This window comes from Amblyomma mixtum, chromosome 6 (genome assembly GCF_055824585.1).
Source record: "Amblyomma mixtum isolate Tamu chromosome 6, ASM5582458v1, whole genome shotgun sequence".
NCBI classification, from domain to species: Eukaryota; Metazoa; Arthropoda; class Arachnida; order Ixodida; family Ixodidae; genus Amblyomma; species Amblyomma mixtum.
Genome location: NC_143017.1, coordinates 122,589,809 through 122,692,352, shown reverse-complemented (window position 1 = coordinate 122,692,352; position 102,544 = coordinate 122,589,809). Strand labels below are relative to the sequence as shown.

Sequence of the window (102,544 nt, the reverse complement as noted above, 5' to 3'; positions counted from 1 at the left end):
ATAACAAAGAAGACGCACATTCCAACAGTCGGACTGAAACAGCTGGCGCTGTCATACATTACATCTATGTATACTAACACCCAGCATGTTTTCGTGGACGGATCCGTGACGACCACTTCTTCAGCTGCAGCGGTGATAGTGCCAGGAAATGCCTCATGTCACCGTTTCATGCTCATGCACAAAACGTCCTCTACGGCAACCGAATTGGCAGCCATACGAGAAGCCGTCCTTTATATTGGTCACCAGCCAGCGCAGCAATGGACTATATTCTGCGACTCGAGATCGGCATTGCAGGTCGTACAAACTTATCTAAAACCAAGGGCATGCGAGCAGCTGGTTCAACAAATTGTGGTTTTGTTAGCCGAAGCTTTCCACCGCGGCCATATCATAAAGTTTCAATGGATACCGAGCCATTGCGGCATAGCGGGAAACGAGCGTGCTGACGCCGAGGCTCGGATGGCACATAGTGATGGTGCTTTCATTGAGATAGCCTTTTCTAGATCAGACATTGGAGCCTTGTTGGCACATTTAATGCAAGCGGCAATGCAGTCGCACTGGCATGATTCGAGTCATCAACAGGACCGCGTCTGTAAGCTTGACGCTGGCTCACGATTACATTTGCCATCTATGGTGGTGCGACGTCATGGGACTTTACTCCACCGGCTACGGCTTGGCGTTGCCTACACCAAACACTATCTTCACAAGATCGGCATCGAAAGTAACCCAAATTGCGCACAGTGCCACACTCCAGAGACTATTGGACACCTTCTTTGCGAGTGCCCGAACTATATTGCTGAAAGAACAACATTGGAGGCGACCGTGAAACGACTGGACTCTCGCCCTCTCTCTGAGGAAACTCTTCTGGGCGCCAGGACGAGACGTTCTGATTGGTGCCGTGTGACAAAGGCCCTGCTCACCTTTTTGTGTGAAACAGGCCTGGATACTCGTCTGTGACCGCCTGTGCACAACCTACATGGTTAATGACATGTGTCGGTGTTTGTATTGCTGACACCAGTTTTATGAGTTTTATGTGCGTCTACTCACCGCGATGCGAGTGCTAGCCAGTGTGGTGTGTGTGGTGTGTGTGTGTGTAGACATCACCCGAGAAACTCATTGTATTATGCCATCATCAGCCTTCATTCGCACTTTCCTTTTCCTCCTCTTCCCTTTCCCCTGTGTGGAGTAGCAGGCCAGGGCCATGTTACCACCGGCCGACCTCTCCACCTTTCCCTCATTAAAATTCCTTTCTCTCTCTCTCTCTCTGTTGAAGTCAAAATAGTAAGCGGACGTAAGGCATCGAAAGGAATTATTGAGAAGCTTAATCTCTGGTTACCGCCGCCTGAATTAAAATACGAAGAGCTCGTTGCCGCCTGTAAAACAGCAAAACAGTTCCAACAAGAAAACTGCTTTGGATTGTTGTGTTTTGGTTTCAGCTCCATTTTACGCGCACTGGCTAGTGTAGGTCAAATGTTTAGGGGAATCCCCCAAGGTGGAGTAGATTTGTAATAAGGGAGTAATTACTCATTGGCATCCACCCGAGCGCAGCCATACGGCTACAAAGGAAAGCTATACAGCTTTCTCAGAAACTTCGTAGTTAAAGAAAAATTCGTCCTGGTCCGGGGTTCGAACCCAGGACCACCGCTACACCGGAGCAGTCGCTCTACCAATTGAGCTAACCAGGACGGCAAGCTTATGGTAGGACGAGAGCGAATTGATCAATAACTCGAAGTGGGAACTGTGTTGGTCAAATGTTTAGGGGAATCCCCCAAGGTGGAGTAGATTTGTAATAAGGGAGTAATTACTCATTGGCATCCACCCGAGCGCAGCCATACGGCTACAAAGGAAAGCTATACAGCTTTCTCAGAAACTTCGTAGTTAAAGAAAAATTCGTCCTGGTCCGGGGTTCGAACCCAGGACCACCGCTACACCGGAGCAGTCGCTCTACCAATTGAGCTAACCAGGACGGCAAGCTTATGGTAGGACGAGAGCGAATTGATCAATAACTCGAAGTGGGAACTGTGTTGGTCAAATGTTTAGGGGAATCCCCCAAGGTGGAGTAGATTTGTAATAAGGGAGTAATTACTCATTGGCATCCACCCGAGCGCAGCCATACGGCTACAAAGGAAGCTATACAGCTTTCTCAGAAACTTCGTAGTTAAAGAAAAATTCGTCCTGGTCCGGGGTTCGAACCCAGGACCACCGCTACACCGGAGCAGTCGCTCTACCAATTGAGCTAACCAGGACGGCAAGCTTATGGTAGGACGAGAGCGAATTGATCAATAACTCGAAGTGGGAACTGTGTTGGTCAAAAGTTTAGGGGAATCCCCCAAGGTGGAGTAGATTTGTAATAAGGGAGTAATTACTCATTGGCATCCACCCGAGCGCAGCCATACGGCTACAAAGGAAAGCTATACAGCTTTCTCAGAAACTACGTAGTTAAAGAAAAATTCGTCCGGTCCGGGGTTCGAACCCAGGACCACCGCTACACCGGAGCAGTCGCTCTACCAATTGAGCTAACCAGAACGGCAAGCTTATGGTAGGACGAGAGCGAATTGATCAATAACTCGAAGTGGGAACTGTGTTGGTCAAAAGTTTAGGGGAATCCCCCAAGGTGGAGTAGATTTGTAATAAGGTAGTAATTACTCATTGGCATCCACCCGAGCGCAGCCATACGGCTACAAAGGAAAGCTATACAGCTTTCTCAGAAACTTCGTAGTTAAAGAAAAATTCGTCCTGGTCCGGGGTTCGAACCCAGGACCACCGCTACACCGGAGCAGTCGCTCTACCAATTGAGCTAACCAGGACGGCAAGCTTATGGTAGGACGAGAGCGAATTGATCAATAACTCGAAGTGGGAACTGTGTTGGTCAAAAGTTTAGGGGAATCCCCCAAGGTGGAGTAGATTTGTAATAAGGGAGTAATTACTCATTGGCATCCACCCGAGCGCAGCCATACGGCTACAAAGGAAAGCTATACAGCTTTCTCAGAAACTACGTAGTTAAAGAAAAATTCGTCCGGTCCGGGGTTCGAACCCAGGACCACCGCTACACCGGAGCAGTCGCTCTACCAATTGAGCTAACCAGAACGGCAAGCTTATGGTAGGACGAGAGCGAATTGATCAATAACTCGAAGTGGGAACTGTGTTGGTCAAAAGTTTAGGGGAATCCCCCAAGGTGGAGTAGATTTGTAATAAGGTAGTAATTACTCATTGGCATCCACCCGAGCGCAGCCATACGGCTACAAAGGAAAGCTATACAGCTTTCTCAGAAACTTCGTAGTTAAAGAAAAATTCGTCCGGTCCGGGGTTCGAACCCAGGACCACCGCTAGACCGGAGCAGTCGCTCTACCAATTGAGCTAACCAGGACGGCAAGCTTATGGTAGGACGAGAGCGAATTGATCAATAACTCGAAGTGGGAACTGTGTTGGTCAAATGTTTAGGGGAATCCCCCAAGGTGGAGTAGATTTGTAATAAGGGAGTAATTACTCATTGGCATCCACCCGAGCGCAGCCATACAGCTACAAAGGAAAGCTATACAGCTTTCTCAGAAACTTCGTAGTTAAAGAAAAATTCGTCCTGGTCCGGGGTTCGAACCCAGGACCACCGCTACACCGGAGCAGTCGCTCTACCAATTGAGCTAACCAGGACGGCAAGCTTATGGTAGGACGAGAGCGAATTGATCAATAACTCGAAGTGGGAACTGTGTTGGTCAAAAGTTTAGGGGAATCCCCCAAGGTGGAGTAGATTTGTAATAAGGTAGTAATTACTCATTGGCATCCACCCGAGCGCAGCCATACGGCTACAAAGGAAAGCTATACAGCTTTCTCAGAAACTACGTAGTTAAAGAAAAATTCGTCCGGTCCGGGGTTCGAACCCAGGACCACCGCTACACCGGAGCAGTCGCTCTACCAATTGAGCTAACCAGGACGGCAAGCTTATGGTAGGACGAGAGCGAATTGATCAATAACTCGAAGTGGGAACTGTGTTGGTCAAAAGTTTAGGGGAATCCCCCAAGGTGGAGTAGATTTGTAATAAGGGAGTAATTACTCATTGGCATCCACCCGAGCGCAGCCATACGGCTACAAAGGAAAGCTATACAGCTTTCTCAGAAACTACGTAGTTAAAGAAAAATTCGTCCGGTCCGGGGTTCGAACCCAGGACCACCGCTACACCGGAGCAGTCGCTCTACCAATTGAGCTAACCAGAACGGCAAGCTTATGGTAGGACGAGAGCGAATTGATCAATAACTCGAAGTGGGAACTGTGTTGGTCAAAAGTTTAGGGGAATCCCCCAAGGTGGAGTAGATTTGTAATAAGGTAGTAATTACTCATTGGCATCCACCCGAGCGCAGCCATACGGCTACAAAGGAAAGCTATACAGCTTTCTCAGAAACTTCGTAGTTAAAGAAAAATTCGTCCGGTCCGGGGTTCGAACCCAGGACCACCGCTAGACCGGAGCAGTCGCTCTACCAATTGAGCTAACCAGGACGGCAAGCTTATGGTAGGACGAGAGCGAATTGATCAATAACTCGAAGTGGGAACTGTGTTGGTCAAATGTTTAGGGGAATCCCCCAAGGTGGAGTAGATTTGTAATAAGGGAGTAATTACTCATTGGCATCCACCCGAGCGCAGCCATACAGCTACAAAGGAAAGCTATACAGCTTTCTCAGAAACTTCGTAGTTAAAGAAAAATTCGTCCTGGTCCGGGGTTCGAACCCAGGACCACCGCTACACCGGAGCAGTCGCTCTACCAATTGAGCTAACCAGGACGGCAAGCTTATGGTAGGACGAGAGCGAATTGATCAATAACTCGAAGTGGGAACTGTGTTGGTCAAAAGTTTAGGGGAATCCCCCAAGGTGGAGTAGATTTGTAATAAGGTAGTAATTACTCATTGGCATCCACCCGAGCGCAGCCATACGGCTACAAAGGAAAGCTATACAGCTTTCTCAGAAACTACGTAGTTAAAGAAAAATTCGTCCAGTCCGGGGTTCGAACCCAGGACCACCGCTACACCGGAGCAGTCGCTCTACCAATTGAGCTAACCAGAACGGCAAGCTTATGGTAGGACGAGAGCGAATTGATCAATAACTCGAAGTGGGAACTGTGTTGGTCAAAAGTTTAGGGGAATCCCCCAAGGTGGAGTAGATTTGTAATAAGGTAGTAATTACTCATTGGCATCCACCCGAGCGCAGCCATACGGCTACAAAGGAAAGCTATACAGCTTTCTCAGAAACTTCGTAGTTAGAGAAAAATTCGTCCTGGTCCGGGGTTCGAACCCAGGACCACCGCTACACCGGAGCAGTCGCTCTACCAATTGACCTAACCAGGACGGCAAGCTTATGGTAGGACGAGAGCGAATTGATCAATAACTCGAAGTGGGAACTGTGTTGGTCAAAAGTTTAGGGGAATCCCCCAAGGTGGAGTAGATTTGTAATAAGGTAGTAATTACTCATTGGCATCCACCCGAGCGCAGCCATACGGCTACAAAGGAAAGCTATACAGCTTTCTCAGAAACTTCGTAGTTAAAGAAAAATTCGTCCGGTCCGGGGTTCGAACCCAATGATGCCAATGAGTAATTACTCATTGGCATCAATGAGTAATTACTCCCTTATTACAAATCTACTCCACCTTGGGGGATTCCCCTAAACATTTGACCAACACAGTTCCCACTTCGAGTTATTGATCAATTCGCTCTCGTCCTACCATAAGCTTGCCGTCCTGGTTAGGTCAATTGGTAGAGCAACTGCTCCGGTGTAGCGGTGGTCCTGGGTTCGAACCCCGGACCAGGACGAATTTTTCTCTAACTACGAAGTTTCTGAGAAAGCTGTATAGCTTTCCTTTGCAGCTGTATGGCTGCGCTCGGGTGGATGCCAATGAGTAATTACTCCCTTATTACAAATCTACTCCAACTTGGGGGATTCCCCTAAACTTTTGACCAACACAGTTCCCACTTCGAGTTATTGATCAATTCGCTCTCGTCCTACCATAAGCTTGCCGTCCTGGTTAGGTCAATTGGTAGAGCAACTGCTCCGGTGTAGCGGTGGTCCTGGGTTCGAACCCCGGACCAGGACGAATTTTTCTCTAACTACGAAGTTTCTGAGAAAGCTGTATAGCTTTCCTTTGCAGCTGTATGGCTGCGCTCGGGTGGATGCCAATGAGTAATTACTCCCTTATTACAAATCTACTCCAACTTGGGGGATTCCCCTAAACTTTTGACCAACACAGTTCCCACTTCGAGTTATTGATCAATTCGCTCTCGTCCTACCATAAGCTTGCCGTCCTGGTTAGGTCAATTGGTAGAGCAACTGCTCCGGTGTAGCGGTGGTCCTGGGTTCGAACCCCGGACCAGGACGAATTTTTCTCTAACTACGAAGTTTCTGAGAAAGCTGTATAGCTTTCCTTTGCAGCTGTATGGCTGCGCTCGGGTGGATGCCAATGAGTAATTACTCCCTTATTACAAATCTACTCCAACTTGGGGGATTCCCCTAAACTTTTGACCAACACAGTTCCCACTTCGAGTTATTGATCAATTCGCTCTCGTCCTACCATAAGCTTGCCGTCCTGGTTAGGTCAATTGGTAGAGCAACTGCTCCGGTGTAGCGGTGGTCCTGGGTTCGAACCCCGGACCAGGACGAATTTTTCTCTAACTACGAAGTTTCTGAGAAAGCTGTATAGCTTTCCTTTGCAGCTGTATGGCTGCGCTCGGGTGGATGCCAATGAGTAATTACTCCCTTATTACAAATCTACTCCAACTTGGGGGATTCCCCTAAACTTTTGACCAACACAGTTCCCACTTCGAGTTATTGATCAATTCGCTCTCGTCCTACCATAAGCTTGCCGTCCTGGTTAGCTCAATACCCTTGCTATTCGCGGCCTACCTTGAGCCACTTTGCCTGGCTATCCAGAATAACGACCGCATAATGGGCTTCAGGCTGCAGTCAGCGCAAGTGAAAATCGTGGCATATGCCGATGACATTGCAGTTTTCTGTTCAAATAGAGAGAGTGTTTGTGAAGCCACAGATGTAGTACACAAATTCTGTAGATCCACTGGGGCTCAGATCAACTGGGAAAAAAGCTACGGGTACTGGCATGGCAGTTGGGAAGTCACGCCCGACTACTATTCTCGAATGCGCTGGTCCACCATTCCGACAGTATATCTAGGAGTACCACTTGATTGTTACCGATAGCCTGATCGGTACTGGAATGAGCAAGCAGCGAAAATCAAGGAAAAAACCGATGCTTGGCAGGGACGACAATTGTCCATGTTCTCACGTGCCACTGTTTGTAATATTTTCCTTGCCGCAAAGATATGGTATGTGATGAGTGTGCTGAGCGCAGCGCGGGTCAACATTAAAAAAATCCATCCTGTTTTTGCCGTTTTTATTTGGTCTTCGACTTGGGAGAGGACCAGTCGAACAAATTTGTTTTTGTCCGTGAAAAAAGGTGGGCTTGGACTTGCACACTTATTTTTGAGACAAGTGGTCTCGCGTTTTATGTACCTCCGAGATCAAAACGATATGTTCCTATGCACCGTAGTGCAAACTCGGCTAGGTCGATTTCTACCAGAGTTTCTTGTGTGTTCGTGCCAAAGCATGGGTGGGGCCGTGAGAGGGTATCTGCGAGAGGTCGTACTCGCGTATAAGATGTTGCATGTGCGATTTTCTATGGAATATTTGTGTGGCGTAGGGAGAAAAAAATTGTATAAGGATTTAGTGGACATAATGTTACCTGTACCGATGTACCGTTTCCCACAACGTGGAGGCCCAGGAGCAGATGTTCTTAAGAGAGTAAAGAAGATGCCAGTATCGCCATCAGTCAAATCCTTTTTCTTTAAACTTCACACTAACACATTATCAGTCAAAACATGGATGCAAGATAAAGGCATCTTCATTCCCTGGTCAACTAACTGTTTTCTATGCAAAAGAGCTGAAACCATAGAACACGTTTTTTTGGACTGTTGGGACCCCATCTTCTTCTGGGATGTTCTTCAAAGGACTTTAAAAAAAGACTTACCCTTAGATTCCTATGGCATAAGATTTTTACCGTTCCACGACGCAGATGGCATTCCATTGGATTCGATTATGCTCCTGGGCCTGCACAGCTTGTGGAAAACAAGAATGCAGTTCAACCATGCTGATGTAGAAGTTCGTTCTGTACGGGAACACTTCATTCAAAGTGTTGTACGTTTCAGAGAAGTGTATCGAGGACTACCTGAACCGCCAGAATGGGTTGATGTGCTTGACAGTTTGACGCAACTGAAAAAATTTTAACATGCCGTATCAGCCAAAGCCTGGTTGTCACGTTTTATCAATTGTATATTGTTGTGAACGTCAAAGTCGGCAATAAAGAAAAAAAAATCCTGGTTAGCTCAATTGGTAGAGCGACTGCTCCGGTGTAGCGGTGGTCCTGGGTTCGAACCCCGGACCAGGACGAATTTTTCTTTAACTACTAAGTTTCTGAGAAAGCTGTATAGCTTCCTTTGTAGCCGTATGGCTGCGCTCGGGTGGATGCCAATGAGTAATTACTCCCTTATTACAAATCTACTCCACCTTGGGGGATTCCCCTAAACATTTGACCAACACAGTTCCCACTTCGAGTTATTGATCAATTCGCTCTCGTCCTACCATAAGCTTGCCGTCCTGGTTAGCTCAATTGGTAGAGCGACTGCTCCGGTGTAGCGGTGGTCCTGGGTTCGAACCCCGGATCAGGACGAATTTTTCTTTAACTACGATGTTTCTGAGAAAGCTGTATAGCTTTCCTTTGTAGCCGTATGGCTGCGCTCGGGTGGATGCCAATGAGTAATTACTCGCTTATTACAAATCTACTCCACCTTGGGGGATTCCCCTAAACATTTGACCAACACAGTTCCCACTTCGAGTTATTGATCAATTCGCTCTCGTCCTACCATAAGCTTGCCGTCCTGGTTAGCTCAATTGGTAGAGCGACTGCTCCGGTGTAGCGGTGGTCCTGGGTTCGAACCCCGGACCAGGACGAATTTTTCTTTAACTACGAAGTTTCTGAGAAAGCTGTATAGCTTTCCTTTGTAGCCGTATGGCTGCGCTCGGGTGGATGCCAATGAGTAATTACTCCCTTATTACTGGCTAGTGTACTGTCCGTGTTTCTGTCTTCGTCTGAAAACTATGGGCCATGTGAACTTGTCACTATAAATATTCGCGTTCCCTTTCAATAAATCTATTTTGTCTTAGTCTTAGACACAGCTCTCGGCCTCTCTACACTCGGTGGCCACTTCGGCCCACCAGCACAAAAACAAGAGACAGGAAAAAAAAACAAGCTTCGAGACCTTTCGCACTTCCCGGGGTAAAAAAAAAAAAATGACAATGACAGTTGTACGACAAACCTTTTAAAGCGTCGCCTACCAAGGGTCACCTGTATCACATGGCCGCAAATGATGCCTTGTGAAGAACGCTTACTACACGGCCCGCTTGCCCGCTGTGTGTTGTCAGCCAACTAAGAAAACATTGACACGAGCTCGCACCTGAGAGCGGGAATTTTCGCCATTTATGCAGGGCAATGTCCCCCATGCAGACATCAACTGAAAAAAAAAAAAAGCAGCTACAGTTACCACAAGCTCTCATAGACAGAGTCGAACACTTCTCGATGTTATCAGTGGAGTAGAGGAGCCTTCTCACCAGCCTTTCTCTTCTTCTTCGTCGTTTGAGAAAGGAAGAAACAAAAGGATGAATTGTCCGCGGCGGTTGTGAGTCAGTTTTGCGTCGTGTTATCGATAGAGGCCGTGGCTACTCGGGAAGCCCCACGAGAGCGCGTCCCTTCCGCACGGCACTGTCGCACGGCCTGGGCGGGTTGTTCGGCCTCGGCGTGCGCGACCACTGCCAATAAGCGATTGGTCTCCCGGTAAGTCCGAGTCGACCCATTGTCCTCGGGCATCCGGAAACAATTATCGCGACCTTTATGCGCACGCAGGTACTTCACTTCCGGAATGTGGACGGCAGATCCGGTCGTGCACATCACCTGTGCAAGCTGCGGCGGCCCCAATTATCGGCCCAGGCGTTGTTAGGGGTCGCTTTAATCCGCTGCTAGAACGCAGGGCGAGGGCACGCATTCTACACGACTGTAATGTCCTCCTTTTCTAATTGTGCAAAAAAGTAGGGTCTGGAAACGCGGAGATAACAGCACGCAAACAGCACCGCACGACAAGGGACACCTGCTAAGCCTTGGGAGAGTGCAAACGCGCCAGTGGCTGCTTGAAAGATATATGCTTATTAAAGCTCCACAGAAAAAACAGGAAGTTGTGAAAAGAAAGAAAAGGAAGTCCTGCAGAGATGATCGCGTGTGTGGGACAAATCAATCGTGCATTAGGGTTGCGCCGGAGAAAGCATTCCTACAATAACAAAGATCTCGTACGTGTTTGCGACTTTGCAACTTAGGATTCAAGCCTGTACGGCCTGAATTCATGGGGGCGCATTCTGATGAAATCAGAATGCGCCTGTGAAAATATGTTGTGTGTGGAAGTCTACGTCCTGAATATTAGTCTAGGTCAAGCGATTGAGTGATTGGACACGCACGTCATTCCTTTCGAGCGCCATTCTTTTTGCAAACTGGTGGAAGGGAAACTTTTTCTCGAGTGTCCAGTCACTTTCCGGTATTATAAAGACGTGTTTATGATCACCGTGGAGTGCGCAACCTGGACTAATTTCTTTTTTTCCCACAGCTAAAATGATGCCGGAATGTTGGAATGCCGGCAGTGATAAAAAATTTCAAAGGCGATAATACTTATGTGATACGACAAATCTGCGTTAGCAGTACTGGTTGTACATTTTACTTTTACCTTGATCACCCTCTAACTGCGTCTTTGAATTTGATTTCACCGTCGCTTCATCGCTCCTCTGTTGCGTGTGCTTCTGATAGGCGGAAGCTTCTGGAAGGTAGGTTTGCGGGTGAAGGGTGGAGGCTCGTAGGTGGCAGATACATTTTTACAGGTGGGTGGCCGAAGATGCACGCACCGGAATGTGCTCCGGAATCTTCGCGCCCGGAGGGTGCCCGGAAGGTTCCTCAATCCGGTCCTATCAACTAGGGATGTGGCGTGTCTTTTGAATTTATGAAGTGAAGTGAATTTGTGCGTGTGCGTGTGTGTGCGTGTGAATACCCTTTCCATTTTCTCCATCTCTAGCAGAACGGCAGAACATAGGCGTGCTGCTTTGACTCATACTGCTCTCATCTTGCTCTGCCACTGAATTTTGTTCCTGTCTCGCAAACATGTGGTGGTATTTGGGGTTCAACGCCCCGAAACTGCACATGGACTACGAGGGACGTAGAAGGCTTTGTATTAACTTGGTCCACCTGGGCTCTTTTAACGACGTTTGTATCAGGAAAAGTGCCGTGCTCCATTTGAGATCGACGAGAAGTTTGTCAGCGTCAGGAGACCCCTGTACCTTACCGCGAGATCGCATGATATGTCGTCGTCACATAGCAAGGTCAGCTGACTCATTGTCATCGGTCATCTCAAATATCATCAGTCAAACATCAAATGTCAGTGGGAACCCCTTTGAGTATCATCACTACAGTTGCACAAACTGAGTGTTTAAGCCCCAACACACAGTTGTCACATTCTTTCTTCCACATCCTGCTTGCACATGTAGCTGATGCAGAGCACTGGTCACGGTACGTGAACACTCTTTGATAGTTTTACAGCTCTAGCTGTATTAGCCTACTTTCCCCAATTTCGCGTTGTCGTCGTCCAGTCGGCATACCCCTCCCAGCGTAGGAATACACCAACGTAGGAGGACTGAGAGAAAAAAAAATAAGAAGAAATCGGAGGCTCTAACCCAGACTATGATGTATCTCCCCTCAGTGAAGAATCCGCCCTATCACTCATAGTCTACTGCGACTATACGTGCTTATGTAATCTAATATGTGGCTACACATTGCATCATCACTGTGTGCGGATCTCCTAGCGCTGGTCGCTCTCGTACCCTGAGGGTTAGCCGCTGTAATTTTTTTTTTTTACCCGAGCTTGCATTCCGACCTGAATTGCGCAATAAATAATCAATCCCCAGGTAAGAACACGCTAGGCGTAGCCTCTGACGTTGACGTGAAAGGCATTGCAAGAACAGAACGCACTGGTGTATGTGTACGCTATAGGTGCCACCGCTCTCACTCAATATAAAGATTGAGGTCGGCGCTTTCTCCAAAAACCGGCGAAATGTCAAGCGCTCGCACGCCTTGCAAGCACCGTCGGGCTTCAAACGCCCAACGTCTCCGTGAACCGTGGCCACCTGGAGTCGAGGTGTCCGCCTGGCGATTCCCAGTAATTGCCCAGAAGACTGCCGGCGTTTATCCCTACGGACGCAGTTATGCGAACACCGTGTCCGACATGCGACTGTCAGTAGCGAAGCCATGCCGAATCGATACTACGTCAATTAACCTCTTTTCTCAACGCCTTCCCCTCCTCATTCTAAAAAATAAGTACAGAGCAAAACAGCTAGTGACGGTGGGTCCTTCCGGTGTGTCTCTTCGGAGGAGGTTCGACAAGTTCGCAGCAAACATGCGTTTGCTACGGAAAGACATGCAGCGGATTCGTCCACGCACAGCGTATGTTTGTTTGTGCGTGCTTAGTTTTAAGGACAGTACGAGGCCAGCAAACAAAGACAAAAAAACATGGAAGTGATTTAAGCGTATCGAATCGGGCTCGGAACTGATAATCTGCTTTAGAAACAGCAACTCAAACAATGGGGACGCGTGGCATGCATTGGCGACTTCCGACAGTTTTAAACAACCTTTCCAGGTGAAAAACGCGCTCAGGCGATTCAAAACACGCAACACGCGTTTCATGAAAGTACAGTTACTCGCCCCACTGACGGCAAGCCCCCTCCCACCCCTTTGCACTCTGTCGGGGGACGTGACAGTCAAATCTACAGTCACCGCTGAAGCAGAGATTCAAAGTGGTAAGTTACCTCAGATGTAGCAACTACGACGCAGAAAAGGCATGACGAGAGCACAGTGCCAGCAATCACCTACTGCCGCGGCTGCATTTTTTCTCAGGTTGCTGACTGATCGGAAACGCTGCGAAAAAGAGAAGCTAAAGAATATGGCCTCCTTACGAAGCAAGTCTCTGAAAGTGCTACATTAGTATGCGGTACTTCTGGCAACTGAATAGGCTGCTTTGTCAGTGAGATACCGGTTCCATCCCCCCCAATGCAATGTCAGAAGTCGGGTCATCGACTTATACCGAAGATCTTGAAGTTCTGCAGAAGGCGCTGCTACACCACTGTAAAAGAGCTGCGTGCGATACCAGGGTTCGTGCTTGCCGCCATTAAGAACAACAACAGGTCGCGTGTGTGGACGTGAAGGGCCACCTAAAAATAAACAAATAGTGTGACTGAAACGACGCGATAAACTACTCTTCCCTACGGTTAGCCTGGTTTGCCCTCTTTTTTTTTTCTTTCTCCAGCTGTTCTGCCGGAAACTGGGGGAAAAGCCGAAGTCACAGTGGAGGTAAGATGGCCTTACCTTCTGCCCTGGAAGAGGAGGAGGAGGAGGGGGGAAGGGGGGAAGACGAATCGAGCGTCGCGACTTACGCGTGACCTGAATGCGCGCGGCAGTTAGACGACCTGTCGAAGGTGTCGGCAAATCGGCTCCGTGAAAGCGCGCTTGTGAAGAGTCGCGAGCGCTCGCATAACGCGCGCCACTGAGCGGCTGAAGAGTGCGGCCCCCAATTGACTTTGAAGGACCGTCGTCGATGCGCGTATTTGTTCGGATGGTCCGATTCCACGTGCCTCTCCAGTCGCCCTTCGATTGCTTTTTAAAGACGGTTGCTTCGAAGAAGTGCGTCGCAAAATAAGGTTGAGTACGACTTTGGCTAGGGGGCACGTATTTCCGGCAGCGACGACGCGCGGTTCTGGAGGCGGAAGTACGCATATTTGTATTTGAGTGTTTGTGTACAAATTTACCGCGCGTGTACACTTGCGATGCAGCTTACAAAACGGAGAGCGCGTGTGTCAGACCATTATAGGTGCTCAGTAGTGCTACCCGTACTCACCACAGAGCCACTTTCTCTCTCTTCCTCTCTCTCAGATCACTCGGGCGATGCAAGAAATAGTCGCTGAGGGCGAATGAAATCTGTCATCTTTCGGAACATATAACGTATCCTCGCCAGGCGCTTATGCACCCTGCTACCGATACAGCACCATCGGTTTTATAATTATATTGTGAAGTCGTGGCCTACCGGAACAAGTATTTCGTGGTTTTCTGAGCCCAAAGCAGAACCGTAGAAAAAGTCCAGCGCTGACCAACGAATAACGCAGAGGCTCACTCCAGTCAACAAGCTTGGCTGCTCAGGTTCGTGTGTATTTGATTTCCTTATAGTTGTATTAAAATGATCGAACTTTACTACGACCACACGTGAACAAGAAGGTATTTGAAATAAGATCAAGTTAACTAAAGCTATGATTAAGAAGCCGTAGTTTTTGTTGATAATTCAATTGTGGCTCGAATCACGATAATAATCTCAACCCGAATGCGCTCAAAATGCAGCTCTTTATCGGCCACCAGGTGCTAATATAACAGGTGGTCAACATCAAAGGGTGCAAAAGCAAGTGCATGGATGGAAGTGCTCTGCAAAAAAAACTTTTCAGGCCCTGGTTTACCCTATATCAACACTAATAAAGAACTATTCAGGCTGTTCGATATCTGTCAAACAACATGACAAGACAAAAACCAATATCACAGTAAGAACAGTGTTAAATCATCGTCTAACGTTTCGTTTGTCGCAGAATTCCATCGCGTATGTAGTAGGAGCAAGAAAAATTTTGTGTCGTACATTGTTCTACCAGTGTATGGCTTTCGAATGGGATAACCCACGAGCGTTTTGTTGCAGAACTAATACTCAGTAATTATTTAACTGGTCCTGTGAACGGCCGCTCTTTTAAGCACATCGTTGGCAAGAAAGAGCCCTTAAAAAATAATCTGGAGTGCGAATTATGAACGACAGCACAGGCAATGTTTGTCGAACACTAAGAAGGAGTCGTTTCTGCGCTAGACGGTGCATATTCATTAAGTCGGTCGTAGCACAACATCGTGTCGCAAAAGCTGGACAGAACAAGATTATACCACTATGCGCACTTGATTTCCTGCTCAACAAAAGCGAAAAGCTAAGGAAATACTTCCTGTGACGTCAGCAAGTTGCTTCTGAATATAGCGGAAAGCTGTAGGCGCGGTATGTTCGAGGAAACTTCTGCGTTGATACGTCCACTCATGCGGTGAGCGTGTCTCCTATACAGCGCACCACAAGAGTCAGCATCATTGCGCTCACAAAAACCTCAGACTTTACATGTCCTTCTAAAGCGCTCCGTGCCTTCAGGACGACGAAATGACTGCGATGGCGGCAACGCCCCCTTTCCCACAAGCTAGACGCTCCAGACCACGTGACCGCGCAGCGCATTTTCTCCACAGCAGCGTTTCAGTGGTCCTCCCGAAAGCATCCTTATTCATTGTTCGGCGACCGGGAAAGTTTTCTGTAACGGCACACAACGAATCTGTTTGCCCTGAATAGTTATCGTAACGTTGTGGTTGTAATAAACAGACGCCGGCTTTCGCTCACCATGTTTGACATACGCACTTGTCTCAAAGTGGTTACTTTCGTGTTGAACCATGAAATTCGTTGTACTGCAATTTATCAGCCGGCTTTAGTATAGTAAGAAGAACCGTAGGTCCGAAAAGCAAACTTTAAGATCTTGCTTTTCTTCCGGTCAGTAAACGGTCACAAGAGCGCCTGGCAACATACTGGTCCAGTCGAGTGCACTCGCTCACAGCGCATTCTTTTTGCGTAACCTTTGGAAACCCGCACCGCTAAATATTTGTCGACGGTGCTCGCGCAAGCGAAAGCGAGAAGGGAACTTGGAGCGGGCGGAGCGCGAGCCGAAGCGTCTCCAGTGAGGAGAATGGTTGGCCAACAAAATCTCGCAGCATGTAGCCTCTAGTGCCTCTATGTAGCCTCGCTGCATGCAAGCCTTGTCGGCGTGTCAAGGCCGTGTGCCCCGTAGCATCGGTGGGCCGACAGCGAGGATCAAACAAATCTCGTTGCGCCGCCGCCAGACAGATTCGTGCAACGAGGGGCCTGTTACGACAGGAGTGAATCCCTTCCTTTTCTTGCTCCAGGACGACGGGAATGAAATATGAAGCAGCCGCTAAACCTGCAATACGCTCGAGAGCTTTCATAAGTGCGCTGCTCCTCCTACAACGTGATGGGTAAACTGAACGGTGTGCAGTGTAGTCTTCAGTGTTCAGCGCGACGGTCGTAATGCTTTCGGCCACTGACCTCTGTGCGCCGGTTACCTCTGGCAGTTTGATGGCCTACGTATATAAACGCGTTTTTTTTTTTTTTTTTAAAGAATACTGCAGAGCCACAGCGATGGTTTGCACATTCGTTGCCGTAGTTTAACTGCCGAAATTTGTTTTAAGCTTCAAGCAGAAAGTGGTGTCAGAGTATCGGGACAGGCGTGGCTAGCTGTAAGCTTCCCACCGAGTACGAACCTTTGTGCGGCATTTCATGAGTGCCGCTGGCAGAGCTCTGCTGAGGAAAGAAAGGAAAGGCGCTGCGCCCTGGTGGCCTGTTGTGATAGCAAGAGCGAAAAAAATAACCATGTCCGTCGTTCCCATGAAAGACACAGTTGCGTTTCGCCCGCTGAAGGTTACTGGAAAGTTTCATCGGACTTCATTTTAGTGTAGAGCGCTGCAAAGAGAAGTAGTTGTTTTCAGCGCAGTTAAATAGTTTTTGAAGAATGCCCTTACGTTGAAGTGAGGCTCTAAATATACCCCTGAACATGGAAATCCAAGCTTTAAATGCCTAGCTGAGGGATGAAGGCGGCAGTGTGAAAAAGCGTGTCTACCGGGACCCTCCGCGGCTTTGGTGTTCGGCTCCTGATCCAAAGGTTGCGGCATCGAATCCCGCCTACGGTCGCGGCGTTTCTCTGTAGCCGATATGCAAAAACGACCGCGTGCTGTGCGATGTGAGTGCGCGCTAAAGAACCCCAGATGGCCAAAATTAATCCGGAGCCTTCCACAACGGCGTCCCTCGTAGCACCTGCGTCGTTTGGATACGTTCAACCCCACAGTTTACAGTCTTACCTCGAGAGTGTTCTTTAGGCAAAATCTTATTCCATATTTGAGTCGCTCAGTGTTGACTTTACTGTTCTCTTTACTGCCGCCCAGTCATGCCACATTCCTTTGTTTTAGGACCACGTGACTGTTCTAAGAGAGAAATAAAGAGAAGTTAACCGGAATGGTGTTCCGGTAGGCTACCCTGCGCTAGGGAAGAGGGATGAGGGATGTAAAAAGGAAAAAAGGAAAATGGTGAGGAGCGCAGTCACAATCTGTCACACAAGGACGTTGCCCTGAATTAACGAAACAGTGCTTTGTAGGCTTTGATGGCCGTAGATTGCTGTGGCCATAGTCCGAGGATCTCACCCTCCGTCAGAGGGTGAGGATCGAGGCAATCCGGAATACAGCACAGCTTATGTCTTTCGGTGCTAAAAGCAGAGCATCGCATAGTGGATGCTCGATTGTCTGCTCACATCCCCATGTGTCGCGAAGAGGTATGCCAGCTATGCCAATTCGGAAGGAGTACTGCTTTGTAAGAGCAACAGCGAGCAAAACTGCTTTTGTTCTCCTTTTGTGCTCAATTCATACCTACAACAGTATGCACCAACTCGCCCAACAAGAAGTTCTTCTTAACTAAAATACCAGTGAATAGAACAAGTAAAGACAAGGTAAGTTCGTTTTATCTCGGGATCTCGTTCATGGATATCCATTAGAGAGGGTCTTTAAGTCGCTAGTTGTCTTGGCAAGACCCTACTACAGCCGAGTATCAATTATTCTAACACGAACTGGACAGCAAAATTTGTTAAAATTATGCGGAGTTCGAATTTAAGAAAATGCTATCGGGATATCCTTAATTTGATGCCAACGTGATTATTTTTCACGTCTTAATGGACGTGATGCTGACGGGACCAACGCCTCAGTTCGGTTAAACCGGAAGTTCGAGTTATATGAGAGTTTGAACTGAGGAGATTGCGCTCTATAACTTAAAGGAATGATAGCATTGCAACTATGCGTTTAATTCTATCAGGATACTCTATTACTGTTGTTACTGCTATTAAGTTATCGGAAGAACAGATATCTGTAACGATTAGAGAATTCCTAAATCAGCAGTGAGTCTAAATTTATCCTCTCCATCGGTCATGGTGGACCCGCATCGGCGGAGAGATTTGGGAGTAGCGCAGCATGGTCATTGCTCCGGTGCCGCGGTGCCACGGAGGAGGTGGCGCACAGGGGCGGTCAGCGCTGGAGCGCGCGTGTGTGTGACCCGTCAAGCGGGCGCTCACTCAAGAGGCTCGGGATCGAGACACGGCCGAGAGAGAGAAGAGGGAGAGAGACACGCGTGTCCCTCCAGCACTCCAATGCTGCCGGACTGCGGACTTCTTCCGCACGCCGCGCCTGTCGCCACAATTTCGCGTTCCGTGCGCGGGGCACGAGAGAGGCGTCCGGGCGAAATTACTTCCGGTCCGGCAGCAGCAGCAGCGTGTGAACAAACTGGGGGGCGCTTCCGCGGAGAGAAATGAATCATATTTCGGATAGCCCCTTCTTCCACCGACTGAGGTCACTCTACAAAGTCCGCTTCACAAATAGGAAAAGAAAAAAAAGATGAAAAAAAAAGCGCGGATGGAAGGAAAAGCGAAGAAACGAAGCATGACAGGCCAGCTATGCCAAAAGACGGTCAGCCGAAGCGAGCGTGTTTCGGCCATTTCGCTTTCGCGTCGGGCATGACAGAGGCACGGACGCTGCGAGAAGTAGTCCGTTGATCTAGCGCGAGTATAGGCGGCGTTAAAACGAGACCACCTGTTCGTCGTCGTACGATTCTGCGGAACGAAGCTTATCGAACAGGAGTGATCTTTCTGGAGGCCAGGACGTAATCTCTAACAGGGCCGCACTAGTTAAGGCCATCGAGGTCTCAACTGTAACTGTCATTCGAGAGAGAGAAAGAGAAAAAAAGATGAAACGACACATTTAGTTTGGTATCGGTAGGTCGAAAGAAATGTGGAGAACGAGGCAATCTAGTCGTACCATGGAAGTACAAGATTCTTGCCTGTCGGCTTATTTATTTGTTATTTATTCATACTGTCAGGGTATAGACATTACAGAGGGGACGGGGTTGAATACAAAGGCAAAGGTTAGCTAAAAATGCAGCTAGAGATTTAAATGTGAAAATGTCACGCAAATAACGGACGAGGTCCACATCTTACAGAATATTCATCATTATTGTATAAAACGCCTATGCGTACTCGATACACGGCAGAATGAAAATCATAGCACTATATGCTGTCGTCAAGTGCGCAGTAACATTTAAGAGCACACTGCGTGGGAAACTGAAAGAAAGTGATGTAGTTTTATGCAATATTAGGGATTTCCAGCGTACTATATATTGGTTTTGGCAAGTTGAAATAATAACGATTTCTTAATCGCTGGAACAGAGGACTGCACTAAATGGAAAGCAATCCGTTCAAGCAATTCTGAGGCATGCAGTTACAACACCGATGAACCAAAGGGAAAAAATGGGAAGTCTTAAGACCGGACACGAATAACGTCACGAGGCTGTTTTTCAATAAGATCAGTCATTCGTCAGCACGCTTAAGAGGCGAAGGAGCATTACTAAACCAAGGTTATTTCTGTTGATATCAGTACTGTGGCGTTGAAATCACTCATACCAAGTGTTGATATTTAGAGCCTATATTTCCTACCCTGAGCTCACCCCTAGTTAGCGAGTGGCGCAAGTCAGGCTTAACCAAGCTTTCTTCAGAATCAGACGCAATGACTCATAAAGCAGCGTTTAGACTATTCTTCAACACAATGATGCAATGAATAAAATTAATTATACTCCGCTATAAACGACGAAGATGGCATTGAGCGCTTTGAAACTCTTCGTCATCATTTGTTTTAGTATTCATGGGGTTCTTTTAGCTTTCTTGTGATATTATTTTAATTTATCACCATATTTTTCTCTTTTTTCTAGATGTGAGGAATTGCATCTATCGCTGTGTGACAAATTCTTACCTAATAATTGGTCTTTTAAGAGCATAACAAAAATCGTAACAATGGCGACAAGAGATAACAGTTAGCTGTGATCAGTGCGTGCTTCGAGGATTTTTTTAGTGCATTAGCATTTATAGTGGACATTCCCCCGCATTTAGCCGTTGTTTGCTTGTTTGTTTATTTGTTTGTTTGTCTGTAGCCTCTTTTGTGGCAGGCTTCCAACCTGATCAGCGGGTCACGGGTAAGCATGAGTATAGCTGTGTTTGTTCAGATAAGAACAGTAATCGAGGTCTCACGACCACTTTTTGTTTTTGAATGAAATTTTTATATTTGACGGTAATATGTGTCGTCAAGAGGGAATCGTAGCTAGTTTTGTAAGAAACACGGTAGTTTTTCTGGAAAGAAATCGTATATCCCACTAGGTGGAAAACGTTTGTTTTGCGATTTCCCAAAATAGCTAGATTGAATCCCTGCATAAAGTAAAATACAATTTTGTGGAACCTGACTATTTTTTCAGTAACTGTATAAAGCTTTTCTGTTGGAAGCGATTAAAAAAATTTCTTCGATCCTATAATTTCGGAGCAAAAAAAAAAAAACCGCAAATGTTCCAAGAAGTTTAGGACAGTCATAGAAGAAGAGAGAGAGAGAGAGAAAAAGACGGAAAGGCAGGGAGGTTAACCAGGCGATGCTGTCGTCAAGTGCGCAGTAACATTTAAGAGCACACTGGGTGGGAGACTGAAAGAAAGTGATGTAATTTTATGCAATATTAGGGATTTCCAGCATACTATATATTGGTTTTGGAAAGTTGAAATAATAACGATTTCTTAATCGTTGGAACAGAGGACTGCACTAAATGGAAACCAATGAAATGGAGAGCAAGGTGTCCTCTATGAATAGCCGTTCAAGCAATTCTGAAGCATGCAGTTACAACACCCATGAACCAAAGGGAAAAAAAGGGAAGTCTTAAGACCGGACAGAAGGAATAAAAACCTAAGGCTGAAGTATTTTCCAAGTATTAATGCGTTATTTTTACCATTTTATGACAAAATTCTTAACTCTAGAGCGGGTAGATGATTTTTAATTAGGCGTTGAAATCATCTAGAACTCGAACAATTAAAAAAAGGTAAACTCTGGTGGATATTTAAAAAAACCGTTCAGGTTTCCTTTGAAATTTTCCTGGAAGGCCTTCAGTACATGGTAAATCTAGAAAAAGGAAATGTGCTTATTGTTAAACTGTATAATAAAGGACTGCATAATAAATTTGAAACTAAAATTAAAGGCCTAATACAGACCGTATTTTGTTCAGTTACCATTGTTGGATTTTGTCTTTAAGGAGAGCAGCGCTCATGAATTCGACTTCGAACTGAGCAAATGTGGTTGCGTTCTAGTAAGCACAACGGCAGAGTGTCAGAAAATACCTTGGAAGCATGTTTTTGCGCGTAAGTGCTTTTTAATACTTCGAAACAAGAATACGTTTGCTTCTTCACGTGGCTTCTGTGCCTCTGGCTAATGGGATTTAGAATTTGGCCCTACTTGAAAAGTATTTCAACGCAATTCGGTTTCGAATCAGATTCATAAAACACTTAGGTCAAACTTTCACAGCCTTCAGATCGACGATTGCTCGTTTAATTTAACTAAAGGCGAGCGAAATGGTATAATTGAGCATTGTGCCTCTGGTACTCTAAGATGAGCCAGAAAGCTCCTTTATCCCAGAAAAAAAGAGGCTTCTGTTGATATGTCCAAAGCTAGGGGTGGCTGCAACTTCGGCAAGGACAAGCGTTGCCGAAATGACATAACTTTCGCCACGAAAAGAAACAAAACTATTTCGTAGCGAGCACGAAAACCTAACGGCAAATTCGGAGTCGATTGAAATGGATAAATAGCTGCAACTTCTTTATTGGTATTCAGATAACTTTTAAGGAAGGCCACTGAATTACTCCCCTCAAGTACACAACATCTATTCCAACAGTTACGCATGAAAGAAGGCAGAGCTAAGTGTAAAAATGGGAGGGGAGACTTAAGCTACGTATTAATGGTAAGACGCGATAGAGTTGACGGGTTAATGCCAATATATGCAGAATCGGTCACTCTCTTCTTAACATTCATCGATCCCTGGGAGTCCTCATACCCCTCCTGGAGCAGTGGTGCAGCGGCTAAGCGATGCGCCACTGCCCTGGGATGGTAGGTGCTGCCACCGGTGGGGCTTGTGTTGCTCTTCCCGAGCGACCTCTCGCGACGAATCATTAACTGCCTCCAGCCACTGCGCAGTTTGCTCACAATGCGGTATGCAGGTTGTGAAGGTTGTGATGACGCCACAAGGTCACGTGACCTAGGTGGCCCATCGGCCTCCTAGGTTGCTTCTCTAAGGACTTTTCGTGAGTTTTTCGTTCACGAGGCCGACGAATTAAGACGCCGGATTTTCTGCGACACAAGTGCTTTACCGCTCTCGCGTTAAAATATAGTTTTACATTTTCGCGTTTCCCAGTACTAAACAGTTGGGTTTTCGAATTCAGTCAAAGCGTACCATTGGGGAAAAAGTTACCGTTCTTCACATGCGTTTCCACCTCGTGAAATTCGACTCGGACATGCGCCATTATTTCCGACGAACTGTTTGACGAGCTGGCAAATGCGTGGCTGGCTCCGTCGAAACCTGGGTGCAATATGCATCAACAAAACGTGTTTATTATGCTAAGGCAACTTTTGCCGACAAAAGGGCTCCCAGTTGCATTAAGAACAAACTAGTTTCATATCACACATGAGGAATATAATATAACAAAGCTAACGTTTCAGGCCACAGGGCACAGCAAAAGATCGAGCAACGGCGATAGTCTGCTAGTTATCAAACACTACACAATTTGATCTCGATTGGAAATAAAAGCTTTACACCAGTTTTCATCCCTTGCTAACTACAATTCACGCTCTTTGTGAAAACTAAATCGCTGTTTTTTTGTTTGTTTTTTTTTTGTCGTGCAGTATGGCTCTCGTTATGCATCGCAAGCGATCAGTCTCTCTTGAAGGTAATAGAAACGCCCGTCCTCACATCCGAAATTTAGAAATTCCGCGCATGTTACAAGAGTCGCACTACAGAAATTACTGGACGCTATTCTTTTGACAAAAGTTGTTCACGGCGCTGGAAGCGCGGTAGAAATTCGCCTCAGTTTCAAGCAGCACACTATCAGCGACAATAAATCGCTGCATGTACGCGGTAGCCTTCAATAAAGAAGTGAGAGCATCAAAGGGAACAGCTAACGGTTGAATTCCAGAACTGAATTTTTAATATCTCGCATACTACGATGGAAGTTCGCGCTGATAGCTTCTGCTGCTGCTGGTACTCTAGTGGGCCATGGCAGTAAACATTAGGGTTTTTTCGGGCAGGAAAGACTCAAAACAAGAGCTCGTATAGCTATTATGAACTTATGGGTGGTGTTATGGCAGAAACACTTGCTGTAAAGGTAGCGTTGGCAAAACTGCACACTTCATGCACTCAGCAAATATGGCGTCTCTTAACGAACATTCACATTCAGAAGAAACCTTCCACAGTTGTGGCAGTTTCATAACTTGAAGGTATTCCTGAGGTACTTGCCAAATTTGGAAGCGCTGTCAAGATTAGTAATAAGGTTGATTTTGATTCTGGTCACAAAGAGATAAAGGGACGTGAAAAAACGGTAATATATACTTGTGCAGTGATTATGCGCTGCAGTAGATGTCGGCATGTACGAAGTCATGCAATCCTTAAGAGACTCGAGCGGATTGAAAGTACACATTCAAGCATCACTAACCATCAGCGTCACAATTACTTGACAACTTGTATCAGGAAAACCTTTCGAGGTGAAGACACGGCACGACTGCTGACTCACGCCGCAAGATGGAGGCCAGGTTTTCGTGGTGCTGTGGAGAAAAGCACGCCAGAGCGACCATATGGATGTTTCCAAGTATGCCAGTTCACCGGGCCTATTTGGCAGAGGCGTGCAACCGCGCAACATAGCCTCCAGTGCTGGAAGGCAACCATTCGACGGAGTACGCAAGCATCAGTTTATTGGGAGAAGATACTCGGCGTATTGTGTCGGAGGACGGGTGCTCGAGGACGTCGTGTCGTTGTCGTCGTAGACGTAGTAGTACTCGAACACCTCCTCGTACCTACGATGAGCCAAAATGCATGCACTGTGTGAATAACCATTCGGTGTCAAACGAGTCCCGACGTAAAAAGCTGCCACGACATTATGAACTTGAAAGATCAAGATAACTAATGTAAGATGTCAGCCGTAAAGGCCATTTTTTTGGCTGTGGTCTCCAAAGGAGAATGCAGCCAACTGGTACGTATTAAACCAACCTGGATGACACTTCAAACACTTGTCAGAAGCTGCTGCCTTTTTAATGGAAGAGAAATGCATTAAGCTTCACCTGTGTCGTCGCCGCAAAACCGCTTAAACGCAAGCACGCAAAGAAACGAAGCCAAGTTAATTAAAATGCATTACAGAGAGCGATTAAGCATGTGAAGGAGTTTCCGCATTGTGATGCGCTAAGCCCTTAATGCAAACTTTCGCGCGTACACTGAGAGCACGTTAATAATGCATGAAGCGACGCAAGTCTATTCGAAAGCTGCAGTCAGGATTGTGGTCACAAAGGTGGGTAAGAGGTCAATTATCGTCTAAGAATCCACTTCTTACGAAAAAAGAAGTGGAAAAACATGAAGTTTCTGTCTATGAAACAAATTTCACTCTCTCCCCCAACTAGTTCTTTCCCATCTGTTACGAAGAGAAAACTGTGTCTACTGCCTTGACACATTTTCGATTTCGTCGCATGCGATAAATGTGCACTGTGCTGTCTGCTGTTCGCGTCACCGGCATAGAGCAGTATTTGCTGCAGTGTACATGAGAATGCGTTCATGGGGACTAGTGCCATTAGACTACCAAATTGGTTGCGTTATCCTTCAGCTGTAACAGGAACATTACGGCCCGAATGCCGCGAATTCATTTGCAGTGTCCATTCGGCGCACGTAATACTAGCAGCTACTACTACGACGCATGATAAAGGAGCAGTTTGAGCGGCTCAGAACGTTGCAAAAGTTTCAGTGAGGCATTGGGAAACAAAAACAATCAAGCAGGCAAACAGGCAAACGAGCCGTGCTTTCAACGACGCTATCGTACGCCCGTTCCATTTACGAAGCGCGCCGCCAACACGGGGCAACGCCCCATCAACAGCCTCTCGTGCGGCGCGCTGTCTCGAGCGAAGTGTGTCGTGGATCGGCGCACATATTCACGTAAGCTTGCGGATAAAACGCCTCCGGCGGCGTCTTCGACGACACGGCGATGCGGCCGCCCGCACCGAGGACTGGACCGGCATTGCGAGGGCCCAAAGCGGCTCAAGGCCAGTCGTCTGACCCAGTGCCGGCAGGTAGCAGGCTAGACAGCGGATAATCGAGTTCCTTTGCCCCTATGCCGACCCAGTCCTGCTCTGTCCGTGTCTTTGAATGCGTAGTGGCTAGGTGCTTCCAGAACTACCATACTAACACAACGTTCTGACATGTCAAATGGTTTGTTTGACAGATTATGCAAATGGACAACCTAGGAAACCGGTAGAATACTGATTAATTATCCGGTCGGATAAACTGACGCCAGCAACTTTACTCTAGAAACATGTTATGTACTTATCTAACAAAAAAACTGACGCGCGTTGTTTGGCATGTCGTCGAATGTGTGCCACACAGGGGAGGCTAAAGACGTTCTGGTGCAGGGCAGCCATTACTATTAAGTAGAAGGCGACCGTCAGACGTGACAGTTAATTTCATAAAGCCTTACCTGAACTCGTCACCGTTGATCAGACAACCTAATGAAGAGGTAGGGTGAAAGTTACCTGCAAAACAGTTCTGTCGCCACCACGGGAACAAAGCAAGTCCGCAGCGTGCGAACTGGTCGCCTATGCCCTCAATGGCAAGGTTCAGAGGCCATAAAAGGTGCCATTATATTGAAAAGCTTGCACATTGGATACTTTATACTCGACAAAATTTTCTTATGGTTGCAGCCCTGTCGTAAATCCGCTGCCTAAGGCGCAATTGCAGAGTATCGGATGGAAGAGTTAATGTTAGCGTTTGGACATGAAAGCATAAAACAAAAGGCTGCGTCTCAGATGGCCTTAAAGCCGCAGCATGTACTGATTACTCGCTTGAATTTTATGTTATTTTTTTATCATGGTCGCATTCTGAAGATTCTGAAGAACGGATGTGCGTTAACAGGTAAGGTACCATTTGGGCTCCCGCACGAGATTGACCCCTGAAGATCCCGCATTCAAGGCGCACAAAGTTTTAAATTCGTAGGCGTTGTCAGTCTCTGTGCAAACTCCCGGAAACATGTTCAGTGTCTTTAATTCCGATACAACCCGCTGCGGTGTCTCAGTAGTTATGGCGGTCTAAAGCTCAGCACAGGGTCACGGGTAGGTCCTGGAGCCCGCATAAAGACAGTCCGGAGCCCTTCACTGCGACGCCCTTCGTAGCCGCTCTCTCAGCTATGACAGGTATAAATTGATTGAATGTTTGAGTTTGAGGGATCTGTAGAAGGATCTTGGTTATTCGTTTCCAAGAGAGCCTTGCATTATATATATATATATATATATATATATATATATATATATATATATATGAGCCAATATACGGACTTTCTTGCGCTATTTCGAAGGTGTGCAGAACGTTCGGAGACTGTATGTGCGTATGCGCGTGTCGCAGCTGCTCACAACGGTCCCGCAAGTGATTTGGCGAAGCGCAGGGTGTGTTTTCGTAAAGGTCTGCATCTATTTTTTTTTTCACGGTACCTGAAGAACTTTCATGCCTTTTCTAGAACAAATTACTCAAGCAAAAGCTTAACTGTCAGCGCGGTGCTAGAGTGAAGTTACAGATGTTAGCAGGCAATCACAATTAGCGTTTTTTCCTTTCCTTCCGGGAATAATTTTGCAAAGCGTTGAATGTGAATAGAACAAAGCACGTGAAAAAAGCCATCATCTTACCGTGAGAACACCGGTGGCGTAACATCCGCATTCAAGACGAAGTCAAGTAATTAGGGACAGTCACCGCGTTCGTTAGTCCGCCAAGTGCGTACAAGTGCGTTTGTACGGGACTCAGCGAAGCCCACGTCGTAGCGCAGTGCGCGCGCCCTCAACACTGCTATGGCTCCACTCAAGCAGGCCTACTGCACGCAGGCCACGAGTATATTTCGCCAGAGTTTGCGAACGCTGCCTCCGCAGTCAGCGGGCGTCCTTGACGTGTCGGGGCGATGCACGAGCAACGTTCTTGTGATCTGATCGGGCTGGCGCAACGCGGCCTCATTAGGACCACGTGTCACGCAACTGCGAGGATTTACTTTCCATGGTGTGAGCACGTCACTACCCGCTACGCGGCAATTCGTCTGTTGTACAGAACTGAGGCTCGTTGGGCTAGTTGCTTTCGCATAAGTTGGTTTTTCGTTGGGCTAGTCTCAGCTCTGTGTGTTTGCACTTTTTCATTTCTCAATTCTGTTTCCACGCTGTAGTACGTGCTGTACAAGTCGGCAGCTGGACGTACTTTGACGGAAAGACAATGTAACGTATGCTTACGCCACAAAGCTGTGGGGCGAGGTATATGGAACTCTTGTTTTTGGACGGAAGGCTATGAGTTTGTTTGCGTCATTATTTAAACGTGCCACGACATCTAAATGAGACTTTTGCAGGTAGCTTTCATGGAGTGCATGATTTTAGGATTGCTAACTGTATTCCATGCCAATGACCTGCCTCGGTGGCATAAGGACAGTGATTGCCAGTTAAAAAAAAAAATACAGTTCTAAGGTACGTCTTGGTCAAATGTTTAGGGGAATCCCCCAAGGTGGAGTAAATTTGTAATAAGGGAATAATTACTCATTGGCATCCACCCAAGCGCAGCCATACGGCTACAAAGGAAAGCTGTATATCTTTCCTTTGTAGCCGTATGGCTGCGCTTGGGTGGATGTCAATGAGTAATTATTCCCTTATTACTAAGGTACGTCTCCCAGTACGCAAAAAAGTGCAATAAATCGACGGGGGCTCCCGCAATTTCAGATCAGCTTTCACTGGTTACTCGAAAAGTCGAAGGACCGCGCTAAGTCGACAGGAACCACAAAGGTGCTCGCGTCTTACCTAGTGATGACTGATACGAGCAACTTCAAACTCCGTAAGCAGTCGCGCGCATCGCACGGGGGATTGTTCAGCAAGCGCCGTTCAGGCTTCGCGTGCGCTGTCACAGGGGTAACTCAGCGCGTTGAAGGACTCACTGAACCGTTGTTATCACGGTTGCTTTTTCCATTGGCGGGTGGTTTCTCATCAGCGGACATCAGTGTCCTTTCATCGTAGTGCTGGCGTTTCCGTTCTCTGTGCGGCAAATAATTCCTCCCGCAAAACTCGAACGCAGTTCGGTCTCTGCCGACACAAAAACACTTTCCTCCTGCTTAGACCTACACCCGCCGCATAGGAGCAGTGGCTGACCGATGCATCTTGGAAGCCCTATGAGTCCCTGGCCCGGAGGACGCTCCAGATGGTCACCAACCTGATAATTTTGAACCGAGGACTCCACCAGCATCGGTTGATCTTGTCTAATCAATAGAGTTACCTTCTCTTGGTCTGATATTTTTGGTTTGTAGGCGATGGCGCTTGTTCGATATCTAGTTCTTATTCCCACATCTGTTAAGTTTCTCCGTCGCCGTTGTCGTCTCTCAATCTCCAGATGCCCCTTTCACTGACGCACTGCGGAAGCTTCACTTTGTGTAGCCAGTAAACGTCTCCCCAATGCCGTACTTACTTTGTAGTGCCGTTCTCTGATTTTTTCATCGAGAGTTGTTCGTGGTACCATTGGTGTAGGTTTATTGGGGTTTAACGTCCCAAAGCAACTCAGGCTATGAGGGACGCCGTAGTGAAGGGCTTCTAAAATTTCGACCACCTGGGGTTCTTTAAGTGTGTCATTAAGAAGGAAGGAACCTTTAATGAACCCTGCAACAGGGCTCACTATGATACAGTGCTCTCACATTCAATTAACGTGCACTGACACTGCACAGTACACGGGCCTCTAGAATTTTGCCTTTATCGAAATTCGGCCGCCGCGGGCGGGGTCGAACCCGCGTCTTTCGGGTCAGCAGCCGAGTGCCGTAACCGCTGAGCCACCGCGGCGGGCCGTGGTACCATCGCCGCATTAACGCCGCGTCCAGTGTGCTTACCACAGGAGGGAGGGGCCACAGGTTACGTAGCAAGTCATTACCAGTAATTCGGGACAAGCTCTTCTATAGTCCCCTAAGCTGCCCCCCGAGGCGCGTGGCTTCGACATTAAAAAACAGCGCTTCACATGATCCTTGACTTAAGAAAGTAAACGATCGAGTGATTTCAGAACAGAACGTGATATAGGCCGCTAGGCTTAGCGTAACTGGCTGGGGGCTGTCCTGAATTCCTGGTAATGAAAGAAGAAAGAATCCTGAGCGCGCACAACTCACTCGTCGAGGTTCACCGAGGAGTTGAACGTTCCGTTCTGCGTGGAGCCGCCGTCTGTCACCGTGGGTGGCGGCGGCGGCGGCGGCGTCGTAGTGCTGGTGGTGGTGGTGACCTTGGTTGTGGTGGTGGTCACCGTGGTGGTGGTGATGGTCACCGGTTCCGGGATGGTGGTGGGTGCCGCCTCCGTGTCCGGCGGCTCCCACGGGGCCAGCGGAGCCAAGTCGGCCGGCAAGTCTTCCATCGTCTCCCCGGCTGGGGCAGCGGTGGTGGCGGTTGTCCGCCGCTTGGGCCGCTTGGTCCGGGCCGAGTGCCGCGAGTGGCGGCGACGCCCCCCGCGGTGGCCGCCGCCAACCGCGGCTCGGGGCTGCTCTGGCAACTGGGTGGCCGCCAGGTCCCCGTGCGTCGACGAGGACAGCGAGGCAGGCGCCTTGAGCAAGGAGCCTGAGCGATGGGCGACGTGGTAAAAAGGGCGCATGGACATATTTCGCTCAGCAGACCTTCTAGAAGATGTATTTTGCAACAATGTTTTGTTAATGAGCATTTCGCAACTAACCACTCGTTGCGCTATGACTCTATAACATGCCTTGTAACTAGCAAGCGGTATTAGTCCCTGGTTGCTGTATCGAAATCAGATACAACCACTGGGAATCAGACAAAAATAAAAACGAATTCCGCCCAAGTGTCTCTGTCTGGGACGTAATTGCTCTGAACACTCGTAACGGGCGGCAGCGGTGCTCGGAGGTCCAGATGCACAAGCCATTTCCTTATTGCAGAAACAGAAATGGTCATAAAAGTTTTCAGGTTTATACTATTTTCTCTTCAAATTTAAAACGTTTCTTTTAAAAACCCGCCGTTTGCCACTTCTCAGCCTCGGACAAACAATACACAATGTAAAAGCGAATATTGCGGTGTTCATAAATGAAGTAAAGATGAGCACCAACCTGGCCCACTCTTATGGATCCTGTGGGCGTGGCCCACACTCCTCCTGTCGTGCACTGCACAGGAACCGAAGGAGAGAATAAAGACTCCGGAACAACAGCTACGTTTCGCAGTTAGTCACTGCTGTTCTCACGCAATGGTGGCGGCTTCCATAATGGTTGCCTCGCAAAAGCTGTCTCACATGACCATATTTTTGAGACCCGAGGCTTTAGGAATTGATCCGAGAAGTTAGCACCACAAACAGAAGGGAACCAACGAAAAGAACTCTATAACACACGCCCGAGCTTTGGAACCCAAAAAAACCGTTTCTTGATGAGGATTATAATAACACGGCGATTATGTTATGATACTATTTTTTTGTGCTATGCCAATAGATCAAGCTAATCCACGCTCCCGCTATTGCCAAGATCTATCAGCACAGCAGGAGACTAGGATGAAGCGCTGCTTAATAAAAATAGCAATTGCATTTGCTGCCCCACGAACTCAACGGAAGAATCTCTTCGCACGTGGGGTAAATTTGCGGCTGGTGGGCGTTCCAACTCTAATTCGGAATAATATGACTATTCCACATTGGTTGTATTCCATTCTTTTTCCCCCTCTTTGCATGTGGCTCAAGTAACTGCATGTTTCGCCATTGCTGGCCAGTGACAAAAACGGAAAAAGAATGTAGAACGTGATCAGAATAGAATACCTATATTATACATCTTCAACAGCTCCGATGTCGGTCAAGGAAAATGGAATGGAATCGTAACAGAGTAGTTATATTACAGTGGGCTTGGCCAATTATCGGGGTGGCTAGCGATACAATTACAAAGGATGGCTTATGGTTAATCGGGGTTTAATATCCCACAGCGACTCTGGCGGAACGCCGTAGTGAAGGGCTCCGAAAATTTCGACCACCTGCGGTTCTTTAACGTGCACTGACATCGAAAGAATCGGCTAAGTGAATGATTACTATATTTGAAAAACTTAAATTGGGTTTGTGATTAGTTTATTTTACGGATGACAAAATATATTTATTTTGTTGTGATTATAAATCATTTGTACAATCTGGCGTAGCCATGTCCCAATCGCGAAGTTAAGGGGGCGTTCTTTTGCCTCAGTCAAAACCATGGAGCGAACAGCACTGAATAAGGGTTAAAAGAAATAGTTCTATTATCTCGGCTCAGGTTTCAGTTAGATGGAGCTTCGGGGCCTGTGAAACAGTTCTTGTTTTGGGGATTCTGCTCTGTTGTCATCCGTGCGGTGAGTGTCATGTCTCAACAATAGCGCAGGGCTAATGGCGGGGCCTAAGTTCTAATAAAACAAGTATGGAATGTGGCCCTGACATCCAAGTAAAAGTTTTTTGACGCTATCCTTTTATGTATATGTCATCTGGCATAACACTTTTTTGTTGGAGGTACCACTGGCCTTATAACAGTGTCATAGCCTAAAGCATCGCATTCGCATGCAAACTTTTATTTAACCATATGGGCTTGTGGTGAAGTGCTAGGCTTACTCGACTTGGATGCGAAGGTGTAAGAGAAGGCGCAGAGCGCCATGCTGCCCAGAAGGAGGGCATAGTAGGTCAGCGGCACGCCCAGGATGCGAGTCTGGCGCATCCTGCAATCACATGAGGAACAAAAAAGAGACTCGAATCTCTTCATCATGCGCAAGATTGACTCCGATGGACAGAAACACCAACGCAGATGACTAAGGTTGGAGGATGAAACAGCATGGTAGGTTCTAGGGTTTGAGTTGTCTAAGGCGTGAAGTAACAGGCATCCGGAACTCATTGCAGTTAAAAGTTATTTTCTGATCCCACGCATATTGAGCCCCGAAAACTGCAAGTAGGCCCTCGATTACCCGTCTCAGTTCATTTTTAGATATTACCTGCGTACACTGCTCCGCCTGCTTGAAACAGAGTGTTTGATCAGCTCCACACGGTCTCGAATATTAAGCGCTCGAGCTAGCTTAAACACCTGCTTGCGAACGATTCTGAGCACTATTCAAAGTGAGGTACTCTAGAGGCAATCTCAATGGGGCCTCAGGGGTGCAGAACTGCGGTCTGCCACGGTGATGTTTCCTTTATTTGTGTACATGTTATGCGTCGCATTTCTAAAAAAAGGCCTCCTTACAGATTCTCTTCAGCCATACTGTTTTCTTTAGCTCATGTTTAGAGCATGTGCCCAGCCTTCTGCGGGTTTTGAGACAATATCTGTAATATTGTTAAAAACAGAGTCGCTAAGTAACACCGTGAAACTGCTTTCGTAATCTTGCAAAATAACCACCCTGAAAGCAAGCAAATGTATCAATGAATCAACCATAGTCGTCGAGCGATCAATCGAAGTCAGTAGAGCTTACGCTGTCGTGGACTTGGCCGAGCTGCGGCTTGAGCCCGATTCCAAGCTGTCGTCCAGCGAATCTATGGAGCGCCCCTGTAAGACGGGGAGAAAGTTTTACACCTCGAACGACGACACTGAGGAGTCTATCTCCCTGTCCCTGATCACCCTTGTCTTCTGGCTTTCCGTGTCTCACATGCACAAGCGTCATAACAACGTCATGACCTGGCAATGCAAATGTGCGCGTGCTGGTCCTTCGTAACAACAGCTGTCGTGACGGAGTATCACATTTAATGATGCTTCATTCGGGGAATTTTTTGCAGAGAATTCTGTCAGCGAAATTCCGCGAAGAGGGAAGCTTCATTGGTTTTCAAATAACTTTAAGAATCTAAATTTTAGTTTTTTTCTTCCGAATTACTGTCTTTGCCGAACGGGTGATGGGGAAAACGGCCAGAAACAAATACTTTGGTCTAATCTGGGGAATTTTTGGTAACGAGATGGAACGTCATTGATCAATCACATTCTGAACAGGAAGCTTTGGATATATTTGTTTCTTTTTTTCTCTCATAAAAGTTCAAAAATCAAATTTCACAGTGTAGAAAGAATGCGGCACCGTGGTACGCGCAGCACTGATGGAACATGAACTAAGGCTGGATTTAGCCCTATTCTTTATCACCACTGCACTGTGGAAAAATGGTAGTCAGCGGTATACCCCTTTTCTTATGAAGCCAGAAGCGGCGGCACCGGTCTTAGATCCGGTGGCGTTACCTTCAGCAGGCGTCTCTCGCCGGAGCGGGGAGCCTCGCCACCGGGCTCGTATCCGGCCTCCAGCGAGGAGTGTGACGTCAGCGTGGGCATGTGGACGCTGTACAGCTGCTTGCTGTGCCCACTGACCTCCGCTGACGGAACTGTCTGCAGTGTGGACAGAGACATGTGGCAAAAGGTATATATACAGAAAGTCGTTCATACATCCCTAAGCGCGAACTTGTTTACGGGCTTGAACGTGGTTTTCCCGCGACCCCGTTCATTGTTTACGCACTGTTTCTATGTTGAGTTCACTGAGGAGTGCACATCCCTAGCACCACATGACATTGGCCCAACACTGGAAAAGGCTGGTCCTTTGTCGCTATTGACCAACACATTCCCAGCATTGCGCAAGCTCAGTGCTGCTTGGGGTCATGTGCTGACGCTGCAAGTAAATATATTTTAAAAATTATTGCACTATGTCCATACTGCGGCACGCCAATGCTGTTTTTTGGTTATGTCCTGTCTTAATGCATTAATGAATCTGACGTATTTCGTTCACGCGCAGGTAATAAAAACAGACTGAGGAACGATCATCTATCTACATAGTAATATGTTATCAGGGGCCCAAAGAGAAACAAGCCCTGCATAACGGTTTTTATCCTTACTCAACTTCCTGGATTCATTTTTTGTTGTATACCAGCCAAACATTAGCAGCAAAGAGCTGCGGGTTCGCGTTACATCGGTAAACCTGCCATTCTCGCAGTGAGGATTGAGGCCATGAAGCATGATTTCAAGCACTAAGGCAAGAATTGTGACCGAGACGAACTGGTGCCGATGGAATAAACATAAAATGCGGCTGATGGTAATGGAGCCTTCCATGCAATTTTAAGCTTGTTTATTCCTGCGAACGAAAAGATCGAGATGCTTATGAACAAGAGCCGGGTCGCGTACACCGTTAACTCGCACTGATCTTTAGGTTTGTGTTTTTAATGTGACAGCATTAAAAGCCTCATCACGGGGAAAATGTGTCAAACAATGTGAAAGCGACGTAACCAGACCAGATAATTTTCATTGGCTGGGGAGAAGTGACGTCATCAGATGGCTAATTCTCATTGGAGGAAGGGAACTGACCAGATAGGAAGTGATGTCACTTCCAGTAATAGCATCAAGCATTATTCGCGAAAGAGCGCTCCGTACTGCAGCATCAAGGTACAACGAGAGCAACGAGACGAAGCAACGTTCTGGGTTCTGCCATTGTCCGCGCTGCGCTAAGTCAGTGAAGAGGCTGCTGTTATTGTTTCCGAGTGGAAGAAAAAAAAAAAAACTGGTGGTAGTTCCTTCGTCACGAGGCGTCTGCCTTTATGAGGTACAAAGGATAACAGCGATCTCCTGCAAGAATTTAAAATAATTGGTTTTTCTTGTCTATAAAACAAGGAAAAACCTGCCTTTCCTGACAGCGAACTCTCAGTCCTGACGCGTCTCTTATCCAGAAAACCAAGCTTATTTTTATTAACGAGAATAGTCGAAGAAAGGCACGCAAAGATTCTTTTGCCATAGTTGTGATTGTTTAATTTTCCCCCAGCAATTCCTATGTTTACCAGGGGCGGCCTAATCCGGCCTAACCCACTAATCCACGGCCTAATCCAAGGGGCGGCCTAATCCACAACATCATCCTGTGTGAATTGGAATACGCGGGGTATAGCATGCGGGACTCAAAGTTCCCAAGGCTGCACATGGACCACTTATACGTATTGGAGTGCTGCGGATTTATCTCGATCACATGGGGGATTCTCTATGTTACATCGCACGTCGCAGAGCACACGGGCGCCTCACAGCGCTTGTTGTATCAAACTAGTTCCTTCGGTCTCGCGTAGCCGCCGGTGGTTCCGTCGTCCCGTCCACATTTCCCTCTCTCCCACCAGCGTAGGAAGAGTCAGAGCAATGAGATAGATAAGTATATTCTGAATCATGGACAAAAGTTTACGAGGTGCAGCAGGTCTGCGGAAAAAAAAAAAAAAATCTGTGCGCTTGGGCAAAACAGGCCAGCGTAGAGCACTGAAGCACGAGGGGACAGATGTGCTCCATCCTCTGAAAAAATACCAGCTGACAGACTAGTGAGCCAACGTGTAAACGATTTTTTTTTCCCTCGAATACGCGATCCTCTAGGCCACTCTACTCGGACTCCACCCTCCGGCGAAGGCTAACTTGTGCAACTGAATTCAGTACGGAAGCCCTGGCCCGGGTCATGATGCAGAGGACATTCCTCTCACTCACGAATCCGCCCAATCATTCATAGGATACTGCGGCTATTCTTAAGTCTATCAGTGGCAGCTAAGTGACAATGGTAGTCGCACGTGACATCATAATTGTGTTAATCACTTCGCTAGGATAGCGCTGACCAGTAAATAAATTTATAGTCTGAGGGCAAAGAGGGCATAATTTTTTTTTTCCATTCCGTTTCCATCGAAATGGCGCCGCCGCGGCCTCATGTAAACTAGCATAAGTGGCTTTCAACTCAACAAGACCTTCACTAAGCGCACGCCCTCAGCGACTTCCGCACACAAGCAGCGAAGCTGTGCTGTGCACTTGCCTCCGCAGTAGAAGGCTCCTGCGTCTGGGACCGTCCCGAGGCCTCCAGGCCCGGCAGGAAGCGCAGGAACTGCGCCGCGAGCAGCTCGGGCAGCTGCTCCGAGGGGCTCAGGGGCCTCCGTGGTCGGTCCCTGCGGGAGCGTCGCGGGGTCTCCTCCATCCTGTCGTACTCCATCGTCGGCAACCCGGGCGTTAACACAGGCAAGACCTCCCCGCTTCGAGCAAGCGTCCGGTGAGATTCAAACACTGGTCGCTCGCCTCGTGACCCCGGCCGCAGGAGGCCGCCGCGCGCTTCGCCGCTCGAGCAGGGCGCACCTTCATTGCTTTTGCTTCTTCGCGTTACATTCACGAGTGTTTGGGCAAGTGCGATATCAACTCCTTATTTTATTGCATCCAGTTTCACACGTGGAATTTAACTGTGCTCTTTGGCTTGAGTCACGTGCGGGAAAAAGTCTTGAATAGCTCACAAATTTGTTTTCTATGTCCCTTTTTGTCAAAGACCAATTGCGCTAAAATTCAGCTAGTATGTGTCTTTTCTGCAAGAGGGAGCACGAAGGAGCAGAATAATGCAAAGAAAAACATTTTATTCACATCTGGCTTAATATTAGCATGCGTACTCTTCCTGAGACATAACTGCAGCGCAGAAACTACAAACGCATCAAGAAGGAACAGCTAAACACAGACAATCGGTGGTCTTCGGCTGTTTCTTTCTTATGGGTTTGTGGCTTTCGCGCAGCAGGTATATCTGCAGAAAATTACCAAACTGCCGAAAAGCTCGTCTTACTTATGTGTGTACCTTGACTCAGTCAGCGCAATTGAGAAAGTAGTAGTGAGTGCCTCAGCGGAGGAATCTCTCTATATGAGAACAAAAAAAATTGTTCATGTGAAACTGCGCTAATATAAGGCTGAAAGGATTGGGAACCAAAGCTTACTGACAGTAAAATGTGTAAGCTGTCGCTCCTCGCTGAGAGGCGCAGGAACACTAACTTTTCGTCTTGGAATCCGGGTCCTTGAATCCCAGCTTTTCAGGTTACAACGCTGAGAAAGTTTCCCGGCGCCGAGTAGTTTTCACTAAAGCTAGCCTCGCGTGGATGAAATTCAACTACGGTCGAAGCAGTTTTTGCTTCCCTGTTCGACGACGATCTCTTGGTCCCTTTCGCCTTCGGTCTTGGCACAAACTGGCTGCTATTGTCCGATTGGGCCCATTTCGCTGTCATTTACGTCGCGCCGTAAGAGACAAATTATCTTGCTCCATAGCACCAATCAGGAACAAATCGGAGGTTCTGCTGCCCACGCATCAACTTGGTTGTACTAGTCACCGAAGTCACCGGTTACTAGCCACCGGGTTCTAGTCACCGGAGAAGTAAATTTCAGACGAGCTGACATTTTGAATCCTGCTCAACGGTCTCTAACAGTCCTCATTGAGCCTCGAGAGATTCATTCCATGACTTCTCAAGTCTAAAGGTTCCTTGCGTAAACGAATTCCTTGCCGTAAAATTTTTCCCTCTAGAAACGCCATTGTTAATGTTGTGCCAATTGCGGAACGTTGTACAAAAATGTGTACGCGAAAATGCGTCCTTCAATTTCACGTGAATATATTCCTTACGCGAAAAGGGCTCCATAGATGTAACTTATGTCGTTAAAATGGTCGAAAACTAATGCAAGGGTAACCATAGATCATTAAGATCACAATTAAGATCACCATGAAAATTTGATTTTCTAAGCCACTACGCTGATTCACCGTAAAGGGGGCGGTCGGGTTGGTTGGTATCTCATTCGGAAGGCATAGAGCATTTTCCACACCACGCCTCAAACGGGAAAAATTCCTTCAAGGAAGAAATAAAACTTTACGGCGTACAAAAATATGCACACAGTGACTGAAGGAGACATTATAAATCCAGATAAAAATCACTGTCCTTCCCTTCCACCAGTCACAATCTTCGTAGACAGCATGCTCAAAGACAACAAATCATTCCTTTGTGCCAGCAGCCTCCGCTATAGATCTAAAGTGTTTCAAATTAAGACCCAATTTTGATCGCGGTTTCTAGTAGTGCACCAGTTTGTGGACATCCCTAGGCGGCCCCTCAAAATTGTCGACGGGAAGCCTTCGACAATCACTATGCACATCCGACGTAAACTGATTACAATAAACTCAACTCTACTGGTCAAGATCACCGACAGAACAGGCTTCAGGGCGGCAATGTTGACTGCGGCAAGGCTGTGAGCGTGCGAGGCTCACGCCTACTTCTCGGAGAGCGCGACAAGCTCTCATTAAATGCGCTTTCGCGGCAGCCTTTCCACAAAGTCACCGACAGGGAGAGGGAGAGTAGCCAGAGTTACATAAGCCGACCCACACGACGCGGTTGCCCGAAAGAGCGGACGACCCTGCGGTCGACCGCGTACAATGCCAATTACCGGTGGGAACACGGAAACGGCCATTTGCGAATTTTCGCAAACCGCTTCGTCTTCTCCCGAGCTCGGCGAGCACTTCCCGGACGCACGCACGGTCTACGCGCGCCGCGAGGCTTTCTGCCTTCCTTCCGGCAGGAAATTACCAATACGGCACGAGAGGCCATGAGCATCAGCACGCCTCTCCTGTGGTACCAACCGCGGTACAGAACTACCGCCTCGAGGAGAGATGAAGTGGGAACGCTCCTTTAAATCCCGCACCATTGCTTGTTTGCAAGAGCGTATCGCACACGTACAGATCGAGAAAGACTCACACATACACAAACACTCACACAAATATACCACGCAAGCACCAAGACAGACACTTTATAAAGGCCCGATAATACAGAACAAGCGTGCGTTTCACGGGTAATCAAGCCCATGGGTTTCTCAGCGTCCTAGATTGTTGCTCGGAGCGGATTTGGGCGAGGAGGCAAGAGGCCGTCGCCTTCTCTCCTCATTCTGTCCATTCCTCACCTCTACCTATGGAACACTGCGCAGTCCGCAGTCGCGTGCCTCTTGTCTCCCATATACAACCGCGCCGTTATATATACAAGCGCGGCCACTCGTGTTGTGAAGCCGATACCGAAGCGAGCGAGCGGGCTGCGCGGGCTGGCGTTCATTCGTGACGCTCGCTGAATGAGCTTAGGGGCCCCGGGTTGGGGTGCAACCAGTTTTGCCTTCACCCCATAGCCCACCGCGCGCTCTTCTTCCCTCGAGCCTCGGAGCTTTTCTCGAGTGCTCCCAAGGAGATTACTTATTGAAGTCGCGTCTTCGGCACGACCACGGCGTGCATCGAGGGGTCGCACATATGCAACCCCCCAAGAAGTGGCGTGAGTGAGTGTGCGCTGGAGTTGCTTGAACAGCGATGCCGATATGGAGCGGCGGAGGCAGCTCTCGCCGGAAGCTACATCCCAGTAACGAACAACGCTTCCGGGGAAGGGGTCGAAACGCATCATGCGCATGCACTTTCCTTCACGTCACTACGCTTGGTACGAGTTCTGTCGGCCCAACGAGCCATTGTTCTGGCAAAGTCAGGCGCCTGCTAGGGCGAATTTTGGGGGATCGCGGTCACCGGTCACGCGATCTAGGAGCGAGAACGGTTACGGTGACCTGCTCGCAGGAGCATCTGGAGGGGTGAGGAAGCGCACGGGCACTAGGGGAAGGTAAGCTTTGTGGCACGCCGACTCACGTGATCATCGCCGGATCGCCCTTCTTTGGTAATGCGCTCTGTATTTCTGCGCTCATTCAGCTTCGTGTAATGTGCCCGGCTCTCCATGCCGTGAAAGATGGAGCAAACCACGGCACTCAAGCCTCTCAAGTTCAAGACGCCCAACCAAAACACCCAACCAACACGCCCAACGAACGTTACTGTTAGAATAGCATATGCAAATGCTCCCACAGTGTGAATTAGTTCAAAAGAAACTAACCTGATATACTCTGAACGTAAATCGAATTCATGGCTAAGACCGTTATCTCCATTCGGATTGAGCACTGGCTGAATATGGTGAACAGGGATAAAATTGAGGGCAACCGGGACACAGTGTGAAAGTCTTGGGGCTAAGCGAAAACCTTCACGCACATACAAAAGTTCTCAAAACTGTTCCGTGGAAGCGCTCAGTAACTTAGCGGGATACAAGGTGTCGTGCACCTACGTCAGTTTGTGTTTTGGGTCAGTGGAGCTGCACTGATAACCGTAGCAAGGGATGCCAGTTGCGCAGAGTTCTGCCAAAAAGGATATATTTTGTTCACAATGACGTCTCTGGGTACATGGTTTCGTGCTGCAGGGGTAGCAGTGTAAGATGCTATTAAGTTTCCTTCCTGCAAAGCACTTTGCAACTCCTGATGCTGTCGTACAGTGGAAATGAAGGTGGCAATTTGTTTTTCGCTCACCCGTCTAGTAGGGTAGCTGTTGATACTGCGCCGTAGAACAAACTTGACAACTTCTCTTTCGTACACTGTTCTTTAGAAATGAGAACAGTAATTACGCTTCGCGCTCTTGGATTCGAAGAATAGCCACTACCACCATGCGTTAGAAATAGAAGCCACGACATCGCACGTCCGATTCTGGGCAACAGCAGAAGTAGGTGCACAAAGTCATCCGCATCAACGTCCTGAGTCTCGAATGAGTCCGTTTTGTTATCCTGACCTACATGTTTGCTGGCGCTCCAAGTTACAACCTAAGAGCGCTGGCCCATACGGTATAATACTGCCATGGCGTGTACGTCAGCCGGCGTCTGCGAAATGCTTTGATGGAAGGTGTTGGTCGTAAAGGAAAAAAAGAGTCATTTAACGTTGGCCACCTAGCCGCATTTGATGTTTGGTCTTTGGATGGGATCATGGAGCGTCTGTCTGAAGAGCACTCTGGATTATTAAACACATAAGGAGATGCACACGACAGCATTGCAAACTGAGGTTAATGGTAAACAGTCTTGTCTCCGATGTACAGTCTTTGTCAAAAGTTTAGAGCCCAGGGTGTTTGCTTCTAAGCCTTGTAGCGGGACTCCTGAAGCATTCGTGGCAGCCCTACCCATTGGAGAAGACAGGACCAGATGTTTTTACCTTCAGGAAATTTGGAGCGCTGGAGATGCATTACGAGCCACACAGTGTGGCTCAGAAGCGAACCCCCTGGTCTCCAAACTTTTTACAGAGGTTGTACCTGCAGGTACGAGAAATGTTACTAAAGAACAAAGTTATGAAATAAGGTACAAAAGAACACCTTGCTGCTTTTCATTCAAGTAAACTCCTGAATCGAACTTTAAAAGACAATCGAACTTTAAAAGGATGCGTTTAAGATAAATTTACTATAAAAAGACCAAATGTGTGCTCCGCATTGGTACTTTGCAAGCAGTCGTTACAGCAAGATAAGAAAGTGTTTTGCTTTACATTGCTTCGGCCTTTCTCATAGCCTTCATAAGAGCGCAAAGATGTATACAAAGAGATTCATCACAGGAGAAAAATCAAAAGCAGCAGTCGTCTCGAAAAGCAAAGCCACACACACTGAAAAATCTCTGTGCGAATAATGCACAAACATTCTCATTTCCTGTCGTTCACATGGGCTTCCTCATTACCTAAATTCAGCTCTGCACTTGTCTCAAAGTGAGAGGCGCATTGTAAAACTGGTATTGCTCGGATTCTCCAAGCAATATGCCGCCGTGTGGTTGCAAGATCCTGGGTGGAACTGCCAGTATTCTCTTTTCATTCAGTCATGCTCACTTGTAGTTACTGAATGGTGTTTTGTGCAAAGTTCGGTATAATAATGATCGACTACCATTGCTGCTGTATATTTTGACGAGAGAACAGATAATACTTCTAACAAAAAGGGAATTGTATTTCCGTTACTTTTCGACGGATCCTTCTGAAGGATAAAGGATTCCGTTACTTTTTGAAGGATGAAGGATTTTGAAGGTTAAAAATCTGGTGCACTAAGCATGCAATGGGCGACGTAAAATCAAAGGTCAATTAATGCGACAATATCAACGGGTATGTTTCACTGCTGAATACTCTTCTATTGTGCTTGTCGACCTTATCAATGATTGTTTCAGTTGCAATCATATTAAAAATAAGGGGAAGTGATTTCAGAATTATGTCAGGAATAAATTCGCTTCTTCAAAGCTTTTAATGCAGTTTCCAACGAGTTTTTGAATGAAAGATAAAGCCCCGCAACGAATATAGATGTTTGCAGAAGTCGCTGGGAATTCTGTAATAAGGCAAGACTCGTGAGACATGTTAGCCAGTATTTTTCAGTTATGTTAGACTTTTTAGGTTGAGCCAGGGTAGCCGAATAGTAGAAAAAACGCTGAAATTCTGAGGTTGTACACGAAGGTTTAAAAGCTAAGTAAACGCATTTTCCAGGAACCAAAACAGCAGGGAGTGATCCACGTTTGTTGGAATTAAAGAAAGGAAAAAGTTCAAAATATGTCGGGAGTCGTCATCATCGCAGTCAATATCATCATCAGTCTAACTATATAGAATACACGAAAAGGTAGGTATCTCCCACTGAATTCTGATTAATCATGTTCCGTGCCAGCTGCGGACATATTATCGCCCCAAGCTTTCTAATCTCGTTCGCCTGCCTGAATCTGGCGCCCTCAGCCACACCTGCATCCTCCCAGAGAGAGAGAGAGAGAGAGAGAGAGAATAAATTTTATTGAACTTGTAGCCCACTATGCCGGGCTTTTATTCTCTTGGAATCCACTCTGACCGTTGATGACTTTCTATTCGGATTACATGCCCTGACCATGCCCATTTCTTCGTCTTAATTTCAGCTAGGACATCATAAACTCACCCTGACCCAATATGCTTTCTTCATATCTCTTAACGTTAAACCAGTCATTTTCCTCTTTATAGCTCTCTGCGCTGCCCTCAGTTTAATTGTCAGCCTTTACGTTAACCTCCAGAACACAAGTGCGCGCGCTTAGATGCAGTACAGCTAGGCTTCACTATCATACAACTTTCTCGAAAAAAAAAATAAAAAAGACAGCACACTGCATTCATGACATAAGCCGACCTTGTATTACGGCGCACATTATGTGATTCGTCTGTAGCGCCGCAAGCTCGAACCAAGAATCGGCGCGACGCGTGTCCGCTCCTGACAAGCGTGCTTTCCCGCCGGGCACGCGGGAAGGAGGAAGAGGAGGACTCCGCGCCATCCTTCCGCCGCCGCCGAAGGAAGGAAGGAAGGGACGGAGCAAAGGAGGAAAGCGAAAGCGGCTTTGTTCCGTTCGGGCCACGCGCTCCTCACAGCAGCCGCCGTCCCCAGCGAAAAGGCCGCGCGTTTATACTTCTCTTCTTTCCAGACGCCGGCGCCCCACCGCAACCACGAGCGTTCCCTTTCTTTCTGCCTCCACACTGCTCTCTTCTCTCTCTCTCCTGTGGGTAGAGTGGTTGGGGGTCAGCCAATGAGCGGCCCGTGCCGGGCATACGTAACGCGAATGTCGCCGGCGCAGATTCCAGCGTGAAAGCCACCGCCGCGATACGATCCGGCAAATCGCGCCAGCACACCTTGAGTCGCGCCACACTGTCCCGTTCTGCACGTGCCGAGACGACGCCCCGGTGAGTTTCGCTTTCTGTCTTGAACCCACGTGTTCGCCCCTCGCTTACTGACGCTGCATCACGTCGGAGCGGCCCGTGGCTTGTGAAGCTGCGTTCAAGCAGACACTGTCCGGGTCGGATGGTACGAGAATCGTCGCGCTTCGATGAAATGATGTAATCGATGAATGACGTAACCGAAAAAGGAACCTTCTTGCCACGCTTATGTAAGAATGTAGAATCTATCTTCGCACGAAACGCGTAACACTGGGAGCAGTCTAATGTTAATATATATATATACTTAGTTCTGGATGATCAGAGCCGGTTGTGTCGTGACGTTTCGGGAGTTGGCCAATTTCTATGTGCTTAAGCGCCGAGAGCATATAAGTCCCAAGTTCTGAGCGTGTGTTCTTGTGACAAGCAACCTACAAGAAACTACGCATTGAATGGAGTGGAGCAAAATGCACTTAGCGGTCACTGTTTCTTGAACCCCTTCATCAGTCGCAAAAACCATGCCACAGGGCTTCGGACTTGTCCTACCTTCTGCTTGCTCTGAATCAGCGGTCAGAATCAGCAGAGTGGTAGCGCCTAGAACGAAAAAAGTTCAACGCCTGTCTTGCCCTGCTATATAACTGGGCCGGCACTACGTTAGACTCAGACCACGCGTGATCTGTTACTGCTTCTTTGGGTTTACGCAGACGAGAACCAATGTGGAACGTAGATAGGATCAGAATTGGACGATGCAGGGGAAGCCACGTTAGGTACCGAATGGGGCTAGTCTTACATCTGATCGCAATACGCAGGCTTGCTTCTGTCGGCAGGGTCAGTGGATGCTGCAAGGCTTTTTTGCAGAACGAGGTCTAGCGTAACGCCTTCCGCCTTTTAACTTCTTCATCGCGTAAGTGCTTGTGTAGATACATGGGGCCAATGTATGAAGTAGCTACATAACAGTGAAAATAAGCCGCGGGACCCATAAAACGAAATTATCGCTGTTCTGCCAGTAATTCCGTAACACTTTTTTTTTGGGGGGGGGGAGAGGGGGGGGGGGGGCAATTTCACTTATCGATTTCTAATGCTTGTGAAAAGAGCGTTGTCGTGCGACTGGCAGGCTCGCGTTCAGATGTTGCTATGACTGAGCATCTCATGGCTTAATCTTCCTCGGGCTTTTCGTGTGAATGCCTTACCAGTGGAATCATTTCATTAACATTAATAAGCGCCTTCATCGCGCAAATGGGCATGAAAATAAAAACGACTGAACCGTGCTTCTCGGCATTGAAGCTTTTTGTCACAAGGCGTACAGACTGTGCTTTTCAAGATACTTGTTGCATAGAATTTCACAAAAAAAGTTAAAAGATCACTTGCTTCTTGACGTTCATTTGCACATTCATGATAGAAGTAAGTTTTGACTCCTTCCCCGCAAAACATGCCAGTCGTCTACTTTCGTGTGCTACGCCGTGGTGTAGAGGGCTAGTGCTCAGTTTTTATAGAACTGAATGTAAAACTGTGCTTCAGCAAACTGCGCAGCAATGCCCAATGGTAAAGCTTACTCCGCGTAAAGCTTGTCTTGTTACATAAGATCCTCGAACGCGCGCGCCTCACCATATCAGAATTAAGCTCTGAGTTTTCAACAAAAAAAGAAAAAAGGATGGAACCGTGCGATGTTTGCTCCAGATTTCTTGCTGTGATTTTCTTATTGTCTCCACGCCTTGACGAACCCACGGGAATAGCTAAGCGTAATTTACCCTTGCCGCACAGACACTTGAAGCCTTTTAGGCCGCAGAACTTTTCAAGCACCAATGACGCAGAGCCCTGGCGCACGGTCGGATTCAACTTTCACAGAAAAGTTCGTCTAGAGCTAGAGGTATTTGCACCAACCCCCCTGACGCAGTAAGAGCAGAGTAAATGTCACTTTCTCATCGCTTTAGGTCTTAGCGTTCGCAAAAAGCTTCAAAGTTAGTTTTCTGGTTGCTGTGTGTATCAAACAACTGGATTTGCAAACAGGAGAACGTTTGCGATGCATCTCTCTTAACGTAAAATTTTACTGAACACTAATATTTTTTTAGATATTTATTTTGTGTTTCCATGTGACATTTGGTTGGGCCCTAGGATAAAAATATCAATGGCCTTCGAAAATACGGATGCCGCTTGTGAAGCCTTCATCGAATCGATAATTATGTGAGAGCGAGAGAGATGTCTTTTTAACACTTATGTTATTGTCGAGCCCATGTATTCTCCGTGCCTCGTTTACACTGATGCCGTCAGTGCGCTATCGGGTGGAGCCATGCACCCACAGAAAGCACATGTTACCTTCAGAGTTACTTATTGATTTACACCCGTAAGTGTTCCGTGCCACAAGGGCGTTAAGCGCATGTTATATCACAACATGCTTTTGACTCGCTGCTAACGTTTTGTATGAGCTGTGACCATTTTTCCTTTTCATTCATTGGTTTTGAATGGCTTTGGATGAGGTGATTTCTAATGCTAAAGGCCACCTCAGCAAACGTTCAAGGACATCAATTTAGTTTCTTCTCTATGGTTATAAGAAAATTTTCTTTCGCGAATGTCTTAAAGTGTACGTTGCTGTACACTACGCTTGGAAAAGACAAAGATCGGTTACGCAAAATGCGACCAAGACCGGGGGGAAAGCGTTACATAATGCGAACGATGGTCTTCGCGAGGAACGCGGTCAAGGCAAAGGAAGTGAAATGCATCGGCAGACTCGTTGTGGGCCGTTATACGTAATACCTTTGGGAATACATGCATGTATGCGCGCGTAAGACAACAAAACGAGCACTGCCTACTGATGATGAACTTTTGCATAACAGCTTCAAAGCGATTGTTTCCTAACCTGAAGAAGTGAAGAAGATGTAAGAAGGAGCCAAGAGCTATGGGAGAAGGCAGGGAGATTTCAGGACCAATGAAACGATTTGAGAAAAAGAATTACACCTACTCGAACACGTTGTGAGAATGAGTACTTAACAATGTATACATATGACTGGCGGTCTCAACATGTAACTCTGTCTAGTAGAGAGGAATGTTACGTTAGGAATTCGTGCACAAGGTGTGTTCAGCATTCGCTAAAACTTCCAGCGAATGCCAGTTATTAAAGAAACTCGTTAGTGCGCCGGAGAAGATCCTGTTCCTGCAACGAATTTAGATAGCCTACCACTCAGTTAGTAGCGGCGGATATAACCTGAGGAGCAGTTGCAGTTAGCATCTATATAAGCGCAGCTACAAGAAAAACCGCCCATGTTTTTCAACTCTTCGAAAGCGGGAGAAAAAAAAATTCCTTCTCCAGGAAGTGAACCCGCAGCTACTTGTAGCCTAGGGCAGTCCTACCTAATGAGTGCAGCCGGAGAGCTGGCAGATCTCACGGTGAGGCAAAGCTGATCCACAATGGAGAAGGGCTTACATTTTAGCGCAGCGCATTTAGGGGAGTCCCACCCAATGGACTACTTTGTTAGCGCTGTGACACGACTTCTGGAATAGAGGCTGTGATCGCTGTCTTGCTATAATCTTTCCCGCCGTCAATCACTACAGCAGAGAAGCGCATCAATTTTCTGATTCTCAAGACGCTCTTTCAAGAAACACGGCAACTGCAAGAAAAAAAAAAAGACGGTGATGAAGCCTCGCTGTCTGATCAGAAGCCGGGGTCTGCTACGCGGTACTGGTTAAGTCGAGGCACGACTCACTCGCTTCCTCTACTGCTCTGTTTTCTGAGAGGAAGCACCGGAATCTTCCCCGACAGCTTCGAGCAACACGTGGCGGCGGGGAGAATGAAGTTCACTGAAGGGGGTGTCACGAATATAGCGCACGTGGGTCGCCGACTGCTGCCACAGCGGGCGAGCATGTGTCTCAGGTCGTCGACGGATGCAGCATAAGCTGTACATTTGTTTATTTTTTTCTTGCTCCGTGGAGAAAGAGCGGCGCGTTGTATTTAAGTTAGAGAGAGTGCCCGGTTAGACACCGACGCCGCGTCACGACGGGAGGCTTAAACTGCCGCAGCACGCACTTTCCGCGTGCCAAAACGGACGACCACAAGAGCTCAACCGCATGATGCCCACCTGAGCTTCACCGAGCTAGCGGAGCAAATCACACAGTGTGTTATTTTTTCTTACGTAGATTTTTTTTTTTAGTCATGACTGTTTAGGAGACTTTCTTCAGGGAAGAAGGCCTCGGCATCCTATAAGTCAAATGGTCTACAATACCACTGACGCGTTAGCAGATGTGCATGGCATTCACCTTGATACAAGAATCACATGATGCACCCTTACTGAGCGTGTGATCCCGGAGGTGTGACAAATGAGACCAAATGGACGCTGTGTATATGTTGCTCAGCAATGAGGACATTAAAAGGAAAGCTATAACTAAAACGAAGAATTACTAGTATTCAAGTTTCACTATAAGACTTTTTCTTCAGATGCCGACTTGTGGGCTGTGCCTACCGTAATTACGGTGACCTTCATGACAAACAATGACAAACCTGGCCACAGACCATTTCGCGAAAAGTTATTAAATTCAACCTTCTCCTGGATATATTAACCACTGAAATTTCGACCTTTATTAAGCCGTCGTCACCAAGTCAATCGCTTGAAGATCGCTGTGAAGCAACTCACCCAATTTTACCAGATGCGCTGGCCCCGCAGCTGACGGGTCGGTATCATAACCGACTTGTCGCGACACAGTGCCGCGCGCTGATATTCGTACTTTATCTTCAAACAGTACGTATGAAGCATGGCATGAGCCGACAGTAAGCTCGGCTGCACGGCTGGTTGTCCCATGGCTAGGGCCTCGATCTGGCCTGCCTCATGACACGAGTGCACGCTGGCGTTTTTTCACCTTTTGAAGCGAAAAATTCACTACGGGACCTCGGGCTTCAAACGTGGGCCGTGTAAATTTGACCTTCAGCTGAGTTAGAGGTCAAAGCATGAAAAAGAGAAAAAATAAATTTAATTAATATTCATGACTGGGAGTCCCGCGGCTGCGCGAACAGATCTCTTTTAAGGGCCGCTCAGAGAGACCAGTAGGCTATTGCCTCATTTTTTATTATTATTTTTATTTGTTGCATGGAAATAGTGCCGAAAAAAAAAACCTGTGCATGCTTACGCCGCAAAACACCAGACCACAATACCCCTGCATGACCCCACCTTCCAAAACATCAACAGTCTGGTAGGCACACACACGCATCCAATAGGGGAGCCAGCTAGGCGGCTCTTGCAGGGCAGCTTATACTCCCCGCACCAAAGCGCATTGTTCACGAAACACAGATTTCGACGACCGTGGTGATTCGGCGTGACGGTCCATCATGCGGCTCTTCCAGAGACTAAATAGTCCCAGCAACATAAATAGATCATATGACACAACGCAGTTTTTCTCCACAGGCAAAAAACGGTTACTGTAGGGCGTAATGTCAACGTCCTTCTTAATTGTTCGCTGTAATATGTCCCAGAAGAACACAGCATCATTGCACAGAATAAAGCAATGTAAGAGGAAACCGTTCTGAACGGCTGCATCTTGAAACACTAGGCTATCGCCGCTGCCAACACGCCTCATGTTAAACTACACCACTCTGGCGTTGTGCATTGGAGAGCGTCGTGTTCATCAACTTCTCTCTGCTCCGTCCCGTGGCACTGCCTGTTCATCGTCGTCTTCTACGTAGCACAAATCCGTGCTTCGCTCCGATTCGAATGTAGTAAACATTCTGTGTAGTTTTTTTTTTCTACTTCTGGCCTTCATACTGATAGAGCATTTGATTTTCCTTCGCAGTTTCATGCAATTTTTTTTCCATTAGGATATATCGAAATTTAAATAGGTTTTTAATCTTCCCCTGCCGTAGTCTGATTTCTTGTACTTTTATATCTACTGTTAGTTATATATAACCTGTATTGTCAAATCAGAGTATTTATTTATTTATTTAAACTTTTTTATAAGCATTTTCCCTTACAAAAATGCTTCTTGAGACAGTGTTGAAATTCTCATGAGCAGACTCAACATGCCATGTTGAATTTTTGTTGTTACCAGGATGGCCTAGTGTTGATGAATTATGAGGCCGAGTTGAAACTCATTGGAAAAGTGGCCCCCGTGTTAGAGTCTAGCATTCTCAATTAAATTTCTGCATAGCTTTCATGTTGAATTCATGCTGAAATTACTGGGGTGAATCAACACATCATTCTGAATCTTGGCTGCTGTGGTTAAAGAACAAAAAATCCTAGGGATACATTCGTATTGCTCCAGATGTACCGACTACCAATGCAATTTCGGCAGTATATTCATATTTATTGCTTCAATTTCTCGTTAACATGAAGCTGACATCCCCAGTCGTGTAGGGCTCCACACATACGCACAAACACACGTGTGTGTATATGTATATATACATATATACACTCTCGCCTTACACACCCATCAGATAAGAGCATGGAACAGTACTGCACACGAGGCTATAACATGAACTGCCTAAGAGGTCATCTTAAGTGGAATCTCGGCTTCACCTTTATATAGTCCAACTCAGGAATGTACGGACCTGGGCAGGTAGTGGCCTGCCGATCAGCAAAGTTATGTGAATTATTACTATTAATATTTGTTCATTTTATGTGTAGTAGTAGTAATCAAGGTCACATGCAACGTTCTGTTAGTTGAAGACCTTGATTCATTCATAAACAACATAAATAAAGTACTAATTAAGCGGCCTTTTTTATGACCGCACATACGAATTCTCCGAAGTAGGTATGCCTGAAAGAGCATATTGCACTATTAGCACTTTTTTCTATGCAAGAAAATGACTCTGAGCGGTTTACGAGAGTTTTAACAGGTGCTACATGCGTTCTTGTTATGTATAATGCGATAAGGTTTATTTTACACTATGCATGTCGAACTGATTTCATTTAGTTAGGCTTAGAAACGGCTTGCTTGAGACGATTCAACTTAAATTCAACAGAAATTGCTCAACAATTAATGTGTTGACGACGCTCAACAAAAATTTTGTTTAGCAGGTGTTGAGTAGTCTCAACATACATTGAGTTCATGGCAGTTTCCAGTTGATTCAACAAGAGCTCAACAAGGCGTCAGCTAAAGCTCAAAAGTCATTTTTGTAAGGGTTGATTGTATTGTTCTAGCGTTTTAGGGTTCTGGAGCGATGAGCTCGCATTTTTACCTGTGTGCACCCTTTGTCAAAAAGTTTAGAGCCCAGGGGATCTGTTTCTGAGCCACGCTATGTGGCGGGATATGCGTTTCCAGCATTTCATGCATCTCGAAGTTGAGATGAGATGTTGTACTCGCACCTCAGGAAGTCGGAACTTTCACGAGTACCATGGGAGGCCCACTACCCGGCTTACAAGCAAACCACTTGGACTCTAAACTTTTGGCAAATGCTGCACATTACAAAACTGCACTCTCACAAAAAGAAGCACACGTAGAGTGCTCGGCGCGGCTAGTAGCTGGGACGGGGATAAGTGTAGTACAATTTTGTAGTAACAAACTCTACTCGATAGGCGGATGCTTCAGTATCGCCTTTCTGTCAGCCGAACTACACAAGTAGAGGCCTAGATATCCAGAAAACAGCACGGGAACCACGAACAGCTGATTGACGTATTTCGTTGAATTCAAGCTTCTGCACACTTCGATAATGATATAGTGCGAGACTCTACCGGTAAATGAAAAAAAAAAAGTGGTTGTCATACTGAAACTGAGCGAAACTGGCGGGAAGCAAGCTAGTATGTCCAGTCTCGATAAGTGAATGGTAAATTTGTTCGGAATCAATGAGGTTCGAATTAACCGGCGTCTTTTTAATGCTCTTGATGCCGACGGGACCGAAATCACTAGTTCTATTAAGCGAGTTAGAATTAGCGAAAATTAGTCTGCTATTGCCACCACAGGTGTTTTGCCTGAAGTTAAAGAAAAATTATTTAAGCACACCAAATGCGCATTAGCCAATCATGACGCGTGTAAGGGAGAACTTCTATATAACCATCAATCGATTACACTTCACCCGCTGCAGCTCAAATGAGACAAAATTAAAGCCAGTTGATAAAAACAATTTAAACTCCTTTACCCACAGCGGTCACATGCAAGCCGTTCAATGTAACCAGTCCACCAAGTATTGCTGAAACACTGCCGTTGTCCTGAACTCCATACATATTCTCGCCTCAGAGCCGCGCGTCTGTTCGAAGCACCACAGAGCTATTCCCGGCCCATACGAAGGTCACGGCGAAGGACAGAGTCTAGGAGGGGAGTCAGGAACGCCAGTGAAAAAACAAAAGCAAATCAAACAGGAAAACGTAACAACGGGCGTTGCTTACAAGCGCGCATTTCACTCGCTCAGCGGCTCGCGCTCCCAGTCGACGAAGCGGTCGCGGAACAGATAATGGTAGACGCGGCCGGAGCCGGCGTCGTTATAACGCTCTCTCGTCGGCACCCGCGCATGATATCGTTACGCAGGCAGGCGCCTCCGACCTAAAAAGACGCTGGCGCGGAGCAACGGAAATGAATAACAAATGCAAGGAAGGCTTATATGAACTGCGGAGGTGAAAGCATACATGGAAAGCGCATAACATGCTAAGGAGAAAGAGACCCGTTCTCGCCGGGTCAATTGACCGTGGCAACAACACGGGCTCGCTCGCACGCGCTCTCAGCCTTCGTGTGTGTCTCACGGACACGATGCTTTCGGGGACTCGCCCTCCTGCGGCCGGTAATGGATATAACGTCCTCTCCGGGGACATGCGCGCGAAAGTGGGAAGGGGGGCGCGGCGGCTGAATGCCTGCATGCGGAAGCTACTTCCGGGTGCGGGCTGCGCGTCGCGCTTGAACAGGGATTGTGGAACGCGAACGCGTAAGCGGACGGCAAAGAAACAGACTATGGTTGGCCGGCTGACCGGCTTTTTTACAGCCGGTGAACGGAGAGGGTGTTGAGATCTCGGGAGTAAAGTAGCACACCTATGGATTCACACATACACACAAACAGGTCTCTCAGCGTGAGATGCACAATCTAGTAAAACATGCGGGCATAGCGTTGGCTACTACCCACTTCCGATTATGCTTCGGGTTTTCAGCCTTTCTTTTTCTTCCTTTTTTTCCTGTGTGCACTTCTGCAGTGGAAATTTACCCAGTCGCGGACGGGGAGCAGTCTAAACAATCGCGCGACTTCCTCTTCAATTATTGTCCACTTCGGATTTTAGCGGCGTATGCCTAGGAAGCGAAGTTTATTGTTATCCTGTTGTTTTTGAGTCAATAGGGACACATATCGTAGAGATCACGCGCGACTTTCCCCACGCAAGAAGTGTCTCGGTGGGCAAAAACCTACGAATAAAAAAATCTTACAGCTTTCTCGTTCAACAGCAAAGCACGGCCTGTGCGACACTATGGATCCACGAGTACTTGGAGACATAGATGGTTCATTTACTGTAGTATGTCTTGACGTAGTCCTTCAGTTAGAACAAGAAAAAATTGATATTCTTTGTGCAAGGGAAAAAAAAGTAATTTAATGCGTCGTGTCCTTGCCCGGGTGTTGCTTTCAGCTAGTGATGACTTCCTCTTTCTTGTTTTGTCCCGCGATTAAGAATTAGCAGCCTAAGTTGCAATCCAGTCATCTTATTCGAGAAGCTGTCACGATTTTGAAAGCTTTGGTTCACTGATCTCCTACTGCTGTCATCTAGTCGAAGGTTAAAATGCTATAAAAACTAATTCGGAACGCCGTCTAGATCTCCCTTACAAATTGCGTAAAGAACACAGAACTGCATGAAAATAGCATTGTCATGACGGGGTGTACACAGGGCTGAAACAGAAAAGCTTTGAAATTATATAATTCTAGTCAATTGAGATCTGCCCCTCAGAACTTTTGAAAGCGATACTCACTCTAACTCAATGTAACCACTTGCATGCACTGCAGTCACAGACGTCTCACCCCGCTGAAGAGCATTGTAAACAGCGATGTTAGTTTAATGAAGAAAATTGGGAAGTTCGGTCGAAGTGAATGCCCGATTCACTAAGCTTGGGACAGCCACTGCGAAGCAGGGTCATGTCCTGAATCACGCTACAGCAGAAGCAAAAGCACGGATCTCAAATATCGTAATAATGAGCGATTGCCCTTAATGCAGTTCATTTTAATCGCGCACTAAGTGCGCTATCCAGGCTCGCGAAAGGAATGAGCGTAGCCGCTGCTTCCTGATTCTCTCTAATGGAGCAAAAAGAAACCGGAGCGAACTCAGAGCCAATACCAGGTTAGACCGCACCGCAAACTGTACGAAACAAAGCGCAACTGTAAATATAGGGCAATGAATATATATAAAAAACCACTAAAAGACTCTTCGCCTCCTTGCCGCTGAGCTGTGCCAAGTGAACCGTCTCCTTTGCATCGAGACCCCATTGTTTCCATTGTTTAGTGCGGACGGGTAGCGGCACTGTTATATAAGAACCCTTGATCCCACGCGCAACGGCGGACACTGCGCGCGGCGTTGGAGGGAGTGGCTCCCGCCGGCCTGTATCACACGGCGTCCCTTCGCACGTATTACACGTGGGCGCGTGCGTGTAGCTGACCGGGTTTGAAGACGAAGGAGAGGGTACCACTAATCGGCAGACCAGGAAGTGTTTCTGTACACTGTACGTACTGACTCACACGCACAGAAGACGCACGCACAAAGAAAGACCGCCCGTGAGGCAAGGAAGTACGTCGTGCTGTCGGCCGACCGGCGACCGCGGCAGCGAGCGGACGGAAGGACAATCCACAGGGTGTGAATGCCGCTGCTGCCCTGTACTGGATGCGTCGTCGTCGGAAGAGAAAGTGAGAGGGCCGAGTAGAAGGACGGTCAGCTCGAAAGTGTCACCGGTCGGCGAGTACGCGTGTTAGCGGGGTCAGCTTGATGACGCGTAGGCTTTGACGGGTTTCCCACTCGCAGCTTTTTTAAAAAGGCGAACGCCTTACTAGCTCCACCACTAGAAAGTTGGGTGGAGTCTGCGTGTGTACGGAGATGGCATAGAAAATCCCAGCGATGGCAAGAAAAATAGGGTGACGTCATCAAGTGGTTATATGACGCACACGGTAAGCCGAGCACCCCCATTTCAGACATTCATATACATGTCGTTCGTCTACTCCTCGCTGGCCTCCTCAATGTGGAGCTAGCTTTGCCCACAACAACCTTACCAAAACTGTTACGCAACCGTTTGTCGTACAGCGTTCCGGGGGTGTCATACGATTTCTCGTAGCATATAGCCTACACGCACTGGTCAAGTTGAAGGCTAGTTTGCGACAGGGATTCGAACCGACGACATATGCGCCTTCAATTGTTTGCCTTCCCAGACTCTTTTCCTCTTCCCTTGAAGGGAAACTGCATAGGTTTTAGAAATCAACGAGCTTAAGAGGGTCGAATTTGTGAAACTTGGAGGTAAAGCATGCGAAGTCTTTTTGGGCTAGCACTTGAAATAGTGAAGTAATCGCCGATTAAAATCCGGGCGCCCTTCAAGCTTCTCCGCAGCGCACAACCCCAATTGGGGTGCGCATGATGACGTCATCGAAGGTATCGGTACACTTTCAACGTACAAACGCGTGTTTTGAAGGAAAAAAACCAACGCCACTGAAGGAAAACCCCGCCGAGAGTTGTTTGGCAGCGTCTAACGAGTCAGGGCAGGGTGTGGCTGACGACAGCGGTAATTTGAAATCATACCTCCCGTGACGTCACGCCGAGTTTCCCTGCACTCCTCTGGTGCATTGAGGAGAAGCGCGAAACTCAATCGTCGATTACGTCATTATTTTAAATGATAGTGCATAAACACTTGGAATGCTTTACCTACAGCCTATATAGATTTGAATCTTTGAATATCGCGAAATTCTCAAAAAAGTGCTGCAGTTGCCCTTTAAGGCGCGGTTGAGGTGTCCACCGAGATGTGAGGCAGTTACTGAGCCATTTCATTTCCTCAAAAACCAATTTTCCTATGAAAGTTGTAATATGCAACCGTTCGTCGTATAGCGTTCCGGGTGGTGTCCTACGCGCGTGTGTGCGTGCGGGTGGTGTGGTGTGGGTGTCAGTGCACCCAGGACAGTAATGCTTTCGCATTCTCACACGCAAGCAGTCTTAAGTGTCTCTGCTGAATTTTTTGTTTTTAATGTGTCGTTCGGGGATAACACATTAGTTTTCATCGAATGGTTTGTGGCGTTTTCCACGACGTTAGCGCCACAGTATTGTGTCAAATGTGAAGCAAAATGAAAGCAGTTAGGTTTGTTCTTTAACCAAGAGAATAAAATCAGTTGTTTTTTTCATTACTTTGGCGCTAACTTCAATGCAGAAGTATTGGTGCACGGTACGTTTATAATTCAGGAGCGTTGTCCTATGTGATCTCAGCGAAAAAGGTATTAGAGGAGCATACACGTGTGTTCCAGTCCATTTCACTGTGTTCAAATTGTGTAAACATATAAACTCAGGCAGCGTTTTTCGTGTCCTTTTATAGCCTTCATTCCTCATTTTGGTTTTTTATTCCTTCTCGTCTTCTTACGGAGCCCGAACAGGTGTATAGATGCATACTTAGAACCACTAATTATAGAAGCACTAAGAAACACTTAGAAACATTAATTATACCGTTGCCTTGTTAACATGTCTTCTTAGGTGAAACTAAGGTGCATGGAATAATCCTGTAGAGCGGTTGCAGATTCAATGAACTTTATTATATTGCTACCATGTGTAATGTGCGGGTACTGACGAAGTGATTATCGGCCTTATTGACGACGACTCTGATGGTGCGCACATGGGAGCTGCGATCAAGCCTAGACCGTTTGGCTTCCACTAGCGGAGTGAGATTCCTTGTAGATACCTCCCTGTAACAATATGACGGAGTGAGTAATAATACAGCGCCACCTCTAGCCCAGTATAATAACATAGATCTTGTGAAAATCTATTCCGCACTAATTCTTTTTGCCCGGCGTGATAGCCTAAAACGCATTGTTATCCCCACAATCGTTCAGGTAGCCAGTTGTTACAGGATTTAATAAAATTAAAGCGTCTCCATGTATTATGCCTTCCCTCAAGTGGCCTTAGTGCAGCTGTTTACGTAATAAAGTTGCGCATTATTTTTTTCGGCGAGTTGTTAACTTTTTTATAGGAGCGAGAAGCGATGTGACCTCTGCTTAGCTGTGCTTCAGATGCTTAAAAATAAGCATGGTTGAACAAGGCGCAAGGTGGATAAATGTGGAATTTAAAACACACTATGTGGCCTTCATGGCGAAATCCAGGGCAAAATTTTCCGGAAGACAATGCGACCAGTCTCCGGTTTTTCCCCACACTGGTCGCTAAGCAGGTTAACACAAACGCTAATTTTGGCGCGGTCACGCTTCGTCGCGAACTTCACTTACCTGCGGGCGAAGCAGTGTGACGCTGGTGGCTAATCGTTTCCAACGACTTCAGTGCGAGCTGAGGTCATTGCGCAATCCATGGATGGCTACGCAACCCCGCCGGATGCCAGAGTCGTAAAGGTTTTAGATAGAATGTTTTATCTACTTCTCGTTCTTTCGAACATCCAGTTCCCCGCTGGTACACTCTGGAGGAGGAAACCACCCAGTATCTCCTCGTGAATAAAGCGTTTATTTTGAGAGGACAGTTCACTTGCCATGTTTAGAACTCCCTCGCGGCCCTGAATAAAACCACTCGCCTGTGACTCTCAGGTCTCAGACATCTCGAGAACATCGGAAGCTAACCGCAGCATTCGCGATTCCTCCATCCATACGCCAAATGTTAGATGTTTGGCTTTCTTGCTTGACAAGAGAACAAACTAAATTAAATAAAAACTAAATTAACTCCTGCATGTCTTTCGTTGTGGGTGTTCTCTTTTCGCTAATATTGGAGACTATTAAATTGGACTTGGTGGAGGCGGATCTGCAAAATGAAGAAGAAGGTAAGCACCGGAGGCCATGGAATTCCGAGCAAGAATCAAAAGAGATATACTGCGTGAGTTCAGAAACATATGCTATGCTTTTTTTTCTTTCAAAACTACAGGTGACGTTTTCGGGACAGGTGTGCGCCGATGATGTCGAATGTGTCTGACCCTCCCGGCAGGCTGAACCTATGGTTCTTACCGCCCTCGTTCCCACGTACATGTCAAGCAGCTGCCTTTTTATAGCTCGGATAAAATAGACACGGTGGTCATGACACCTCTGACACCCCTGACCGCACCATCCGATCCGCCAACGCCACACCTGTGGTTTCAGCTATGCCAAGGAGTGAACTGAGCTATGCCAAAGCTGATGATCACGATGTTCTGATGATCGAAAAGGATAAAGAGAATAATGAAAACCTAAACAATGGTTTGGTTTGGTTTATGGGGTTTAACGTCCCAAAGCGACTAAGGCTATGAGAGACGCCGTAGTGGAGGGCTCCGGAAATTTCGACCACCTGGGGTTCTTTGACGTGCACTGACATCGCACAGTACACGGGCCTCTAGAATTTCTCCTCCAAAGAAATTCCAGCCGCCGCGGCCGGGATCGAACCCGCGTCTTTCGGGTCAGCAGCCGAGCACCATAACCGCTGAGCCACCGCGGCGGCAAAACCTAAACAATGAGCTACGGGGAACCAGCCTCAAGATTCGGCGTTGTTTTTTTTTTTTCTTTTCTTGCCACTTAAGGGTCAGGCACTTTGACGCTTCTCCCTTCTAATCTGAGAAGAACAGAGCCCGCATGTTGCACACAAAGACGGGCGATTTACCTCCGCAATCAATCATCGACGGCGGCACCGCGGCCTTTCCTACCAGCACCCTTCATAACAAACACACCGACAAACACGCACACCGCAGTGGTAGGTTCGTGGCGTTACGCAACTCCATTCATTTGCACGGTCCGTGAGACCCCATGTACCCGGTTGTGAAGAAAGCTCCCGAGAAGGATGAAGAACGGGGCACTTTCGGGTGGCCTCTTTAAGGTCACTGGAACAGGAAGCGGAGCCCAGTTCCACAGTAAGACTGAACATGGCCGGACACGCCATCCGGCTCGCCCGTCGACGTCACGCGCCACTGTGCACCCACGGAACCACTTCACCCGCATGCAAACTCCGCGGTAGCGACGACGCGAGCCACATTATGGTTTATTTTGCTTTGCGAGATAAAAGTTGAACGGGGCATTTTTAAGGGGTGCCGCGCCGTGAAGAAAATAAGCACGCGACTGTTCTCCCGCGAACCGTCTTTCAGAAGTGGAAGAGGTTGCGGCGTGGTCTCAGTGCACCGGGGGAAAGGGGGTAGGAAGGGGGATAAGTTTCGCGCGCGCTGATTCTTTCTCAAAGCGGTCGACCTTTCCTCAACCGATAACAAGATTGGCCGCAGTCGCCTTTCAGAAACGGAGGGCAAAAAAAAGTGAAGCCGGGTCGGATCAGAGAGGGAGGCTTTGAAACTAGACTGCGTATGGAGAGCGGCCTGTGGTCGGCGTCGATGACGTCTAAGCGCTGCCTAGCGTCGGATAGAAAGACGCGCTCTGCCTGTGCGACTGCCTGTTGTGTAACCGACGCTTGGGTAGAACGTTCAGCTCCTGTAGCAGTTGTAAGGTAGAGGCGCTGAGCGTGCGTCTTTCTGTGAACTTCGGGTGCAGGAAAATCCGCTGGTGTGTTCCATATATCGGCGCCGTGCTCTGTGGGCTGCGGCCGTGCGTAACAGTTCTTTTATATTAGTCTTTGCTCGGGTTAGAGGAGAGTAGTCATCATTCTCTGCGCTCGTCATTCCATGACGCGTGACATGATCGAGACGGACGAACGTGTCGTGGCTCACCAGGGTAAGTGTGTATTCTGTATGTTTGCTTGTTATTTGTCTTTGTAGTTAAACGCCTCAGTATTGCGACGTTACATTACGTCTTGCGTCTACATCGCAACCAATTCATTAGCGATTAAGAGCACAGTGACTATCCTGTGACTTTCGATAGAAGTATGACTTTTTTTTTTTTTTTACTGAGCTGTCATGTCTGTTGTGGCTTGAGCTAGCAACAGAATATCTGTATTGGGTTGGTTTATTGAATTTCATGTCCCAAAGCGACTCAGGTTATGCGGGACGCCGTAGTGGAGGGCTCCGGATAATTCGACCTCCTGGGGTTCTTTTACGTGCACTGACGTCGCACAGTAGACGAGCCTCTAGCGATACGCCGCCATCGAAAAGCGACCGCCGCAGCCGGGGTCGAACCCGGGTAGTTCAAAATTAGCAGCTGAGCACCATAACCACTGAGTTACCGCGGCAGCTGGGAATAACTATGACATAGCTGAAAAAAGAAGACAACTAGTAAACCCTAGAATGTAACTGTCTATCTATTTGTAAAGAAGGGCGGTGCTAGCAGGTTGTAGGGTAAGATCAGGACGATGAAATAGACGGAGACCTGGAAGGACTATAGCGAGATGTATCTGACAGAATGAAAGGGTCATAAAGCAACGTTATTTTTAGAATGCATAACGTGAGCACAAGTAAGAAAAAAGCTTAAGGATGGCTTGGAGCAAAACAGCAGCTAATGAAGACGTAGTGGTGCTGTCAACGGTATCAAAAGTCGGGCTAGAGTCATGCGACTCCAAGCAGAAGCTTCAGTTTTGTGTCTTTATATGTGCGTTTCCAGGTTACATGCATATCTGGTGACATTCTTTTATGCGGGCCAGGAGAACAGTCCCAATTAAGAATGCAAGACAGAGTGCAAGTCGTTAAAAAGACAGCCGAGAAAACAGTTATAAGCATTATAATTTGTTTTGTGTCCTTGGCCTAGGCCTTGATATGTGATGGACGTATAGATACTATGACTGGTATTATGCAATCTAGATTGATCCATTTTAAGTGCAGCGTTGAAAACAATCCGCCAAACATCCATTTCCTTCCGTTACTTCCTAGTATTTCTAGACAAATCCGTTTTCGTTCAGCGTGAATCGCAAGGGATGAACAGGTATTTGAGCAGGCTTTTAATATTTCATCGTCCTCATAAATGAAGAAAACGTGTAGAGAACCACAATACTGCTTCGGTTTGCTTAACTTTGCCTTGGTTCAAGAATGTGATGGAGGCGATAATGGGGGGCGATGGGGGACATGTAATTCGAAAGTATAGAAGAAAAACTCCATTGATCGAGCTTTGCAGTTACTTCAGTGTAATGTACGCATTGCTGGTGTCACGATGCTGGAATGGAGCTGAACCACACGCTGAGTACATATTTTAGCGAAAAGAAGTGGCCGTTATGTAGTCTATAAAACAAGCACAGTTCTGTGTCCCCTAAGGTCTACTATTTTTCCCACTAAGGTATGAATGCTTCCATGTAAACATAAGATAAAGGAGGTACGGAGGGGTCTTGTGTTAGTATAATTCATCCCGTTCCTTTTAATTCCACCGCTTCACTCGTGCAGCGCTCAAAAAAAAAAAAAAGGTCACCAAGCATCTTGCAAGGATAACACTATAAAGACAGTTCGGTGACGCTTCACATCGTTACTGGCTTTCAGTGGCGTTCTATGTCGCCATAGATGCGCTATTTCACTTATCCTGGAGTTCTTGTTCGTTTCCTGTAATTGACTTTTACTTTCTAAATTCAGGCATTATGTTTGTTCGCCAGTATTGCCATATAAGCCACCATTTCAGCGTAGCGTTTTTCATAAGTGGGCGCTTTTCCCGTCCAGAACGCTTTCCCAGAGAGATCTCCGACTGAAGGTGTACACTTAAGCTCTGGTCAGCGTCGGCACAACCAACACCGATGAATTTGTTTCAGCAGCACATCTAATACTATGGTCTTCCTTCTCATTTTCTTTTTCTGGGAAATATAAAGAGTATTGCAGCGTGCTTGTGATTAATTTTCTTGGTCTGTTCTTGGAGGAGCCGAGGGGGCTTTGCCGCATCACCCACGGCCCAACAAATAGTGTTCATTTGTTAATGTGTACAAGTACACCGAAAAGGTTTACTAACGCAGCGGTAAAAAATGATTAAGATGGAAAAGCTGATGTAGCCGGCAGATATGTTAATAAATGCTGGCAGTATACCACGGAAAGTCTGGCAGGCTGAGCCTTGCTTAAGTGGCTTCTCCAAGAAGGCGAGGATTGAAGCTTACCAGGTTGCTTTGTTTCCACGTAATGTAGGCGAGTCCGACAAAATATTGTTACCGTGGGTGAAGAACGCGGCTGGCTGGCCCGGAAAAATGACAGCGAAACCAAAGCAAAGTGCGCTGTCTTGTCACGCAGCGTTCTCACGTAAGATAATCCGCGTAAAATACCTTTCCTAATCGCCAAATAAATTTACGCTATCGTGATAATGCGTCATCTTCTACGTGAAATCTCGCAAAGTAAGATCCGCATCTCGTTCGCAGTAAGTGTGATGCCGCGTGCACGCAACGAAGAAACAAAGAACTCGGCCGATAGCGCTCTTCCCGATCACGCGCGACCTTTCCCGGTTCTGTCGACAGGCACGACGCGAAGCCACGACCTTTATCCTCCACCACATCCTCGCCGCCGCCCCGTGCTATTGCGGCGCGCAAATCCGAAGAGCGCGTCCCGGAAAGCATGCGCCGCTTTCGCTCGGAGGCAGACAACACGTGCTTCTGCTTCTTCTGCGAAAGCGCTACTCTCCATTCTACTTCCTGATAGCGGCAGGTCAAGTAGCGAGAAACCAGGGGCGGAACAAAAACCGGACGAAGAAAAACGACGCCGATCAGCGTCCGGTCATCGCCGACGCGGAAGTTGGCGGTGGCGCGAGGCATAGTGGAAGTGGAAGGGAGCTGCTCCACTTGGCGTCTTCGCGATTACGTGAGCGCGACGCCGGCATAGCTCGCTCGCGTAACGTCCACGTAATAGCGGCCGCCGGCGTCGGTCATGCCGACGCGAGCTGTGAGGAGGGAAATCGAGGGGCCAGTGGGGAGGTACCCCCCAACGGCGCCGGTGGGCCTCACTGGTCCACCGGGAACGGCGCGAGGGAAAGATGAACAGTGAGGAAGAGAGAGAGTTTGTAGAGAGGGAGGAGGACCGGCGCTTGTGGCCGCTCTTCGGGAAACGAAAAACAAGAAAGCTAACGGCGAGCCGGCGGACGCGCGAGTCAAGATCATGGCGAAAGGAAGGAAGTGCGCTGGCAGAGCGGACAATGAGCGCTGCTGCGATGCGGCGGCGGCGGCCCAACACCTTGAACTTGAGCGACGCCCGTGATGTTGGTGCCGCCGCTCGGTGTTGTCAGACTCAGTGTTTGCACAACTGTGCTGGGGTCCGTCTTAATGGCTCCTCCTACCTTGACCGAACGTTCGTGGTCGTTTCTGTTAGAAAGAGTCGTCGAGAAGTCTGTATTGCTACGCCGCGGTTTGCTCCTAAACGGGATTTCGCGGGTGCTATGGTTTCCTGTGCTGCGGCTGCATTTTGGTTCAGGCGAAATTGGAATAAGATGCGGATGAAAGATGAAGCTATCGCTACTAGTTAGAACACCGCGCGAGAGCCTCCTGTAGTGGCCAAGTGGTCCAAGTCATCATGCTTCGGCGCCGTATCGCGGATCCTGGTCGGGGCTGAAGTTTCTTTTTTTTTTTTCTCCTGCATTTTAGCCAAAAAGTTTGCCTTCATGTTCGTCTTCATGTCCGGCCTCATGTGTGCCTTCATGCTCGGCCTCAAGGTTCGCCGTGGTTTCCGGACGGCTCCGACTGGATTTGCCGGGAAAGATAGTTAAAAGTAGTTCATGCTGAAAACACTCGTGCAGTATAATCCACTCAAAAGACTCCGGGCGGCAGACAGTAGGAGTTATTCAATGCGACTGCGCGCCTTATTGCTCAGGTGGAGGCCCATTGCCCGCATGAACACACGCGTCCAAAGCATGGTTCGTAGCCGTTGGTCGCATGCCCTCTTTATTATTAAAGCCTGCCACTGACTCCCACAAATGAAGAGCGAGGTCAGCCACGAGGAGTTCCACTTACTCGACACGGTACATCTGTTATGGTGCTCGGCTGCTGACCCGAAAGACGCGGGTTCGATCCCGGCCGCGGCGGCTGGAATTTCTTTGGAGGAGAAATTCTAGAGGCCCGTGTACTGTGCGATGTCAGTGCACGTTAAAGAACCCCAGGTGGTCGAAATTTCCGGAGCTCTCCACTACGGCGTCTCTCATAGCCTTAGTCGCTTTGGGACGTTAAACCCCATAAAACCAAACCAAACCAACATCTCTCTTTCTTTTGGCTTGGAGACGATAATCCAGACTCCGTCTGGTGCCTTCAACGTTATGTTGCACCGGGTTTGGCACGCCTCGCTTTTGTCAGGTGAAGACCCTTGCTTCGATACTTATTGTGGTGCAGGTTAATAATGACGTCCATACGCAATGATGTCCCTTAGCCTTACGGTGGAGCTTCGTTTGGAGGCCTCAGTGGCGGGAAATAATTAACTCTTACCTCGTCATAGTGCCAAAGTCATCGTTCCAATGGCCAAAACAATTCATTCCGTTCATGGCAGTGTCCCCATTAACTCGCAGAAACACTGTGTGTTCACGAGCGCGTTTCTAATACTGACCGCATCAAAGCAGAAAAACGCAATATCAACACCGTGAGGCGGGGCACGTACTTCTGTTGTGTTGTAATCTAAATTCATCTGTGTTGTCTGCTACTGTTTTGTTTTTTTTTTTGCACAAATGTTCAAGAGATTACGCCCGCATTCGCCCGGATTTGGAACAGCATAAATATTGTTCCAAACTCGGGCGGCTGCGTGTGTAGTTCTGGAATTTTCTCCAGATCAGGATCGACCGGAAATGTCGGACATTTTCAATTGCGCAATCTCCTCGCGATGCGCTTGCTTCTCGCCGGTTCATTTATCCGTAATCTTTCCTGTACGGTCACCTCGCATATCATCGGTAATCTTTTCAAGAGCATCCGCATTTACTTCGCGTATTTTTAGTATTGACTGTAAGCGCATGTGAGCTCGAAACATCCAACCTATACATATTAAAATGTCGTCACATATCTTTTTCGCAATTTACTCATCTACTTATTTTCTTTCCAGTTCTAATGCCCGGTATTTACAGGCCTTACTACGGCAGCCATGGCCGAAGGTTCTACCAGATGTCCATATAAAGAAAAAAAAAAGCTTATTTAAAGAACTGACAAAAATAGAGTACAGTTACTTCCGTTTAAATGTGCCTTTCGCTTTAGCCTCTTTATGAAGACCGCCAGGGCATACGCAGCTAGGAAGGCAATAGGAAGACAAGCTTACGACCTCAGTGTAAAAAGAAACGATAGGGAAGCGCGACACTATTTGAGAACGGGACCGAGCGTCCTCCCTTGCGTTATTATGAGCACGGATGCCGAAGATGCGAATCAGATCACGCGAGTCGTGCACGACTTTCGTGCGCTTTGTATGCGCGATGCGTATTTTGTTCGCACTCGGGACAAACAGAGACGCGGAGCGATTCTTCGGAGACTCGCATTCTCGAGGTTCGATCTTTGTGAGCCGGTAATGGATTCTACGCGCGGAGCGGGAAGTGTTCCAACTGTCCTACCGGGTTCGTGCGTCTGAGCGTGAGCGTATATTTCAAGAAATATGATGAGCGGTGACGATATTCATTCGTTTGCTCAGTCAGTAGGAAGTGCGCGAACTCGGCAGTCCTCACAATAATCAGAGGCGTTCCCACGCCAGGTCCCTTCTAAGGTGTGAAACGATCGAGAAAGTTGTCAACCGGTGTCTCATCAAACTGTTCGCCTGGGACTAGGTGCTTTTTATGATCAGGGGTGACTAGAAGGACATTGTGATATTGGTTTCGGCTGCTGAAGACAAGTTCGTGGGTCCGATCCCAGTCGCGTCGGCCGCATTTAGGTAAAAAAATGTAATGCAAAGGATGCCCGTATACTGATATTAAAACGCGAGCTGAAAACCTCCAGGTGGCCGAAACTAATCCGAAGTCTTCATGTACAGATTTCTTAACTACAGATTTTTTAACTTAGCAGCATTGTTGTATTGCTTAAAAGTGCAGTGCTTTTATTTTTAAACCACTGCGTCATCATCATCATCAGCTTGACTATGCCCATAACTATACCTGTTGCTGTATTGACAACTGGGGCGGAAACAAAACTGGCAAAGAGATATCCAATTCGATGCTCATGAAATATCAGGCAAGTCAGATAGCGGAAAAAAAAAGAAAAATACGCGGTATTTTTGCCGGTGAGAATTAAAACTTCACGATACGTGCCGTGAGTTGGTCCTTCCAGGGCCGTAATGGCGCCTGCTCTTCATCAGCGCGTTTTTTTTTTTTTTCAAACCACGAAAGCGCGTGTTTGACAAATATACCACAAGTTCACAAGGCGTAGTAATCACACACGAAAAAAAAAGCCCAGGATTGCTGGTAAAAATATTCAGTCGGCCTATTTCTTGAATACTACATTCTTTCAACCACACGCCACACGAGCACGCGGAAGGAAATATCCACCTTGGACACCGAGACGCTCAAGAAGCAGCAGCTGTCGTAAGTAGATATTTCCAGCTGCCAGTGAAAACTCCACAAAGCCGTGTGAACACCACGCGTTTACGACCAGTTTGCAGAGAGTAAAAGAAAGCCGGGTAACCTGTCCTCAGCTCGTAACCCCGGGAGGATCCTTGCTATCGGTCTTGGCAGAAAGAGGCTGCGAAAGAGGACGCGGGGAAGACTGACAAGCGTCAAAACAAAGAACGACGCCAGCGTAAAGCGGCTCGCCGTGCAGGCAGGCGTACGGAAAAGAGCCCGCGTACCGCCTACTTTGTGTGCTCGGAGATTCGATATCTCTCTTCCGGCAGACGCACTGCACTGCTCGGGGTCAGCCGCGCACGCGGGGTGGCTGTCCTCCGTTTGTTTCCGTGCTCCCGGAAGCGGAAGTGGTCGTGAACTTTGATACAGCCGCACAGGGCTGCCCCGGATATGCCCCTCCTCAGTCACCGCCGCATCATGTGGTTATCGTCGTTCACTCCAGTTTTGCTGTTAGGTTAAGGTGTGTAAGTACGGTTCATGGCTCACGTTGGCTTCATATCACAGTATACTCCGTATCATACATAGCAGTCAACGCTGCCAAAGGTACGAAAGTAGTCCGCTGCAAAAAACAAGCGAAACGTATCCGTACGCCTCGCGTCGTGGCTGAGTGGTACGAAGCGCGCGCCTGTCTGTTCATTTTGTAAGGGGCCAAGGTTCGACTCCCGGCTTGGCTGTTTTTTATTTTTTTTTATTTTTCTTAAAAGATTTATTAGGTAGAAACACGAAACTGTCAAACTCTAATACCTACATTGAAAAACACAGCACTGTTTACTTGTTTCGAAGGGCATACATACGATGTAACTTTAGTCGGGTGGCGTTGAGTGCAAAGCTGTCATATTTAGCACTGCGAGAGCTAGATAATCTATTGTCACCTTGCTAGGTCGTTTTTGCGATGATCTTATTCCAGTAGAGAGACCTTCTTTCTTGAACCTCGCAACTGTCCGAGGGCTCAACCCGGTCATCTCGCCCACAGTTTCGAGAACTTCACGCACAGTCTTCTCCGGGAAGCGCTTCCTTACGCTAGAGTAAACGTTGACAATCACCTGCTTGCAGTCTTTCGAAATTTTCGGAGACTTCAGCTTGGAGAATAGGCGAGCAGGAGATGCTTTTGAAGCCGCAGTGGGCGAAGAAAACAAGCGAGTAGGAGATAGCGGTGCCATTTTCGCAGACTCAGAAACCGAAAGACGAAAGCAGACGACATCACCGGCCGGCCTTGCTGCGAAACCCTGATACAGGAGGAGCCGGAAAAAAAACAGAAAACTAAGGCACTCTGTTTTGAAGAACAAAAGAAAAGGCATTTTTTTTTTCAGAATAAAACACTTTTATTATTATACTACAATATCGACCAACATTTACTTTAATTTTAAGTTCATTACTCTTTACCCTTTCGACGCACTACATTACGATGCGGACGAGGAGCGCGAACAGGCGCCGCAGCCTTCGCTGCATTGACTGCTATGTGTGAAACGGAGTATAGTGAGAATGCCATGCTTTCAGATACGTATGATAGTAAAGTTATACCCTTGTAAGGAGGGACCCTTCTTTGAGTCAAGTGACAGTTAATACCTCTGCAGGGGGGCTTTGAAAACGGCTATAACATAATCTGTCTTCCAGACCGATTAGGGTGCTGGACTAATAGCCCGGTACGACCGCTTTTGTTCTGTGGCGGCATACTTATATTGCCGCGTAAAACAAGACACCACCAACAGCTCAGGCTGCCTGAAACGTCAATGGGAACGTATAAGGAGTTTTAACACTCAGCAAGACAAGAGGGAGGCACACGCACTCTCAGAAACCTTGTGTGTTGCAGAAGGGCTTGAAAATAAAGGTAATGTAATCGTTCAGATTAGGATGAATTTGACGTAGCTTGAGCTGCAGGTTACGAGTAATATAGCAACGGTGATGCTGCGAGGCGCGCCTTTCAGAGAGCGAGATTACATTTGGATGTAGCCCGCCTCCTCAACTTGCTTCGTCAGCACTGCGACACCAATGACAAAATGCAGCCACCACAGTCGATGGCAGCAACGCTATTTCGTGGTGTAGACAGCTGACGTTTCCGTTTGGGGTGGACCGGTAAATCAAGAGAAGTAAATGTAGGAAGTCGAGCAGCAACGCAACGCTTTTCTACAAGCTCTATTTTTGCTTCCCTGCAAAAATACCATGCATCACGGCATGTCACCCTACTTTGACAAAGCATTACGCGCGGACAAATTCTCGTACAAAAATCCTCGCAGTAATTTAGATAGTGCAACCATTTCTTGGTGCTTCAGACTGCGCGTGCCTACTTTCCGTATACTATTCGGACTACCTTATTTTTAGTTCGCTTGTTTGCCAGAGGGTGAAATGTTACAATGCGTTGGCTCCGTGGCGCGGGGACCGCCCGTTCTTTCTCTTTTGTGCGCGTACTGGGGAACCGTACAAAGGGGCCGAACAATCGAGCCACGTTAATTGCACCGGTCAGTTCCACGAGCACCCATGTGCGCAGTGGAGCAAGCCGTGACCGGCGCCGCGTGACCGCTCGGGAGACGGTGGCTCCCCGTCTTTTCCTTCCGCCGCTTCCAGAGAGATCGCTTTGCACTGCGAGTCGGGTGCACGCTGTGACGCGGGTTGCACGATCCTATGGTGGTTTCTCCCAGACAGGAACACGAAGCGGAATACGCATGCGGTGCTCCGTGCAGTATCGGTGAGTCGTGATGTGGTGTGACGACTTTGGGGCACGCCTTGTATCCGTGGGAAAGTGAACTGCGAGCCTTAATGTTAGCGGAACGCAGAGTTCGCGGCTCTACCGGCTTCATTCTGGCGAGCTTAGTAAATATCTAGCTGTTGATTGTTATTTTGCTCTATGGCTTGTATGTCCGCAAGGTTTAATTACTGACGAGACATCATCTCGGTTGCCCTGTTTATACGACAAAAGTTTTGTGTACGCATATTTTGTTATTTTTGTTTTCGCTTATTTGAAACAAAAACAACGTTCCTTCGCAGCAAAATTAAAGCGATATCTTCTTATTGACCAAACTCAGCAGTTATGCAGATCCTTCCAACCGGAACATCCTTCTGGTTGATGATGATGATGATGTCCTCAGTTAAGATCCCTGCCTTCCCTCTTCTTCTTTATCTCTCTCTCTCTATCTCTCTCAGCTATGTTTTCGTGGTGCTTAGGTGGCTTCTCCTTGCCGTGAATAATTGCATGAAGTAGAGCGGGGTGCTCATATTTAATTGGTCGATCTTTCCGGCTGCGATGTGAGAGAATCGAGTCGAACGTAGATCGACCAATAAAAGTAAGTGTCAACTTTTACGCGACTCCAAGCAATTTTATCTGTGAACCTCAACTGGCAGGAGTCTGCGGATACACAAGACCATCGATCGTCGAAGGCAAGCATTTTAAAGCTAAAAGCACGATGCGGTCCAAGGGACCAGATTCGTATCGAGTGCATCCAGGCTGTTTTCTGCATAATGTCGCGGCAGCTTGTATTCGCAAAATCTTGACTTACTTCCAAATATCGGTTTGAGTACTATCGAAATGCTGAAATACGGCAAACAGTAACGATAGACGTCTGATACTTTCATACGAGTGCCGATCTAAATGTCATATTCCTGCCTACCACGTTCGAGAGGATTAGATTCGCCGGTTCATCCACTTGGTGAGAAGACAAGATGGGCATAGAGCGGAACCAAGTACATAGTACCACCACGGCTCAACCAAGTTTGTGTATGAGAGTGCAAGCAGGGCACGCCCGAATGCACTCGTCGTTGTTTGCCAAGCAGCCACTGCCCGTAAACACTTCGCCAACTGAATCATCCCAGCTCACAGCCAACGGCCGCGCTTGCAGCATACGCGAGACTGAACACCCGGAAGCACGTCTACGTGCAAGGCGTACCCCCGCCTTTCCGCCGCCGGTTGAGCGCTTCAAATGGTGCGCCGATTGCCTCCGTGCCTTGCGATTGCAGGCACAAAGACGATGAGCTGGAGCACACACGCCATGAGCTGTCAGTCCATTTTTCCTACGACGATTACAGTTTGCAGGTCGCATAATGGGGGGTTAGGCGTGTTTGGAGAGTTGTCCATTGTTATCTGTGTGGCCGGCGTCTGAGGCTAAGTGAATGTGTGCCCCCGCGGAGAGATGCCCGCGCGTTCCTTTACGCATTCACTACATCTCTCTCTCTCTCTCTGTATACGTCTTCTTTACAATACATAAAAGGTCAAATCAGTACAGGCGGGTGCATTTTGTTTTTGGTTTTAAGTCATACATGTGTGCCGCATGGGACGGTCTTCTATGATTTCATTCGCCCTGTTTTTTCCTGGCAAGACAAACGAACTACCTTGTTCTCCTGTCAAGGAAGCTCTGGCCGTGTTTAACGAAAAACCAGAACAGCAAACGAAATGAGATTTGCGCTTGAAGTTCTAGCGGAAGGCGGTCAGTTTGCGCCCCAGTACGAAAGGTCTCAGTTGTATATAAGCTATCGGGATGTTAAACCATTCTGACCGCTGCTTTCTGGATGCACTTGGCTACTTCCGGCTTTAGATGGCTGAGCTGTAAAAGGGCCACGATATTACCGTCCACTGCATGGTCTCTTCTGTGAAATTGCAAATTCGTTAGCGCTATAGTTTCTCGTCATGACCTGTGAACGGAATAGACAACTGGCAGCTGCAGTGAGATGCGAAATATCTTGTAGTGACTGAAACCAAATGGGATTTTCTCGTTCACAGAATTGTACCTTTCGTTTCTTAATGTTACCACAAGGATTCGGTTTATAGGGTTTAACGTCCTAAAGCGAGTCGGGCTATGCGGGACGCCGTAGTGAAGGTCTCCGGAAATTTCGTTCACCTGGGGTTCTTTAACGTGCACTGACATCGCGCAGTACACGGGCCTCTAGCATTTCGCCTCCATCGAATATCGACCACCACGGCCAGGATCGAACCCGCGTCTTTCGGGTCAGCAGCCGAGCGGCATAATCATTGAGCCACCGGGGCGGCTGTCAGCATCAGTGCACTCGTATTAGATGAATGTCATTGTTAGTGAGGCGACGAAAATAAATTATTGCTGTGGAAAACGGTAGTAAAATATATCACTTGATTGCAATGCGACAACGCATATGAGCTCCTCGTTGTGGCACTATTCTTTTGTTCTCCGTCACCACAGCGCCACTGAATACAACAAACCTGCAAGCTCTGTTAATGTGGGCGCCATTGTTACGTTGAAAGTGAAATGGGCAGTATGTATCATACCTAGAGGACACTAGGCACATGCGCGGAAAGATCAGCCGGGCGTGGCGTGCATAGTGCGCATGTGCCTTTGCTACCGATTCTCGGCGGCTGTCAGCGGCAGCGCTTCACACAGCGCGGCGGCTACGCATTGCCGTGTTTCCTTTAAGTATGACAAAAATTGTATTTCGACACTATGCGGCAGCTTGATTACGTGACCAACCACGGGTCGTAAGATTAAAGTGGTGCAACTCGTTGGCGAGGTTTTGCATTGTTCCAGTCCTGCCTTCTACCTGAGTGGTTTCGTCAATTTGCTGATACAATCACTCAGTGTTGAATGCTCACGGAAGGTTTCCCACGTGACGGGCCCCTCTGTGCTAGAGTCATCTGGCCTTGGACTGGAAACCTTTATTCCAAGGAGGAGGGTGATACATTACAACAGCTGTGTAAAATGAACCGGAAAGCCGAAGGTGGCACGCAGGAAGCGGAGAATCGAATACCGGGGGAAAAAACAAAACAAACTACCTACGAGCCTCCGAACACACAACACAGGTTCTGCTTTCAAAGCAGTTACCTCATGCTGGAAGTAAGGCGTTATGATCTCCAGAGAGGCCGCAGAGATAGCGGTTTGCGGCCGGTTTCTTCCGCGGAACGAGCCTTGACCTCTGCGGGCGAGCTCTTCTCACGTACGTCTCGTTTTGTAGCCTCCGTCTCGTGAGCGCAAGGTGCGGTCGGTTGTTGCGCTGAGACATGCTTGCTTGCCTAACAAACAACCGGTTCGAATTGCCGAGTGTTGCCGCTAGGCGCGAACGGCCCCCGTATCTTCATGGCACCGGTCTAGTGGAAGGAATTGCGAAAGATCATAACGGTATTGCGCTGGCCCGAGCGGCCAGCAATAAAGATATCATCACGGCAAGCATGATCCCGCAGTGCAGACACGTGGGAAAGCGTCGGTCTGCGCATGTTTTTCTTTTTGTTTTTTAGATTGTCGGGACAGGTAAAATGTTGCAGGCTGCGCATTAGGGATGCGATCCGGTTTATCTCGCGTGTCGCACACACGAAGTTGCGACAGGGACCGCAGACTGCCATGTTGTGCCGCAATTAATGGAGCGAAGAGTGTTACAAGGCCTCTGTTGAGTGGAAGAGAAATTTGCTTGAGCAAATGGAAACAAAACGCGAACGTTTCGGAGATTAGCCTCTGTGGGAACGTACGCCGGTTATCCACGCAAGCCGAGCCCAAGGAAAGAAGCTTGAATGTTTTGACAGACAAGAGGTGGCGTAACACACAGGCGAATAACGCAACTTTGTTGCGTGTGTACAGATACCGATGACGCAAAGACTCTATCGTGCACGTGAGTGTGTTCATACGTAGCCGCGCAATCCCGTACACGCAATACGTTACTTATTGAAGGAGTTGAAAGAGTCGCATGCCACCGCAGCATCTGTCAGCTTCAAGTGGCTGTACGCAATTTATGTTTTTGTTTCGTGATTCCAACTCTCAAGACATGTACTGTACGTCCCTGACACTAGCCGTCGAGAAGATAGGCTTTGTGTGGCAACGAATACAAAATTTGGTGCGCTTTGCTCCTGAACTAAGTGGTTCATTCATAAAAATAAGTTCACGTCTATTCTACCGCTTTCTGTGTCCGTTGCGTGTCATGTTTCCAGGATACTGAGTACCTCTAGCAAGAACTCTCATGACCCAGACGTACACCCCCCGTCAAAAGTATACGGCCACAATGGGTTTCCTTGTTAGGCCTGCTACATGCCTCGTTATACATCCTCAGCGACCGTAACCTCTCGAAAGAGGTATGGCATCGCATCCTCAATCCTCCCAAGCTTTGGACTGCTAGATATGCTACAGGAGCCCCGCTAAAAAGCCTAGAGGCAAACCCCTTGGGCTGTATACTTTTGACGGGTATTGTACCTGCTACCATGAGGGTTTAAATAAAAATGAATTAAATTTACCGGAATCATTAAAATCCGAGGCAGATGTAGATTTCTTTTCTGGGCCCGGTTAGTTGCGGACGTAACTCTGTCCTTGACCGCCATTATGAAACACTTGATTTTCACTTAAATCACGCTTGTATTCCGGTTGTTCTAGGAAATTTCCTTCTGGTATGGCTGGTCCATGCACTAATTCAATTCCTGTAAGGTACCTGAGGGTACTCACTGAAGGATTACGCCGCCGCGGCGGCTCTGTGGTTACGGCGCTCGGCTGCTGACCCGAAAGACGCGGGTTCGATCCCGGCCGCGGCGGTCGCACTTCGATGGAGGGGAAATTCAAGAGGCCCGTGTACTGTGCGTCGTCAGTGCACGTTAAGGAACCCCAAGTGTTCGAAATTTCCGGAGCCCTTCACTACGCAGCCCCTCATAGCCTGAGTAGCTTTGAGACGTCAAATCCCCTAAACCAAACCAATCACTGAAGGATTACATCACCAAAGTAGATCATGATTACCTGCTTTCATACGCAACATTACCAGCTGATTCTTGCGCTTCTTAATCTTTCGCGCTTAGCGCACTTGCAGTCGACTAAAACAGAGGAAGGATGTCGTAGACATGAGCCGCTGTTGTTATCTTAAGCAAGGGCTTTTTGTGTCGCAATAGATTGCAGAAGACAGTGTACTTTCCTGCTGATAGCAAGCAATAGGAACGCTGGTGTAATGCTTTTAAATATTATTTTTGGTGACGCTGACTTTGATGTTTTTTAATGTCGGACGGATAATTTGGCCAAAGTGCGCCATGTATAACGTGTTCGATGTGCCCGAGAGGGGGTGAGCAATCTTTCTTTCCAAGCACTTAGCCCCTGAGAACATCGCGCAGCAGTCCAGGAGAAAGCTTACACCCTTTGGAAAACCGTCGGGTACTGTACCGAAACCTCCACACAAGTGGCTGCTGCTCAGACCATGTGGTCACTGCTGCAGTTTCAAACAGTATTTCTGCGGGCAGAAAGCGTGAACGATATCTAGCGGGCGAATGCAGTGCGCGATCTTTGCACGTACGCAGACAATTGCAAACGAAGGTCAGGGCTTATTTTGCGATTACTCTTTTTTGCGTTCAGCCCTTTGCCCTTTCTCTATTAGCAGCTGCAGCCTGCGCCATCAAGGCTGACAGATGGCCAGAAGTCCATCGGACCGGAATCTCTGTCGAAGGCTCCGATATCAAACGCTTAGCTAAACAATGGGTTATTGGCAAAAGAACAATAATTGACACCAATCATACGATGTGGTGCGGCAAATCTGCGTTAGGTGTATCAGTTTTAGATTTCGCTTTTACGCTTGGCTTTTACAGTAGACACCTTTAACACAACATGTACCATGTTACCGGAGTACCGGAAGCCCTCATGCAGTCAGTGCGCATGCGCGAATTGCCTTGAGGGCACCAGATGGCTCCAGACATCTGTCTACTGCGCGCTCACCGGTTGCATCGGGGCCCATCAGCGCGTGCACGTTGGCGGTAGGTGGGTTCCCGGTACTATACGGTAACGGTTACACGGTACACGGTATGTTAAAGGTGTCTAATGATCGCCTTCCCACTGCGTCTGTGAATCTGATTAGGCATCGCGTTTTGTTCCGCTACTACGTGGGTTACTGGTGAATGGAGGCTTCTGGAGAGTACGTGGAGGTGAATGGAGGGTGAAGGGGTGTGGGTGTATGTGACGCGAGAGCATTTCGGAGGCTAGTGGTAGCTGATGGGTGGAGACCTTTTGGAGGGTGGGCGTGAGTGTGTGCGTGATAAGGGCGTAGGTGGGGGGTGAGTGGAGGCTTAGGGCACGCAGACAACGGCATTTTCGCTGAACAGAGCTTTACTGCTAATGCAGTAAAAGTTGGGAAAGAAAAAAAAAACATCGAACAAATTGCGGACCTGGTTTCATTATTCAGCTTCTCCGCATAAAAAAAAACTATGTATTGTTTTTTTTTTCTTTTTTCACTGCCCCACCCTCTCTGTAATGCGAAAGCCCTGAGGGTAAAATAAATGAAATGAAAGGAAATTAAGTTATCTCGCATGACCTACGATACGTTTCACCGGGAATCTCGAACACTTTTGCCGTCGCAGTTTTCCGTGTGCTCTTTATGAGCTTCCGGCACTGAAAATTTTGCACAGAGGACTTTCTCAAGTCGGCGTGCCGGCTATGGCCTGCAGGAAGTGCGAGCACCTCCACCGTGCACTGACTTTGGATCGCTTACTTTGCATTGTTTTCCGGCAACAATGACAGCAAGAGCGAAAGGGCGCAGATGAAGCCGGGAACAAAGCTGACTGTATATTTCGGCTTTCCATCGTGGTGGCATATCGCGTATCTAAATGTTCTCGGCTGACCTACTGACACGACTGTAAATTTACGCGTGCCCCAAACAGTGGCGAGCACTCCCATGGAAATCCACTGCTGAAGAAAGGCGTGAGCTGGTACAGTAATGAGGCCGACTGATTCATCTGCGTCCGTATCATTTCGTTTGCGACGCACTAAATTCGAGCGTGCGCGCTTCGCTAAAACCCTTTGCTTTGTCTCTTCCTGCTTCCTTGTCTTGCGTATGTGCCTGTAGGTTTTATTTTTCTGTTATTTTCCCCTTAGCTTGGGCCCATTGCCTTTAGAAGAATTTTCACTAACAGGGCAATTCTAAAGCCATGTTCGAGAAAGCTGCACATATTTTTTGCCCTTTTTTGTATGCAGGCAGTTCTGGTCAAAAGTTATTACGCCACTGCGTTTGCTCCTGGACGTGCGCTGTGCGTGGTATTTTGCCCCCAGTGCACAAATTTTAGAAAGCGAGAAGCGCTCTCGTCTTCACCTGCTATGACACTTGCTACTTCCTTTACAATACCCGGCTCCTCGGGAGTTTCAGTCGCAACGTTTCTTTCATTTTTTTTTTTTTTTTGCGAGAACAACACCACACAGACTGATTTTCACGCAAAGTTGCTCTTTTCTTGTTTTTGGCAAATATTGAAAGGCTGTTTTCGGACACCGAGTGCTGTGCATACGGAAAAACAGGCCATGCACTCTAAAAAGCTCCTGTTTGCCACTGAGCGTTAGAGTGCACGTTTTCTCGCCTTGGCTTAGTCCGAAATGTTAATTCTTCTTTTTCTTCCCGATACTCGATCATAGTTGATGCTTCATTTCTGCGTCTTCGTTTCTATTGATGTATTACGGCGCGCCAAGAGCTGTTAATTATGAGGGCGCACATATTTACTGCTTTTTCCAAGCGAACACTTCAGTCGTACTTTGGTAATTCATTCCAGTCATTCCACCCAACAAATAAGGCCACCAAATGCATTCAAACGTCAGACGTCCCTGCTTCATTGGTTGCGGGAATTCGTGCACGAAGCATGCGCATAGAAGATGCATAAAACGATGGGCGACAACAGGAAAAGTTATTCCCTGTTCTTTCTCAGTCAGGTGTCATGATAATCACTTGCATCAATGCACTCAGTTCTCTTAAAACGCGAAACGTCTTAAATCATCGAGTTTCATATTTGAACCACGCAGCTGGGACAACCTGTCTTAATGTGCTTCATTTGCCACTCTTATGACGTGTATGCTATTGTACGGTTAGGATCATTCTGTACACTTCCGTAGGCGCAACACACTCTACATTATAAGTGGTCTGCCTGCCACGTGAGTCTTTCAGACGTTTCGCAAGCTACTTGCTTGCATCGGCCCATGCGGTCTACCGCATCGTCTTCGTGTCCTTGACCAGGCGATACCCGAGGCAGTCGGTCAGCCAAGCTGGCCTCGTTGCCTCTGTTTGCTCTCGACTCTCCATTGCTTCAGGTCTTGCGAAGCAGACGCATTGATTGCGTGTCTGCGACATGTGGCGCAAGGCCGCAGCGTGCTGCATTCCGGCAGCTCCAATAGAAATTGAAATACATTGCTACACAGGCAGCGCAAGCAGCTGCATTCAGCGATCGCGTATCTCCTTACACGAGCGAGTAGAAGCAGCCTGATTCTGTGCACCCAAATATCCTTCCTCGCTCTGTTGCCCATTCTGAACTGTAGTGGAATGAAATGCACAGGGTTGCCCGTTTTGTATGGTGCATGGCGAATCTGGAATTAGATATGCTTGATGGAAGACAGACGGCTGCAGAATGATTAGCATAATGTGAGGGTCTAGCTCACGTAAGTGCAACGCACGCTTTCTTTCGCGGCACTAATGTCTATCGTATATAAGTTATGCAAGCGGCCTGAATTGCTGCATAAACAAAGACTCCATTAGGGCAGACGACGGCTCAAAGTACACGCTGAAAGTCGCAGATGCATAAACCTTAAAGGCAGCAGGTGTTTTCTTGTCTCAAAAGACGATAATCCTGACAAGCAGTCGGCTGTTCTTTTGCGTATGTGCGTATGCATGTTTGTGCATGGGTGTGCATGTGTCTGCATGTGAGGGCATGTGTGTGCGTGCGCGCACAGGTAGACCACATGAATGCCTATTGTTTAGTGCGCAGCAATTTGGATGAAGCTAATTATTTATTGATAAGTTTTGAGGTCATTTTTCTTAATTTCTCTTATAGCGTGCGCCTTGTGAATTGTTTATTAACTTAGCTTATTTTACATTTGCACAGATGCTGCATTTCTGCTCCTAGCAGTGCTACAATCTTGAATAGATGAAGCAGTTGGTTTTTGTTCTCGATTTTGGGCTCGTGTCAGGCTCAATGGAACTTCAGAACAATTGTGCTATTTTGTATCGACGCTGCTCACGAGAGGGCGTAAAACGCAAGTAACCCTGCTTACATTCACAAGCACCAGTATAATGAAAACTAACCTTTAAGAAAAATTATGAAATACTTATTAAAACTGCGCAATCAAATAGCGGGCTCGTAAAGCGCATGAAGCTTCTGCGCGTTTTTTTTTTACATACATGTTTTTATCGAGTGTGCGCATTACTCTGGTACTTATTGGGCAAGTTTTCTCATGAAATCTCTCTCGTGGATTTTACAGGAGAAAAACAAGCTGAATTCGGTTCAATTTTTGTAGCACAAAAGCAATAAAGAACTGCAGTAAGTGCAATAAAGAACATGCAGGCCCCGAGTGTCGACAAGAAGAAGTACTTCGCTTCATTTTCCACTATGCTTTCGCAAGCTATTAATGTTCTCTGGTTGCAATAACTGATCAAAAAATAGCTAGAAGAGGAAAGATAAAGATGCAGCGCATAGCTTCTTTGGGAAAGATTCAGTGTCTCCAAAAGGCCAAACGGAGAGCAGTGGGCGGACTAAACAGTCCTCCTATAATTTTATTCCTACGCGTTAGACTGGCTAAGTGGCATCGCTCACCCTGAAATTTTACTAGCCATTGGTAGTATATGCCCTCAGAATGAGAGAGGCCATGTAGCGCGTAAGCAAAACTGCGACGGGTGCCAAAAATGGCTTTTCGATTCTGTTTATAAAACAGGGGCAGGTCCGCAGCCGCACTTACTTCATGTGTTGGAATACGCTTAAGGACGTCGACAGCCGCATACAGGAACTACCCGCTCGTGCGAAAATTTTTGTGTGCGTGGCTACCTTCGGTAAAGCCATGTACAGGGTGCTGAAGTTGAAAAAAGAGCGGGAAAGGGCGACGTCGCAGGCGCGCTGCATCAGTATAGCGGACACGTAAGTGGCAGGCAGCTATCTGACTCCCAGATCAGACCCTGTTACATCGGCGCCTCTCGTTCTCGCTGGCGTTTCGATTTTTCGCCCGCCGCGCAACCTTCCGGAAGGGGGTCGAGGCGCGCTTCCTTCCCGGCTGCGCCTCCTCCTTTCTAAGCACAAATCACTACACCAAAATAAGACGCGTAACTCTCGCCTTTCCTCTCGAGTGCAGAGTGGAAAACGAAAGGCGCGATGCGGACATGGGTGCTGTGCCTGCTGCTCGGACTGGTGTGCCTCATTGCCATCTCCATCGCAACCCTGGTGCTCCAGCTCCCGCCCGAACTCCTGGCTAGTTCTGGACCCGAAAAGGACTCGGGCCAGGACAGGCCACCGCTGAAGCCAGAGAAGCGCAAGGGAGACCTAACAATCCTGGGACCAGGCAATGACGTCGCCGCGGTGGCCGACGACGCTTCTAGCGACACCGATGGTGACGCAGGGGCACCGCAATCCCTGCTCGCGCCGCCTAATCCTCTACCGGATGCGTATCTTGTTCCGTCGGCGGGCTCTGCACCGGACACGTCCAACCGAGGAGGCGGAAATAACGACTTGGAGACGAACATCGGAGTCTTGAGTGTGACAGACATTGGCATTGCAGTTGATGTAGAAACCACTACGTCTGCGCTGGCTACGCCACCGCCTCGGCTTCATGAGCACACTGAGGATGGCCGCCCGCTCGTCCATACCACGACCGGCAGAGTAGCAGGCTTCAAAACAGAGGTGCTGGGTCGTAAACTTGACGTCTTTCTTGGCATTCCTTTCGCCACGCCGCCACTGGGAGAGCTAAGGTTCAAGAGGCCACTTCCGGTACGACCATGGGAGAACACTCTGGACGCCACAAATATGGGCCCCCCATGCTACCACGTATCCTTCACGTCCAGCTGGAGTTGGGCTGCCAGTAAGAAGCCTGAGAGTGAGGACTGCTTGCATCTGAACGTGTGGACACCTGACGCCGCCGACCACAACGTGACAAAAGGCTCCACAAGTCTGAAGCCCATGATTGTATTTATCTATGGTGGTGGCTTCAACATCGGCTCTACTGACTGGGAGTTCTACGACGGTGGTATAATGGCGGCTTACGGCGACGTCGTGGTGGCATCTATGAACTACCGGTTAGGGGCGTTGGGATTCCTTAACGCGGACAGCGAAGATATTCCCGGAAACATGGGTCTGTATGACCAGCAGTTGGCTATACAATGGCTACACGAGAATGCGCAGTCTTTTGGTGCTGATCCGGGACACCTAGTGTTGATGGGTGAAAGTGCCGGTGCCGTGTCAGCTGGCTTGCATCTCATTTCTCCGATGAGCCGGTCCATGGTGAAGCGCGTTATACTGCAAAGTGGCAGCCCTTTGTGGGACACCCCGGACAACACAGCCGACGGAATCAAGAAGGCTACGGAGTTCGCAGAGATCTTCAAGTGCGCCAACTCCACGCACAACTTCCAGGACAAAGCCGAAGCTGACGACGTGGTTCGATGTCTACGTGAAATCGACGCGGGCACGTTATTTAGTACTGCAGAGAAGGCTCTAGGCAAACGAGTTCTCACCTATCATCCCCGGTACGGAGACGACTTCATGCCAATCAACGCGCATGAGGCTCTCCGGAAAGGACTCTTCAAGGATTCAGACGTCCTTCTGGGCGTGAACAAGGACGAAGGCAGCATCTTCGTTGCCAACACACTCCCTTACATATTTCTCAACGGCCTCGCACCGAACATCACCAAGGACGAAGCGGCGTTCTACCTCATATTCTTTTTCCAGTACATCATCCGTACTGGTACCAGAGACATCAGGGACCATTACTTCAAGAATATCAAGGACCGGGACTACCCAAGCGTGCGGAACGCATTCATCGAGGCAATCGGCGATTACCTTCAGATATGCCCCACGATTTACTACGGTGAAGTGTACTCAGAGTTCAACAACAGTGTCTACTTCTACCACTTCACGCACCGCCCCAGCAACAGCTATTGGCCGGAGTGGCTTGGAACGGCACATTTTGACGAGGTGGAGTTTGTGTTTGGTGTGCCACTTAGGTTCCCCGAGCAGTTCACGGAAGAAGAGGTGACCTTCTCGCGCCAAATTATGGATATATGGCTGACCTTCGCTAAGACTGGGTAAGTACAATGAGGGTAAGGCCTTCAGGTTCTTTTGGAATTATATTTACAATGTCGTTTGGAATCTGATTTAGCTGTATACATGTTTCGCTCCACCTGTAGAATAATTATACCGTGTCATGTGCTAACTGCATTTCGAACACGGCACTGACTTTTGTTCTATTCGTAATGCTTGCCCACGTTTTGCAGTAACTGAAGGAGAGAATGAAGTTATACAATTTTTTTACACTTTGTTCTCGACGTTTATTTATATCTGTCTTACGCCATTTTGCAAGGATTCATTGGTGCTTTATGAGTCTAATTTTTACTTAAGGGATCTGGCGACTATTCGCCTCGACTAGGTGGCCTTAGTGCTGTTCTGCATTAAGTATAAGAGTGCAAGTACAAGTGAAAATTGAATGCGTAATCTAATTCTTCATAGGCAATCTGGTTTCAGAAACTTGCAGCTAACCGCACTCGTCTTTTCGGAGAGTTCTGATGTGCTCCTTAAAGTTTAGTACGCCTGTCCGTGTCACCTGGAGTAACTCTCACGCACGTGTATGAAAAGCTGACGTGGTCTCTATTTACCATCACTAATATATTGATATCAGTGCTATTGCAGTGATCGGCGGGAATATGCATCGATTGCCCTATGAAAGAGACAGCATGTCATGTAAAGGGAAGTGTACAAGCCTGTCTGGGTGAATTAAAGGAAAGGCGTGAAGAAGCACGCAGAAAAAAAAAAGGCAATATTCAAGAAAAGGACATTTGCGCACGATAAAAAAAATCGACGCTGAGCCTACCGGGTGCACCCTAGTCATTAACTAGCCACATTGTGAAATCCGGCTAGAAAAACATAATATGAGCAAAATATAGAATAGTGAAGTACGCCACACGTCAGGCAATAGAGGCAACACCGGAAGCATACTGGTCATACAGTGTCCACAGTAGATGTAAACACTTTTCGAATTATGAGTGTGGTGACGAAAGATGGGAGAAAGAAAAAGAAAGGGAAGGAATTGGGCGATTATTCTGCTGAAAGAAATGTCATGTTCGGCAGTATTAATAATCGTTTCCTGTCTTCGACCGGCTGGCTGACCGAGTGCCAAGGCCTTCAACGCCGGCCCTCGCGTGTGGCAAAGAATCGCTTCCCGCTAATTAGCGGCCAAAAAAAGAACGGGTCATTGTAACCCCTGGCAACCGCGATGTTGCGCACGATAAGCTACTTTCTCGCATGCGCTTATCTTAAAATCACCCGAACTGTCAGCCGAACAACCGGGCGCGAAGTCGGGAAGAGAGCTATCGAGGCCATTGAGTGGTTTCTACCTGCGAGTGATGATTATCAGCGCACGCACCTTATCTGAGCCTTAGTGGCACGCAGCTTAGTAAAGGCGTACGGCACAACAAGGAAAAGCCAGCAGTGTATATATATACCATCGATAACCGCAGTCAGTTACTATAACTGTGGTATCACGTTCGTGCTGTTTGTGTACAAGATCATTCTGACATTGAAAGCTGCGAGAGAAGAAAAAGCGAGAGTTTTTGCTTTTTTTCTCTGCTAACGTATACATTATATGACCCATCAGATACAGGTAGGGGCGGTTAAAGAAAACGCGAAACAGCCTTCTCTAAGCGGAGGGCGTAACTGGCTGTGCTGGCGATCATAGCGTGTCATCAAGTGCGTTCGGTTTAAATGTGGTAGTATACTTTCCGTTGGACTCAGTGGATCAGAGTTTAAAGGCTGCAATTTTTGTTCGTTGCTCAGATAGACCACGCTCAATGTGTTTCGAGCACCAGGTGCGATTTGAGTATACATTGCGAGCATAGCGAAAGAAAAAAAATGGCCGAGTGTCATGTTTTTTTCTCAAGTGGAAGTTTGCCGTTATGCCCTATAACTTGGAAGCGCAGCTGAGAAAAGCAAAAAGGAAAAAAAAAGTTTTATCGGCACAAGAAAAAGGCAGACACAAAATAATCCTCACAGTTGGCCGTGAGTGGCGGTAAGCTGTATTGTCAATACATAGAACCAAAGAAGATTGCCTGAACAGTCACACTGTTCGATGGCGTTCTTTGCGTGTTATGAATAACGGAATGACAACACCCGGAAGTATTTTCTAACAATTCAGCCTTGAAATACAGGGTTTGACGGAGACCCGACTGGTCGGGTGTGTTCATGGTGGAAATTCTTCAAGCGCCGACCATTCGTTATAAAAATGGCGTTTCGGCCCCACTACGGGATCCTTGTCGCCACAGTTCAGTCTTGAACAACGTCAGAGGGCCGAACGACACTTCCCTCGCATACCGCGGTTTGACAGGTTCGATTTCGGTGGTGACGGTCGCATTTCGACAGCGACAAAATGCGAAAACGCCCGGTTTATGGATTTGGTGGGCGTTAAGGAACCCCGGGCCTGGAAATTCATTTGGGACTCTACTGTATACGACCAACCTGGCAACTGACAGTGCATCGTTCAGAGATGAAAACTTATTACTTATTAATAATTATCTTATCCATCGATGCGCTAGAGTTGGCCCGGCAGCACGAACGATGCGATTATCCCCGTTTGGTTCCGCGTGCCAGGTATGGCACGCTTCGATCCCCCATCCGGCCTTTCTACGCGCATGACTGAGCACGCCGATGGCATCGCGGTTATGTAATCGTCTTTTCCTCGCCGAAGTGTGGAGTGCATCGAATCTGCAGGATTCTTTTTCCTAAAAGCGAGCGAGTGAAACTAAGATGTTTGCGAATCAAAAACAATCTGATGAAGCGACAGCTTTAATGGTCTTGCAGTGTATACGCTGTCTTCATAGCTTTGGGGTGGGTGGCACAACTCAAAAATGGGCAGAGAGTTTGACCTGCTCAGCCCATGCGCACCCGCTACAGCTCAATATGGTGCTCTGCCACTGGCATTGACGCGGTAGGTTTTGCTCCCGGCCGTGGCTATTGCAATCAGATGAATTTTAAATGCAGAGACGCGAATTACTGAAATTTGGATGCAGCATAGAGAACTAACCCTAGTTGGCCGTCATTACACCAGAGCCGGCGATATTCTGCTACGACGTGCCTTTTAGTCTTTCCTGGGGCTTTGGCGCCTAAAATTTACCTAATTAACTCTGGGAGGCTGAATCTAAAGAGGCTGTCTTTCCTTTGTTTTCGTAAGAAAACAACATATTGACGAACTGAGCTGAAAACTTAGGACATTTAAATTTTTCGCCTTATCTATTAAAAATGCTGCCTCGTTCTGCCATATTTATATGCCTTGTTTTTTTTTCATTACCGCTTGAACTTACTCAGGCTCGAAGCTGGAATTTTAGGCATTGATTTAATTATCCGAAAAATTCCAACTAGTTCAAATCAAACAATATGTTACTCGCAAACATTAGCGATGTTCGAAACATATTGAACCAAACGTGTAAATTGACATGATTAAATTGAAAACAATGCATGTTAGGCTAATTTGTTGACAAAAATTTTCTCATTTTATATTGTTTTATATCCTCTATCGTGCGTTTCACACGTTCGTGAGGGCGCATCGGAGACACTGTCAAAGAGGCCATTGACCTGACACTTTTTATATATATATAAATAAGGACATTGAGGTAAAGGCGCAAACTGGCATAACCAAGTGGCATTCACATTGTCCTTAAATAAAAGACAGGATGCAGTGTCATGAGTCCTTCCTTTCATTCTTAGAAGGCAAATATTTTTTCATGATCATCATCAAAATACAAGTTATGCTCACTGCCGGACAAAAGAATCCCCCATTATGGGGAAAAACACAGCGCACTCCTAAGACGCGGACAACCGTCTTCAGCGCTGTATCGTCTTGCCTTTCTTTGTCCGTGTCTTAGGAGTGCGCTGTGTTTTTCCTCAAGATGAACTACCAACTAGCCCGCTCTTCCACCCTTGCAATCCCCCATTAATCTCCAACTAATCTCCCACGAACAGCCTTAATCTCATTTGCCGACCTTCGTGTCTGCCGTCCTCTGTAACGTTTTCAGACCTTTTAAAATCATTCCATAGCGCTAACGGGCCACTATTACCGGTCCACTGCAGTCCACGGCCCACCCGTGTACTGTCCTGATAAAAAAAAATTTCGAAATGCGCGGCGCCAACCCGTTCTGCTGTTCGAATTTATTTTCATCACGCTTGTACCTGGCCGGAAGAAAAACACGCCATAGTCGTCCATGATACAATCAAGGTCGACTCTCTCGTATTTTCCTTACCGTCAAGCAATAGGCGCGATTAAAAGGAATGCGGACAGCAGAGCGCGTTGGTGTCGCGCATTTCGGAATTCTTGTTATTGTGACAGTACATTTCCTTTTCTTCATTTCACCTATAGGATATCATTAGTTCCTGGTTGCTGTGTGACCCGCAGTGCTCTCTTCACGTCCCCTAATCCTACATCTATCATTTCTGCCTTTAGACCTCGCCGCGCTTTCCTTTTAATCTATTTTAAAACGTGTGCTATCGCGATGGAAAGAAGCGCGAAAAACGTGGTGCCTACGTTCGAATTTCTGTTCGAATTTATTTTGACCGCGTTTTTACCTGGGGGTTAAAAATAGAGGTTGGAGTCGTCCTAGAATGCACCATTGGCTACTCTAGCGTCTTTTTGATACCACCTAAGTGAAAGCGTGATGAAAAGAAATGCGAACAGCGGAGCAGCTAGGCTCCACTTTGTTCGCGTTTATTTCCATCGCCCCTGTACAGTTTCTAATAATGTGCAGTATTCTGCAGCCTTGGACACATATCACTGTGTTAAAGGATGAGTGCATATCGGTCGTGCAGGGGGGCAGGGGGGGGGGGGGGGGGGGAGGTATTGCTTTGACACTTCCGAACCTCCAATCATCTGGAGGGTGAGAACAGACGTGGCAATAACTTCTCCCTACCTTTAGACTTCTAGAGGCGCCGTAGGTGCCCGTCTACGATACATGACAACGCATCTTGTGGCCTAAGAACTTTTTGCCGTGGCTCTATGCGTTGTACACAAGGCATGGACGTAAGTGTAGGTGCTAAGCTCCGTATAATAGCGTACATGTAGCATCCCGAAAACGTGTGGAGCTGCACGAAATGGAAAAGCGTGCGGCTCGTGGAAGCAGAAGCGCCGAGCTTTCCCAAGAGAGCGCTTCCGAAACGCCCACGTGGAGGAAAACGCGCCTTTCCTCTTCCGCGGTTCCGTGGGCGGCGGCGCCGGAGCCTCTTACGTCTCGGCAAATTTACATTTCAACGCTACGCAAGCGCGCAGTTCAGGCGCGTGAGTGGTGATTCCGTTGGGCATTGCGAATCTCTCGTCGTCAGGGGAAGGAAGATCGGAGTGCGGAAAGAAGAAAAAAAAAGGGAAGAAAGTGGTAAAGATAGCCCCAGAAGCTGCAAGACAGAAAGTGAGGAAAGCGGTGACACTGCAGAACAAAAAAAAAAAAATAAAGGAAATGTGAATTGTAGCCCGATGTACGAAGAAATAGCGGTCACGTCCTCTCTTTTTCGCGCGCGAAGCTTACTCTTCTGACATATCTGACTGCACTGACAACCTGGAACTTTCTTCGTTTCGAGACTTCATTCCCATCAAAATTACGGTTTCAACCAGCGGTGGTGTTCGTGCAAGACTGACCCCTTTTGTCGCTTCGATCTGACTGACTCACTCATTCGCTCGCTCAATAAAATAATCAATCATTTCTTGAGAAATTACCGACAGTCACACTGATATATGATCCCTAACCTGGAACTTACGAGAACAGAGCGTGGTGATCAACAACATGGCTTATACAGCTTCGATAAAGGCAACAGTCATTGAAACCACGTAAAACATACAGGAACGTTTTGTTTATAATTAGTGGGATTGATCAATGGAAATTAGTAACATAATCATGTCTTAGGTGAAAAATAATCTATTAGAAAGTCGAAGAAAAGACAACCACGTGCGGCCGATAGGGCCCGAACTCATGACCTCTGTGTGTCGCGTACGGTGCTCTACCAGCTGAGCACGTCCACAGCGACGTGATGCGAAAGTTTAGATCGTTTAGATAGCTGTTCGTATAAAACGAGCGCGATTAATATACGAACCTCTAACTTTAGAGCTCAAATCTATTTCGCAATATGTATATTCTTTCTGAGATCAATTCTTTAGCACTCACATCATCGTAAGTTGACGCCTTTAACGGCAGAGCATATGACCAGAGACCGCTGTCATACGCCAAGAGTACCGTCATCAAAGGCGGGCTGGCCGTCGACGAAGCTACAGAGTAATGTACTGTGAAAGGAGTGGTCACAAAAAGGCGGCTGATTCATTAAAAAAAAAAAAACGCTGCCTCGAGCATTTCACGAAGCAATGCACACAGTGTAGCCGATGCACGGATGATGCAGTTCAGTAAAATGACGCGATGCGTGTGAACAGTCATGGAAATAGAGTAACCGAAAAACGCATAAGAGGTGATGCTTACGATTCGAAACTTACGATTCTTTCGCAGAAACTGCGGATCGTACCTTAGAGTGGTAAGATGCCGCAGTACTGGCGGCTGTGCCGGGTGTCTTCTCCTAACCCTTTGGCCCGTCCTATTTCTTTGCTAACTTTTAAGGCTCACATAACTTTCACGGCAGCGTCACTGCGTCGTCTAAACAGCAGTTCTCAAAAGCTTTAACGGCGACAACTATGGGACAGAGGCGCAACAGCTGGCAAGAGCGACCCGGGGAAGTTTCCTTCTGGCTATCTTATTCGCGGCGATCGCAAGCACTCTAATTATACATGCACGGGCGACGCTGCTGAAAGACGAGGGATGACTCCGGCCGCCAGCGACTCGTCCTGTCGGCACAATAGGCAGATCAATGGAGATTTCCTTGATGCAGCGACACGACCGCGTGCCGCGGCTCAGCTATTTCTTCCGCCTTGTCGAGCCCGGATCAGGCGTTACGTTTTGGGGTCAGGCAAAAGAAGAAGTGTCGTGCGTGTCAGCATCACCGACCCCAATCAGGGCTGTAGACGGTCACTGCGGGAGCGGAACGGCTACTTGCGCGGCTTCGTGCAGCCGGAGGAAGAGCGAAAAGTACGAGGACAAGATAACGCGCTACACAGACCTCCGAGCAAGGGCGAACGAAGTGGTCCGGTTGCGTAACGAAGTGTCTTGGAGCGCCGTTGCAGCACTCAGCGTCGCTGGAGAGCAACAGCAGAGGTCCTTACCCTTCTAGATGCTGTAAAGCGCAGAATTCGTAAGCAGCATGTTGAGCTTATAAAGTGCTTTCGTCACATTCTGGAGCGCAGGGACGACGCTCTTCCGAGAAATCTGTGCCTCTATAAGGGGTCACCTGTTTGTAACACTGGTGCTTCTGAGAAGAACATACTAGGGAATGTGCGACTGATGCCTTTGCAGAACTTGTTGAAGCCTTCGGGCATTGCTGTGATGAAAGGTTCACAAGCAGTCAGCGGAGACGGTGTAGTAAAGCCTTTCACATTGCCGTTAAAATTTTGTAATGTCCTCATAACTGTGCTAATACGCAAGTCATATTCCTCCGTTCCCACCGAGCACCTGTTGCTTGAAATATGAGGAGCCGAAGTCTCTGTTGGAGTAAGAAAGATTACACGAGTATTTCTTTGCAAATTCCGTGTCACTTACTTCAGCCCTTCTGCACTGCATTTTGCATAAATCAGTTCAGCCATCGCTGTACTACAGAACAAAAAATCTATACAGGAAACTTGTAAAACATGAACCCGGTTTAAGGCCACCAAGAAAGGCTATTGAACTTCGGTTCCAAAGTTGCAACCTATTGCCAAACTTGAGTTCTCACAATTAACTGAGCACAATGAGTAAGGTTAGCGCTCTCTGTCGCCACAGCTGGCGATTATCAGGCGGCCAGACGGAGATTTCGTCAGTTATCCTCTATCAGCTTATTTTTCATCGCAAACACAATAAAAATTCAGGGGGCACTTGGACGATCTAAAGTGCGCGAGGCGAGAGCCTTTCCACGCACCTTGCCGAGTAGGCGCACAGGAGGCGGCTATGGGGCGACTTGGATTGACTAGTCATGATTAATTAGTCATGACTAACTAGTCATGATTGATTAATTACTAACTAGTCATGACTGATTAATTACTAACTAGTCGTGACTAATTAGTTTATGTTTGGTTGATGACTAGCTAGTCATTACTAATACGTTGATGACTAATTAGTCATGATTGGTTAGTGACAAACCAGTCATGACTAATTTGTTCATGACTGATTAATGACTAGTTAGTCATGACTTGTGACTAGTAATGACTAGTTATGACTTTCACTTCAGATGCAACGCACGGACGGACAGTCATGGCCGCGAGTATGAACCATCATTAAAGGCTTTCGCCTAAAAAAATGAGCAAAAGAAAAGAACAAGGTGCGCGACCGCAAACAAAGCAGCAGTCGTTTAGTGAAGAAAAGGGGCAGACGAGGAAGGACTATTCGTCTCGCCGGAGGCGCACGTGTCGACTGGTCAATGAAGTCAGGACGCGGCCCCAGAGTCGAGAAATCCCCGAACACGAGCTCCTGCCGAGCTCTCACGCGCTGTTGCTGCCGGCTCGCATCGTCGACCGGGAAGTGGGGAACGGAAATAAGCGGTCTCGTCTGCACGCCCCGCGAAGGCGCGATTACTTCCGGCTCGGCTTAGTTCGCCCTCCTCGCTGGTGTGCTGCCGCTGGAGGTCACGGCGGATTTTTGTGCCGCCAGCGTTGTATGGGCTGTGCGGAGCACGTGCCGTCTTTGTGTACGGCAGCACATGTCCTCGAATCGAGGGGCGGGAGGGGCTTCCGTAGAACTGCGCTCTCATCCAAGATTATGACTGCGGGAAACAGAGGCTTGCCGAAGTTACGGCTTCGAGGCTCCGGGTCAGCGGGTGAGATGGAAGTCGCGTGCTGTTGAGATTTTGCTGCTTAAAGAAGCCACCCGGTGCGATTTAGCCCGCATATGATCTCCGGACCGGTAGACTTGAGGGTGTCGTGGTGTTAAGTCGACGAATAAGTAGCTTTTTAGTTGAAGTTTCCCGTGGCAAATTTTTGAAAAAAATTTATGGGCAGCTTGGTTGTTTCCGCAGTACAATTAGCCCAGATGAACGAACACTTCAAAATCACTACCTGTAGGACTGAATGATCTGCAAGTGCCAGATACAAACAGTATAAAACACGGACAGCTGGTTGAAAGGATGTAGAGGGAGACAGCCCGATTGCAGAACAGCGCGAATGCCTCAGTCCTCCAATTACTTAATACGACGATGGCGACGTATTTTATATATAATTTGAGCTCCGAATTGAATACGGCAATATATGTTCTTAGTCAATGGCATGCAAGCTGCGAATTTCGTGCCTCTGCTGCTATGAGCGTTATTGAAATTCTGTATGTGGCCTGGTGCCGAGATATCTGCAATTAAATTACTTCACAGCACGAACGACTGAATAGCATGCGTATGTACTCAGACAAATTTGTTGCTTCCTTTTTTTTGATGTCTTTAAAACCAGTCACCAAGCTGCTGCCTTTTGAAAGACGTGTGAGCTCGGGCATTGTGATAAGCCATCGCAGTATGACGCTGAACGTTATTGAAATATGCCTTATTCACAGTCCGCACGGAACACACCAATGGAAAAGAACCTCTTAGGGGTCAAGGAGCACAATTGATTTCACTCTTTTCTGCTGTGCGCTTAGCGAGCTCTTTAGAAGGTTTCTTTTTTTGGTTATGCCCACAAACCCATCTTTCAAGCTTAGGGAAAAGTTCCGCAAGTTGCAGTACCAGTTAGCGGTGGAAAATTTGTATTCATCTTGTTTTTTGCTCATGTCACGATTTTTAGAACGAACTTTCTTTGTCGTTCTTCTCACCTTACCAGTCACGTAATGGTTTAAGCATTGCCTTGTTGGCAGGAGGTTCTGGGTTCGGTCCTCGGTGCCGCCGGGTACACTCCGATTTTTCGGTGGGTAGAAGCTTTTTCTTGGCCAGGTTCTCAGATTTATATGGGGGGAAAACGCTTTAGAGAACTCGTTATCAACTAATTAACCTAGAAATCCTTGATTAAATTAATCGACCGCAGCACCAGGTGATAAGTTCCTTGGCAATGTTTGAAACCTGAAACCGTGAAATGCAACTTTAGTTACAGCACGCTGGTTCTGTCTCCTTTATCTCGCGTTACGCTTGTTGAAGGGTATGGTGTCGACAGCCCTTGCGGTATTTTAAAGCGCAATAGTTCTCACAGCCCCCACCCCCAATGGAAAGAATTTCGGACTTCAAGATAACAGCAACTGACAATGGCGGTCACTAGCCTCATATGGGCCACCTGGGAAATATGTCTTGAAAACACGCATATTTTTCGTTCTGTGATTTAATTTCTGACAAGCGGTATATATGCGCTGACAGCATATGGTGGAGAATGTAGGTCGGATTACAAAGGGATTATAAAGCTTATATTCTGAAGAAATGACCCCCTAGCCCAAATTGCTGACTGAAGTTTACCTCTTTCCTTATGCAAGTTAAAGTAGTACGCTTCCTGATTTTAACTCAACCAGGAGATTTAGATTGAGCTTAATAGGCTAACTGCGCCTGATTTATGAAACTGTTTGATTAAAATGACCAGCAATTATCTCAACCACTTAATGTGTATGTTAACGACGAGAAAAGCGAAAAAAAAAATGGAGGCGAGGCTTGAAAATATGGCGTAGTACTCGTTAAGGCAATTTTAAAAGCCCCCGTTTTCCTTCAATCTGTGCACTACTCGTCTCCTGTGTAGTCAACGCGGTTACACTTTGGCGATTTTTCGTCGTCCAGGTAGAGCTTTTTGTATTCCACTGTGTTGAAGACATGGCTCAGAAAAGAGTAAGGTATGGCAAAGTTAGAATGAACGCGTAGAACTTCAGCGTGCGAACCCGAATGCCTTTTTGAGCATCTCAACTGCTTTAACATTTGCATCCGTGAGTCGACGCGCTCTAAACGACGCAACACTAGATAGTTTGAAACTTTGAGACGGCATTTAGCGAATGCAGTTCACCACGTGTTCTGCTCACGCCGGTTGGAACTCGGGTCGCGCGTTCCCGCCTTCGCTTTCTTATTGGGCTCCTCAGTACGTAAAAGAGCCGGCGAGGTAATTTAGCTGGCGGCCGGCCGGAGGAGGATACGCTGCGAAGACAAACAAGGGAGAAGGCCTGCCGTGGGGCGAACGGCATCGTTTGCTGCCGGCGCCGCCGTAACCAAATCGGGGCTAAGCGGCCGGGCTATCCCCACTCACGAGCCGCCCCTCCTCGCCACCGGAAGGACTCGAGGAAATGTCCGGTTACCGTCGCCGCCGCCGTTACGTGCTCCACATAGCCAAGTGGGAAGGGCTGGTGTTGTGTGTGCTGCTCGAGAGTCGCTTCACTCTCCCTTGGCGAGCTGCAAGGTTACTCGATCGTGCGCGCTGAGTCGGCCTTGTTTCTTCGGCTGTTATATAACCGCGCCGCGCCGACCACGTGCTTCGCCGCCGGTAAAGAGGCAAAAGATCGAGGTCGGCTTTCTGGGACTTGCGGCGAAACGCGCCGCTCGGAGATTGCCTGGCATACTAGCTCTGGCGTACTAGCTCTCCATCCGATTTTATTGCTGAGATTGATTAATCGATTGATTGATTGAATGATTTATTTGTCAACTCATTGGTCGCTCGGTCGAGATTCAGTAATTAGTTGATCGACTAATACACACTCCTAGCTTTCCAATCATTTTTGATTTGTTTAGTTGTTTTAAATTCAGCAATTTCATAGCGCGTCCACGAGGGTATGCGTGGTTCCATCATCGCCCGAGGAAGTAAATATCATGCCTTACTGATCCAAGCATCCAATAAAAGTAGTGCGCAGAAATATAGGGTAGGAATGGGGAACGGAAAGGGGCAGAGGGCAATGAACCTCACTGCAAGCACTTGATCGAGCAAATATATACCTCACAGAGACGACAACAGGAAAACATCAAGATCTCTTTTTTTTTTTTGAACTCATCATTTAGGTGCAGCCTTTGTCAAAAACATACAGGGCAAGCAGTTTCCTTCTAAGCCTTGCACTGGTGCACTCTAAAACACCGGGAAGTCATAAGCTTCGGAGCAATGAATGCTAGCGATGTAAAAGAAACCACTTTACATGGCTCATAAGGGAAAAGGAAAAGCTGTAGGTGGCGTTTATATGGTGACCTAGCTACTTCTGAATTTGAGAGAGAAAAAAAAAACTCAACCATCGTCTCTTATATGCATAAACTTAAAGAACGATAGAAAGCGAGTGGATGTCCATGTCGCTTTCTTTGCTCCGGAAAAGCTGTGCAAGCTTCGCAGAGCCGTGCACGCTGAGAGGGGAAATTTCGCTTCTTGCAGCACGAAACGCTGCTACTGCTTTGTCGAATGCTCGGAAGAAGCCGTGTGCCCAATTTTGTTAGCCTGTTGCACATTCTACATGGGTCAAACTTATCTCTGTCTAAGCGATAGATTAAGGTATTTTCAGTACAACTTAACAACCATGTCAGGGCATCGTAGAGAGAGAGAGAGAGAGACTTTAATGAATAAAGGAGTGGTCTGCCTGCTTATAAGCCTAGCATGCTACTCCAGGGGCATCTTAGAACACACTGCAGAACTTATATGCGGGAGGTGCGAGATTCGATCCTCAGTGCCGCTGAGTACCCACAGGTGATGCAAATGAGTACAAGCTTTTCCCTGGCCTGTTGCTGAGATTCTCTGGGGTAAAATGCTTGGAAATGGGTCTCTGGTCCCACCGTGCAGTTCTTTGGCGAAAACTGCCCTTGCGCCATTAGAAATCAACATCGCTATCGTCATCATCACACATCGTGCTGCGCAAGCAAAAACACAAGCTAGCAAGAAAGACATTTCAGGCACATGAAATTGCGAAACTTAGTGATTCGTGCCTGTCGATGGCAGTAACAGAAAAAAAAGTCGGTTTTATTGAGTATTCGCAAGTAGATGCGATGGTATTTGCATGCTGGTTGTGCGCTACTATCGGCTTTCATTTTATGCGAATTCATTTGTGTTATGTACGTGCTTCGCAAGCATTGTTCTGTTACACATCAGGTGAAAATCAGCGCCCATTTGTGTTTCATCTTTGTTTTCGCGTTGCACTGTTTGCTGTCTACAGGTTGAGCGAACCAGTCTAATTGTTTGGTTTGGTTTTGTGGGGTTTAACGTCCCAAAGCGACTAAGGCTATGAGAGACGCCGTAGTGAAGGGCTCCGGAAATTTCGACCACCTGGGGTTCTTTAACGTGCACTGACATCGCACAGTACACGGGTCTCTAGAATTTCTCCTCCAAAGAAATTCTAGCCGCCGCGGCCGGGATCGAACCCGCGTCTTTTGGGTCAGCAGCCGAGCACCATAGCCACTGAGCCACCGCGGCGGCCCAGTCTAATTGTCCACGCTAAGTTAATTAGTTATTTTAAAGTTTAGACACCAAATTCGCTTCTCGTAAAACGCGGTTCTCAGGAAATACTGCAACGAGGTTAAAGAGTTCCATGAGATAGAGGGGCGTCAGACAGCGTTTTCGCGGTAGTCCTAATTTCTCTGTCTTCACGCAGCAAACCACCGGAAATGAACGGTACACAGTGGCCTCGCTACTCGGAGCTCAATCCGGTGCACATGGAACTGAGTCCCAGGCGGTTCCGACTGGGCAAAGGACTGCACGCAGACCACTGCCGCTTCTGGAAGAAGTTCATCCTCAAGTGACGCGGATTGCATCATTTCTAGCATCTCACATCGACCAAGGCAAGTGAACAATAGCTCCCACCGAACCAAAGGCGCCACCTGGAACCCAGTAGACACACGTTCAGGCATCTACGGATCCCTCCGTTGTACACCTAAAAGCCGTTTAAAGGGGAACACTTTTCAGTGTGGCTGGCGTCGGCGCGTGCGATGTATGCTCGGAAATTCTTCCTAATTCTCGGTTTGAAACAATTTGCCCGCTTGCTTCTTGCTTTGTGCTGTGCTGTCATAATATAGAAATATAGAGTTCCACTTCTTGTACAGTGATATGACTGACTAGCTTGGCCTTGACCGTTACCTTTCCATTTACTTCTGGGTAGTTGTGTTATTTGAGTTGTTAATTATAGAAAAGTGTACAGCATGTGTGACCGCATTATCATGGGCCCCTGGAAGCCTAAGATGTACATACATTTTTGTTATCTATTTATTGCACACTGCAGATCATTTTACAGATCCAAGCAGGAGGGCAACAAGAAGACTGAACAAGAAACAAGGAAGGCACATCACTGCGCGCGACATAATAATTACTGTACCGACAAATGCTATTCACATCGTATGCGGAAACAAGGAAAACTTTAATGTATTAGCGCGAGCAAAGTAGGTACTTAGTGAACTGGGATGATGATGATGACGTGTGCGTAGTGTCATCAAAAACGATAAACAGAGGGCGGGATCAAGCGCCAGTTGATTGTACAGAAATAAGGAAAACTTCTAGTCGTTTATTTTTTTTTTACGTCAGAAGGTTGGATACCGTTAGATTTATTATCTGTGATCGGGAATCGAACAACTTAAACTTTAATAAATAAGCCTTGAGGATTTGCTTTGTATTATTTCAAACTGAATAATATTAGTTTTGTATACGGACCCCACATGATGCGTGCATACCCGAGCTTAGCACTGCAAAGTGAATGATAAGCTAGTAGTTTAATCTGATAGTGGCTTTTCAAGTTTTATTTGTTAAAAAGCACAGCTTTTTAAATGCAACTTAACCTTGCGCTTTACCACTTTTCATAACTTGCTTTCTTAACTGGTTTAGTTTCAGGAAAGAGTCAGTTCCTTGGCATTCATATTATAGAAAATATACTCTCCGGTTGTTTTGGCGTTTCACAATTCAACAGGGAATTCTTTTGCTATCCAACTCATGCTCAGAACTTTTCTCCCTTTTCCATTTACTACGCAGAGCCTTTGCCAAAAATTTTCATCCCATCGGGTTGGCTCCTGGGCCATGCAAGTAGCAGCAGTTAATTTTTAGCAAAAAACGCAGCGTCAGCGTTCAATTTCCTCCGCATCAGCATAAAAATACTGAGAGTAAGGTGTGCTTAACACAATTAGCTCTTCAAATCCATGAGTCATAATAAAAATAAGGTGTGTTGGACAACATCTACATATGAAGCAGTTCAAGCAAAAACGTACTCTGTGTTACGCGTTTTTGTCATAAAAATGTTTTTCGAAGCCGGAAAGCGACATGAACACACCTGCGACTGATTGTGTTATTGCAGGTAGAAGGAAGGGTCTCCTTCATTCGAGGACTGTCTGCGAGGTATGCACCGCCAAACTGCGGAACGGTGAACAGAGGTTCTAAACAAGAAGAAGACCACGTGGAGCAAAGTGTTCGTGCGCGTACGAGTGAGTGTATGTGAGTATGTCGACGTAACCAAGCGTGTGCGTATGTGCTTCGAAGAGACAGAAAGCTGTCGGGCATCGTTCATCGAGCCGGATACCAGCGTGTTGGTATCGCTGAAATCGCCTCGTCACAGCTAGACCCTCACACCCCACCAGATTCCGTGTTCTCAAGCGCTCGTGTAGACGAGCACTTGCAGTATCACGACGCCATCCTATCTTCTCTTCATTTCTAGTTTTTGCATGTCGTCTACCTGTGCGAGCGCTTCTTGAACACCACCCGTGCGTTTGTGTCAGTGTCATTAAAAATCTGCAAAAATTATTAGCAAAACTAGGCTTTTAAATTTTAACCACAGGATTTACCGGTAGCTGTCGTTCCCACCCAGTTCAGTTCGACACACAGTTTGGAAACCGCCTCTTGCAGCAAAAGAAACTAGGGTGTTAAGCAGGCTTATCTGTGATACGTTGACATTTTACTTCTTGAAAGATTTCGTCCGTTAGCAAGCATTGTGCTGTAAGTTGGAGGAAACCAGGCCAACGACACACTTGGGCCCGGGGTCACATGAATGTTAACTTATAAATCTCAAGGTAAAAAATTAAAGCGGCATCCGCTGAAAAGTGGCGTTTTTAATGTGCACATAATTGAGGTAAAGGATCTCACTTCCAAATCAAGCTTCTTCTTACCCCTCCTTCTCACGGGCTTTACAGCGATCCTGAACAAGCAAAGAAAAAGTGGCTGGTAAGAATTTCTGTCTGTGTAGCCGATGGCCACTGGGTCTATTCCTAATGATATGCAGTGTGGCACTCGACAAAAACCTATGGATTCTCTGGGAAAGGTATTGCAAAACAAAAAGGAGGGAGGGGGCTTAAGAATAAAAACATCACGAGAATTAATACTGCATTTTCAGAAAAGTACAATATGAACACACAGAAAAAAGGGACGCAAACGAAATATTCTTACGTAAGAACAGTCAGGGATCATCAGCACCTTAGGCAACTGTCGATTGTCGCAGTGAACTTGCGCACGGGTGTGTGAAAAACACGAATGAAGCTTGGGAGAAGCTTATTTTATCAGAATATTTTGAGGAAATAGGTATCATTGTTAAAGTGGCCACCATAAAGAAATAAACTTATTTTTTTTACAACCCAGGCCCTGAATATAAGAATGTACCTGTGGCACGCACTGAGTCGCACCCGATGCGCAGCAGTCGAATGGTTACGAATATTTTGTGCCAAAGTTGAAAGTGGAGGGACAGTTCGGAGTTGAGTACTGATGTAACGTGGTTTAAATTTATTACAGTTTATAATGAGCAGGCGCAATAATATACAATCAGCGTGACGAAATAAAAACAAATCCAACATCGCGTTCTCACGGAAGATAACATACGCAGTGCTTTAAGAACCATAACCCATATGAGCTTCCAAGTATTCCCAAGTCTGCAAGACCGATCAGAATCGAAAAATCAAAGCAAGTTAAAAATTTATATTAAAGTACTACACGATGACAATGTACTGAATATTCGGTAAATGTGTTACAACAAAAGATGCGGAGTTTCATATATAAAAGCCTTAGCCCCTTTAAAAATTTCACGCACACGTACAATCATTTGTCCACATAGTGCAGCGAAGTTTATAGAAAAGGCAGATATCTTCTTCAGTTCTACAGTGCCATAAGCCTCCAATAATGTTGAGAAGAAGCACATATACAATGCCAAGACTACACAGCCTTAGTTGTGATACTAAAATGCTCTGGTATGAGCTTAATGTGCAGCATTGTAGAAAGTAAGTAACTAATTCGCTAGCAAACAGGTCTCACCCGGCTTACGAAATATGAATTGGAATGTGGGGCATTAATTTACCGATTTCTGCCTTTTGTTGGATAGATTAAGCGACAAATGTTTTCGCAAACAGTTGAAGGAACGCACGGGTGGTTTTAAGAGCGCGCTAAAAGCACGGGACGACGTGTTGTATGCAAGATATCTTTTGTACATAAGAAAATCCTCCGTTTAACGAGACAAGTGCGTTACATGCTTCATCGTTGTTTGAAGAGTGACTGTACATAAAAGACGTGGCGTATTCATGCTTAAGTTCGTTTCGCGTCATTATTTAGTTCGGGATATTCTAATAGCTCCAGGGTTTCACTGCCTGCACTTAATATTAAACAGAAATCACAGTTAAACAAAATAGTTTAGAACGAAGTTTTTTTTACCACAATTAAGATGCCAAAAACAATGCTAAGTTACTTTCAGAAATGCCAACTGAGAGTATTAGGTTATGATAGACATTGCTAGATGAGGTTGGAAGCGCTATGCCCTGACTTCAAGAGGACAAGCCTGGAAAAATATGAATTAAAAAAAAAACCGTGACATGCAGCCAAATCACAATACATAAGTCATTTATTTTTAGGTGGCCAGAGTGTAGAATCAGGAGCTGCAGAATAATTTTTCTTGGCCAGGTTGAACGGAAAGATTTCCATGTTTTTTGAACCTTTCTACTATAACGCCTCAAAACGTTTGAGTTATATACCTGAAAAATAGATTCAACTGCACCAAGACTGCTCCTGACTACCTTAATATTCTTTACAATCTTGAAGACTACACATCAGAGCCTTTTATTTTGTTTCATGTGCACTATATGCTTTGTTCACGCTGTAGGGTTCCTTTTCTTCGCTGATGGTATGCTTCCTAAATACACTGCATTGCACGCAACTAGTAGTTTGGAGTACGACAACTTTAGATGATGACGTGAATGATACGTATGTTTGGCATTAATTTTTGAATGAGTGTTTTTAAATGCTCGCATGAACGAAGCCAAAAAGCAGTGATGGCTGCAAGCATGCTGAATGGGCAAAAGCGTTATTTTTAGGCAAAACAATAATCTATTTAAGTACCAGAACTAAACGAGAGCTTCAGTTTTACGATAATGTTAACATATGTCCAAATTACCCATTACATATACTAAAACAATCTCGAAGCGAATTCTCTTTTCGGAGGGCAACCAGAATTTGATATTCATCGAAGCCGTGGAGGGCTGGAATTAGTGAGCTTTAAACTTGGTGAGTAATTATCGAATCAATCTTTTTTGATTCAGTGAGCAACTTTTGACAGGAGCGCGAAGTATGAGTAAGAGTAAGCTTACCTTACCTCGACAGCATTCATTTTTGTAAAAATTTTATTTTGTGCTCTCAACAAACGAAATTGGCTTAGCTATTGGCCGCTAAAAGGAATCTACTGAAGCAACTGCAACATGCTAGCCGAGACATGTCGGTCACTCGTTTTGACCTGGACAATAGTTAAGTGTTCCTTGAGTAGCATGTGGCAGTCTTCAAATATTACCGCTGAAACAAACATTGAACTCTAAGGCATTGGTAGGACGCCACTAATGGGAATAAGGCGGCATTACTGTTTTTAGAGGTATGGGAGGAAGTAGCTAGCACGAGCGCATGGAAGATCAGTATTCTCGGTTTCATTATTCTAAGCATGCTGTTCAGCTTATCGTAGCATTACTCGTTTCGCTTTTTGTAAGGTATGTGATTGAATAGTGTATTAGCTAATGTTCTCTCAAGTCTACTCCGTTCTTCAGCATCAAATTTTTAAGCGTAATAGAAAAACTGATGCAAATGTTTGCTGTAAAAGTTCAAGTGGCTGCAACAAGCTGTGACGGAACAGCTTAATAGTTTTCATCCTAGGCTCACGGTCATGACACGTTATTTTCATTGCTATGGGCGACTATAAAGACTTGCACAGGCCAGCATAATATACCTTGTACCTGCGTTTATTATTTTTTTTTAGCAACAAGCTACTCACAAAATACTTCTGTGGGATACCAAGCTGTGCCAAAGATATGTTTGCAACGCTTGCAGGAAGCGCTGAGTGCTGAAAAATGAAACACCCTACATTCGCACATTGATAAGTAAGCTTGCTACAAATTTCATTTTTTTTTTACTTTACATACCCATGTCTTTTTCGGAAATTATTTATAAGCTGCCAATAAATTCCCTTTTCCCTGTACACGTGTACGCTGAATACTCGATTTATCAAGCATGCGATATTTGTGTTGCAATGTGTGTTCATTGTGCGCGTATTGCTTTTAAGTTATTTTCGGGTGCTCTAACCAGACTCCAAAAATTCGTGCTGCTCTTCAGCAGCGGTAGATAATGCTTTGCAATTTTTTTCAATTTCAGGGTAACTGTAAACTTCCCAGTCCAAACAAATCTAGAGAGTCTATTTTCTTAAATCACCAGATATGTATATTCACTGTGTACGCTGGTCTAAAACGCTTTCTATATTCTCAGCTCTATATGGCAGTCTACGCAGTAATTCGATGTACTCAATGTGAGGAGGTGCATCTGTGTTTCACTTGGACTTGGACCCTTTTGAACACGCATACCAACGGGTCCATTATTCAGCCTTGTGTTCAGGTATTGACGATAAACGACCGAGGTTTTATTACTTTTTTTTCTTTTCGATTAAATTCTATATACAACGGGCAAAGATGTCGACAGAAAGAAATGGACATTAGTTTTGCAGCAAACGGTTTATCACAGGCGGAAAATGTCGCTTTCAGTTTGCTAAGTTGCAAGTTTGAATTCGTGCAATTGAAAACAATTTTTTCGATTTGGATTTTTTTTAGAAACTGCATTCAAAGTTTTTGTTTGAAAGAACTTCAAAATTTTTGTGGCTCTTATAACTTTCCTAAAAGGGCACTTTTAGGACGATAATGGGGCAAGACGGAATAAGCTCGGCGCCGAAACTGCTCTTCAGTATTTAGCGGTCCTTTTCATTACCGTCGAGGAAACTTTGTAGTTTTGGACGGGTAAGTTTTTTGGTTGCGTGCTAAATAAAGCCTTCCAAAATTTAAAAAGTAAGAAAAAATAGCGAAATTTGAATCACATTTAGTTTTCTTCAAAATTTTCTTGAAAGACCTTTACTACCTTGTAGCTCTTGAGCAGCAGTGACATGTTATGCTAACTTCTTTTAAACTATAAAAGGATGCGCATAATAGAGGCCATATTTTGTTCAGTTACCAGTACGGAATGTTGTCCGTTAAAAGGAGTAGCAGTCATGACTTCAACTTCGCACTCACTGCATGTGTTCGAATTTAGGCAGTAGAATGGCAGAATTATGCGAAATAATTTGAAAGCTTGCTTTAGCTTATTAGCCCTATTTTTATTATGTTCGAACTTTAATAAATTCCCTGTTTCGCGTATTTCCTACAGGTATGTTTAATGAGAGCGAAAGGAAATATTCTGTCCTTCGTAATACCGATGTCGCAACGTTGTTTTAATATCTATTTAGTGCAAGTATTTTTAATGCATACATGTATACCTATTCCTTTATTGTATATCACCACTGACCCTCCATAAGTTTATTTCTATGCGTTTTAGTATGGCGACTCTTTCGAATGTCAGCCGCCGCGGTGGCTCAGTGGCTATGGTGCTCGGCTGCTGTCCCGAAAGACGCGGGTTCGATCCCGGCCGCGGCGGTGGAATTTCTTTGGAGGAGAAATTCGAGGCCCGTGTACTGTGCGATGTCAGTGCACGTTAAAGAACCCCAGGTGGTCGAAATTTCCGGAGCCCTCCACTACGGCGTCTCTCATAGCCTTAGTCGCTTTGGGACGTTAAACCCCACAAACCAAACCATCTTTCGAATGTCAATTTCAATTCTTCGATGTGGAAAGGCACTTTTAACTGGTGAGTCATTTAAGCACTGATCTTTGGCCCACTATACCACTCCTCTTTATGTGTGTATTACTTTAGGGTTAAGGTGGTCCTACATGGCAAATCAGTCAACAAAATATATCCTACACTGAGCTAATCATTTCAATTTCACTGCTTTAAGGCCGGAATACATGGAGCGTTTTTACCGCGGCGCGTCGTCGATTTTCGCCCGACGGCGCAGATTTGACGCCCGGCGTCGAGAAAAACGCCCGCCGCCGCCGATCAGGACCGGCTAGATTTTGACGCGCGGCGTCCGGTGAGACCGGAAGCGGCGGCTGAAGCGAGCCAATGGCAGCGCAGAAAGCCCGCTCTTCCGGTTCTCTGCCTGCCGCCGCCAACATGGCCGCCATGGCCGTCGAGCTGCGCCGTGTTTTTGGCACGGAAATGTTATTGACGTGAAAATAAACGCTTCATCAGACTTGAAATGTCGCTTTTTTTGGAGAACACGGCCGAATCTTGGATCGGAATGCCTGCGCTCCCTCCCTGAAGCGAATCTGCCGAAGAAAACTGCAGCGGCTAGTGTCCGCGGCTGAGCGGGCGTCCAAAGGTACGCGACGGCATG

General features: G+C 47.1%; 2 protein-coding genes across 2 annotated transcripts; one reads left to right on the top strand and one right to left on the bottom strand.

The window, feature by feature from the left end:
- Nucleotides 1-24,090: 24,090 nt before the first annotated feature.
- On the bottom strand, nt 24,091-36,307 carry LOC149340250 (uncharacterized). Its single transcript, XM_089551082.1, has 7 exons — nt 36,130-36,307; nt 33,565-33,704; nt 32,819-32,892; nt 31,974-32,077; nt 30,478-30,531; nt 29,539-29,977; nt 24,091-24,199 (listed from the first exon to the last, which is right to left on the bottom strand). Exons 1-7 carry the CDS (start codon nt 36,305-36,307, stop codon nt 24,091-24,093), a joined length of 1,098 nt encoding a protein of 365 aa, XP_089407208.1.
- A 7,220-nt stretch (nt 36,308-43,527) lies between these two features.
- LOC149340249 (acetylcholinesterase-1-like) lies at nt 43,528-94,643 on the top strand. The gene is made up of 3 exons (XM_089550698.1): nt 43,528-43,635; nt 79,012-80,953; nt 94,460-94,643. Exons 2-3 carry the CDS (start codon nt 79,032-79,034, stop codon nt 94,605-94,607), a joined length of 2,070 nt encoding a protein of 689 aa, XP_089406824.1. The 5' UTR covers nt 43,528-43,635; nt 79,012-79,031; the 3' UTR covers nt 94,608-94,643.
- Nucleotides 94,644-102,544: the final 7,901 nt, after the last annotated feature.

Bases quoted from the DNA above. Each gene is read 5' to 3' on its own strand.
- LOC149340250 (XM_089551082.1), bottom strand. From the start codon at position 36,307: ATGGAGTACGACAGGATGGAGGAGACCCCGCGACGCTCCCGCAGGGAC. The intron at 33,705-36,129 runs GTGCACAGCACA...CACTGCAGACAG, and splicing joins GCCTTCTACTGCGGAGGCAA to TTCCGTCAGCGGAGGTCAGT. The intron at 29,978-30,477 runs GTTGGTGCTCAT...CCCATCGCTCAG, and splicing joins GATCCATAAGAGTGGGCCAG to GCTCCTTGCTCAAGGCGCCT.
- LOC149340249 (XM_089550698.1), top strand. From the start codon at position 79,032: ATGCGGACATGGGTGCTGTGCCTGCTGCTCGGACTGGTGTGCCTCATT. The intron at 80,954-94,459 runs GTAAGTACAATG...GTCTTCACGCAG, and splicing joins CTGACCTTCGCTAAGACTGG to CAAACCACCGGAAATGAACG.